Source organism: Schistocerca serialis, chromosome 8 (assembly GCF_023864345.2).
Source record: "Schistocerca serialis cubense isolate TAMUIC-IGC-003099 chromosome 8, iqSchSeri2.2, whole genome shotgun sequence".
Classification (NCBI taxonomy): domain Eukaryota; kingdom Metazoa; phylum Arthropoda; class Insecta; order Orthoptera; family Acrididae; genus Schistocerca; species Schistocerca serialis.
In genome coordinates, this window is record NC_064645.1 from 563116144 (window position 1) to 563260322 (window position 144179).

The window sequence follows — 144179 nt, forward strand, 5'->3', positions numbered from 1 at the left end:
CCAACTAATAAAAAAAGCCATATTCAAGGAAGTAAGTCGAGATTTAATACATCAGTGGTGTGTGACGCTCAAAATATGTATAGAACAGGTCAAGCATGTTTCCAAGAGCAAAGTGAGAGAATTTCAGAAGTAGAAGTGCAAGTGACAAAAACATCATGACACAGATTAAACGCACACATATAATATATATAGAAAACTGAGTCAAACTAGAAAAATACCAGGAATGTGACACCAAGAGCGCCACAAGAGAAAGAGGCCCAATTATGTGCATAAGTTCACAGGAAAGTAATACAGAGCAAGGCGAATATGTTCAGAAAGAAGGACCTTTGCAGAATAGTGCAAACTAGAAAAATACCAGGAATGTGACATCAAGAGCGCCACAAGAGAAAGAGGCCCAATTATGTTCATAAGTTCACAGGAAAGTAATACAGAGCAAGGCGAATATGTTCAGAAAGGACCTTTGCTGAATAGTGCGGTCGTAGTATCGACAGGTGGATTCTGCAAAGAGAATGCCATACAACAAATTTAACCCAGAGCGTCGGTTACATTCAATGATATTCAAATGAAGTTGCAGAGGTATAAAGGGTTTCTGTCTGTCCTTATCGCTAATGCCGAAGCGGAGAGGACGTATACGTTTGTTGATGGAACACGATCGAACAAATGTGAGTGCGAACCGTGTACGACTGAATGCAGCTTGCACATGTGGCTTACGTTACACCAGAGAATTCTCGTTTGATTTTGCACATTCGCTTATATTAGCTTCGTTGTTAATTGAGTTTTATACCTGGCAACATTTCTGGCCTACATGTTACGACCTGTCTGCCAAGGTGTGACGTGCGGAGACAGTCACTGCGTGTGCGGGCCGAAATGTTTATGCAGATGTGATGCGGCCGAAACACCTCCCCACTTTCTACCGATGCGCATACCACGCATCGAATTTTTCATGTTTATATCTGAATATATGTATAGAAATACGGAATGTAGCAGTTGATGTTCATGTAATGTACTTCTTGACGTAATCATTGTGGATAGAATAACACTATAAAACATCTAAGCTTCAACGGGGATTGTCGTTTATTGTTGTTGCTTTAAAACAAAATAATAATGGTATCATGAAATTAATTCGCAGTTTGTTCAAAAACCAAAGCTGTCATTATTCGGGCGTTTCCTTTAGTGCCAATGCCTATACAGATGAACCAGAGGTTTTTCTGAATGTCTTTGGAAGGCAGTACAAATAGTGTTTTGAGTTTGTTGTGGTGTTGTTTGTATTCGAATATTTACATTTTATTTGTCTTTAACGAAGCTCCAGTGTTCCAAGTATGATGAAGTTTGCGTAACATGAATATCGAAGCGGATGTGTTCATGTTTATAGTGATGTGAGATTCAAGAGGACCACTTCTGCAATGGCAAATCACTACGATGTACCAAATTGGTATGTTCGAAATTGCATGCCCTTGTTCAGATTTCTAAATTCTGCTTTGATACGGCAGAATTGTCGATGCGATGCACTTTGATTGTTTCCGCACTATTAGTCTGTTTACTCTGCAGGGCTGGAAAACCGCCTGTCGGACTTCATCTGGATGTTTTAAAAGGAGATAAACTAATCCAGGTAAAATACGAACACTTTGCATTTTAGAATATATTTATTACTTTCTAACGCATTTACAAAAAACACTGATGTTTATTCGTATGTATCATCACTGTAGAAGTGTAGAAAAATGGACGGAAATCGAAAAACCGGGAGGAAGGGAGGTGCTGGCAGAAGTAAAGCTGCGAGGGCGGGTCACGAGTCTTGTCTTGATAGCTCAATCGGTAGAAATATTTGGGTTCGACCCCTGGTCTAGCGCACAGTTCATATCAGCGAGGAAATTTCATTAGGCATGGTAGTTTCAGACCTTATGCACTGCTCTTCGCAGCTATAGTCATTGCGTAGAAGTTTTCTTCCACTTAACCAAATTTTATGCTAACTCCAGCCCTTTCATTAACCCATTTCTTGTCCATTGATGAAAATTTAGGAGCCATTGAGATTGTAGGTAATGGGTAGCTTGTGTTATACCAATAGAAGTGAACTACTAGATGTAACTTTTTGATGTGAACCACTAGATGTAACTGTTTGAAGTGAAGATGCTAGAATATGTGAAGCTCAAGCCAACATTTATCTGCTGACATGTTGACATTTAATTTTGGTTTTGATTTGAGTTAGTTATTCATCCAAGGAACATCTGACAATGATTGCCCATAGAATTCAGTATCATATGAAAATAAATAAGGCATATATAAGTATGTTCATATGAGAATAGTACAGTTGGTCAGCCATGTCGTCACTGAAGGAACCATTCTTAGAGTGATTCAGGAAAATCTAAAACAAGTTGGCTAGACTGAGGAAATGGCTTCATCCCAAATATGAGGTCAGTGTCTTAACAACTGCGCTGCCTCATTTGGATGGTCCCTATTGTACAATGTTTACTTATTTACCACTATTTGTGCCAAATAACATATAATTTAAAACGTTATTTGTTCACTGGATGACATGCGCTCACTAAGTGCATGTGCTGATGTCTTCTGGACCACAAACACACTGCAATGCCTCTTGCACTCCCTCCAGTCTGTTTGGAAAACTGACTTCAGAGCCGTAATCAGCCGACTGTGCCCAACTCATGTCTTCAAGTCCATTCCTTAGTCGTTTGAAAAACTAAGTTGGTGTCCCCCACTGATGAGTGAAATGTTGAGCTCAGGAGAATGTATTCATGCGCTGTAGGTCTTGGCTTATGATTTTTTTGTAACAGCATTAGGCTGCATTATGATCATGTGTTGTAATGGTACAGTGTGTTGTAATTGTTCTCCTTCCTTATTAATCACTACTATTGAATCCTCTAAGTAATCTTCAGTTGTGTGTGTGCATTAATTAGCCTATCAAGAATATTTTAGGGCTCTACCTTTTTAAACAGATATATTTTAGTAATTGTTCGCATCTCATTGGGCAGTTTATTATAGATACAGTTTAATTCTCTGATAGAAATTGCTGTTTTGTGTGTGATTTTCCTTGGTAGGCTAAATCCCAAATCCAAACTGGCTCTTTTTAGGCCTACATAATGAGGCCTAAGCATCTGTAGCTATAGAACTATTTGAGTAATACTTAGTAATATTTTCCCCTGATTTTCACAATAGTTTGGTAGAAGTATTTGCTTGGTGCAAGTTCTGTGTCATTCACCAGCTGCGATTTGACAAATTACATCAAGTTTACAATAAAATGAAATTTAAGCTATGATATTAAAATAGTGATTATATAATGCATTAAAGATAAGAACTAGATTGCAATGTACTTTCATAACACAACTATAAAATCAGTGCTAGAACATGGTGTAGCTGAGTCCCTGCTGTTGTTATGGCACTGAGTTGCAGATCAGGTGGACACTTTTCTGTCATTGGAGAAGTAGTATCTAATACTGTACAAGGTTGCACTTTTTGTTGTTGTTGTTGTGGTCTTCAGTCCGGAGACGGGTTTGATGCAGCTCTCCATGCTACTCTATCCTGTGCAAGCTTCTTCATCTCCCAGTACCTACCGCTACCTACATCCTTCTGTATCTGTTTAGTGTATTCACCTTTTGGTCTACCTCAACGATTTTTACCCTCCATGCTGCCCTCCAATACTAAATTGGTGATCCCTTGCTGCCTCAGAACATGTCCTACCAACCGATCCCTTCTTCTAGTCAAGTTGTGCCACAAACTTCCCTTCTCCACAATCCTATTCAATACCTCCTCATTAGTTATATGATCTACCCATTTAATCTTCAGCATTCTTCCGTAGCACCACATTTCGAAAGCTTCTATTCTCTTCTTGTCCAAACTAGTTATCGTCCGTGTTTCACTTCATACAAATACTTAAATCTATACTCGATGTTAACAAATTTCTCTTTTTCAGAAACGCTCTCCTTGCCATTGCCAGTCTGCATTTTATATCCTCTCTACTTCGACCATCATCAGTTATTTTGCTCCCCTAATGGCAATACCCTTTACTATTTTAAGTGTCTCATTTCCTAATCTTATTCCCTCAGCATCACCCGACTTAATTCGACTTCATTCCATTATTCTTGTTTCGCTTTTGTTGATGGTCATCTTATGTCCTCCTTTCAAGACACTATCCATTCCATTCAACTGCTCTTCCATGTCCTTTGCTGTCTCTATCAGAATTACAATGTCATCTGCGAACCCTAAAGTTTTTATTTCTTCTCCATGGATTTTAATATCTACTCTGAATTTTTCTTTTGTTCCCTTTACTGCTTGCTCAATATACAGATTGAATAACATTGGGGAGAGGCTACAACCCTGCCTCACTCCCTTCCCAACCGCTGCTTCCCTTTCATGCCCCTCGACTCTTATAACTGCCATCTGGTTTCTGTACAAATTGTAAATTGCCTTTCGCTCCCTGTATTTTACCCCTGCCACCTTCAGAATTTGAAAGAGATTATTCCAGTCAACATTGTCAAAAGCTTTCTCTACGTCTACAAATGCTAGAAACGTATGTTTGCCTGTCCTTAATCTAGCTTCTAAGATAAATCGTAGGGTCAGTATTGCCTCACGTGTTCCAATATTTCTACGGAATCCAAACTGATCTTCCCCACGGTCGGCTTCTACCAGTTTTTCCATTCGTCTGTAAAGAATTCGCGTTAGTGTTTTGCATCCGTGACTTATTAAACTGATTGTTCGGTAATTTTCACATTTGTCAGCACCTGCTTTCTTTGGGATTGGAATTATTATATTCTTCTTGAAGTCTGAGAGTATTTCACCTGTCTCATTCATCTTGCTCACCAGATAGTAGATTTTTCTTAGGCCTGGCTCTCCCAAGGCTGTCAGTAGTTCTAATGGAATGTTGTCTACTCCTGGGGCCTTGTTTCGACTCAGGTCTTTCAGTGCTCTATCAAACCCTTCACACAGTATTGTATCTCCCATTTCCTATTCATCTACATCCTCTTCCAGTTCCATAATATTGTCCTCAAGTATATATACTCCTTCCACCTTTCTGCTTTCCCTTCTTTGCTTAGAATTGGGTTTCCATCAGAGCTCTTGATATTCATACAAATGGTTCTCTTTTCTCCAAAGGTCTCTTTAATTTTCCTGTAGGCAGTATCTATCTTACCCCTAGTGAGATAAGCCTCTACATCCTTACATTTGTCCTCTAGCCATCCCTGCTTAGCCATTTTGCACTTCCTGTCAATCTCATTTTTGAGATGTTTGTATTCCATTTTGCCTGCTTTATTTACTGCATTTTTATATTTTCTCCTTTCATCAGTTAAATTCAATATTTCTTCTATTACCCAAGGATTTCTACTAGCCCTCGTCTTTTTACCTACTTGATCCTCTGCTGCCTTCACTACTTCATCTCTCAGAGCTACTCATTCTTCTTCTACTGTATTTCTTTCCCCCATTCCTGTCAATTGTTCCCTTATGCTCTCCCTGAAACACTGTACAACCTCTGTTTTAGTCAGTTTATCCAGGTCCCATCTCCTTAAATTCCCACGTTTTTGCACTTTTTATATACACAAAAGTTTAGTTCTAAATTGCTCTCTTTGGTTATGATTGAATAGCGCTAGGTAGTGTAGGTTGCGCATTAAATAATTTTAGAACTTCAATTTGCAGGCTGTTCTCTATCTTAATTTAAATTTTGGCCTGTCTTTACTGTCGTTAGGCCCAATTGTGAGTGCTATGTTGATGAGCTCAATTTCTTTTTCCATAGGTGCCTCGAGTTGTTTTAGTGTGAATGAAGCAGTTGAAAATATGATGGATGAAAAAAATCAGCACTCCTAATGTGGAAAAAAATTGGTTTACAACTGTCAGTTTTTTGTGTGCATTAATGATCCTCACTGCTGTCTTTTCCAATAAAAGCACATTATTGCACCTACAGAATGTCCCAATTGTAACAGCCCACAGCTGATGTGACTGTGGAACATTACATAGTATACTTTTAGTAGCTATTTTCTTGATATTACACTTTCAAATTTCTTCAAGTGGTGTAGGACACATGAAAGTTTTGAACAAATGTGTTTTAGCATGCTATTGTCATTTTAATTTGGTATCAATGAAAACACCCAGAAGCTTAACAGCTGGTGTGTCACCTAGTGATGAAGTATTACTGAGGCTGCATATCATCTTCTATGTTTGATATTCATTAATTTTCGTCCTGTTCTTGATCAACTAGGACATGGCCTCACTGAATAGGGTTTCTTGTTGAACAGCATGAACATTATTCTCCCATTTTGAGAACAAAGTTGTATCATTTACAAACTGCATGGTGTACCCAGTGGAGCCTATGTCATTAACAAAAATTAGAAACAAAAGAGGCCCTATCATGGATATGTTCAGCACATTGTGTTGTAACTTCTTTTCACCTAAGTCTGCTCCTTGCACTGATATGTTCTGTTGTCTATTCCTCAGGTAAGATTTGAGGGTTTGCAGAACAACTCCTCCAGTGCCATATGACATTAGCTTGCTGAGCAGAGCTTTATGTGGGATACAGTCAGATGTGTTACTAAGATCACCAACTAGCAGCATTATAGTCTCGTTGTCTTCAAAACCCTGACTTATATTTGTATTAAGTCAAGTACTACTGTTGTTGATGACCTGCCCTCCCAAAAGTTGTGCTATATGTCATAAAATTGAGATTATTTCCTTCAAAATACCTTAATATTTGCTGATCTTTCATTATGGACTTATCACTTTAAATCATTATAGAGATTGGCCTGTAGCTTGACACTTAATGAGGATGATCTTATTTGTAAACTGTTACTGTGTGTTCTGCTTTCTGGAAGCGTGGAAATTCTCTAGCATGAAAGCATTTATTTCTTACTACTGTCAGTAGTTGAGTTGTTCGACAGGTTAAAGTTTTTAGCATAGTATAGGACAGGCCATAAATTTTGGGTTCCCTGAGTGTTTGAAGTTTTTTAACATTCTTATTACATCTTCTGGATACACACACTTCCACGTTACCATGCTGCATTTCTGTACCAATCATCTGCTTTGTCCCAGGATGTAACTGTGTTGCATTGTGTGACATCATTGTGGCACATTTGAATTGGGTCATGTTTGCAGATGGTGTGTTGGAGGGTGTGGTGTTGGGTGTGTTTGTTTCTAAATTGTTTCTGAGGTATGTTAGTGGTTCGTTGGACTCCTTGAGTGCTGTTTGTGAGAATAATATTAGAAGAGTTTGTAGTGGTTTGTTAGTGAATAATTTTGATGTTGACAATTATGGGCAGTAGATTAGATTTTGGATGTGGAATTGTTAATTTGATGTGTTGCTTGTGGCTTGAGACTTAATTTTTTGTTTGGTAAGTATGATAACTAGGTTCATGAGCAGGTCCCTGCGTATGCCAGTGGGGGCGATATTTTGACCATGACTAAATTTCTGCAATTATGCAGTTTAATTGCTAAGTATGTGAAGTGTTACATTTTTGGAGAAGGAATGAAATTGACCAGAGTTGCTGCATCTCTGACCAGGGACCACTATATGTGATGTAATATTGCTCATCAGTTGAGTGTTGTCCTAATTAGACCAGTTTTAGTGACCAGGCTACATTAGACTGGTTTTCACTTTGTAGGCAGGTCTGTACAGAATTTATTAAGTGTAGGGGAAACTTGAGGGAGGGAGGAGTCGCTATAGTTAAAATTGATCAGTCTGCTTTTGGTAAGAGTACTCATCCTGTGGTAATGTGGATGTGGGGCCCTGTTGTTTGAGGGGCTGGTTTTCTGACATTGTTTTTAGGGTGGTGGGAAGATGGGGACTAAACGGAAATGTGGAATTATTTGAGGAGTATACTGAGGATGGCAGTTCTGTTGTGTTGGATTCATTTTCTTCTTGTAGGGGTGCACAAAAGAGGTATTAATGACATTTATTGAGGAGTATATTGAGGAGAGTACTACTGTCGTGTTGGATTCATTTTGTTTTTATAGGGATTTGGGGAATAAGTGGTACCAGCATTTAGAGGTATTCCTTAGTGAGGATTTTTGTCATTCCCAAAGGCCCCAAATTCCCCTAGTGTCCTGTTAGTTTAATGTTATTTCTGCAATTATATATTTGTCATACTTGTGTCTGTTCACATGTATAATGAGTGAAGCCATGGTCGTCTTATTCTGTAAGCTTGATGTAGGGGTGTCTACAGTCTTTATGTTCAAAGCCAATTGGTGATATGGCGTTCTTCGGCTATCCCCACTCCTTTGGCCAGTATTTTTGTGTGTTCATTTCATGTTAATTGACAGTCAGTATTCATTCCAAACACTTCATTACACAATCTGCAGATTTATCATCTATACTTAATTTGACAGAGTTGTTTTTCCTCTTTGTGCTGAAGTGCATACTGTTTGTTTTATGGTCAGTTTTAGTTTATTGCATAATGCCCAACCATAAACATCCTTGAAGGTTTATTTCTCTAATATGACTTCCGATGTTTTGTCACTGACTATAATATTGCTGTCAACAGCAAAAAGAACATTTTCGCCATTTCTTACACTGTCTGGAAAGTCATCTATATATAGTACAAACAGAATTGGACCCTTTACACTAAATACACTAAAGTGAAGATCTCGTACTGTACATTTATGTGTTTCTTGTCTGACAGTTGTTTTATTAAAAATTTATCATCAACAGACGTGTGAACTCTCTCTACCAGAGTAACCAAGCCACCTGATGCTGGCTGTCAGCTTTGACCCTATCATAGAAAAATAATGAAAATAATTCCAAGAAGAACCTGGAACTAACCAGGCAACTGCGGAAATTATGAGGCTTTTGGAAGAGGACAGATAAAATAAATGACATTCCAAATGTAAAATATGTATGCAAAGAAAACCTTATTCAAAAATTCAGTAATCCAACATTAAATGAAATCACAAATTTGGTGTCGGAAATTTCAGTCGATCTATGTAGCACACCTAGAATAGCTTTCCATCGCCCTCCCAATCTCTGAAATATTCTTGTGAGACTCTATGCCCCTTCTGCATCCATCTCCCTACCCTATGGCTCCTACCCCGCTGCAAGACTTGCCTTGCGCACCATCCTACCAACACCTATAATAGCCCTGTAACTGGCAAAACATATACAGTCAAAGGGAGAGCGACCTGTGAAATGACACGTCATATACCAGCTATTATGTAAACACTGTTCGACCTTCTACATTGGCATGACTACCACCAAATTATCAGTTAGGATGAATGGGCATAGGCAGAGGGTATATACTGGCAACTCGCAATATCCTGTTGCAGAGCATGCTATACAATATGACATTCGTGACCTCGGCAACTGTTTCACCACATACGCCATCTGGATTCTTCCCCCAGACACCAGTTTCTCAGAACTCTGCAGGTGGGAACTGGCACTACATGTCCTTGGTTCTCACTACCCAGCTGGCCTTAATTTATGTTAATTTCTTCTGTCTCAGCATTTCTTCACGCAACTACTCTTTGCTTCACTCTGTTTTAATTTTCTACATCTTTCATTGTCTTTCCCATCTATTTTTCACTGCCCCTGTCCCACCTCTGTTATGTACAATGCACTTAGTTTTTCACTCTTAATGACTCGTGTGCGATGTCTTAGTTGTAATCTCAGTCTCGCATATTACCCTGTGTTCCATCTTCAAGCTCTCAAGTTTCCAAATCTCGTCCGAAGCAATTCCCAACAATCAGTCCATCCTTCTCATCCTATACAGTAAGAGTCCCTTGACCCACAGTTCTGGGTGACTTTCCCGAAATCTACTCCTTTTCCTAGACCTCTCCAGTCCTTTTCCTTCACCTTTCTTCCTTTCCCTTAACCCTTCTGCCTGAAGAAGGAGCCACTGGCTTCGAAAGCTTGCCAATTACAAGTCTTTTATGCGTGTGTTCTACTGCTGCTTGCTGAGTAGATATTTTATCTATCCAGTTAAATAACTTTGATCTGTATAAATTGTATAGGAGCAATCTGAGCAGCCCTCTTAGATTGTTTGCAGGCGATACTGTCATTTACCTTCTTGTAAAGTCATCAGATGATCAAGACCATTTGCAGAATGATTTAGACTAGATATCTGTATGGTGCAAGAAGTGGAAATTTACTCTAAATAATGAAAAATGTGAAGTCATCCATGTGGGCACTAAAATGACATCAGCATTGTAACAGAAAACCTGCCATTCATAGTCACCAACAACATTTTGTCCCAAATCTTTTAGGGTTTACTGTTAACTACATTTTTCCAACCTAAGCAAGACAAATTTTATGCAGTTTAGATCAAACAGCAAAAATACTCAATGATACTCAGTGACCGTCAGTTACAGGGAGCGGATAGTACCAAGTTTGTGGACAATCACTTCACTGAAAACTAAACCTGGAATGTCACATTCATGAAACTTTAAAGAGATGGAGTCAGCAGCTTTTGAATTATGACTGCTCTCTAATATTTGAGACCAAACAGTCATAAAGGCAGTTTATTTTGCTCATGCGCATTCTTCCATATCATGTTAAATTACCTTTTAGGGGAACTCTTATCCCAACAAATCTTTATTGCCCAGAAGAGAGTGATGTAGAGTAATTCCAAGAAACTCCTATTGCAAATTATTTATCCACTGCTTCTCGATACATTTTTTCTCTGATGTGCGTTGTGATAAAGAACCCCACTCGTTTTGAAAGCAACTCAGCAGTTCACATGTGTGGCACTAAACATAAGGATGACAAACACTACCAGTGAAAAAAATGTTTTTATGAGGCAGAGAGGTGAAAAAATCTTCATTTTGGGTTAAAACGCTTAGGGAATAGTAAATCCCTTTTCAAAATTAAAGTGTTCCAATTTCTCTTGAAACACTCATTCTACTCTTTTCAGGACTTTGTGAAAGAGAAGATATAGCTAAGCAGTTTCATGATTGTCAAGTGTTTCATGTAGATTATGTTACTTAATTCATTCATTGTGTATTATGGATTTGTAGTTTTATTGTATAAGTTTGTTAGTTTCATGTTCCATGCATCATTTGTTCGTTAAACCATAATGATTTGGTATGAGTCAATTTACATTCACATCGTAAATTAATTTGTAAATATGGCATACAGATGTGAGTTAGTAGTTCCTGTGTGCCACCTTCTACATATTACAATAATAGAAATACTTCTACAGAATAGAAGGAGTTTCCAAGGAGAAACTGTTTCAGTGTATTTTCAAATTTTTCTTTCCTTTCTGTCAGACATTTTATATCACTGGGTAACCTATTAAAATACTAGTTGCAGCACTGTGTACCATTTCTTTTTCTAAAGACAACCTTAACACTTACAGTGCTGGTGTCATAGATAGCTGCCATTATCTATGGACTGAGTATTTGTTTAAAGTTGTAGTACATGTGTGTAAAAACATGTTTTGGTTTATTAGGCTTTCTACTTTAAATACACATGCTTTCATATTTCTGATTTTAAATCTTGAATACGCAGATGAGACTTCAGTTCCCCTCCTCAACCCCCCCCCCCCCTCGCCCCCCTCCCCCCCCCCCCCAAAAAAAAACCCAAGATGAAAGCAAAATTTTGTAGGGGAGTACAGTGTGACGCAAATTGAAACAAAGAGCGATACACAGTCCAATATTACATTTTCCTGATGTGCTTATGCCTGAAGGAGATTCCTTCACAGTTATACTATCTGTGAAAATAATATGATAAATATATATAGCAACTCATCTTCAAAAAAGTATAGAATTATTACAATTTTCAGATGAAATGTAATCTGAATTGTCATCAGATATTTACTTTTCATCATTTGTAGACTTGTCAAGAGCTTTGTAAATCATTTGCTCCAAACATTTCTTCTCTTCACTGCACATTTTGAACACAAAATCAACAGAAAAACACACAGAATCCACGCAACAGAGAGAACTTGAATGCCACCTAATACCTACAAAGCAAGAGACAGTAAAAAAGGTTTCAGAAATGATGAATTATTCAAGTGATGCCACTACTGTAATCTATGAAGCCTGCTGACCTCACAGATGATACTGGGAACTGGAAAAATATGTTCAAAACCATGGAAAATCTGTCACAATGTAACATTATGTCTTCTGCACATTCTCATTTCCAGCAAACGCCGTAATATTACATCAGCTGTATGCTAAATGTTAGCATGGAGTAATGAACATCAGTTTTTCTTTTGCTATTGTAATTATGTACATCATTATTACTTTTGAGTGGATTATTTACAAGAAACTTCATGAAAGAATAAATATGTTGTGAAACAATAGTCAGAATGCACAACTTCTTAAACATATGTAGCCAAGACGATCATGGGTGAGTGCCACACATTATTCTTGCAGCACATTTTTGAGGATGAAACTACGCAAATTATATCAACTTACTGACATGTCTCTCCCCAAGACTTGCAGTGATTCTAAGTGCAAATGTGGCAGAACTACGTTGTTTTAGAAGTTCTAAAGTGTGTTTTTTTTCCACTTAAAATTCTCATTAATAAGGCCACTAAAGAATTTTGAAGCTTTTATGTTGTTTATTGTTTCCTCATCGTGTGTTACATTAATCATAGATGTAGTAGTAACCCTAGATGTGCAGAACTGAATATGTTGGACCTAAGATTGAACCTCGAGGAACCCAGTATGTGATTTCTACATTGGTTGAAATACTAAGTAGAAGTTTCAGCAGTTATGAGAAGGATAGATTGCTACACACCGTAAGGATGACATGTTGAGTTGCAGACAGGCACATTGAAGACACTGAGCTTTCAGCCAAAGCCTTCTTCAGAAAAGAGCACTCTTCTCTCCACCCCACCCATACCTTGTTTCCCTCCCCATTCCCTGCCCATTTGCAGTCTGCCCAGAGTAGTTATAGATAACGATCATGTATGCATGAGGCATGTGTGTGTGTGTGTGTGTGTGTGTGTGTGTGTGTGTGTGTGTGTGTGTGTGTGTGCGCGCGTGCGCGCGCACACACACACACACACACACACACACACACACACACACACACACACGCTTCTCTTCTGGAGACGCCTTTCGTCGAAAGCTTAGTGTGTAACAGTATTTTCGTAGTGCCTGTCTGCACTTCAATGTGTCATCTTAATTGTGAGTAGCAATTCATCCTTCTCATAATTGTTGGTATTCAAACCTGGATTTTCCATTGTTTAAGTACAACTCTGTGCATTCTTTTGGTTACATATGATGTTATCCTGGTTTGCTATACCATCAGTCCCATAAAGCTTCGATTTATCGAGGAGAATACTGTGATTCACACAGTCAAATGCTTAAGTAGGTCACAGAAAATATCTACCACCACTATTTTATTATTTAGTGCTTGTAAAATTTGGTGAGTGGACATATAAATGACATTCTCAGTTGAGCAACTCTTCTGAAATCAAAACTGTGATTTGCTGATGATATTATAGTTGCTTGGATGATGTACTATTCTAGTATTCATCACATTCCCAAAAATTTTGAGAAATGGTGTCATCTGTAAAATGAATCAGTAGTTATTGAAGTCTCTTCTGTTACTTTTCTTAAGGATGGATTTGGCAACGGCATATTTCAGTCTCTCCGGCATTTGTTACTAGGTAAACAATTATTTTCTTGCTTGGAGCTTCACCAAAGAAATCATTTTCAACTAGGATCCTACTGTGTGTTGGTAAGTTAATTACTGAGATTGAATTGTAGGATCCAAATAAGGTTTCCAGATCATTTTCCTTATCAGAATCTTTTAGAAAATCGACCATAGAATATTAACTGCTTGCTGTTGTCAGACAGATCATAGTAAGGAATCCAGGATCCTATAAAGAGTTCACAATTTCAAAGTGGGACTCTATATACAGTTACAATTAAAAGTTAAATACTTTTCAGTGTTAAATCATAAGCTTATCACTACAAAATCGACTGGTCTCGAGGTTTTGGACTTTTTTTCTGTTTTAATATGTGTAACAACTTCTCACTTTCCCAAATTAGTTCTGCACGAGTAAGCTGCTAGGGAGTAATCTTTTATGCACTGGTAAGCCAAAACATTACGACCAGTGCCCATCACAATGTTGGATACCACCTGGTGGCATTGCAAGTGTGTGACACAGTAATGAAAGTATGTAAGCAGAGCATACACAGATGGAGGTAACCCAGCAAAGATGTGGGCTGCAAATGGGAAAATCGATTGAGATAAGCAGCTTTCACAAAGGGTAGGTTATTATTTCACAGAGCCTCTAAATGAATATCTTGAAAACAGCAAAGCTGGTCGAATGTTCACATGCTACTGTTATGAGCATCTATGCAAAGAGGTAGAAGTACAGTAAAACTACATCTAGGCTCTAAATGGTTGGACGTCCATGAACCTTCACAGCCCATAGGGTTCAGAGGCTTGTCTGCTCTGAAAGTAGGTGAGATGGTGATCTGTGGCATCTCCGCCAAATGAGAACAATGCTGGTGCATGCACAAGTGTTTCAGGGCTAGCCATTCATTGTACATTGTTGAACATCGAGCTGTGCAGCAGACCAGTCCTACGTGTTCACATGTTGTCCCAACAAGATTGTCAATTATGATTGCAGTGGTCATGGGACCGTCGGGATTCGACCATCAATCAGTGGAAATGTGTTGGCTCTCCGGGTGAATCACATTTTTGCTACATTAGGTCGCTGGTCGTCTACATAAATTCTGTCATCGAGGTGAACAGTGGCTTGAAACATGCGGTGCATTATGGGCACAGGCTGGTGGGAGCAGTAGTATGCTATGGGAGACATTCTCCTACACTTGTACGATAGTAACTGAAGACATGCTGACAGCTGCGAACCACCTGCATCCCTTCATGCTTGATGTCTTCACCAACAGTGAAATCACCTTTCAGAAGTACAATTGTCCATGTCTCAGAGTCATAACTGTGCTACAGTTGTTTGAGGAGCATTATAGTGAACTGACGTTGATGTGTTAGTGATCAAATTTGCCTGATGTAAATCGTATGGAACTCGTCTGGGTCACTGTCAAGCACTATCACCAAGTATGCAAATCCGCAGCACATTATTGATGTGAATTACATGACTTGTGCATAGACATCTAATGCTACATGCCTTTACAAACTGTCGGATCCCTGATGCGCAGAATCAGTGATGTATTTTGTTTCCAAAGGTGGACAAACAAGCTATTAATCAGGTGATCATAATGTTTTGGGTCATCAGTGTATGTAACTTATTTAACCCTGTGGTTATGTTGTGCCCAGGCAGGCGCATGATGTCTATCTTCTCAGAGCTCTCTAAATTTTTCAAACATACAAGAAGCTCTTTTGCCTTATTATTCAGTCCTCGAATATCTTGATGAAATAAGCTAACTTTATTGATTGGCGACTCCATAGAGTGCTGTGTGCACAACGACCATATATGTGCAATTAGAAGGAAGGTCACCGTTGGCCGTAATTTTGATGGTTTATTGACAGCAAAATCAGTTTTCAATCACATAATGATCATCTTCAGTGCTTTAGTATACAAATTATAACTCATAGGCACTTGTGTCAACTTATTATCAGTAACCATATTTTTGGTTACAGATAATAACTTGACACCAGTGCCTGTGAGTTTTAATTTGTACACTACAGCACTGAAGATGATCATTATATGATTAAAAATTGATTTTGCTGTCAATAAACCATCAAAATTACAGCAAACACTGACCTTCCTTCTAAGCTAACTATACTTTTCTGTGCATTTTTAAGTGTGTTGTGGGGCTCTTCTACTATTTTCATTTCTTACAAAATAGGGTGCCTCGATCCTGATTCTAACCTAAAAACAGTACCTCTCTGATGTCAGTAACCACAGGGGTCTTGCTTTGTATGATGGTGGCAGTCCGTACATTTTCTGCAAGAAGCTCAGTTAGCCTACCTTTCCCTCTCGTATTCAGATGTACGTCGTGTCTAGTATATCTCCATCTCCCAGTTGTAGCAATAGGCACTGCACTCACATGAGATTTCATTCCAGTTAACACCAGCCTGCTCAACTCAGTGTGTATGCTGCTTACAGCAGTGTTAATCCAGTGCTGGTCATGCTGCTGTAGAACCTCTACAAAACTCACATTTGTGTGTTTAGTTGCTATACCTATTTCACCCAGGTCACCCCTAATGCTATAACCACCGTCCAGGCTGTTCCCTGCTTCACCTACTACAGTAACCTAATTCTCTTTGCCTTTTTCTTTCCACAAATATGTATTGCTTAACTGCTTGCCCAGTAGTATGAAAACAGCTAAGCCTGCCAAATTATTCTGAACATATGACTTTTGAAGAGTGAGGGTAATAATTTGTAAAATATTATGTATAAATATTTTATATAGAACTTATTATTTTGATTGAGGGACTGTGTAGTGTTGAGGAATGAAGCCAGTAATCATTCATTGTTTTATTTTTAATACTGTAATACCTATTTAATAGTAATTTGTAATGTAATATGTATGTAAATTTGAGGGTGACACATTCCACATCCTGAAGTCATCAGTGTGTGGGTCCACAGACAACAGAATAATTAAATACACGAATACACTGGTGTGCAAAATTTAAGGACAGATGTAATTTCTGCATGATGGGTCATTGATAAGTAACATAGCTTGATGAATCTTGGACCATACATAGAAAGGACTGCTACAGTATAGTACAGAAGGTAACTGAAAGAAATACAGAATGAGATGAACAGAAATGACTCACTTATTCAAAGACAATAATTACACTGAAGTCACTTTCATTTATGATGATTCCCTAGACGCTACAAAAGGCAGGATATGGTTCTTAATAGGGTTGTGATCACCACGGAGGTAGTGAATGTTTTGGAAACGCATGCCCAGGCTGGCCACAAGGTTAGTAAGGAGTTCTTGTGGTAGGGCATTCCAATCTTCCACCAGTCTGATTGAGAACTGCTGGATGGTTGTTAGTGCATGTGGGCTTTAGTATCTGCCCCTGGCATGACAACTCTGCTACGCTACACTGTCGGTGAGGGTACCTTACAGGCTGATAGTGGCTTGATAAAAACCAGGGAACTGAACCTCATGAGAGAAAACAAAAACTCACCGTATAAGTCAATCTATGGTAGATGTGCATGGGGATAACTCAGCATGCAGCTGGCGTGGGCAGCGGTCGATTGAGCACTGGCAACAGTACTCGGCACGATGCGAATGGCACTGGCAGGTAAACACCTCCGTCGGAAGGTCTTTCCACACTATGAGCCATGTATGCTCTCCATGGCTGGTTTCTGCACTACTCCGTAGCATCACCCAAGCCAGATGATCTGCCTCCACTTTGATATCCCCTGGCAGGCATACTAAATCCCTCCTTCTGAGAAGGCCACATAGATCCAAAAATGGCCAGACTTGGGCTGTGATCTCTGCTGCAGAATCGGAGATGCTGCCAGAGAACCCGGCAGCGGATCGACCGCTGAAGTAGGCAATACTGAAAACGCTTGCACTGCCGAAAAGTTGGAAGGGCCTAGAGGCTGAGGCAACATGCGGGGACAGAATTGCAGTGGGGGAGGGGTCCACTAGCAGCAGCAGAGGTGAGGCCACCTCAGTTGGTGACAGGGGGAGGGGGAGCTGAGCAAGAGCAGGAGGAGGAGGGGGATCAAAATCCATGGGTCTTACATCAGCAGGTGCAGGTGTGAGCCTCATTGGGGTCCAAAGCTAAAGGCGACAGGAGGACAGCAGATGATGCGGCGGGGATGGCAACAGGGAAGCATGCTGCTACAAGTGAGAGCCTGCACCTGGAATGTCGGGACCAGCCCTGTCACCCAGCAGACTATCAAATGACATGGTAATGTCCCATTATGGTATGTGCACAACTGATTTGCATGATGGGTCAGTTGCTGCTCCCTACCCACATCCATGACAAACAACTGTTGACCTTTGTGGTCCACCATTATATCCAACAGACACCCCTGCCACTGGTCAAAGACTGAGACCAAACAGTAGCCCTGGGAGGAAAACTTGGCAGGCCACAGTGGTCTCTGCCATGTGACTCAGGGTGCAACAAATCCAGGAGACCCTGCGGTTTGACTGGCGTCACCTGATATGTAGCCGGAAAACTCAACCCCTCAGTGGCAAAAATAACTGACAGTGCATGGACAGTGTCAGTCAACAATGTGGAGGACAACAATGTGTCGAACACCAACAACCACACCAAGCTGCCCAAAAACAAATCCGCAAAATTGACATGACTGTTACCCAGATATCTTCAAGGTAATTGATGCAACAGGGAATGTCCTGAATCAGCTGCTCCAAGTTCTGTTACCAGTGCAGACGAGATTACGAGACAAGGCAAGTGATTAAACTGGCCCAGATTGGGTTTTGAGGACCAAAAAGGTCTGGGAGACTTCATCCAACACCAACTGCAAGTAGGTATCACACACTCCCATGCTCGAAAGATAATGGCCCCACCGACAACTTTGCCAAAAACTCCATCGGCCACAGAATTGGTTAAGCATCTGCGACATATTGCACATTGAGTGTCTATTTAAAATTACCGCAAAGATGCACTGTGCTGTTGGGCTTTTGAATCACTACCCACTGACTTGATGACGTTGAAGAAATGCTGCCTTGATCCTGTCAGTGCTGCAGCTTGGCCTGTACGTTCTCATTTGTGGTATGGGGGATGGGATGAGGGTGACAAAATTTAGGCACTGGTAAAAGCTTAAGAGAAATGTGCCTTGAAATTTTCAGCCTGGCTGAGAATATTTTCAAACAGCAGGTTGTATGACCACAGTAAGGAGTACAAACTGTTAAAAGTAACAGATGTAGACACTAAATGCTCTTAATCAACAATATGGAAGCTTAAAATAGAAAAGGCGTCTAGCCCAGAAATATTTTCACCAACTGGGAATTGACCATCAACAATGGAAGTTGCCATTCCACATTCTTATAGCACACGGAGATGGAGAATTGCCTATGAAAAGGAATGCACAGTTTGCTGTAAGCCACAACTTGAAGCAGCAGCTGTTGCAACTCCAACCACCCCAAGAGACTGCCTGTTGCTCCCTTGTCAACTTGAAAGTAGACTGGCCACCCCTCCACATACAACGTCATCAAAATATATTGGGGTGACCTGCATGGGACGGCAGTCCTGCAAAAACATAGGGGCATGAGACAATTGACTTGCGGCTCGCCAACTGTCATAAACAGTTGCTAAATGATCTATTCGACGGCATACTCCACACCTTCTTCCACATGTGGGGAATCCCAATGAACATGCAACAACAGACAATTGGGACAGAATCATTGGCTCACCCAATGAGCGGAAGAAGGAAGATGCTGAGGACTCTAACTGAGCCACCTGCCAATTATCAGAAAAGACATACCTCGTCGCCACCATCAGCTTGTGGGAGTCCGCAGTCTGAGCGATGTTGACTAAGGAGGATTGGACAAGGTCAACGCCCTTGGTCGAACCTTGGTATCAGGCACTGACTGGACAATCATGTTCCGTATGAGCAGGTATGCATGAGAGAGGGAGCACATTTTGGACACTTGAAATAGCACTTGCACTTGATTCTCTGCAAATCGATGATTCGTGCCTCATATGACTGCTCAGGGCACTTGTGGTGCTAGTTATACTGCAAGTGTTCCACTTCGACATGGATTTGGTGTCCAAAATACTGTCAGCAACTGACAAAGATTGTCAGATGGGGGGTTCTTGGGCCCAGCGGAGGGCTTCAAATTTTAGACAACTTAAAATAAACTCACACTGCTGTAAAACAATAAGGCAGCTTTACCAACTGGATTGATTATATGCCTTACCTGGCAGTGCAACTAGGAACTGCCTTCCAGTAGATTCATCAAAACTGGCAAACAGTGTTGCCAGTGGATAAGAAAAGTGCACAACGGGCACCTGACCCTTTATCAGAGGGGCAAGGGTGTGAACCGTCTCTGCATTCTGTTTCGTTAGCAGCTGCATGTGATCCAGCTGCTGTTGTTCCTTTTGTAGGCACAACTGTTCCTACCTGCATTGCAGAAATTCTGGGTCCATGATGGCCAAAAATTAACACTAGAAAAAGAAAAACAAAAACATGTGGTGCACACAAAAGAAAGTCCTTTGTCACTACTTTAGTATCTGCACTGGTGTGACAATGTTGCTACACTACACAGTCAGCGTGGTTACTTCAGGGGATAATTAGCAGTCCAAAACCAAATAGAGACATACATGGGAATAACCCACCATGTGGTTGGTGTGGGCAGCTGTTGCCTGAGCACTCAGTAACAATACTTGGCATGATGCATAAAGGGAACTCTGTGGTAGTTGAACTCATCATAAGCTTGGGCCTGCTCGGCCTACTGTTGCTCACAGGTAAACACCTCCATCAGTGGGTCTGACACTACATACCATGTGTACCCTCTGTGGCATATTTCTGCACTATTCTGTACCACTACCCAGGCCAGCGCATTTGCCTCCATTGCAATCTGCACTGGTGACAGTACGAAATGGATGTTCTGCAGCACCTCTCCCCAACACTTTGGACATGTGCTCAGTGAAGTAGTTGGGGGCACAGGCAGGCCAGTCCACTTGTTGAATATCTTCTCGTTCCAATAGCTTGTCCTCCTCCTCCTCCTCCTCCTCCTCCTCCTCCTCCTCCTGCACTGTTTGATGCAGTCGTGCATTGTCAACCGTAAAAATGAAGTCAGGGTCAAAAGCACCCTTGAAAAGACTCACATGGGGAAGGAGCACAGTGAAAGAATACTACTGACCAGTGAATATAGAATGTTCAAAGATTTGGGGGTCAAGATACCCATTCAGTATAGAGCCTCTCCACTTCATAACACCTGGACCACCAAAACTATCATGTTCGATGATGCTCCTGGATGCATTACATGTTCCCACATCTGGCCATATGAGGGTACTTCCAGAATTGCTACTTGACTGAATCTTCTCTCATCGGAGAAGGGCACATGACCCCACACCTCATTTGCCCAGTCCCTGTGTTTTTGCATCAGTACAAATGGAGCTGTGCTACTGTGCTGGTGAGGTTGCTTGTCTTGCAGTCCTGTTAAATGTGATTACAATTGCACCCACTGTTTGAAGTGGGTCCTGCATTACTAGGGCTTAATGCGTGCAGCATTAGCAACCAACATGACATCAGTGCTTCGAAGATGCCTAACATACAACTGACAATTTTCTGAAAGGCAGATGGCCATGCTTCATCCATCCACAGGTTACAGGCCACATGGACATATCCTCTTCTGCAACACACATGATCAGAAATAGGCCCAACTGTATCCTAGTGCTGACTGGTATTTAGGGCTGTGCTCAGGCTAGGCTTGACCAGTTTACTCAGGGTGAGTTTCCAGGGGCAGGTGCCAATTACACAAAGTTTCCATCAATCAGGATTCTCACACAAGAGCTGCCTCCTCGACATCGCTGCATTCACATCTGACTTCGCAATCCTGGGAGCTGCGTGCTGTGGGCTTAGAGTGTTTGTGGCGTCCTTGCCAAAGAAGTCAGGAAATCTGTCATTGTGGCAGATTTGCAGACTTATAAATTTTTTCCTGTTCAACTTTCAAATGGCTACACTTTGAAGTTCGACAGTTTTGCTCCCTGTGTGACTTAAATTTTGTTCATTCAGTTTGTAGTTTAACGGTCAGCATCCAATGGGACTTTGACTTATAAAATGTATTTTTAATGAACTTAGACTCGATGTCAATCTGAAGCCTTCAGCTGCCAGAAATATTACTGTTCTATTTCAAGAAGTGATTTATTTAGTGTTTTGTTTCAGTAAATGTAAGAATAAATGCACTGTTAATCTTTGATAAATAAACTCGCTCAGTCATTGCTACCTGATTAATTTTTGTGCTCCTGTCAGTGGATAGTCAGGTCACTTCTTCACTTTTGCATAATGTAGCAGTGATCTGCTGCTGTAGTTTACCATAGCCGACCACCTTCTCTCCTTCGGGCGGCAGTACGTACACTTCAGAATGCTCCCCATGCTTGTGATACAGTGCTGTGGGGAATACTAAACTCTTGGGCTGTACTCGTCATGCTTCATACTTCTTTCAGTTTCCCAATGATTCTTCTCTTTGTGAAATAATCTGATTGTTGTCCCCAACCATGTTGTAATGAAGAACACCACCACAGTGGACTGTAACTGCTCACTGATTGACACACGGTGTCTTTTCCTCATTTCTTCGGCTGCCTTGTGTTGTGGGGAAAGCCCCATTTGATGCTATAGTCATGCTCACGCTATGTGACGTCCAACTTCCTGTGCACGACTGGGAGATTATTGGAAATATGCTCCACTTTCATTCATTTCCATTGAACTATATGTTACATTTATTTGTATCTCTCTTCCTTAAGTCTCACAGAATGGTGTAATAAGATTACGTGTCTAACATTGTCATCCTTATCAAGAGCTTCAAGTACCACTATTGTGAACCCTGCAACGGCTAATATGATACTTCCTCCACTTTGGAAACCAAGCTGCACTTTGTTAAAAAGGTTGTATTTGTTCATGTAATTCATTAGTCTAACTTTCAAGATTGATTCACTTATTTTTGAGACTATGGACAGTAGTGAATTGATAGGGGCTTTTATGCTTTCTATACTGGAACTAGACTGGAACCTCATTTATGCTTGCTGACTTCTTATTGTTTAATTTCTGTATTGTATTTCTGACTGCAGTCTCTGTTATGTGGAATCATCATCAATGTGCTTGCTGTATAAGTAATTGTGAATGCTACATGTGTTTTAGCAATATTTTGTCAGTGCTTCTCTACAATTCTGAAGAAATAGTCATTTACAAAATTTACCAATTGCAGAGGATGTTTTGTTATTGTACCCTCTCCCCAATATTTGATTTGTATGTTGTTATACTTGTGTCTGCATTTTACAGTTTCATGTTTTATGACTTTCCATACTACTTTGTTTTTATTTTCTGCATTACATATTTTTTGTCACTGAATGAGTTTCGCAGCAGTCAGTATCCTCCTGCATGTCGCTTTGTATCTGCGATAGTAATCTAGGAACAGTGGATTAGTGCAGTGCTTTTGTAAAGAATGGTGAAATTTAAGTATCTGGGTAGATTTTCTGATACCTGCAGTTATCCATCTATTTTCCTTAGCTGCTACTCTTGAAGTGGCTACTTTTAGAAACGTTTCCTCAAAAATGAATGTGAACAATGTGCAGAATTTAGAGAACTTATGATCTACATTTTTTCCATATACACTTCATCCCATATTTGATTTGCTTATAATGCCCTTGAAAAAGTATGTCTCAGGGAGATCCTTTTGAAGTCCGCAGTCTTGTGGGCATTACCAAACATGGCATGAGCTTTCTTGGTCAGAAGGTCCAAGCTCTTTTAAAAATACTTCATAATTTTCTTATCATCATCATCATCATCATCATCATCATCATCTTGGTTTTGGGACTAAAGCTCTTTGAAGGGCTTCAGTTGATTTGTTGAAGAAAGAGTCTATATATAGATAAATGTTGTTGTTGTTGTTGCGGTCTTCAGCCTGAAGACTAATTTGATGTGGCTCTCCACACTAGTTTATCCTCTGCAAGCCTCTTCATCTCTGCATAAGTACTGCAACCTACATCTGTGTGAACCTGCTTACTGTATTCAAGCTCCGGTCTCTTTCTACAATTTTCACTCCACACACTTCCTTCCATTACTAAACAGACAATTCATTGATGCCTCAGGATGTGTCCTGTCACTTGATCCCTTCCTTTATTCAAGTTGTGCCATAAATTTGTTTTCTCCCCTATTTTTTTCAGTATCTCCTCATTTGTTATTCCATCTACACATCTTCAGCATTACTTTTCAAAACATTCTGTTCTCTTCTTGTCTAAATTGCTTATTGTCCACATTTAATTTTCATACAAAGCTACGTTTCAGACAAATACCTTCAGGAGATACTTCCTAACAGTTAAATTTATATTATATGTAGACAAATTCCTCTTTTTCAAAGATACTTTCCTGCCATTGCCTGTCTGCCTTTTATCTCCTTTCTACTTCCGCCATCATAGTTATTTTACTGCCCTAAGAGCAAAACTTGTTTACTACTTTAGGTTTCTCATTTCCTACTCTAATTACCTCAGTATCACCCGATTTAAAACAGTTACACTCCACTACCCTTGTCTTACTTTTGTTGTTATTCATCTTATATTCTCTTTTCAAAACACTATACATTCCTTTCAGTGTTGTTCCTGAACTTTAATTCCCTTTCCAAATTTATCTTTAGTGTACTTTATTTTGTGCTCATTGTGCTGATTGAATAACATTGGGGATGGGCTACAACCCTGTCTCACTCTCTTCTCAGTCACTACTTGCCGTTCATGTTCTTTGACTCGTATAACTGCAGTCTGTTTCCTGTGCAAGTTGTAAATACCCTTTCGCCCCCTACATTTTATTCCCGATACCTTCAGAATTTCAGAGTGTACTCCAACAAACACTGTCAAAAGCTTTCCCTAAGCTGACAATTGCTATGAGCATAGGTTTTTTCAGTTCTTTTGTAAATAATTGGTGTCAGTATTTTCCAGCTATGATTCATTAAGCTGATTCAGCAGTATTCACACCTGTCAGAACCAAGGTTCTTTGAAATTATCTTATCCTTCCTGAAATCTGAAGGTATTTTAGGTGTCTCAAATATCTTGCACACCAAGTGGAATAATTTTTCACCCCAAAGAATCTCAATTATTCTGAGGGAAAGTCATCCATTCCAGGGGCCTTGTTTCCACTTTTATCACTCAGTGCTCTGTCAGATTTTCTGAGTATTATATCTCCCATCTCATCTCACTTGCTTCCTTTCCTGTCTATAATGTTGTCCTCAAGTTCATTTCCAATGTGTAGCCCCTCTGTACATTTGTTCCACCTTTCAGCTTTCCCTTCTTTGCGTACTAATGGCTTGCTGTCCGAGCTGTTGATATTCATACAGTTGCTTCTCTTTTCTCCAAAAGTCTCTCTCATTTTCCAGTATGCACCAGCTATCTTTCCTGTAATTTTGTGTTCTTCTACTGCCTTGCATTTGTCTTCTAGCCACCCTGCTTAGCAATTTTGGACTTTCTGCCAATCACTTTTTTAAATGGCTGTATTCCCTTTTCCTTTCTTCATTTGCTGCATTTTTATACTTTCATCTTTCGTTAATTAAATTCAGTATCTCCTTTGCTATTTTTTGTTCTCCAGTCATGTGCCAGGAGAGACAGATGAGTTTTTGTGCTCTTGTGAAGATAAATCATTTATATTATAATAACAGTTAGTTTGCTACAGGTTACTTACAAGGGAACCTCCCCAACGCACCCCCCTCAGATTTAGTTATAATTTGGCACAGTGGATAGCCCTTGAAAAACTGAACACAGATCAATCGAGAAAACAGGAAGAAGTTGTGTGGAACTATGAAAAAATAAGCAAAATATACAAACTAAGTAGTCCATGGGCATGATAGGCAACATCAAGGCTGCTGTGAGCACAGGAGCGCCGTGGTCCCGTGGTTAGCGTGAGCAGCTGCGGAGCGAGAGGTTCTTGGTTCAAGTCTACCCTCGAGCGAAAAGTTTGCTTACTTTATTTTTGCAAAGTTATGATCTGTCCGTTCGTTCATTGTTGTCTCTGTTCACTGTAATAAGTTTATTGTCTGTGTTTTGCGACCGCACCGCAAAACCGTGCGATTAGTAGACGAAAGGACGTGCCTCTCCAATGGGAACCGAAAACATTTGATCCAGTATAACATGTTTGATATATTCTATACGACACTGGTGACGGCATGTGCGTCACATGACAGGAATATGTTGTTGACCCACCTAACTTGCACACTTGGCGAATGGGTAAAAAGATTCTTCTACCTTGCCCGATTTAGGTTTTCTTGTGGATGTGATAATCACTCCCAAAAAAGTGATGAAAACATAAGAGTGTGTCACATAAACTGCAACAAATGAATGCAACAGTTTCACAGTCACACAGTTTTCTCTGTGCTCTGTCAAAACATATCTTTTTAACATTTTCAAATTTTTCCGAGTGTAGACTGTCAAATCCTGCATATGTCCAAGCAAATCTGAACATGTCCTGGAATTTTGGAGAGCGAAATTGATTGTGTGTGAGTGCCTGAACTCTGATAATTACCTGAAAATAAAAATTTAAACTTTTTGCTGGAGGGAAAACTTGAACCAAGGACCTCTCATTCTGCAACTGCTCACGCTAACCACGGCGCTCCTGTGCCCACATTATCCTTGATGTTGCCTATGTTGCCCATGGACTACTCAGTTCGTATATTTTGCCTATTTTTTCATAGTTCCACACAACTTCTTCCTGTTTTCTCAATTGATCTGTGTTCAGTTTTTCAAGACTTATCCACTGTGCCAAATTATAACTAAATCTGAGGGGGGGACGATGGGGAGGTTCCCTTGTTAGCAAATATATATGTTAGTGTGTTTCTTATACTTACTGTTAAAGTTTTCACTTTTCTTTACGTATTATCCCAGAAAACACTAAAAGATTGTACATTTGGGTGGTTGTTGTATTTTTGCTTACATTTAGTATCGTGAAAATAGAAAATTGTGTTTAATTCTTCTGTTTTTCTTTCCAACAATTTAAATAGATCATATTCCTTCGTTATTTAACATATACACACATCAAAAAAAGTTTTGCATCACCTCAGTTCCAAACGTTCCAGAACCTCTACAGAAAATTGGAATATGAGATCAACATAAACATCACTTCCTCCCTTTTTATTGCTCCTGAAAACCACACATTGCATGTTGTACCATCATGCAGTGAGACCTTCAGAGGTGGTGGTCCAGATTGCTGTACACATCGGTACCTCTAATACCCAGTAGCATGTCCTCTTGCATTGACACATGCCTGTATTCGTCGTGGTGTACTATCCACAAGTTCATCAAGGCACTGTTGGTTCAGATTGTTCCGCTCCTCAACCGTGATTAGGTGTAGATCTCTCAGAGTGATTGGTGGGTCACTTCATTCATAAACAGCCCTGTTCAATTTATCCTGGGCATGTTTGATAGGGTTCACGTCTGGAGAATATGCTAGTATGCTGGCCACTCTAGTCAAGCGATGTTATCCTGAAGGAAGGCATTCACAAGATGTGCACGGTGGGGGCATGAATAGTTGTCCATGAAGACAAATGCCTCGCCAATTTTCTGCCGATATGGTTGCACTATCGGTTGGAGGATGGCATTTATGTATCGCACAGCCATTATGGCGCCTTCCATGACCACCAGCGGTGTATGTCGGCCCCACATAATGCTACCCCAAAACAGCAGGGAACCTCCACCTTGCTGCACTTGGTGGACAGTGTGTCTAAGGCATTCAGCCTGATTGGGTTGCCTCCAAACACGTCTCTGACGATTGGTTGAAGGCAGTGCAACACTCATTGGTTAGTAGAATGTGATGCCAATCCTGAGCGGTCCATTCAGCATATTGTTGGGCCCATCTGTACCGCGCTTCATGGTGTCATGTTTGCAAAGATGGACCTTGCCATGGACATTGGCAGTGAAGTGCAGCCTAATGCCCACAGTTTGAGTTGTAACATGATGTCCTGTGGCTACATGAAAAGCATTATTCAACATGGTGGCGCTGCTGTCAGGGTTCCTCTGAGCCATAATCCGTAGGTAGCGGTCATTCACTGCAGTAGTAGCCCTCGGGCGGCCTGAGCAAGGCAGGTTATCGACAGTTCCTGTCTGTCTGTCTATCTTCTCCATGTCTGAACAACATCACTTTGGTTCACTCTGAGATGCCTGGCCACTTCCCTTGTTGAGAGATGACACATTAAGTTGCAGACAGGCACAACTAAAAGACACTTACGCATTAGCTCTTGGCCACACCCTTCATCAGTAAAATAAACACACACACGTTCATTCATGCAAACAAGCACACTTCATGCCCATGACTACCATCTCCAACACCTCAGACCAGAATTCAGCTGTCATGTCTATAGGAGGTGGGGAAGGGGAAGAGATAGCAGTGTACAGGTGGTGGGAAAGAAGTCCATGCTCTGGCAAAGTGTACAGGGACTAGATAGCCAACAGGCACTGCGTTGGGAGGCTGTGGAGCAGGGAGGTGGGGCGGGTGGGGGAGCAGGAAATGAAAAAGGAGAGGAGCAGGGAAAGATGGCCAGGTGCATTGGCAGAGGTGCCGCACGGTGAGGGAGGGAGATGAGAATAAGGAGGAGTTGATAGGACAGAGGAGATGGAAACTGTCGGGTGGAGGGTTTGGGGACAGTATGTTAATGCAGGTTGAGTTACTGTAGACTAAGGTTGGGATAGTTTCAGGAGTGGAGAGTGTGTGGTAAGGATAGCTTCCATTTGCACATTTCAGAAAAGCTGGTGGTGGAGGGGAGGATCCAGATGGCTTGGGTAGTGAAGCACTCATTGAAATCAAGCATTTTACGTTCATCTGCATGTCAGGCCACAGGGTGGTCTACTTTGCTCTTGGCCATAGTTTGGCACTGGCTGTTCAGACTGTTGTACAGCTGATTGGTAGCCATACCAATATAAAAGGTCATGCAATGATTGCAGCTGAGCTGGTATATGACATGGCTGCTTTCACAGGTGGCTAAGCCTATGCCAGGACTGGAATAGGAAGTGCAGGGTGGGTGAATTGGGCAGGTCTAGCCCTTGGGTCTCTCACAGGGATATGATCCTTGTGGCAAGGGATTGGGATTGAGAGTGACATAAGGATGTTCTATGATGCTTTGCAGTTTTGATAGGCAATGGAACACCACTTCAGGAAAGGTGGAAGGATCTTGGGTAGCATGTCCCTCATTTCACAGCATAATGACAGGTGATCAGAGCCCTGGTGAAGAATGTGGTTCAGTTGTTCCAATCCGGGGTGGTACTGGGTGATGTAGGGGAGACTCCTTTGTGGGTTGTTCTTGGTGATGGTGGGAGGACTAGCTGTATGAGGGGAAATGGCATGGGAGATCTGTCTGCAGACTAGGTGTGGGGTGTAGTGTCTTGTCTGTGAAGGCCTTGGTGAGACCCTCAGCATACTGGGCAAGGGAGTTCTTGTCACTGCAGATATTTCGTACATGGGTGTCCAGGCTATGTGGGAGGGAGTTTTAGGTGTGGAAGGGATGCCAACTGTTGAAATGCAAGTGCTTACCTTCTTACCTGTGAGATCCTCTGCTGCATTCCCTATTTCATCACTCAAAGATCCCTTTTGTGTTCTGTTGTGTGTCTTTTCCCCATTTCACTGACCAAGGTGGCACAGTGGTTAATGTACGGGACACACATTCTGGGGTGTTAAATCCCTGTCCGACCACCTGGATTTGTGTTTTCTGTGATTTCCCTAAAGCACTTGTGGTAAATGCTGTGATGGTTCCTTTGAAAGGCCATCACCATCATTCCCTATTCTATACTTGTGACCCATCCCTAATGACCTCCTTGCTCACAAGATGTTAAAATCTTAACCTACCTACCTTCCTTCCTTCTTTCCTTTCTTTCTTTTGCCTGTTTCAGTCCAACATTGCCTGATGCTACCTTTGAAACTCACAACCACCTCTGGTTCCCTTCAATTTATGCAAGTCCGATCTCCTTAGTTTCCTGCCTTATTGCAATTTCTTCAGTTTCAACTTCCAGTTCATGGCCAATAAATTATGTATGGAGTCCCTGTGCAAAATTCTTCTAGGTGGCTTCCTCTGCCAATCCTTTCCTCCTAGCCCTTGTTCTACTTTTTTCCGGCTCTTGTTTTTCCTACTGCTGGCTCCCCATCAGAATTCATGGGCAGGAGGACTATTCCTTTTTTAGCATAAATCATTACAACATGCTCACCTCATTTAAAAGTATTTTAACTAGTCCAGAGATTTCTTCAAAGGGTATATGAAAGATACAAGGTAACACTGAAATTCGCTTGGAATTATTCCTTTATCAACAAGAGTAGTTATTTGAAATAAACTACACCAGCTTGAAGATAAATTGCAGAGCACTGCTGTAGAGACAGTTAAACACAGCATTTAGTGCTATTTTCATATGAACATGCAAGTTACTGCTGTAGAACTGCATTAAACTGTGAGGGATCAGGTATTTAAATCAGATGTACCACACATTTTACAACTAGAGAAAATCTGATTAAAAGTAGTGTAGATACACATCTTGAATTGACAGTTGGTGAACTAACAAAGCTAGATATCCATAAGAAATTAACTGTTCTGTGTGTTTACCAGCCATCTCCTTCCTTGAGTTCTGGACCTTGCCAACATGGGCGGACACCTGGTATAATATATCTTGATGATGACTTAACCCATTAGCGCCCAGTTTTTTTTTTAGTGGGTATTTTTTTTACAACAATGAGTTAGAGTTACTAAAAATATTGAATTTGATTATTATTGCTCTAAATGCTTGTAAACCAGTATTAATAGAAATTATTAGCTAGTTAGATTAATCAAAGCAATTAGTTGGGTAATGTGGTTGATTATGAAATTTTAGAAAACAAGGAGAATATAAACTGACATCACATTGAGTGCAAACTGTGAGAGGCTTCCCCTAACAGTTTTGGAATTGGTATCTTCTCTTTTACTAATAATGTGGCCGCTCCCATCCAACACTACAGTATCTAGAACTTTCTTCCTGCTGTGGTTCTGGTCTGCTAATGCTTCTTCTTGTATTCTGCCCTATTTTCAGAAATGAGGTGGCACTGTATCTTTGAATATCCTTGATGCTTGTGATTCCTGAGAGTACATATGTGTTTACGCAGCCATGCCAACAATTCTAATGAAAATTGGCCAATACCTTTTTTTCCTGTGAACTGCAGTTATATGTTTCTCTAGTTCCAGTCACAGTGGTCTGTGGCGCCCATATAATTGTTGTACTGACTCTCAACACAGGGCTGTTTGATGAGCTTCTTTTCATTTTGTTCTTTTTTTCATCTAGAAACTGAAACCAGAGGCTCAATTAGATCATTTTTTTTGCCAATGAAACAGGTGTTGTCATTCCTCTGTGCCATGGTGATTTGATGGGTTGTGTCAAAATGGGAATCATAACTTCCTTGATCTTTCTGTGCTAAGGTTTTATCTGCTTTGAAAAGGCAATGAACAGTCTAGTTATGTCTTATTGTACCTGTGGTACGGAACCCAACTGTTTTAATTTTACAAACAGATAATATGAACTAAAAAGGTTATCAAAACATATGATATGGCAGTTCGGGTCAGCAACACACTCTAGCATTTTTTCACAACTCAGTTTCCCAAAGGTTGAGACTCTTCAGAGACTTCCTTCCCTCAGAACAGATCAAAATTATAACAATAGTTATCACTTCCACACAAAGCCTAAAATTTATACTCAAATCTAATGGCTTTCCCTTTTAGAAGTTGCTTCGGCACATCCAAGAGATTTTCATAAAAAAATTCCCCACTTCTGGAAGTTTTTATTCATAGTGATAATCAAATTTCTAACCTTGAATCCTTGATCACTTTTGTTAGTATTTGCTTCATTATTACCTACAAAATGAAGCATTGTTTTTAGTTCAAGGTATTTGTCATGTGGTACGGCACTTTTTACATGGATCACCACCAGGTCATCATCTTCAGACCAATAATCTCTCTTGTTGGGCAATGTGTGATATCCAGATAAAATTAAGACACCAATAAAAACTTTCAGTTCATCTACCTGAGGTAGAATACTGTGGCAAATTTTTCCACTGTTTTACATACTTTTCAGTTTCTTCCATAATGCTGTTTAGCAGTTCAGAAGTAAGCAATTCCTTAAAAATGTCCAGTGGCATATAACTTTGTTAAGTGTGTTCACAATATTTTCTCGGCTAATTTTTGCCAGACTGCCTACATTGCCAAAACTGTCTTAGTCCATATTGCTTTTGGTTCACTCTTTTTCTTTTTAGAAGATTCTGCGGTTGTGACTGAACTTCAGTTTCCTTGGCACTAGTTGAAGATGCTGTAGAATGGCTTGGAACGTTGTTGTCTTCTGGCACATTGTTCTACTGTCACTGGAGTATCCTGCACCATAGGATACCTTGTTTCATAATCATTGAAACTCTCATCTATCAGTTCATCGACATTAAGTGATAATATAGCCATATCTGCCTCTATCTCCACAGGAAACAAGTTTTCTGTCGCCTCCTCAGCTGATTTCAGTGTTTTCCGCTGACACAGATTAGAATTCCTGAAAGAAAAGGAACTCAAGTGTGTATTTTATAATAGCCCAGCACCCTGTTTATAAGACACCATTCTCAACTCAAAATTTTTAGTACGAGATTGTTATTTTCTTCAGGTATTTTATACAACTGGCATAAATAGACTTTTAGCATTCAAATACCAAATAATATAATTTACTTACCCGTCTTGTAAGACTTCTAGCAAACAAAATCATATCATGTGCGCAATAAGAAATTCATTAGTGTTGACATAAAGACGTGTAAACACAGATCAAGAAACTTGGACTCCAAATGGACTGTAGCTGAAAGTGTGGAGGCAACATTGAATGCAGACAGAAATTATGTGGAGTTCACTGTTGCATGGTTCAGCAATGGAAAGGAACTGTCCTATAACTAGGATGCTGGGTGCTAATGGGTTAACAAAGTCCAATTATACCCAACATTGTTTTACTTGATGATGGTTTAAGGCTAAAATCATGAAATTCAAATGGTGGACATATCTTTCAGCTATTTCAATTGCTTATTTTCTGTTCTTAACTGAACTGTTTATCATCCACATTTCAACACTCCAGACAAATATCTTTTGAAAACAATTCCCAACATCTTAATTTATATTTGAAGTTGGCAGAGTTCTCTTTTTCAGAAGTCCCTTTACTTGTTATTACCAGTCCACATTCAGTATCTTCCCTACAATAGCCATTTTCACTTATAATGCTACCCAAATAACGTAACTGATTTACTTCTTGTAGTGTCCTCTTTCTTTATGTAATTCTCTCAGCATAGTTTTATTTAATTTGAGTATGTTCTATTGCCCTTGTTAACTTCTCGCTACCTGTATTTTATCCCTGTTACCTTCATAACATGAAAGAATAGTTTCCAATCTCGAAACCTATAAATAGTACAAATGTTGGTTTGTATGTCTTCATTGTATCTTTTAAGATAAGTCATAGGATCAGTATTCCCTTGTGTGTTCCTACATCTCTCTGTGACTCAGACAGATCTTTCCTGCGATTGGCTACTACCAGTTTATGCATTCCTCTATAAGTAATTCGTGTCGATATTCTGCAGCCATGACTTGTTACTCAACTGAGTAATATTCTCATCAGCCAGCGACTGTCTTCTTTGGAATTGGAATTATTACATTCTTCATGAAGTGTGCTGAGCTATTGGTTAAATGAACTTTCATTACCTTGGTGGATGTTGTCTTCATATCTGTCTTTGCCACAATAATGTGTTCGCTGTGCTGTTCGTAGTACTTCAGTCACATTCCTGTTTTTAGTTCAGTATTAGATTTACTTTTACGTAACCCCAAAATGATTTTTTTTTTCTTTTAGTGGCCCTGTACTTGGTTGACCAGAAGTCTTGTTCTTCCTGCCACCTACTTTCACTCATCCCACTATATTAACACATCCATTTCTCTTTATAAATTGTGAACCTATGTACCCAATTATGGCCTCTAACATTTCGCACTCTTATTCATAGTTAGCTAGTTTTGTTTATCGTGGTAACAACATCCTCCTAAGTAGTCTCTGCCTACAGATTTGAATGAGGGACTATTTTACCCAAGAGACTTCCATCATCAGTTAACCATGCAGTAGACCTAGATTTCCTCAGAAAGTGACAGCTGTAATCACCACTTACCTTCAGCCATTTGCTGTACCAGCACAGGAAGGCTATGTTGGCTGATGTTTCAAGGCCAGGTCAATAAATCGTGCAGACTGTTGCCCCTGCAACTACTGAAAAGACTGCTACACCTTTTTGGGAGCTGCATATTAGTCTGGCCTCTCGACAGATAACCTTCCATTGTTGTTGAGGTGCGTACATCGCCCCATCTTAGCTAGGGCCATTGGTGAGTATGACTTAAAGGAGGTCAGTTTGTAGAACTCGGGGACATAGCTAACTGCTTCTGTCACTTTACTTTCAACTCTTTTTCAAGTTTGAAGTCTACTAAGACAAGAGCATCCTCCTATAAAATTACTTTGCCAGATGGCTTGTTTCGCTATTATTAGGCCTTATTTAGATTCATTTCTGACTTTAGTGTGGAATTATACTGTATGAAGAAGTGTGCTGCAGCAGATACGCTTGACAGTATTATTATTACAATATTTTCTTTTATAAAATGTTGACTTCAATGGATTATCTGGTTCATAATGTCTCTTCCACTGTGATCATCTGATGTAATTTTTCTTCATAAATAGACAAATTGTACATCTTCCTACAGCTTCGTTAGTTATATGCATTTAGTGAGATATAATTTTTATTTTATTTCATTTCCAAAGTACTTTTAGGGCAGTTTCCGCAGGTTTCAACAAAAAGTATTGACAGCTATCACAGTTAGATGAGCACTTTGTCAGCAGTGAATTGCAGTATCTTGTTTCTTATACCTGCTAATTTTCCATGGTTTCACATCTACTTTGTTGAACTCAATTTGTATGTGCACATACCTGATCTATAATCTACCTGACATTCATCATCTTGCTGAATTTTCCCATACCTTATTATAGCTATATGCTGATTCTGTAGCCGTCTTCTCATAGTACATGTTGCATATCCCTGTCTTATCCTGATAGTGATGAACAGGGTGAGCAGCAATTACTGCTTGCTGGCGACACTCTGGTGCACCAGCACCAGGAGACCAGCAAGTCACATATTTTGCTTTTGTTTGATTCAGATTTTTAATTCTTAAATTCTTTGCATATTTTTGTGTGCTTGCTTAGTTTAATTCTTAAATTCATTGCATGTTTTGGTATTTGAGAGGTGTAGTATCATGTTTTAGTAATAGTAATGTGACCATTTGCATATTTTGTAGTGCAGTAGTCATCTGTTTGTTTATGTGTTTTGAATGGCCAGTGACCATTGACCACAGCTCAACCAGCTACCAATCTCCAGTGGTGAAGCAGCAGGAGACTAGAAAATCACATGCATAGCTCATTTAAAAAAAAAAGAAAAAAAAGAAGGAAAAAGGAAAAAAAAATTGCTCTTAACGGTAGTGTGCGGACACAGGATGAACTGCTGAAGGTGCTGTCTTCAGGCTACTGCCTCAGGGTGTGGTGGCAGTGGAGAAGATGGTGGGATACACGGGACACCTCAGGTGTCGCTTGCTTCGCTCATGGCCTCTGCTGTCAGGGCACCTTCCATCATACCCAAAGCAGTGTATCCACGCCCAGTGCAGGGTTAGTGGTGGGTTGTTATGTGAACACGTCGCTTGAATTGGAGTGTGAATGTGGATGCTGGTCATCTGACTTTGGCCATTCACTCTATGACCTTCAGCAAGGTCTGAGAGAAGGCACAATGGGGAGGGGTGTTCTAGTTATTGGGGGCACCAGTGTTAGGTGCGTTAAGGAACCTCTTAGGGAACTAGTGTCCAGGGCTGGAAAGAATTCCATTGTACACTCAGTGTGTCTGCCAGGGAGGGGAAGGGATGGGGGCTCATCAGAAATGTATGGAGGAGGCCCTGCTTGCAGCTCTCCAGGGTGAAAAGTGCAGTAGTCTACAGGTTGTTGCTTATGACAGCACCAATGACATTTGTAGCTTGGGTTTGAGGTCATCCTCAGTTCCTACAGGTGGCTGGTGAAAGTTGTGAAGACTACTGGCCATGCTTGTGGGGTGCAAGCAGAGCTCTCACTTTGGTTTGGAGCAGAGTGGAGGGTCTCAACCAGACACTCCATCGATCCTGAGACAGTCACAGATGCAGATGCACCTTCGCAATGGGGTGGAGAGTTGCAGGTCTCAGTTTGATAAGTTAGGGTGCGCTACACAAAGGTCGCAACTACTAGCAGTGTACTTGGGAAGTGCACAGGGTTTTTTTAGGCTAGGTGGTAGTTTGAGGTCCTCTGATGAATGTTGACTGTTTGCTATGAGAGAGAGCAAAATCAGATCGCATGCGAAGTAAACAAATTTCAACAGTCAAAATTTTAACAGTAAATTGTAGAAGTATTCATAACCAAGTTCCTGAACTTACTACCCTCCAGGAAAGTTGTTGCTCTCAGATTATTTTTGGAACCGAGAGCTGGCTCCTGAAGTAGAAAGCTCTGAAATATTTGGTGAGGTATGGAATGTGTATCGGAATGATAGATTAGATGTCGTAGGAGGGGGAGTATTCATTGCTGTCGGCAAAAATTGTGTGTCTATTGAGGTTGAAATTGAGTCTGACTATGAAGTTCTCTGGATTGAGTCGCATGCCTAGGTGAACTCAAGCTAATTATTGGATGCTTTTACTGGTCACCTGATTCTGCTGTACACAGTTCGTGCAGTATTAATGGGAGGCAGCTTTAATCTATGAGTATAGTTTACAGATTCACTGTGGGTGGTATGGAGAGACAATCTTGTGAAATACTTTCAAACAAGTGTTCTGCAAATTGCCTTCAACAGCTACATACACAATGGAAATATTTTAGACCCTTTAGCTACAAATAGGCCTCACCTTATTGACAGTGTCAGTATAGAGACAACAATTAGTGATTGTGAAGTCAACATAGCAAACGCATCAAGAAGTCTAGGAGAGTATTTATGCAAGGAAAAGCGGATAAACAGTTGTGTGCACACCACTTAAACAGTGAAGGGACATCATGTGGTTCCAATATGATGGACACAGAGGAATTATGGGCAAAATTTAAACTGATTGTAAGTTGCACTCTGAACACATTTTTGCCATGTAAGTGCATTAAGGATGAAAAAGACCATCCATGGTTTAATAATCAAATTTGGAAAATGCTGAGGAAACAGAAGTTATTGCACTCTTGCTTGCAATAAAAAATGCAAATGTCGAAAGGCAGAAGTTAGTAGACATTCATGTGTCTGTCAATAGATCAATGTATAGAGTGTACAACTGCTTCCGTCATCACACCTTAGCAAAAGATCATTTCAAGAACCCGAGAAAATTCTGGTCATTCTAAAATCACTCAGTGGGTCGAAGGCTTCTATTTAGTTACTTGTTGACCGCTCTGGGAAAGCCAAAGTTTTAAATTTCACGTTTAAGAAATCATTCATGCAAAGTGATTGTATGAACATACTATTGTTTGACTGTCACCCAGGCTCCCACATGGAGGACATGGAAATAACAAAACAACTAAGTCGCCAGGTGCAGATGGTATCCCAGTGTGATTTTACATAGAATGTTCTGCAGTATTGGCCCCTTACTTAGCTTGCATGTATTGCGAATCTCTCATCCAGTGCAAAGTCGCAAGCAACTGGAAAAAAGTGTGTGTCACTCCGGTTTATAAGTAAGGTAAAAGAATGGACCCACATTATTACAGACCAGTATCCTTAACATTGGTTGCTGCAGATTCCTTGAACACATTGTGAGTTTGAATATAACAAATTTCCTTGAGACGGAGCTTCCGTCCACAAATCAGCATGGATTTAGAAAGCATTTCTCATGCTCTTTTCTCTTGTGATATCATACAAACCATGGATGGAGGCCAGCAGGCAGTTTCCACATTCCTAGATTTCTGGAAATCATTTGACACAGTGCCCCACTGTAGACTTGAGCATAAGGATTAGATTCCCAAATATGTGAGTGGCTCAAAAACATCTTAAGTAATAGAACCCAGTAGGTTCTCCTCGACTGTGTATGTTCATTAGAGACAAGGGTATCATCAGGAGTGCCCCAAGGATGTGTGAAAGGGCTGCTCTTATTCTCTCTATGTATAAATGATCTGACTGACAGGATGAGCAGTACTTTACAGCTGTTTGCTGATGACACTGTGTTGTACAGAATGGTGTACAGAAAGGTCTCATCACTGACTGAAGGAGGATACAAGATGGCGTAGAGAGAATCTGTAGTTGTTGTAGCAAATGACAGCGGTTCTAAATATAGAAAAATGTAAGTGAATGCAGATGAGTAGAAAAACAATCATGTAATGTTTGAATACAGCACTAGTAGTGTGCTGCTTGACAGAATCACATCAATTACGTATCTAGGTGTAACGTTGCAAAATGATGTGGAATGAGGGCATCAGGTTGGTGGTAGAGAAAGCAAGTGCTTGACTTTGTTTTATCAGGAGAATTTTGGGAAAGTGTAGTTCATCTATAAAGGAGATGGCATATATAATAGTATTGCAACTCATTCTTCAGTACTGCTTGAATGTGTGTGATCCCTTCCAGAACAGAGTAAAGTAAGACATTGAAGTTGTTCAGAGCATGCTGCTAGATTTGTTAGCAGTAGGTTGAGTCAGCACACAAGTATTATGGAGATGCTTCGTGAAGTCAAGGGGGAATCCCTGGAGGGAAAGCAAGGCTATTTTCGTGGGCACTATTGTGGAATTTAGAGAACCAGCATTTGAGGCCGACTGCGGATCTATTCTACTGCTGCCAATGTGTGTTTTGCGCAAGGACCACAAAAATAAGATGAGAAAAATGAAGGCTCATACAGAGGCTTATAGACAGTCATTTTTTGCTCTCTCTGCGAGGGGCACAGGAAAGGAAGTGATTAGGAGCAATACTTGCTACCCTCCACCATGCACCAAATAGTGGTTTGCTGAGTATGCGTGTATGTAGAAATTATGTTCTGGTTCTCTTAATATCCTGGTTAACATCAATCTGCTTGGGCAAAGGCTTTTCTAGTATCTTAAAATACATTTTTAGGTATGCTTTACTATACACTTTGTGTTCCAGTTCTATTAGGAATGTAGCTGTGAAAAACAAAAGTCATGAATTATGTTCATAAAATCACTGTGTTTCTTCAGATAGTCCCCCTGAACCAAAACATAGCTGAAATTATTTTGAAACATTCACTGTAGTCCTTTTTTTTTGGAGCTGCAACTAGTACTGCTCTACAATGTTCTTGGATGTCCTTAATTGCATCATAACAGTGTCCTTTCATTGCCGGCTTCAATTTGGGCAACAACCAGAGGTCATCAGGGGTCAAATCAGGTGAATACGTTGGGTGATCCAGTGCTGTGACCCACTTGGTGGCCAAAAACTTATGCATATTCTTCACTTGGTGGGCTTGGTGTAGTCATGGAGGAGCAGCCGGGAACCTGCATTTTAGTTTTCAGGTCGAATTTGACAGATTCTTGTCCACAAGCGCTGGAGGGCTCAAAAAATTTGATGTTGCCTCACTGTGCCATTTTCTGATGAGTGTCAGGCGTGTACTGTTACACTTATGGCCAGAATGCCTGCTGCAGTAATGCTACTACTTTGACTTTCTGCACAGCTGTTTTTGAAACCTCATGGCTCATATGCTACAACCACACTGTGTATTTAATCACATATCTGTGGCCAACAATGCTTCTTGTGTTCTGCTTACTTTCTTGAATCGAACGTTGTCCTAACAAGCATTTTCTCCTTCACCCCCTCAATCCCCTTACAGGTAACTATTATCAAAATTTTGTGGTTGTGACACCAAGTATAATGTGCTATATTACTCATGTTTTTCCACTGATGTCTTCTGTGCTATGGACATGATAAAAAACTTTGAAATCTTGCTTTCTATTATTACTCATACTGCACACTGGTTTGAATAGCAGATATTTCACTTGTCAGACTGTCTTGGTTAACTCTATAGGCACAAAATCAAATAAAAATATATGTCTACATTAGTTTTCAAAGATGGCTACTGCTGTAGCTAAATCTGTCTTGTATAGATATTCTGAACAACTCAGCCTTAATTTTATAATTACCTTGTGACAATTCTTCTGTTTCAGAAATTGATGATAGATGAGAAAAAGTGTTACCTCTTTGGCAGGAATCCTCAGATGAATGACTTTTGCATTGACCACGCATCTTGCTCTCGAGTTCATGCTGCTCTTGTGTATCACAAGCATTTAAACAGAGCCTTTCTGGTGGATTTGGGAAGCAGTAAGTAAATTCCCATAACTATTATCATTATTTTTTCAGTGTCTCATTCAGATCAAGGAATCTTTATGAAGTAGTACATGTTTTTAAGATGAAATGATGCTCACAGTAAGAAATGTCAATGAAAATTTGTTGTTTGTTTACTATTGAATCTGTTTTAATTTAGTAGGGTGCAGAATATATGCTCATTGATTTAAACCAATGCATTTCATTGAGTCTTGCATCCTTATTATACATCATTGTCGAAGAAACAATACCAGTTCATGAAATTGGACATCATTTTACAAGACAATCACGTTACTAAGGAATAAACTGTTGCTTGACTGTAAGTTTTCTGTGAAAGTGAAGTTCCTTCCTGAGAGTGATTATTAACAATAAAAAATATATTATCTATCTCACACTAATAGTGATCTACTAAACCTATGACTTTATTTTAACTGACTGGCTGTTACCTATTGGGATACAAATAAAAAAGCCAAACATCATTCACTCTATGCTTTAGTGATTTCTGCTGAATATTTATAATATCCATTTAAGTTTAGGTTATTGTGTAAATACAGAACAGATAACACACAACAACAGGAGTAAATAGAGGGAAGTTATGTTCATGGAAGAAGAATTAATTTTGTATACAGGGTTTTCAGTTGCACAGGTGATTCTTGTTGTGATTATTATTATTTTTTTTAATTATTATTGGTATCATCATCCAGAAACTTGCTGGCTGTATCAGAGAAGGCCCAAAGTTGCCATTGGAGACCAAAGTAAAGAAGTTGCTTGAGGAACCTAAAGTTAAATTTTTACAAGAAAGTTCAGGTAACTCAGTGGAAGATGATGACACAAGTGTTGAAAATGAAGGCCGGACATTTTATGATGCCTAAAATAATGATGTGAAAAGGCATTGTAAAGTCTACCTCAAAGACTGGAGTCCGCAGCTCTTGGTCTCGCAGCCGCACTCTTGCTTCCCAAGCATGGGGTCCTGGGTTCGACTCCCGGCATTGACAGGGATTTTCACCTACCTCGAAATGACTGGGTGTTTGTGTTGTCCTCATCGTTTCATCATCATTATTCATGAAAGTGGTGAGGTTGGACTGAGTGAAGGTTGGGAATTTGTATGGGTGCTGATAACCGCACAGTTGAGTGCCCCACAATCCGAAATATCATCATCTTCATCATCATCATCATCATCAAAGACTGGAAGAAACATTCAAATAAAATGTTGATGATGTGTGAAGACTCTATACGAAAAGTTGAAACAACAAAATTACTCACAATACTTAAAGATAGCCATGACAATTACACGAGATGTTTACTTTGAGGAAATTACGCCAGATGCATGCTTCGAAGATTGAGAGGAATCAGTTTAAATAAAGTGTAGTGAATTTTCTGCTGATGATTGGCAGGCAGTATTTGGCATATTCTGGAAAGAGAGATTGTGGGAGCAGAGGAAGACCTGTGTAATGAAATTTATGGATGTTATCCTAACCAAACATCCTGGGATATCAGAGGACAATCTGGGAGATAATGCGAGGTGGTTTGTCATTTGAGGATTAAAGTGGGAAAATATAAAATGTGTAAAAATGTTTCTCCGTACTCTTTGTAAAAAGGACTGTCCAATACTGGCCCAGTAATACCAAACTTGGGGTGAACCTTGGTTCTGAAACTTCACATACTTTTTTTGTTGCAGTCATACTCTGTTTTATCGTGATTTATCCTCAGACCCATTTTCTGTGCCTTCTCTATTAGCACCGTAGTTGTTCTTTCAGTTTATATTCCTCCTCTGCTATGGCAGTATCATTGGAAAATGCTAAAATTTCACTTGACCATCTTCATTTACACCTCTTACACTTGATGACACTCTTTTTAAGGCTTTTACCAAGACTGAGATAAATAGGCTGGTTAGATGCAGCCTTCCTATTTGACAACTGTCTCCACAGTGAAACATGCAGACATCCTGCTTTCAACTGTTACATTTAGTTTTATCTACGTGTATTCTGGTCGGCCTGATCAATTTCAAAAGTATTCCTGATTCTTCCATTATCCTCCAGGTGCTTCCTCTTTGTACACTATCATAAGGTTTCTTGAAATCTGTAAAAAAGCAGTATACCTTCTTATCAGAGTGCCAAATATTTTCAGTTAGTTACCTGGGAGTGAATATTTGTTTCATTATTGACATATATTTTCGAAATCTGGACCGGTACTCTTCCTGTACTTGAATGTAACAAATGCAGAAAAATTATGAGAAGACCTTCATGGAGGAATTCCTAGACAGCCGTCCAAAACTAACATCCTTGCATTACTGGTGGACATCCTGCTCCATGCAGTACCTTGTGCTTACTGTAGAATTCCAACTACAACTTTACAGACTCTAGAGGAAAAATACTGTGTGGAAAAGGTTCTGCCTTTAACTTGATTTTTGAATATGACTCAGTACACAGTTCTGTCAAGTGCCAGCTTAAAGAGTGTGAAGTTGCACTTCCTAGTACAAGGGGAGTTTGAAAAGTCCGTGCAAAAATAAAAACTACTTAGGTGTTTGGGGTAAACTTTTTTTATTTTTCGACATAGTCTCCTTTTAGACTTATACACTTCATCCAATGCTGTTCTAAATTGCTGATCCCTTCTGAATAATAGGAATTGTCCCAAGTCTGCAAAATAGCTATTAGTTGCTGCAATCACCTTCTCGTTTGAATAAAATCTTTGTCCCGCCAGACATTTCTTCAAATTGGGGAACATATAGTAGTCCGAGGGAGCCAAGTCTGGAGAACAGGGGGGATGTGAAACGAATTGGAATCCTATTTCCAATAATTTTGCGACCACAGCTGCTGAGGTTTGTGCTGGTGCATTGTTGTGATGGAAAAGGACTTTTTTGCTGTCCAATTGCCGGCTTTTTTCTTGCAGCTCGGTTTTCAAACGGTCCAATAACGATGAATAATATGCATCTGTAATAGTTTTACCCTTTTCCAGAGAGTCGATGAGGATTATTCCTTGTGAATCCCAAAAGACAGTCGCTATAACCTTTCCGGCCGAAGGAATGGTCTTTGCCTTTTTTGGTGCAGATTCTCCCTTGGTAACCCATTGTTTAGATTGTTGTTTGGTCTCAGGAGTATAATGATTTATCCATGTTTCATCCACAGTGACGAAATGATGTTTAAAGTCCTGCGGATTCTTCCTGAACAGCTGCAAACCATCCTTGCAACAATTCACACAATTCCGTTTTTGGTCAAACGTGAGCAATTGCTGAACCCAAGTGTGGACAGCTTTCTTATGTCCAAATGATTATGCAAAAAATTATGTACCCGTTCATTCGAGATGCCCACAGCACTAGCAATCACACGCACCTTAACTCTTCTGTCATCTACCACCATATCATGAAATTTATCAATGATTTCTGGAGTTGTGACCTCCACAGGGTGTTCAGAATGTTCAGCATCACTTGTGCTCATATGGCCACTCCAAAAACTTTGAAACCACTTATAAACTGTTCTAATCAAAAGTACAGAGTCACCATAATGTTTATAAAGCTTCTCTTTAGTCTTCTGAGGCTTTTTGCAATTCATAAAGTAATGTTTAATCACCACAAGAAATTCTTTTTCGTCCATTTTTTGACAATCACTCAACTTCCTTGATTCACACGAATGCCAAACACAAAGAAATAGACGAATATGGCTGAAACTTGGTGTGCTTTCTTCCCAAAGATGCTACTAACTAAACATGACCTCGATATGAGCCAGTGGTGCCATCTTTTGGACTTTGCACGGACTTTTTGAATGCCCCTCGTACATGTGTCTTTATATCTAAAGAGATGAGAAAAAAGCCGCAACCTTACGAAGTCCATTAGCTAGATCACACCCAACTATATGGAGAAAAGTTTGTGGCTCCATGACACAATTAGTCTTGGGAGAAGAATGGACAAAATATCCCATTGTTACTAAATGACATTATTTACTATAAACGCATGTTCAGTTTATAATGGGAAGGATATTGTGAGATGTTGAAGATATGCAAGGAGAATGAAAAAGGACTTCACAACTTTGGAATGATATAGAAATTTATTGAGATAACTTACAGAATCAATAGATTTGTCATTTTTGTAGCAAACGACCTCAAGTTTCATATAAAAGTATCAAGTGTCATTTTATATAAAAACAAAGATGAGGTGACTTACCGAACGAAAGCGCTGGCAGGTCGATAGACACACAAACAAACACAAACATACACACAAAATTCAAGCTTTCGCAACAAACTGTTGCCTCATCAGGAAAGAGGGAAGGAGAGGGGAAGACGAAAGGAAGTGGGTTTTAAGGGAGAGGGTAAGGAGTCATTCCAATCCCGGGAGCGGAAAGACTTGCTTTTGGGGGAAAAAAGGACAGGTATACACTCGCACACACGCACATATCCATCCATACATACAGCCACAAGCAGACATATTTAAATATGTCTGCTTGTGGCTGTATGTGTGGATGGATATGTGCGTGTGTGCGAGTGTATACCTGTAAATATGTCTGCTTGTGGCTGTATGTGTGGATGGATATGTGCGTGTGTGCGAGTGTATACCTGTCCTTTTTTCCCCCAAAGGTAAGTCTTTCCGCTCCCAGGATTGGAATGACTCCTTACCCTCTCCCTTAAAACCCACTTCCTTTCATCTTCCCCTCTCCTTCCCTCTTTCCTGATGAGGCAACAGTTTGTTGCGAAAGCTTGAATTGTGTGTGTATGTTTGTGTTTGTTTGTGTGTCTATCGATCTGCCAGCGCTTTCGTTCGGTAAGTCACCTCATCTTTGTTTTTATATATAATTTTTCCCACGTGGATTGTTTCCTTCTATTATATTGATATCAAGTGTCATTTTAGTTTGATATAACAACCATTTGTGATGCGGCAAATGTTCCTCAGGTAATCAGTTTCTTCCCACATTCATCGCATCAAATCGGGTGTAACGTGTGCAACAGCAGCATAGATTCTGTTTTTCAGGTTGGTTAAATTGTTTGGTAGGGGAGGAACATACACACGGTCTTTAATTAAATTCCAAAGAAAGAAATCCATTGGTGTCAAGTATGGGGAGCAGGGTGCCCATGCAATTGGCACTTTGCAGCCAATGTACCTACCTGGGAAGTGGTTATTGAGGAAATACCAAACTTCCTTGAGGAAATGAGGTGGTGCACCGTCTTGCTGGTAGTAAACCATCCCATCTTGGTCATCTTCATCGATCTGTGGAATTAAAAAATTTTAAAGCACATCCACCATATAGTGGAGATGCTGAGTTGCACATTCCATCCTGGATTTTCCATTGTTTGGTTAAAGCACTTCCAGATACACAATACCACTGACAGTTTTCTCCATGAAAAAGAAAGGGCCTTACACTTTCAGTTTGCTAAGGGCACAGAACACATTAACTTTGGGGCTGTCCCATATTCTGCAGTTGTGGGCATTCACCATGCCACTGGCATGAAATGATGACTCATTGCTGAAGATTATTGTGTTCACGATTGTCTTGTTGTCCTCTATCTTATGCAACATTTCTACACAGAATTACCTACTAACAGTCTTATCTGCATCACTAATGTGCTGTGCCAGTGTGTATCTGTGTTGTTTCAAGTGTAAATATCTACACAGTCCTTGCCAAATAGTCTTTTGTGGAATACCAGTCTCATGAGACACACATCGCTTTGATTTTTGTGGACTGTGGGCAGAGCTCTCCCTAACCTGTTCATCATAACAACAACACACAGGTGACCTGATGATTTATCATGTTGCAGTGAACAACTCATCTCAGCAAAGTTCTTGTACCAAGAGTAAATTGTAGGTCTGCTTGGAGATTTTTTAGCATATTTGGTGTAAAATTTACACCAAACACTTGTTGCAGAGTTCATTTCATAAAATCAAAACACAGCGAGCACGCTCTGCACCCATGAAAGTAGTCATCTTAACTGTTCACTACACTGGTGCTCCTGGTGGGTGAATAGTGTACTAATGCACTGTGTGAAGCAAACTTGAGGTCGTTTGGTACAAAATGACACATCTTTGGTTCTGTAAGTTATCTCAATAAATTTCTGTATCATTCCAAAGTTATAAAGTCTTTTTAGACTCGCCCTATATTCTTGCTTCCTGAAGCTATACAAGAATGAAAGTCAAGAAAGACAAATGGGATCATTTACAAAGTAAAGCTGTCCTGGTGATTGTGGCAGCACCCCTTATGAATAAATTTCTTTCTGAAAGCTGCCGACTCAGCAGCGTTAGTGCAATGTTGTCTTTTGTTGATGCTGAAGGAAGTTGCTAGAACTTGTGATCTCAGATTATCATGTTGAGTGAGTGGTAATTAGTGTGGCACTTTATGATAAATGTGTCAATCTAATAACAGAGAGAAGGTATTGGTAGTGTATGAACAAAGAGTGTATTTGAATTGTGTTGTTTCTCTAAAGCTATTCTATAAAACATAATTAATATTTTCAAAATACTCTTATTACTTTCATTTCACCACCAAGAATACTGTAAAAGCAAAAAGTAGTGCAGAACACTTCTACAATTGAATACCACATGAGTAATGTACCCTGCCACAAATGCCAAATGCACTGTGTGAATCAAACTTGAGGTCGTTTTGTACAAAATGACACATCTTTGGTTCTATGTTTAACTTTTGGATATGATCTAAACTTCACTGAAATGACATAACACAAATTTTATGTCTGTGTCAAATGTTTCTTGCATTTTAGATGTTCTTTTGCCTCTCCTTTGTAAAATTTGTGTTTAGCTACTTATGTGGCATTGTTTCTTCAACAGTGATATGCTTCTGATGCTTCTGCTCATTGCATGAGTGGATCATGTAATAACTAGTGTCTGCTTTTTGTATGATTTGTATTGTACCCTTTATTTCTTTCGTTATAGGTAAAATAAACAGGACCAAAGACTAGCACTAGTTATTGGCATTTACCATTTATTTTATCTTTAGCTGAGTGTTCTATCAAACTCCTTCTGTGATTTTAGAATCTTCTGTAATTAGAAAAAGCTGTGTGTTCCAGAGCATGACCTACCACAAATATTATTTTTTCTTCTAATTTGTGCCCATTTTGTTGTGCTGGTTGCTTCATAATTTCTCTTTACCCCTTTGTACTCAACCTCATTTTCCACCTAATCTTCTTTTAAGTTGTTCTGTTACCATTGAAGTGTGTGGTATGTTACTAACTCCATTTTTCAAATAGAAATATATGTGGACTGTAAATATGATTTTTTATAGTAACTGTTAAGTCAATATTATCACAACATAAACTCAATTAAGTCCAAATCTGGAAACAGGTGCATCAATGAAGTGCAACACATTAGCACTTAAAGCACTTTTGTTACTGACACCAACATACGGACAGAAAAGAATTGATTTCATGGACAGAGATGCTGCCATTTGTGCAAACATTGAATATTTCAGACTGCAAATGTTACGAACATAAGAAATTTGAGAACCCTCCATAAACAATAAATAATGAATAACAAATATTTGCTGGGGATGGATTTTGAAATGGTGACCCACAGCATGCCAGCCAGCAATGCTAACTGCCACTCCAAAGGTATGCAGCACAGCTTGCAGCATTGCTTCATCTTTTGGAGAAACAGCAACCTGCTATTCCCAAGGTTCTCATTGGACTTGACTGCAGCACCCTGGATCTAAATCTTGACCAGGGTCCTCTGTGTGGCAGTGCTGGAGGAACCTTGCATTCTGGCCACGTTGTCACATCCTCTTCACTACAGTGAGAGCATTGAAAGAAGCTCTTCCCATTGAAGCTTTGCGATCATTGAATGGGTCTTCAGTTTATTTCAGCGAGAAGCTGCCATCGTTGATCTGATACTACAATTTTCCACACAGACAAAAAAATTGACGCCAAGTCTCCGGAGCTGCATCTTACCAACTGGTGCTTGTCTTTATAGCACCCGGTCCTTTTCCTATGCCTCCAGTGTTGGTATGCGAGCCAGCTGTCTTGCACCTTTGGGTGTGGGGATGGGGTTTCCCAAATAACCATCTGGTGAATTGTCCAGTTGAAACGGGGACAGTTCTCGTTTTTGACCTCACGACCATGGAACAGGAAGACTGGTGTGAAACCTGTTGTGCCTTGCTATGCTGTGTTATATGCTAATATAATGATGGGCAGTTTATCTCAATCTCTTGGTCAACATCAAAATATATGGAGAACATATCTGCCAGCATCCTACTAAACTTACTAAACTGTTCGCTGATGCCATTCTTATTTGGATGGTAGGCAGTTGTCGTCCTATAGGCGATGTCGCAATGTGAAATTATCAATGACAGTAGTTTCGACAACAAAACTTTCCCACAATCAGACATCTTGACATATGTGTTTTATAAGGAACCGTGCAATTTTCAGAGCTTCAGCAGTTGGCACAGCTTTGATGACAGTGTACTGAGTGAGGTACTTAGCGCAGATTATTATCCATCGATTCCCATTAGTTAACTTTGGGAACCTCCCAAGAGGTGAGTTTGAGTCCTGCTGCAGGTGGGATTGGGATCTAATGTCCAGGAGGTATCTGCAGTATATGCTTCCATCACTGGCATTCCTTACAATGGTTCACATAGTGTCTAATGGATCAATACAGACGTCTAATACTGCCTAGAGTCTTCATGAATCCCAGGTGACCAATTGTTGGGACATCGTGGATGTTCTTCAAGATAGCTGGCCATAGAAGAGGTAGAATGTTGAGCAACCATTTCTGCCCCATCATATAATAGTTCCTCTTACAAATGTTCTGTATATTATTTGTAATTCTCCTTTTCTCAGTTTTTCGTTCTTTGAGGCACTGTAGTCTTCAGCAGTGCTGGACCTTCCCTTTGTTCAGCAGCAGTGTCATTTATGGCAGCAGTGACTGAGATTTCATCCACACTGCCTTGTTCCGCTAAAGGATTCTTGAAAGGCAGTCAGCACCGATGTGCTTGCATCCATTTTTGTAGACCGCTGTGATGCATTTCTGAAACCTCAATGTACATCTCACCAGTGGATCCTTCAGGCAAGTTAGCCAGCATGAAGAGTGGTGTTGATCACAACATTGAATGGTTTGGCAATAAAAATGGCCAGAACTTGTTGATGGCCAAAACAATTGCAAAGAATTTTTTCTTGGCTGTAGGGCAGTTCATGTCAGACTAAGAGAGTAATCTGAGAGCATAAGCTACTACCTTTTTCAGCACCTTCCTGAGTTGGTACTAGAGATGTACTCATCCTGTAACTGCCAGCATCAATGTGAAGTTCTGTCTCGGCATTCTCGTCATACAAAGCTAGGACTGGAGATGATGTGAGACATGCAGGAGAAGAGTCATTGAGGTTCTGGAAGGCATCAACAGCAATGTGGAGTCATGCTGTCTCCAGTGACATGGGCAGCTGTGCTAGGTTTCTCTATTGAGGACCCATGGCTTGAATTTCGATTGGGTTTAAATCTATGGAGTTTGATGGCAAGGGGAGCATGATAAAATTATCCTGATGCTCATTGGACTGTGCATGTACACTATAAGCTGTGTGATGTGTTGTATTGTCCTGCTGGTATATACCACTGTGTCAAGGAAAAACGAACTGCATGTAAGGGTGGACGTATCCCAAAGGATAGATGCATAGTTGCGTTGTTCCCTTATGCCTTCCAGAATTACGACATCACCCACGGAATGCCATGAGAACATTCCCCAGACCATAATGCTCCGTTTCCCATCGTGGACTCTTCCTGATTGTTGTAGGGTGCCGGCCATCTGTCCAATGGAGCATCTGTAAAGGGCACTCAGTGGATTTCCAGTTGTGATATTGGTGTGCAGGTTCTATCCTTTGTTTGCCAATGAACAACAGTCAGCATGGGTGCATGAACCATGCACCAGCTGTGGGGGCCCATATGCAGCTACATTTGCTGAACAGTCATTAAGGAGACAATGATAGTAGCCCCTTTGTTCATTTGGGTGGTCAGTTGCTCAGCAGTTGCACATCTATTCGTCTGTACACGTCTCCACAGCTGTTGTTGACCCCCCGTCTCACCCCTGTCATCTGTGCCCCATGATGCACCACAGTTGCCTCAGCACCAATTTTTAATAGTGCCATTTTGCCATGCATGGTATACTGTGACCACAGTGGCACGCGAACAGTTTGCAAACTTAGCTGTTTTGGAAACCAAAAGCCATTGATCATGCCCTTTTGGATGTCAGATAAATCATTCTGTTTCTGCATTATGACAATAAATGCACCGTTTCTGCATCCCCCTGACAACCATTACATACCCTCCATCTGCTGTCCATGAATGGTTGTTGCATGGTGACATGGAACATAGATGGTGGTAACATTAATGTGACTGGACCATGTAAAATGCAACATCAACCAAAAGGAAAGAAAACTGATCAACAAGTTGTGCCTTAAGCAAAATAGGGTCAGAGTTAGTGGAGAACTAATGGAGGGAATAGGAATAGGAAGAGGAAGAGGAAAATGAAAAGGATGAGTACCCAGACAGAGATGCTACCTTTCACCTGTAATGTTTAATATCTACATGGGAGAGATCATAGGAGGATGCACAGATGGAATAAAAGGAGTGTGTGTATAAGGCAAAAGGGTGTAGTGTATAAAGTTTGCTGACAGCATGGTCATGTCAATAGAAACCAAGGAATAAAAGGAGTGTGTGTATAACGCAAAAGAGTGGAGTCAACATGGTCATGTCAATAGAAACCATAAGTTACCTAATGACCCAGTGGAACAACTAAATATCAAATGCCAAGGTTTCAGAATGAAGATGGATATGAAAAATATTGAAATCATGGTACTTGGAGTAAAAGGGGAGATGAACAAATTCATCGTAGTTTGGCAACTAGAGCAGACTGAAAAATTCAAATATTTGGGAAGTGTTACAACAGAGGTAATAAATTCACATGGACATTGAGACTAGTGATAACCTAGGGAGCATTCAACAAAAAGAGGAAGTTGGTATGCAGGCAACTGAATAAAAATCTAGGAAAAGGGTGAGCAAATGTTATGTATCAACCATAGCTTTTTATAGTGGTGTTACCTGAACACTGCAGAATGATGAAGAAAGGGGGCTGTAGGCACTGGAAATGTAATATAGATGAAGCAAGAGGGTGCATATTGGGAAGTAAGGTTGAGGAATGAAGAGATGTTAAATTGACAAGAAAAAAAACCTCTCACGTAGCAAAGGAAAAGAAAGAAAAATTGGCTAGCCTCAACTTGAGAAGATAGTGCTTACTCCAGCAAGGAACTGAATGATGGAGAGTAAAAGAGTTAGAGAGGGGGGAGGGGGGTAGGAAGAAGATGGCGTCAGCTAACCAACAGTATCAGGGAGGAAAGTGGTAAGTACATGGAACTAAGGAAGAAAACGCAGGACTGGAATGGGGTGATGTACCACACCTAATACTCCACTAGGCAGAACTATTGATGGTGGTTGTGATATAGGGAGGCAGCAGTATCCAAGTCTGGAACAAAGACTTGTTATAATGGAGTTCCAATCATGACAGTGATTATACTGTGTTCAGTATGTAGTGTCACCCTTCAGAAATTCAAGCAGGCAGTTATGCAACAATTCGTCATGTCTATAAAGTGTGCTAAGCAAACCTGTATTACATGGCAGCTGTACATAGAGTTAGGTTCAGGTCACTGGCACATGTTCAGTGCTCTCCCAGACTTCATTTCACGGGTTCTCGAGAGGAGAAGCCACCAAAGAGCCTGTAGACTAAGACACTATGTCTGTAACTTATAAATCCAATTGGACCACAATTTTTGTTGCCATGAGAGGAAGGGAGATAATGGAGCAGACTGTTCCTGTGGCCATATCAGTTAGCTACTGTAAACACTGTATATCATGATCCCGACACTCCCAAGGAACAGCTACAAACGAGAGCCCCCCTTCGTCACCCAGCACCACCCTGCATTGGAAGAACTGAACCACATCCTTCACAAGGGCTTTTTATTGTCTATCATCATGCACTGATATGAGGGACATCCTACCCAAGATCCTTCTCACCCTCTCTTAAAGTACTGTTCTGTCGCACATCCAACCTCCACAACATCCTAGTCCATCCTTGTGCAACTCTCCATCCCATCCCCTTGCCACAAGGATCATATCCCTTTGGAAGACCCAGGTGCAAGACCTGCCTAGTCCACCCACCCAACACTTCTTATTCGACTTTTATCAATGGCTTCCCCTTCCCCATCAGAAGCCAGGCCACCAGTGAAAGCAGCAATGTCATGTACCTGCCAGCTGTGCTGCGAACAGTGCTCAGGTTTTTATATTGGTATGACTACAGACCAGCTGTCCAGCAGGATGTATGGCCACCACCAAACTGCGCCCAAGAGCAAAGTAGATCACCCTGTTGCACAGCATGCAGCTGAGCATAACATACTTGATTTCAGTGGCTGCTTCACTACCCAAACCTGCTGGATCCTCCCCTCCATCACCAGCTTTTCTGAACTGCACAGATGGGCGCTGCCTTTCCAACACTGTCTCTGCTCCCAAAATAATCCTGGCCTCAGTCTACAGTAACTTAATGTACCCGTTCCCTCCACAGACAGTTTCCACCTCCTGTGTCCTATTACCTCCCAACTCATGTTCCCTCACCATCGTTGTGCACTGCTCCCTGCAGTGCACCCACTGTCTTTACCACTTCTCTGCTCCTCTCCTTTCTGCTCCCGTCTTTCCCTTCCCTTCCCTTCCCTTCCCTCCCTCCACCACAGCCTCCCAATGCTGCACCAGGTAGCCTTGTCTGCCACCTCTGGTTCCTGCGCGCTCTGCCAGGCAGCATTGTTTTCCCTTCCATCACCTGTACCTAGCTATCCTATCCCTTGCCCTGCACTGCTCCAACAGAGATTGTTGCTCCCATTTGACACATTTCAGTTTCTTTTTGGTCTTAGCAGCCAGAGTTAAGGGTTGTGTGTGTGAGGTGTGCTTATTTGTATTAATGAGTGTGTTTTGCTCTTTTTTGGTGGAGGCTTTGGCCGAAAGCTTAATGTATAAGACTCTTTTTGTTGTGGCTTTCTGAAATAGAAAGGTGTAATGTATTCAACCTAAAAACCTTCAACCACCCACCCAGTGATTTAAAGAATTTCATGGATAATAAAATTAAAATGGTCAAATTAAAAAATCAGTGTGCAATGTGAATGTAAAATGGGCCGTTCCACATCATTACAATTAATCATGGAACATGAAACTAATTAAATAACTACAAACACAAACTGAAATTATGTCTGCCTGCCAACTCTTGCATATCTGGGTGTGTGATATATATATATATATATATAATGGAAGGAAACATTCCACGTGGGAAAAATTATATATAAAAACAAAGATGAGGTGACTTACCGAACAAAAGCGCTGGCAGGTCGATAGACACACAAACAAACACAAACATACACACAAAATTCAAGCTTTCGCAACAAACTGTTGCCTCATCAGGAAAGAGGGAAGGAGAGGGGAAGACGAAAGGAAGTGGGTTTTAAGGGAGAGGGTAAGGAGTCATTCCAATCCCGGGAGCGGAAAGACTTACCTTAGGGGGAAAAAAGGACAGGTATACACTAGCACACACGCACATATCCATCCACACATACAGACACAAGCAGACATATTTCATTGAAATTTTGAATTTTGTGTGTATGTTTGTGTTTGTTTGTGTATCTATCGACCTGCCAGCGCTTTTGTTCGGTAAGTCACCTCATCTTTGTTTTTATATATAATTTTTCCCACGTGGAATGTTTCCCTCCATTATATATATATATATATATACACACACACACATTCCACGCGGGAAAAATATATTTAGAAACAAAGATGATGTGACTTACCATACGAAAGCGCTGGCAGGTCGATAGAAACACATACATACACACAAAATTCTAGCTTTCGCAACCAATGGTTGCTTTGTCAGGAAAGAGGGAAGGAGAGGGAAAGACGAAAGGATGTGGGTTTTAAGGGAAACGGTAAGGAGTCATTCCAATCCTGGGAGCGGAAAGACTTGCCTTAGGGGGGAAAAAAGGTCAGGTATACACTCGCGCGCGCGCGCGCACGCACACACACACACACACACACACACACACACACACACACACACACACACACACACATATATATCCATCCGCACATACACAGACACAAGCAGACATTTGTAAAGGCAAACAGTTTGGGCAGAGATGTCAGTCGAGACAGAAGTACCAAGGCAAAGATGTTGTTGAAAGACAGGTGAGGTATGAGCGGCGGCAACTTGAAATTAGCGGAGGTTGAGGCCTGGCGGATAACGAGAAGAGAGGATATACTGAAGGGCAAGTTCCCATCTCCGGAGTTCTGACAGGTTGGTGTTAGTGGGAAGTATCCAGATAACCCGGACGGTGTAACACTGTGCCAAGATGTGCTGGCCGTGCACCAAAGCATGTTTAGCCACAGGGTGATCCTAATTACCAACAAACACTGTCTGCCTGTGTCCATTCATGCGAATGGACAGTTTGTTGCTGGTCATTCCCACATAGAAAGCTTCATAGTGTAGGCAGGTCAGTTGGTAAATCACGTGGGTGCTTTCACACGTGGCTCTGCCTTTGATCGTGTACGCCTTCCGGGTTACAGGACTGGAGTAGGTGGTGGTTGGAGGGTGCATTGGACAGCTTTTACACCGGGGGCGGTTGCAAGGGTAGGAGCCAGAGGGTAAGGAAGGTGGTTCGGGGATTTCATAGGGATGAACTGAGAGGGTACGAAGGTTAGGTGGACGGCGGAAAGACACTCTTGGTGGAATGGGAAGGATTTCATGAATGATGGATCTCATTTCAGGGCAGGATTTGAGGAAGTCGTATCCCTGCTGGAGAGCCACATTCAGAGTCTGATCCAGTCCCGGAAAGTATCCTGTCACAAGTGGGGCACTTTTGTGGTTCTTCTGTGGGAGGTTCTGGGTTTGAGGGGACGAGGAAGTGGCTCTGGTTATTTGCTTCTGTACCAGGTCGGGAGGGTAGTTGCGGGATGTGAAAGCTGTTTCCAGGTTGTTGGTGTAATGGTTCAGGGATCCTGGACTGGAGGAGATTTGTTTGCCATGAAGACCTAGGCTGTAGGGAAGGGACCGTTTGGTGTGGAATGGGTGGCAGCTGTCATAATGGAGGTACTGTTGCTTGTTGGTGGGTTTGATGTGGACGGACGTGTGAAGCTGGCCATTGGACAGATGGAGGTCAACGTCAAGGAAAGTGGCATGGGATTTGGAGTAGGACCAGGTGAATCTGATGGAACCGAAGGAGTTGAGGTTGGAGAGGAAATTCTGGAATTCTTCTTCACTGTGAGTCCAGATCATGAAGATGTCATCAATAAATCTGTACCAAACTTTGGGTTGGCAGGCATGGGTAACCAGGAAGGCTTCCTCTAAGCGACCCATGAATAGGTTGGCGTACGAGGGGGCCATCCTGGTACCCATGGCTGTTCCCTTTAATTGTTGGTGTGTCTGGCCTTCAAAAGTGAAGAAGTTGTGGGTCAGGATGAAGCTGGCTAATTTAATGGGGAAAGAGGTTTTAGGTAGGGTGGCAGGTGATCGGCATGAAAGGAAATGCTCCATCACTGCGAGGCTCTGGATGTGTGGAATATTTGTGTATAAGGAAGTGGCATCAATGGTTACAAGGATGGTTTCCGGGGGTAATAGATTGGGTAAGGATTCCAGGCATTCGAGAAAGTGGTTGGTGTCTTTGATGAAGGATGGGAGACTGCATGTAATGGGTTGAAGGTGTTGATCTATGTAGGCAGAGATACGTTCTGTGGGGGCTTGGTAACCAGCTACAATGGGGCGCCTGGGATGATTGGGTTTGTGAATTTTAGGAAGAAGGTAGAAGGTAGGGGTGCGGGGTGTCGGTGGGGTCAGGAGGTTGATGGAGTCGGGTGAAAGGTTTTGTAGGGGGCCTAAGGTTCTGAGGATTCCTTGAAGCTCCGCCTGGACATCAGGAATGGGATTACCTTGGCGAACTTTGTATGTGGTGTTGTCTGAAAGCTGACGCAGTCCCTCAGCCACATACTCCTGACGATCAAGTACCACGGTCGTGGAACCCTTGTCCGCCGGAAGAATGATGATGGATCAGTCAGGCTTCAGGTCACGGATAGCTTGAGCTTCCGCAGTGGTGATGTTGGGAGTAGGATTAAGGTTTTTTAAGGAGGATTGAGAAGCAAGGCTGGAAGTGAGAAATTCCTGGAAGGTTTGGAGAGGGTGATTTTGAGAAAGAGGAGGTGGGTCCCGCTGTGACAGAGGACGGAACTGTTCCAGGCAGGGTTCAATTTGGATGGTGTCTTGGGTAGTTGGATCATTAGGAGTAGGATTAGGATGATTTTTCTTCGTGGCAAAGTGATATTTCCAGCAGAGAGTACGAGTGTAGGACAGTAAAATCTTTGACGAGGGCTGTTTGGTTGAATCTGGGAGTGGGGCTGAAGGTGAGGCCTTTGGATAGGACAGAGGTTTCGGATTGGGCGAGAGGTTTGGAAGAAAGGTTAACTACTGAATTGTGGTGTTGTGGTTCCAGATTGCGTTGATTGGAATTCTGAGGTTTTGGAGGGAGTGGAGGTGGAAGTGGGAGATTGAGTAGATGGGAGAGACTGGGTTTGTGTGCAGTGAGAGGATGTTGAGGTTTCTTGGAAAGGTTGTGAAGGGTGAGTGAGTTGCCTTTCCGGAGGTGGGAAACCAGGAGATTGGATAATTTTTTGAGGTGGAGGGTGGCATGCTGTTCTAATTTGTGGTTGGCCTGTAGGAGGATGCTTTGAACAGCCGGTGTGGATGCGGGAGAGGAAAGATTGAGGACTTTTATTAAGGATTGGAGTTGACGGGTGTGTTCATTGGCTGAGTTGATGTGTAGGTGAAGGATTAACTGGGTGAGGGCAATGGATTGTTCAGTTTGGAACTGGTATAGGGACTGACGGAAAGAGGGTTGCAGCCAGAGATGGGAACTTTAAGTGTGAGGCCTTTGGGGGTAATTCCAAATGTCAGACAAGCCTGAGAAAATAAAATATGGGAGCGTAATCTGGCTAGGGCGAAGGCATGTTTGCGGAGGAAATGTAAATAAAACTTAATGGGGTCGTTGTGGGGGTGTTGTGGGGGTGAAATGGTTGGTTCCATCAGATTCACCTGGTCCTACTCCAAATCCCATGCCACTTTCCTTGACGTTGACCTCCATGTGTCCAATGGCCAGCTTCACACGTCTGTCCACATCAAACCCACCAACAAGCAACAGTACCTCCATTGTGACAGCTGCCACCCATTCCACATCAAACGGTCCGTTCCCTACAGCCTAGGTCTTCGTGGCAAACGAATCTGCACCAGTCCGGAATCCCTAAACCATTACACCAACAACCTGAAAACAGCTTTCACATCCCGCAACTACCCTCCCGACCTGGTACAGAAGCAAATAACCCGAACCACATCCTCGTCCCCTCAAACCCAGAACCTCCCACAGAAGAACCACAAAAGTGCCCCACTTGTGACATGATACTTTCCGGGACTGGATCAGACTCTGAATGTGGCTCTCCAGCAGGGATACGACTTCCTCAAATCCTGTCCTGAAATGAGATGCATCGTTCATGAAATCCACCCCACTCCACCAAGAGTGTCTTTCCGCCATCCACCTAACCTTCGTACCCTCTCAGTTCATCCCTATGAAATCCCCGAACCACCTTCCTTACCCTCTGGCTCCTACTCTTGCAACCGCCCCCGGTGTGAAACCTGTCCAATGCACCCTCCAACCACCACCTACTCCAGTCCTGTAACCCGGAAGGTGTACACGATCAAAGGCAGAGCCACGTGTGAAAGCACCCACGTGATTTACCAACTGACCTGCCTACACTGTGAAGCTTTCTATGTGGGAATGACCAGCAACAAACTGTCCATTCGCATGAATGGACACAGGCAGACAGTGTTTGTTGGTAATGAGGATCACCCTGTGGCTAAACATGCCTAGGTGCACGGCCAGCACATCTTGGCACAGTGTTACACCGTCCGGGTTATCTGGATACTTCCCACTAACACCAACCTGTCAGAACTCCGGAGATGGGAACTTGCCCTTCAGTATATCCTCTCTTCTCGTTATCCGCATGGCCTCAACCTCCGCTAATTTCAAGTTGCTGCCGCTCATACCTCACCTGTCGTTCACCATCATCTTTGCCTCTGTACTTCCGCCTCGACTGACATCTCTGCCCAAACTGTTTGCCTTTACAAATGTCTGCTTGTGTCTGTGTATGTGCGGATGGATATGTGTCTGTGTGCGAGTGTATACCTGTCCTTTTTTCCCCCTAAGGTAAGTCTTTCCGCTCCCGAGACTGGAATGACTCCTTACCCTCTTCCTTAAAAACCACATCCTTTCGTCTTTCCCTCTCCTTCCCTCTTTCCTGACGAAGCAACCATTGGTTGCGAAAGCTAGAATTTTGTGTGTATGTATGTGTTTCTATCGACCTGCCAGCGCTTTCGTATGGTAAGTCACATCATCTTTGTTTTTAAATATATTTTTCCCGCGTGGAATATATATAATAGAGGGAAACATTCCACGTGGGATAAATATATGTAAAAACAAAGATGATGTGACTTACCAAATGAGAGCGCTGGCAGGTCGATAGACACACAAACATACACACAAAATTCTAGCTTTCTCAACCAACGGGTGCCTCGTCAGGAAAGAGGGAAGGAGAGGGAAATACGAAAGGATGTGGGTTTTAAGGGAGAGGGTAAGGAGTCATTCCAATCCCGGGAGCGGAAAGACTTACCTTAGGGGGAAAAAAGGACGGGTATACACTCGCGCACACACACACATATCCATCCACACATATACGGACACAAGCAGACATATTCAAAGACAAAGAGTTTAGGCAGAGATGTCAGGTGAGGCGGAAGTGCAGAGGCAAAGATGTTGTTGAACGACAGGTGAGGTATGAGTGGCGGCAACTTGAAATTAGCGGAGATTGAGGCCTGGTGGGTAATGAGAAGAGAGGATATATTGAAGAGCAAGTTCCCATCTCCGGAGTTCGGATAGGTTGGTGTTAGTGGGAAGTATCCAGATAACCCGGACGGTGTAACACTGTGCCAAGATGTGCTGGCCATGCACCAAGGCATGTTTAGCCCCAGGGTGATCCTCATTACCAACAAACACTGTCTGCCTGTGTCCATTCATGCGAATGGACAGTTTGTTGCTGGTCATTCCCACATAGAATGGGTTACAGTGTAGACAGGTCAGTTGGTAAATCACGTGGATGCTTTCACACGTGGCTCTGCCTTTGATTGTGTACACCTTCCCGGTTACAGGACTGGAGTAGGTGGTGGTGGGAGGGTGCATGGGACAGCTTTTACACCGGGGGCGGTTACAAGGGTAGGAGCCAGAGGGTAGGGAAGGTGGTTTGGGGATTTCATAGGGATGAACTAACAGGTTACGAAGGTTAGTTGGACGGCGGAAAGACACTCTTGGTGGAGTGGGGAGGATTTCATGAAATCCTGATCCCAACAAAAAAGTGTCATTCTCAATCACTGCAGGCACTTAGCAGCAATACTAAACATTCTTTGACTGCCTGTGCAGTAGCATTTGTATTTGCATGTGCAGTAAGTAGATGTGACTTAGCAAATACTCCCCACTCCACCAAGAGTGTCTTTCCGCCGTCCACCTAACCTTCGTAACCTGTTAGTTCATCCCTATGAAATCCCCAAACCACCTTCCCTACCCTCTGGCTCCTGCCCTTGTAACCGCCCCTGGTGTAAAACCTGTCCCATGCACCCTCCCACCACCACCTACTCCAGTCCTGTAACCCGGAAGGTGTACACGATCAAAGGCAGAGCCACGTGTGAAAGCACCCACGTGATTTACCAACTGACCTACCTACACTGTGACGCATTCTATCTGGGAATGACCAGCAACAAACTGTCCATTCGCATGAATGGACACAGGCAGACAGTGTTTGTTGGTAATGAGGATCACCCTGTGGCTAAACATGCCTTGGTGCACGGCCAGCACATCTTGGCACAGTGTTACACCGTCCGGGTTATCTGGATACTTCCCACTAACACCAACCTATCCGAACTCCGGAGATGGGAACTTGCTCTTCAATAAATCTTCTCTTCCCGTTACCCACCAGGCCTCAATCTCCACTAATTTCAAGTTGCCGCCACTCATACCTCACCTGTCATTCAACAACATCTTTGCCGCTCCACTTCCACCTCGACTGACATCTCTGCCCAAACTCTTTGTCTTTGAATATGTCTGCTTGTATCCGTATATGTGTGAATGGATATGTGTGTGTGTGTGTGTGTGTGTGTGTGTGTGTGTGTGTGTGTGTGTGTGCGCGAGTGTATACCCATCCTTTTTTCCCCCTAAGGTAAGTCTTTCCACTCCCGGGATTGGAATGACTCCTTACCCTCTCCCTTAAAACCCACATCCCTTCGTCTTTCCCTCTCCTTCCCTCTTTCTTGACGAAGCAACCATTGGTTGCGAAAGCTAGAATTTTGTGTGTATGTATGTGTTTGTTTGTGTTTCTATCGACCTGCCAGCGCTTTCTTATGGTAAGTCACATCATCTTTGTTTTTTAATATATTTTTACCGCGTGGAATGTTTCCCTCTATAAGAGGACTGGAGTAGGTGGGAGGGTGCAAGGGGCAGGTTTTACACTGGGGGCGGTTACAAGGATAGGAGCCAGAGGGTAGGGAAGGTGGTTTGGGGATTTCATAGGGATGAACTAAGAGGTTACGAAGGTTAGGTGGACGGCGGAAAGACACTCTTGGTGGAGTGGGGAGGATTTCATGAACAATGGATCTCATTTCAGGGCAGGATTTGAGGAAGTCGTATCCCTGCTGGAGAGCCACATTCAGAGTCTGGTCCAGTCCCGGAAAGTATCCTGTCACAAGTGGGGCACTTTTGTGGTTCTTCTGTGGGAGGTTCTGGGTTTGAGGGGACGAGGAAGTGGCTCTGGTTATTTGCTTCTGTACCAGGTCGGGAGGGTAGTTGCGGGATGCGAAAGCTGTTGTAAGGTTATTGGTGTAATGGTTCAGGGATTCCAGACTGGAGGAGAATCGTTTGCCACGAAGACCTAGGCTGTAGGGAAGGGACCGTTTGATGTGGAATGGGTGGCAGCTGTCATAATGGAGGTACTGTTACTTGTTGGTGGGTTTGATGTGGACGGACGTGTGAAGCTGGCCATTGGACAGGTGGAGGTCAACGTCAAGGAAAGTGGCATGGGATTTGGAGTAGGACCAGGTGAATCTGATGGAACCAAAGGAGTTGAGGTTGGAGAGGAAATTCTGGAATTCTTCTTCACTGTGAGTCCAGATCATGAAGATGTCATCAATAAATCTGTACCAAACTTTGAGTTGGCAGGCATGGGTAACCAGGAAGGCTTCCTCTAAGCGACCCATGAATAGGTTGGCGTACGAGGGGGCCATCCTGGTACCCATGGCTGTTCCCTTTAATTGTTGGTGTGTCTGGCCTTCAAAAGTGAAGAAGTTGTGGGTCAGGATGAACCTGGCTAAGGTGACGAGGAAAGAGGTTTTAGGTAGGGTGGCAGGTGATCGGCGTGAAAGGAAATGCTCCATCGCAGCGAGGCCCTGGACGTGTGGAATATTTGTGTATAAGGAAGTGGCATCAATGGTTACAAGGATGGTTTCCGGGGGTAACACATTGGGTAAGGATTCCAGGCGTTCGAGAAAGTGGTTGGTGTCTTTGATGAAGGATGGGAGACTGCATGTAATGGGTTGAAGGTGTTGATCTACGTAGGCAGAGATACGTTCTGTGGGGGCTTGGTAACCAGCTACAATGGGGCGGCCGGGATGATTGGGTTTGTGGATTTTAGGAAGAAGGTAGAAGGTGGGTGCGGGGTGTCGGTGGGGTCAGGAGGTTGATGGAGTCAGGTGAAAGGTTTTGCAGGGGGCCTAAGGTTCTGAGGATTCCTTGAAGCTCTGCCTGGACATCGGGAAGGCCTTTACAAATGTCTGCTTGTGTCTGTGTATGTGTGGATGGATATGTGTGTGTGTGCGAGTGTATACCTGTCCTTTTTTCCCCCTAAGGTAAGTCTTTCCGCTCCCGGGATTGGAATGACTCCTTACCCTCTCCCTTAAAACCCATATCCTTTTGTCTTTCCTTCTCCTTCCCTCTTTCCTGACGAGGCAACCATTGGTTGCGAAAGCTAGAATTTTGTGTGTATGTTTGTGTTTGTTTGTGTGTCTATCGACCTGCCAGCGCTTTTGTTTGGTAAGTTTCATCATCTTTCTTTTTAGATATATTTTTCCCATGTTTCCATATATATATATATATATATATATATATATATATATATAGAGAGAGAGAGAGAGAGAGAGAGAGAGAGATAGTACTAATCACTGCATATATGAAAAAAACAATGTTGCCATAGTTTTCACTGATGAAGTGTAACTATAATTGCAAAATGTACTCATTCCAAATCACACTGAGAGGTTACAGTTATGATCCGCAGAACATATGCTATTAACTAACTCCCAGAAAGCAACATATGTGGTGTTTGTGTGTAAGAATATATAGATAATTGTTGGCATGTAATTTTAGTGAGACATGAATAACATTCATGCTCAACAAAGCATTTATAATCTACTTACTGCACAAGCAAATACAAATGCTACTGCACAGGCAGTGGAAGAATGTTTAGTATTGCTACTAAGTGCCTGCAGTGATTGAGAATGACACTTTTTTGTTGGGATCTGGATTTCAACCTGATCAAAAGTAGTCTTGCAATGAGATTTTGAAGACTAGCTTAGTCCTTGAGTATCCCATATTCCACCATGCATATTACAAACACTTAGTATCAGAACAGTGTATTGTGATGTGGGAAAGATGACTGAATGTGTGAAATTCAAAATTGTGGCATCTACAATTGAACAATGGGGGCAGTAGTCAAAGGCACCATGACAGCTGTGGTCTATGTGAACATTGTTGTGAACATCTTACATTCATTCATTTACAGCTACATGAATACTCTGCAATTCACAATTAAGTGCCTGGCTGAGGGTTAAACGAACCACCTTAAAAGCTATTTCTCTACTTTTCCATTCTCGAATGGTGCATGGGGAAAAAAAAGCACTTAAATATTTCTCTTATTTTATCATGATGATCATTTCTCTCTGTGTAGATGTGTGCCAATAGAATATTTTCGCATTCAGAGGAGAAAATTGAGAGTTGAAATTTCTGTTGCTACAAAAAGTGTCATTATTTTAATGATTGCCACCCCAAGTTGCATATCACATCCATGGCACTCGCTCCACTATTTCACAATAATGCAAAATGTGCTGCCCTTCTTTGAATTTTCCCAGTGTCCTCTGTTAATTGTATCTTATGCGGATCCCACACCATGCAGCAGTACTACAGAAAAGGATGGACAAGCCTAGTGTAGGTAGTCTCTGTAGTAGACCTTTTGTATTTCGTAAGTGTTCTGCCTATAAATCACAATCTTTGGTTCATTTTATCCACAACATTATCTATGTGACCATTCCAGTTTAAATTATTGTAATTGGTAAGAATTTAGTTGAATTTACAGTCTCTAAATTTGAGTAATTTATCATGTGACTGAAGTGTAATGGATATCTTTTAATACTCATGTGGAAGATTTCACACTTTTCATTATTTGGAGCCAAATCACACTTTTTGCATCATACACATATCTTGTGTAAATCATTTTTCAATTGGTTTTAAAAATCTGATTACTTTACAAGACAGTAAATTACAGCACCATGGCAAACAATCTAAGAGGGCTGCGCAGGTTATCTCCTATGTTGTTTATGTAAATCAGGAACAGCAAAAGGCCTATAACACTTCGTTGCGGAACATCAGAGGTCATTTCTGGTGTAGTTGATGGCTTCTGATCAATTACTACAAACCATGATCTTTCTGATATGAACTCATGAATCCAGTTGCACAACTGAGGTGATACTCCATAGACACACACTTGGATGAGAAGATGCTTGTGAGGAGCGTTGTTAAAAGCCTTCTGGAAATCTAAAAATATGGAATCGATTTGGTATATCCTGTCAATCGCACTCATTACTCTGTGAGAATAAAGAGCTACTTGTGTTTCACAAGAACTTCATACCTGATGTCTTCACCAATGCAATGGCATTATCCAGCAGAATAGTTGTATGTGTCTCAAGACTAGAATCGTGTTACAGTGGTTTGAAGTGTATGATAGTGAACTCACATTTAAATCTTAGTTGCCAATATTACCTAATCTGAATCCAGTGAAACACATCTGGGATGTTATCAGGTGCCAGCTCCGTACCTACAAATTGCCAACCCATAATTTAGATGAATTGTGTGAGCTGTGCATAGACATCTGGTGCCATGTGCCTCCAGAAACCAAACAATGCCTTGTCAAATCAGTACCACACAGAATCACGGCTGTGTTCCATTCCAAATGTGGAACAACATGCTATTAATCATGTGGTCATAATGTTTTGGCTTATCTGTATAGTTCTATATATCAGTGCGTCAGGGGACCATCAAGAAATGTCTGGATGAATGTGGGCTCTGAATGCAATATCTTTTGTGCAGATTGCTGCCTTTATCATGTAGACATTGATTCTCATTACCCTTTTCGTAAGGCTTGATTACAGTGATAGATACATTAGTGTGTAACGCCTAGATTGGATAGATTAGATTAGATTAGTTTTTGTTCCATAGATCTGTGCTGAGGAGATCCTCGTGGATGTGGAACATGTCAATCTTTTTTTTTTTTTCTTTTAGCTGAAATAACAATACTAATAGTATGAATATATACATCATTTGTTTCTATTTAAAAATTCGTCAGTGGAGTAGGAGTTGGCCACTAGTAAGTCTTTCAGGCTCCTTTTAAACTGATCTTTATTTGTAACTAAATTTTTTATGTTTGCTGGCAAATTATTGAAGATGAGTGTTCCTGAGTAGTGGACCCCTTTTTGAACTAAAGATTGTTTTAACATTCTGCTGCATGTTGTTGGGTGGCATTGAGGTGCTATTGGGATTTTTTATTCATTTTATTTATTTAGTTATTTGTTTATTTTTTTGCAGAAAGTGCTAATTTTTAATGACTTCAGAACATGTTTGATGATTATTCAGAGTTTACAGCAGCTAGCTGGGTTGTCCACAGGAGCAGTCTCCTCCATTTTCTCCTTCCTTTCAAGATGTGCAAAATGGAAATCTGGTAACAAAAACTGTGGTCCAGTTGGATTTATAAGTTACAGATATAGTGTCATAGTCTACAAGCTCTTTGGAGGTTTATCCTCTTGAGAAATTGAGTAATGGAGTCTGGGAGCGCATTGAACATGTGCCAGTGTCCTGAACTGAACTCTGTGCACAGCTGCCAGGGAATACAGATTTTTTTAGAACACTTTATGAACATGAGGAATCGCTGCATAACTGCCTGCTTGAATTTCTGAAGGGTGACACTAATGCTGAACACAGTATAATCACTGCCATGATTAGAACTCCAACAAGTTTTTGTTCCAGATTTGGATACTGCTGCCTCCCTATATCACAACCACCATCAATACTTCTGCCTTGTGCAGGATTAGGTGTGGTACTTCACTCCTGTTCCAGTCCTGTGCTTTCCTCTTTAGTTCCATGTAGTTACCACTTTCCTCCCTGACACTGTTGGTTAGCTGATGTCATCCTCTTCCCATCCTCCTCTTACTGTTTTACTGTCCACTGGAGTAAACACTATCTTCTGTATTGAGCCTAGCCAATGTTTCTTTCTTTTCCTTTGCACCTGAGAGGTTTTTGTTCTTGTCAGTTTAACACCACCTCATTCCTCACCCTGTCTTCTCATTTGTACCCTCTTGCTTTGTCCATACTACATTTCCAGTGCCTCCAGCCTTCTTTCTTCATCTTTTTGCAGAGTCTATGTAACAGACCCATAAAAAGCTATGATTGATGTATGTTGTTTGTTGTTGTTGTCTTCAATCCTGAGACTGGTTTGATGCAGCTCTCCATGCTACTCTATCCTGTGCAAGCTTCTTCATCTCCCAGTACTTACTGCAACCTACATCCTTCTGAATCTGCTTAGTGTATTCATCTCTTGGTCTCCCTCTACGATTTTTACCCTCCACGCTGCCCTCAAATGCTAAATTTGTGATCCCTTGATGCCTCAAAACATGTCCTACCAACCAATCCCTTCTTCTTGTCAAGGTGTGCCACAAACTCCTCTTCTCCCCAATTCTATTCAATACCTCCTCATTAGTTATGTGATCTACCCACCTAATCTTCAGCATTCTTCTGTAGCACCACATTTCGAAAGCTTCTATTCTCTTTTTGTCCAAACTCTGTATCGTCCATGTTTCACTTCCATACATGGCTACACTCCATACAAATACTTTCAGAAACGACTTCCTGACACTTAAATCTATACTCAATGTTAACAAATTTCTCTTCTTCAGAAATGCTTTCCTTGCCATTGCCAGTCTACATTTTATATCCTCTCTACTTCGACCATCATCAGTTGTTTTGCTCCCTAAATAGCAAATCTCCTTTACGACTTTAAGTTTCTCATTTCCTAATACCAAGCGAGGCGGCGCAGTGGTTAGACACTGGACTCGCATTCGGGAGGACGATGGTTCAATCCCGCGTCCGGCCATCCTGATTTAGGTTTTCCGTGATTTCCCTAAATCACTCCAGGCAAATGCCGGGATGGTTGCTCTGAAAGGGCGCGGCCGACTTCCTTCCCCATCCTTCCCTAATCTGATGAGACCGATGACAACGCTGTCTGGTCTCCTTCCCCAAAAACAACCAACAACATTATTTCGTAATCTAATTCCCTCAGCATCACCCGACTTAATTCGACTACATTCCATTATCCTCGTTTTGCTTTTGTTGATGTTCGTCTTATATCCTCCTTTCAAGACACTGTCCATTCCGTTCAACTGCTCTTCCAAGTCCTTTGCTGTCTCTGACAGAATTACAATGTCATCGGCGAACCTCAAAACTTTTATTTCTTCTCCATGGACTTTAATACCTACTCTGAATTTTTCTTTTGTTTCCTTTACTGCTTGCTCAATATACAGATTGAATAACATCGGGGACAAGCTACAACCCTGTCTCACTCCCTTCCCAACCGCTGCTTCCCTTTCATGCCCCTCGACTCTTATAACTGCCATCTGGTTTCTGTACAAATTGTAAATAGCCTTTCGCTCCCTGTATTTTACCCCTGCCACCTTTAGAATTTGAAAGAGAGTTTTCCAGTCAACATTGTCAAAAACTTTCTCTAAGTCTACAAATGGTAGAAACGTATGTTTGCCTTTCCTTAATCTATTTTCTAAGATAAGTCGTAGGGTCAGTGTTGCCTCACGTGTTCCAACATTTCTACGGAATCCAAACTGATCTTCCCCGAGGTCGGCTTCTACCAGTTTTTCCATTCGCCTGTAAAGAATTCGCGTTAGTATTTTGCAGCTGTGACTTATGAAACTGATAGTTCGGTAATTTTCACATCTGTCGACACTTGCTTTCTTTGGGATTGGAATTATTATATTCTTCTTGAAGTCTGAGGGTATTTCACGTGTCTCATACATCTTGCTCACCAGATGGTAGAGTTTTGTCAGGACTGGCTCTCCCAAGGCCGTCATTAGTTCCAATGGAATGTTGTCTACTCCCGGGGCCTTGTTTCGACTCAGGTCTTTCAGTGCTCTGTCAAACTCTTCACGCAATTTCATATCTCCCATTTCATCTTCATCTACATCCTCTTCCAGTTCCATAATATTGTCCTCAAGTACATCGCCCTTGTATAGACCCTCTATATACTCCTTCCACCTTTCTGCTTTCCCTTCTTTGCTTAGAACTGGGTTTCCATCTGAGCTCTTGATATTCATACAAGTGGCTCTTTTTTCTCCAAAGGTCTCTTTAATTTTCCTGTAGGCAGTATCTATCTTACCCCTAGTGAGATAAGCTTCTACATCCTTACATTTGTCCTCTTAGCCATCCCTGCTTAGCCATTTTGCACTTCCTGTCGATCTCATTTTTGAGACGTTTGTATTCCTTTTTGCCTGCTTCATTTACTGCGTTTTTATATTTTCTCCTTTCATCAATTAAATTCAATATTTCTTCTGTTACCCAAGGATTGCTACTAGCCCTCGTCTTTTTACCTACTTGATCCTCTGCTGCCTTCACTACTTCATCCCTCAGAGCTACCCGTTCTTCTTCTACTGTATTTCTTTCGCCCATTCCTGTCAATTGTTCCCTTATGCTCTCCTTGAAACTCTGTACAACCTCTGGTTTAGTCAGTTTATCCAGGTCCCATCTCCATAAATTCCCACCTTTTTGCAGTTTCTTCAGTTTTAATCTACAGTTCATAACCAATGATTGTGGTCATAGTCCACATCTGCCCCTGGAAATGTCTTGATGTATAGCATTTGCTTAATCTTTTCCTAGATATTTGTTTGGTTGCCTACCTATACCAACTTCCCCTTTGTTGAATGCTTCCTTGGTTATCACTAGTCTCAAATTTATGCCTGTGTCAATTTATTATCCCTGTTATAATACTTCCCAAATATTTGACTTTTTCATTCTGCTCTAGTCGCCAAACTATGATGAATTTGTTCATCTCCCCTTTTCCTACAAGTATAAAGATTTTAATCTTTTTTGTATTTATTTTCATTCTGAAATCTTATCATTTGATCTTAAGCTCTTCCACTGTGTCATTAGGTACCTTCTTAGTTTGTACTAACATGACCATGTTGAAAGCAAACTTTATACAATCCACCCTTTTGCCTTCTACACACACTCCTTTCATTCCATCACATCCTTGTATGATCTCTTCCATGTAGATATTAAACATTGTAGGCGAAAGGCAACATCTCTGCCTTCCTACTCTTTCTGTTTGTATTCACTCCTTAGTTCTCCACTAATTCTGGCTTTTGCTCAAGATATAACCCGGTTTCCTTTCTGTCTGGTTGGCACCACAGTTTATTACCGAATCTGGCACTTTTTTGAAATCTTTAAAAACATCTTAAATGTTCCTACTACGACAGTTGTCCAGAAAGTAATGCACTGCATTTTTTCTCAGCCGAAAACAATGCTACAAATGCAAAATCTTACGTATGTATTATTTGAGGTCTTCTGACTGAGTGTACCAAGTTTCCGTCAATTGCAACAGATAGTGTAGCTGCAGGACAGTTTCAAAAAGGTGTCTGTATGTGAGGGACTTTACAAGCAACATGCCGTCTTTGAATTTATCACTGCAGCGAAAGAAACTGTGGGGAATATACAAAAACACTTGTGCAAAGTCTATGGAGTATCTGCTGTCGACAGAAGTACAGTCAGTCACTGGGCACGGAAGGTGAGGTCATCAGAGGGCGGTTCGGTGGAGCTCCACGATTTGCAGCGGTTGGGGAGACCATTCACAGCTGTCACACCTGACATTTGCAGTGAGCTGATGTTGTCATTCGTCATTAATGGATGCCATTCTTGGAAGACATTTGGAGGACGATGAGGGAGTGATTCACACAGTGGCTCTTACACCAGGACTAGGATTGGTACTGACAGGGCATACACGCCATTGTTTCGCGCTAGAGGATGGCCATAGAATGGGATTGAGATTACACGGAAAAATGGTGTTATGTATAGATAAAACACCAGTTTTCATGTGTGTGCTTCCCATTTTGTTCAATAAAAATTGTTGGAGGAAAAAAATAGGTGCATTACTTTCCAGGCAACCCTCGTATTTTCAGTGTATCTCTACACTAGGACTTGTAGTAAGTCAACAGCATTTCTCATGCCTCCCTCTCCCGTGTCTGAACACATACTGCTTTTCTCCCATGTTGCTGTTCAGCTCACTTTACATCTTTGTATTCATCACTCTCAGTGAAATCTTGGCTGTATATGATATCAGAATTGGAAGTCCTATGTTCCTCACATTATCTTGTGTTGTTTTTCTTTTAAAGAAGTGCTAAGATCGATTCCAAGAATTTGTTAATCCACTCTCCCTTTGAGTATATTTTGTCCTATTTTCCCAATAGTTCTACCTTCCCTTCTCCATCTAAGGTTTTTAATATTTCTGTTAGCAGCTCATCAATTCCTGTGAGCTTTCCATTTACTATTAGTGCAAGCTCTTCCTTAAATTCACTCTTTAGAATAGTGTAGCCCTTCTCTGATTTATTCACTGTGTTTTGCTACTTCAACTTCAAATTTGTTCTGTCTGCTGTCTTCTTCCCCTGTTCATATAAAATAATTGTGTTCTTTCCACCTCTCCTTTGCATGGGGTTCATTAACTGTCTTAATGATGACCCTCAGTTTTTATCTCCATGACACTCTTTCATCCCCTCTTCTCTCCTGTCAATCCTATTGTTTCTTTATAGATTAAGTCATTCTCTCTCTCTCTCTCTCTCTCTCTCTCTCTCTCTCTCTCTCTCTCTCTCTCTCTCTCTCTGTGTGTGTGTGTGTGTGTGTGTGTGTGTGTGTGTGTGTGTGTGTGTGTGTGTTTTCCTCCCTCTCCTTGCCCCTCCTTCTCACCCCCCTCCCCAAATCAGTGGATGTTATTACATTTCTTCTCAGACCACTTATGTCTTGCTTGATCCTTCTCTCTAATTTTTACCAGTCTTTTCGTTGTGTCTGTCTGTGACTCAGTGCCTCCTCTGTGTGAGGAGTAGCTATCTATTCTTTTCATAATATTATTTTTATTCCAGCTGGACTTCTATTGTTTCAAGGGTTTATCTTTCTCAAACCCATGCTGTTGACATCATTGTAATTGATGTGCTCTGTATGTGAGATACAGTCACATGTTATGTTCATAAGGAACATCTCGCAGGGGTGATGCTCTCCATATGTGAGATACAATCACATGTTACGTTCACAAGGAACACCTCATAGGGGACTGAGATACTCTAACCCACACCTACACATCATGGGCTAGCTGGTGCCCAATATATTGTGCTGGCACTCTCAGCATGAATGCTACAGTATTTGAACTGTTGCTGCCATTGTGACCAATTTTTAAGATTGCTGCCATTGTGACCAATTTTTAAGATTATTTACTCATCTTTATAAGGTATTCACTTGAATTTTTTTACAGCATTCTTTATTTGTCATTTTGTAGCTCATGGCACATTCATTGGATCACTTCGTTTGGAGCCACATAAGCCTACACAATTACCAATAGACAGTGTATTCCATTTTGGGGCTTCAACACGGAATTACATCATTCGTGAACGACCACAAACAGGTTCAAGACCAATCATTGAGGAACTAGAAAAATCTTCAGAAGAAGCTGAAGGTGGCCTCTTGGGTTTGCCAGAGACGGAAACAGAACTGGATGTAAGTTAAGTGACTGGTGTAGTTTGTTATGGGATAGTAAGGTTGCATCTCAAACTTATGGCTCTGTTAAACATATTGCCTGATTTTCCAGAATCTTACAGAGTTTAATACTGCACACAATCGCCGAATATCTATGCTGGGGATTCCTGATGAAGAAATTCGCCCCACAACGAGGAAAAGAAAGAAGAAATTACTGACTTTTAGTGAAGAAGAGGAAGTAATAAATCCTGAAGATGTTGATCCATCTGTTGGTCGTTTTAGGAATATGATTCACACGACTATAATACCAACAAAGGTATTTAACAGAGTCCTAGACAAGCAGTATGAAAATTTGTGGTTGACTTTAATTCATGCACATTCTAAATGTTTGAGGTATGTGAAGTCTATTTGTATAGACTTCTTTTCCTAATCCTTTTAAGATTTATTTTTGACATTGTGTATCTTTGTCCCAAATTTAATACCTAAAGCAAGGAAATAAATTTATGCTTAACTTTGCCACACAGCTTATTTTGGCTTATTGTATAATAACTGTTTTGAATAATGTCTGTCAATTTTGTGTTTAATAAGAATGTTTCTTTATACAAACTGATCAGGTGGTGTTTTAAGAGTTTCAAACATTGTTTCACATCTTCAGAGTACTACTTATTTATTGCAAATTAATATATTCTATTTCAGCGTCAGAGAATTGATGGTGTTGGACCAACAAGTGGTCTCACAAACAGTTCAGATGATCGCCTGAACCTCATGAAACACTTACATCCTTCTGCAATGATGCCACATCTGTATCACGATTTGCCACCTGAAGGGTCTCACCCGGTTGGTGCTGGAACACCAACATCACCCACAGGTAAACACTTCTTTAAGAATGGTTTCAGTGTTTCCTGTAAGCTCTTAGGCACAATTTCCCCTCATTGGAGGTTATGAATAAATGAATCTGCTTCATTTATAAGGCCTGAAAGTTAACAGAACCCAATTTTAGGAACTGGCTGTAAATGTGACAGCACAATTGAGGAAGATAAGTTGGTTTCAGCAAAATCTTTTGGTGTATTGAAAAATGAGGCTTATCTCATGGTAAACTTGTTTTCCTGGTTGATCGTTTTAGAATTCTTGTGGTTACAACCCCTCAGACAGTTTTAATTTCCTGTTGTTGGACTGAACAATAGAGAAACGTTAACAAAATTAGAACTTTTTTAGTAAAAATAGAACCTGTAGGTGAAGTAATAAAGATGTGACGTCAAATTTAAGTTGTTATTATGAATGTGGATTTTATATACCAATCCAGATGCAGCAGTCATGAGACAAAAGAAATGAAATTACATACGCTGGAGAGAAGAATTTCTTTCTGTATAGAGAATCCTTCATGGAAGCCAAACTGAGGATGTGTTTAAAGGTTATTTTCAGGAAAGTTGTTCATTATTGCTTCAAGGTACCTTCGTTATAATGGAGGAATGAAAGAGATTGGGCTATAATTACAGTTCCTTTACTTATTCAACTTTTATAAATGGGTATTACTGCTTGTGATATTATAGTATAGTTTAGAATAAATAGAGCTCAGGGTGGTGTGTGGCTGCTTGGTTTTATTTGATTTGATTTTTAGTGGTAGCCACATGCAGAGCCCCTAAAATTACTTTCATGAGTTCTCAGGTATTTGGAAAGTGTTTTATATTCAGTAAAGGGCAAGTGACAATTGCATAAACTTCATAGTGACTAATTTTGTTGTGTTTTTTATCTCAAACTAAAATCTTGAGCTGTGCTATTGGAAAACTGTTAACAGAGTTCACAAAAATTGAATGCTTTTGTGCCTCAAAATGTTTAAAAACACCTGTGTAACATTAACCATTTCATGAAATAGTCTGGTTACACTTGCATTCCTCGTTCCCTCGGCAGATGGGGCCCTCTCATCTCAGGGTCTAAGTACCTGCCCTTCCTTTGTTACTTTCCCCATGTATCCCTCTCTCATTGCTGAGGATGGAACTGTTAGTTCTGAAAGCTAGGATAGTATATGTACTACTCATACTTTTATATTTTTATCAAAAGTATTTCCTGTTGTTAAAATATTAAATCTGTCAGTTAGCTTGAATGTGGAAAGTACAAGTCTGGTAAACTCCAAGAAATTATTCAAGTCCAGTAGTGAAATTATGTCACAAGTTCTAAGTTTAGCCTCATTACTCGCTAAGTCTATTTTCCGACTGTAAGTGACGCAACATATTACTAAGTCATGTGAACATAGATCATAAAATACTTCAAAATTGTGAAACTAGCAGTCTGTTGACAAAAATTACAGGTTCCACTTCCGTGGTATGGTTGACCTGCTGACCAGACTGTCCATGATCTCACCTTCACCATGACCGACCACATATGTACTCGGCTACCTCCTCATTCTCCTCACCATTTTCCAATGATTGCTCATCCAAATGTTTAATCATTATTGACATAACTTTAATGATTCTTGCGTCATCGGTTATGTACTTCCAAGCAGGTTATAGGCATCTTATAAGACAGAATTGCAAGGAAAGTCGTATGAACAAATAGAAAATACACGTAAGTATTACTGTTACAGTGCATGTGAGATATCAGACCAGACTTTTTTAATCAGCTTTTAGCTTTTGTGCATAGAATTGTTCTGTGAAAAATATTTCTTCAGGTATTTACTAATTACTTATTGTTAATTACTATTTGGTTGTTTTTGCAAAGTAAACTATGAAATACAATAGCTGGCAGAATGAAATTCCACTCTGCAGTGGAGTGTGCACTGATATGAAACTTGTTGGCAGATTAAAACTGTGTGCCGGACTGAGACTCAAACTCGCTAACTTTGACTTAATTGTGGGCATGTGCTCTACCATCTGAGCTACCGAAGCACAACTCACGACCCGTCCTCATAGCTTTAATTCTGCCAGTACCTCGTCTCCTGCCTTCCAAACTTCACAGGAGCTCTGCTGCAGGCCTTTCAGAACTAGGCTATATCATAGCTATTGAAGCATTAAATTATGTTTACTTATGTTTATTTGTTCTCTCCTGAATTTGCATGTCAATAATATGAAATTGTCACTCATTGGCTTTTCTTGTCCTCCTCCTAATGATACCTCATTGTATTTACAGTCTAATGTTATCTGACTTAAGCCTTAGATATACAGTGTGTCACACATACAGCACATCTTGTGTAATGAGCAAGTCTATATCAAAAGTTACACTAATGGGAAAAGGAAGTGATGTATTTGTCGCAGTAATCAAGAAAATCAAATCCACTGAGATTGAAATTGAAGGAGGGAACTTACTTCGTGTAAAACATTTAAAGCAACAGTGACTACTGCATAGTCATATAAACGGGTGCTGTATGAAATCCGTTTGGCTGTCAAAAGAACAATGTGTGAAGTTTTTAGTCACCACCATAGCAGTCTCTACCAAAAGACTCTTGCAACAAGGAAACAAATTCTGCTCGTTTGTGAAGGCTGTATCAAAGCTAATGACACGGGAACTGAAATTAAGTGTACCAAAGTAAAAGCAGAAATGGTGAACTCTGTTTTAAAATTTTACCTTGCAAAGGAAAATCTTGGAGTACTGCTCTAGTTTAATTCTCACACCACTGTAAAGGTCCCTAAACATAGAAGGATTTTTATGATGATTTTTTTAATAAAAGCGAAAGGTACAGGCAATTTTTGTCCTATTTGGTGGTTCTGTGGCAAAGAATACTTCGTGTACTAGTGTCACTTCACCCCTTTCATGTTCCAGTCATGAATGGTTCAGGGGAAGAAAGAATACTGATAAGCCTCTGCGTGAGTTCGAATCTGTCTAATTTTATCTTCATGATCTTTTCGCAAGATATATGTAGGAGGAAGCTATTGGTTCCCTCTTCTAGGAATGTATGGTCTTGGAACTTTAACAATACACCACATTCTGATGCAGAACACCTCCCTTGCAGTGTCTGTCGCTGGAGTTGGCTGAGCATCTCCAAGACGCTTTTGTGCTTACTAAATGAACCTGTAACGAAATGCGCTGCTGTTCTTTGGATATTCTCTATTTCCTGTATCAGTCCTATCTGGTAAGGATCCCCTTTTGATGAAAAATATTCAAGTATTGGTTGAATATGTTTTGTAAACTACCTCCTTTGTGGGTGGGCTTCGTTTCCCGAGGATTTTCCTCATTGTTACAGTGGTTTATGTTGAGGGCCCATAACCATTCCTTACACCAAGTGTCGATCCTGTGCGGCTCTTCCTTTCTTTAGATACAGACTTACAGTGTTGTGTCTTCTCTGTATGAAGCAGCATCATCTGCGAGAAGCCTCATAGGACTTCTGGAAACCAATCGTGAGAGACATTTTCAATCTCTGTCATTAGTTGTACATATCCTGCTGACTGAAAGCAAGGCTTAATTTGACTGATGTCCAAAAATGGTAATTCTAGCAAATGCTTGCTGTTATTTTTATTGTCCAACAAAGAACTAATATCTCTTACATTGTCATCACTATTCTTCCTTGTCTCATCCCTGTTTATTCCTGATCACTTCCTACATCTCATCTGTTGACCTTATTCTATTACTTTTTGTGCTTCCTCTGAACAGTCAACTTTGTCTTCACATTGATTTCTTCTGTATTCCTGCCACTCACTTCTGTTAGATGTAATTTCTCACATTTGACAACAGAATACTGAGAAAATTGCTTAAGGCAATGTTAATATGACTGATAGTAGCTATTGGGTGGACTGAGTAGCTCAGTAGTTGCTATTGCCAGCACAAAGCCCACTTATAGGTGAAGGGTATAGGAAGTAGCCAGGAAACCTTTGTGGTTTGTGGTTGACAGAAGCAGTTGTAAATTGGACCTTCCACCTTTCAAGGTGGCTGCTGTCAGTTGTCGATTGTAAAAAGATCTTCTGGGAAAAACTCCATTATTCTACCCACTAAGGCCATGCATTAATTTTAATCTGCACACAAGAACGGGATCAAATGTAACCAAATCAGCTACATCATAACACACAGTATTAATTCTGTACTAAAAATAGGAAAAGTCAAGAATATTGTGGATAAATTAAATTAAAAAAAATTGAGAAGAGGATAGGAGTAGGTGACAAGGCCAATGGAAGGGCCATTCGAATCTCAAGAATAAAGAATTTATGGCAGTAAAATTGGGATAAGGTCATGAAACAGTACCCCAATTTGAAATGTGATTCATAGTAAATTTAAAAATAATAGATCCTATAAAAAATTTTAAAGTACCTCCCCAAGAGTTGCAGCTTTAATCTTAAAAACAATAAAAAAAATTGTGTTCTTGTTGTAGTTATCTTCAGTCTGAAGACTGTTGTGATGCAGCTCTCCATACTGTAATCCATTTAAAATTACTTGATAGTTGATGTCTGTCACATGGCGCTACAGTGTTGCCTCATAGGCTATCGTTCAGTTAAAGCCGATATGCAAACATGGCGGGTCACTTCACAAGTGCTGAAATGCTGTTTATGTAATCTGGAGCCATGTTGGAAGTTGCTGCTTTCAGGTATGGTGGGAACACAAAATGCTCTGTCCACAGGTGATTTTAAATGACCAATGACTGAACTGCAGCAGACAATGCATTTTGTAACCTTGAATTTACACTCATGTCTAAACCTAACCACAACCTCTTGATCTGCAATGTATCCAGCTGTCTCTTGGCCGCAGTTTATCTGTGGCCATTCAAGTGGACAGACAGCTTGTTTGTTTCCATGCCCAGGTAGAAAGCAGCAAAGTGGTTGCAGGTTAGTTTGTAGTTCACGTGACTGATTTCACAGGTAGCCCAGCCTTTGATGGAGTAGGTGATGCTTCTGATCATACTGGAGTAGATGGACAACTAAAAGAATTGGTACCAGGTGTCAAAAAGTAAGCTGTAAACCTAGCACCCTTAAACCCCCACATGGAATTCAGACTGTAGTAAAATTCATGAAGAATTGCATGGTTAGAATACAGAACCACAAAACAGAATAAATTGTCGTAGCTGTGTTGGGAAAGCTCCAAACCCTAATAGAAAGCACTGAAGCTCAAATAGTTATAGGTATAGAAAGCTGGCTAAAGCCGGAAATAAGTCCAGCAGAAATTTTTTCAAACTATCTAACAGTGTTCAGAAAGGATAGATTAAATACAATTGGTGGTGGAGTATTTATTGCTGTCAGAAGTAGTTTGCGTTCTAGTGAAATTGAAGTAGAAAGTTCCTGCGAAATAGTGTGGGTAGAAGTTATACTTGACAATTGGACTAAACTATTAAATGGGTTGTTTTACTGACCTCCCGACTCGGAAGATATAGTTGCTGAACAGTTCATAGAAAACTTCGAGTCTCATTTCAAATGGGTACCCCATTCATACAATTATAGTCGGTGCTGACTTTAATCTACCGTGTAAAAATTATATGTTTAAAGCCAGCGGCAGGTATAAAATGTCATCCGAAATTGTACTGAATGCTTTTTCTGAAAATTATTTTGAACAGTTAGTTCATGTGCCCACTCGAAGCGTAAATGGTTGCGAAAGCATACTTCACCTCTTAGCAACACGTAATTGTGGACAAATAGTGAGTATTGTGACGAATACAGGGATTAGCGACCACAAGGCAAGTAGCTGCTAGGCTGAACACTGTAACTCCTACAACCATCAAAAAGAAACACGAAGTATATCTATTTAAAAAAAACTGATAAAAATGCTCTTAACGCCTTTTTAAGAGACAGTCTGCAATCCTTTAGATCTGATCATGTAAGCATAGAAAAGTTGTGGAATGATTTCAAAGAGATAGTATCAACAGCAATTGAGAGATATATACCACATAAATTAATAAGTGATGGTACTGATCCCCCATGGTACACTAAACAGGTCAGATCACTGTTGCAGAAGCAGCGAAAAAATCATGCCAAATTTAAAGTAACGCAAAATCCCCAAGACTGGAAAAATTTTGCAGAAGTTCGAAATATAATGCATACTTCAATGTGAGATGCTTTCAGTAATTTCCACAATGAAACTCTGTCTCGGAATCTGGCAGAAAACCCAAAGAGATTCTGGTCATACATAAAGCACACCAGTGGCAAGACGCAATCAATACTTTCACTGTGCGATAACAACAGTGAAGTCACTGATGACAGTGTGACTAAAACAGAGTTTCCAGAATGAGATTTTCACTCTGCAGCGGAGTGTGCGCTGATATGAAACTTCCTGGCAGATTTAAACTGTGTGCCCGACCGAGACTCGAACTCGGTCCCGAGTTCGAGTCTCGGTCGGGCACACAGTTTTAATCTGCCAGGAAGTTTAAAACAGAGTTATTAAACATGATTTTCCAAAACTCCTTCACCAAAGAAGATGAAGTAAATATTCCTGAATTCCAATCAAAAACAACTGCCAAGATGAGAAACGTAGAAATAGATATCCTCGGTGTCGCAAAGCAGCTTAAATCACTTAATAAAGACAAGGCTTCTGGTCCAGACGGTACCCCAGTCAGGTTCCTTTCAGAGTATGCAGATGCAATAACTCCATATTTAGCAATTATATACAACAGCTCGCTCACAGAAAGTTCCATACCTACAGACTGGAAAATTGATCGTCACATCAATACCCAAAAACAGAAATAGGAGTAATCCGCTGGAATACAGGCCCATATCACATCAATCTGCAGTAGGGATTTGGAACATATACTGTATTCGAACATTGTGAAGTACCTCGAAGAAAACGATTTATTGACTCATAGCACGGATTAAGAAAATATCATTCTTGCGGAACACAATTAGCTCTTTATACTCATGAAGTAATGAGTGCTACTGACAGGGGATGTCAAATTGATTCCATATTTTTAGATTTCCACAAGGCCAGTTGTGCGACTGGATTTGTGGTTTCCTGTCAGAAAGTTCACAGTTCATAGTAATAAACAGAAAGTCATCACGTAAAACAGAAGTAATATCTGGCGTTCCCCAGGGAAGTGTTATAGGCCTTCTATTGTACCTAATCTATATTAACGACATAGGAGACAATCTCAGTAGCTGCCTCAGATTGTTTGCAGATGATGCTGTCATTTACCGTCTTGTAAAGTCGTCAGATGACCAAAACGAATTGCAAAGTGATTTAGGTAAGATATCTGTATGATGCGAAAAGTGGCAATTGACCCTCAATAATAAAGAAAAACGCGAAGTTATTCACGTGAGTACTGAAAGAAATCTGCTAAATTTCGATTACGCTGTAAGTCACATAAATCTGAAGGCTGTAATTTCAACAAAATACTTCAGGATTACAATTACAAATACCATAAATTGGAACGATCACATAGATAATGTTGTGGGTAGAGCCAACCAAAGACTGTGATTCACTGGCAGAACACTTAGGAGGTGCAACCGGTCTACTAAAGAGAGTGCTTACACCACACTTGTCCGCCCTATTCTGGAGTATTGCTCTGCAGTGTGGGATCCACATCAGATGGGACTGACGGATGACATCAGAAAAGTACAAAGAAGGGCAGCTCGTTTTGTATTATTGCATAGTAGGGGAGATAGTGTCACAGACATGATATGTGAATTGGAGTGGCAATCATTAGAACAAAGGCTTTTTCATTGTGATGGGATCTTCTCATGAAATTTGAATCACCAGTTTTCTCCTCTGATTGTGAAAACATTTTGTTGGGGAGAAATGATCATCATCATAAAATAGAGAAATCAGGGCTCACACAGAAAAATTTTAAGTGCTTGTCTTTCGTGAGTGCCGTTTGAGAGTGGAACGGTAGAGAGACCGCTTAAAGGTGGTTCATTGAACGCTCTGTCAGGCACTTTATTGTGAATAGCAGAGTAATCACGTAGATGTAGGTGTAGAAGAAAAAAAATAAAAAATAAAAATCTCTGAAGTTTGCCAGTGACACCATATTTCTGTTAGATGACAAAGAACTTGGAAGAGCAGTTGAATGGAATGAATAGTGTCTTGAAAGGGGGTTATAAGATGGGTATCAACAAAAGTAAAACAAGTGTATTAGAACATAGTTGAATTAAATGAAGAGCTTTTGTGGGAATTAGATGCTTAGACATTAAAAACAATAGGTGAGTTGTGTTATTTCAGCAGCGGAATAATTGATGAAGCCAAAGTAGAGAGGATATATAATGCAAACTGGAAAAAATTGGAAAAGTGAAATTTATTAACATAGAATATACATTTAAATATGGTAGGAAGTTTTTTCAGAAGGTGTCTTGCTTGTAACCTATTACAGAAGTAAAATGTGGGTAAATAAACAGTTCAGATGTGAGGAGAATAAAAACTTTAGAAGTATATTGCTACAGGAGAATGCTGAATATTAGATTGGCAGACCACATAACTAGTGGAGCAGTATTGAATCAAATTGGGGAGACAATAGTTGACTAAAAGAAGGGATAAGTCGATAGAATAATCCGGAGGCATCAAGGAATCATCAGTTCAGTATTGGAGGGAAGCGTGAGGGATAAAACTTGTAGAAGGAAACCAAGGCTTGACTGCTATCAGCAGGTTCAAATGGATGTAGGTCACTGTAGTTAAGCAGAGATTAAGAGGCTTACCCAGGATACACCAGAGTGGAAAGCTGTAACAGACTAATCTTTGGACTCAAACCGTGGCAAGGAACAACAAGAAAAACAATAAGTGTTTTGATACTCCGCAAAATAGTGATATCAGTGTTAGTCAAGTGTGGCATCAAATTTCCACTGATGTTGCACCTGCATTCCACTGAACTGATACTGAGAAATTGAGTGCTTTTTGGACATTTTGTATCTCACATTCCTTTACAGCTCCTTACAGCTTTGCGACTTTGCATAGAATTTAAACTAGCTTGTTTCTTGTTACCTCCAATTTTGTAGTTTATTTCCTTTCTTCTCCCTCTCCCTCTCCCTCTCCCTCTCCATCTCCATCTCCATCTCCATCTCCCTCCCCCTCCCCCTGTGCTTATTTACACCTATGCATGTTTGTGTTGTTGACACAATGTTTTTACACTTTGTTTTGCAGGTACAGGTAACAGTGCAAATACTCCACTGTTGTTTTCGTCGGCACTGGCATCGCGCTTGGGCTTGGCCTTACCGAACCCTGCTCCAGAAGTGGAGATGGCGCCACCCCCGCTTCCACCTGCTGTGCTACCTGGTCAGCCAGCTGTCGGTGCTTCTGTCGACCTTAGCCACGAACCTAAGAAGAAGAAATATGCTAAAGAAGCATGGCCTGGCAAGAAGCCTGTTCCAACACTCCTTGTGTGACACCAGCATCTTTTTGTTCTTGTGTCATATACACTCTGGATTCCAGCCAACTGGAAGGACTCCGTACACTGAATGTATGCAAGAATTACATAATCACTGTGAAATTTTGTTTTGTTAGACGCCACCAGTGTAGCATCAGGAATTCAAATTTGTGTATTGTTCATTAACTTCATTAACAACATAATTTTGTTGTTCATGGATTGTTGTAATGTGTTTTGTATGCAGCTGTAGTATGTTTCATATAGAGCTCGCAATTTCCAATGACTTTGGTTTTTTCCCTGCATGAGCTCATGTACGGTTCTCATTGCTTTTCTGCTTAGTACATTTGGTTTCGGGACTTGTTCATGACTACATGGATTATCTGGACAGTGTGCATGATAGTGTTTGTATACAGTACTGTGCATTGTTCATATTCTGTAAATACAAATACTGACTTTGTGTTGAAGCCTATTATATAGGATACCCTTCGTTATAAGACTTTCTGCCTGCTGAGTTCTGTGAGTGTCAGTATGTTATGAATACTATTAAATACACTGAAAAGAGCAATATTGAATGTACAGTTGGCTGCGAATTGGGTCTGTATAGGAGATGAAAAGAGAACTATATGTGAGAATGCACAAATCCATTTCTGGGTCATCAGAGTTGCCTTAATTCTCGGGTTCATATCTTCAATCATGAGCAGTTTTTTCTTAACACAGTTATTTGTTAAAACAGCTATCAGAATGGGTCTGTTAATTACAAATGAAGATCTGTTTGAGTTTTCATGTATTCTGACATAACTGTCTGTTGTCTTTGAAAGTGATTTTTAAATTTATTTGTGCAGCTTTTGCCTTATTTGTAGTAGAAATGCATTTATAGCTAGAGCAACTATTTTTGTCAGTAAGAACGTTTCTCTACAACTAAGCAATAAAGTACTTGTACAGACTGCACAGTATTTGGATTATGCAAGTTTTAATTTGATTGAATTCAAACATACAAGTTGCTATCTAAAATTTTCGGGACTGGTGCTGCCATCTGTTGAAAACCTTACCTTTGGGCTAATGGTCACCATCACCCTCAAAGTAGGTCCCATCCGCACGTACACACAAGTCCCAGCACTTCTGTCACAGGTCAAACATTTTCTGGAAGTCCTGTTCTTTGAGGGTGTTTGTCACTACCCGCAATGCTTCTTGAATCCTCCCTAGAGTGTCGAACTGACGGCCTTTCAACTTGAGTTTCAGTTTTGGAAATAGCGCAAAGTCGCAAGGTGCCAAATCTGGCGAGTATGGTGGGTGGGGTACACAATCGCCATGTTGTATTTTGCCAAAAAGGTCCTGGTGAGCAAGGACGTGTGACAGGGTGCATTGTCGTGATACAGCAACCAGTTCCCTTGACGCCAAAGTTCGGGCCGTCATCGCCGCATGTTTTCACGGAACCATCGCAAAATGTCTCACTAGTACGCGGAATTAACTGTTTGGTTGGGTGGGACGAATTCTTTGTGCACAATTCCCTTGTTATCAAAGAAAACAGTGATCATGCTCTTCACTTTGCTCTTCATCTGTTGTTCTTTTTTGGGTCTTACAGAGCCCGGACTCTTCCACTGGGACGATTGTTCCTTTGTCTCTGGGTCATAACCATAAATCGAGCTCTTGTCGCCAGTGATAACCCATGACAAGAAGGTTGGATCATCAGATGCAGTCTGACAAAGGTCCGTGCACACTTCAACACGCTGTACCTTCTGATGGACAGTCAAAATCCTTGGCACAAATTTTGCGGCGACACGATGCATGCCCAATTCATCAGTCAACTTTCGTTGACATGTCCCACAACCAATACCCACTTTATCCACAAGGTCTTGAATGGTTCGATGTCGATCCACACAAACCAGTTGTTGAAGTTTGGCTACAATATCTGGCGTTGTATGGCTAACAGGCCTTCCAGTATGAGCATCATCTTCGACATCTGTACGGCCGGCACTGAACCGAGCATGCCACTCAAACACACATGTATGGCTCATGCTCTGTCCTGCAAACACTTGGTGAATAATTGCAAGGGTCTCTGTAGCACTTTTCCCAAGATTTGAACAGAATTTTATTCACACGCGCTGTTCTGTTTGCGGATCCATCGTAAAACCACCACACACCAAACACATAGTATTACGGAAATCACTGTCGGCACGCAACACATCCTCCCAGCTGAATGCCACTCCGCATGCTAACTCATCAGATATGCAGCTCCCTCCACCTAGCGGTGCAAAGATCTACTACTTTCCAGATGGTAGCACCAGTCCTGAAAATTTTGAATTCCATCTCGTACAGTGAACCAAATTTCGATCACTATTTTATGTGCTGATGAGTTTTGTAGGTTCATAGTACAAAGTTCCTGTGTCCTTAATAATGACATCAGGAATTTATATTTTTAGAGTTATGTTACTGATTGTAAATTTTCATTGAAACTAATTTTCTGTTAAAGAAAGAAAAGGGTTAGGTTAATATTTGCAACACTAAAAAGTATAGTTACTTTATTATTTTTTAAGCAGAGGAAAAGTATATTTCAATTTTGATCTCTCTCTCTCTCCTTGTTTATATTTCTACTTAAATGCAAGAACTAATTATTTTAAAAAAATCATTGGTACAGTTGCTAAAATTAAATTTCTGCCTTTACTCCTTCAGTTAGCTTTCAGTCAGCAAGATGATGCCACTAGTGATTGCTAACCTGTATTGAGATATGCTGTTTGTTCTGCTACCTATTGGGTCCTACCATACCTCTAATGATGAAATTACAGATCTGCCTGAGATGGTAGGTGTATGTCAGCTTCAGTGATGCATTGCCATACTGAGAGGGGGAGCTCACATGAAAGAAACTGGAAGTAGCCTGTGGACAGTATGCTGGGTAAATAGTGACCCCTCCAGTGCGTTCAGCCTCTAGCTTTCTGATTACCATCTCTCTACTGTATCAAGTCTTTTTTTGGTATTGACTTATGTACTCTCTTAAGGTAGTGGACATTGCCCTGATGGGATGGCTTTTGTGCCTCAACAGTACGGACAACTGTACCATAGATGCAACCACTTTGAGGGGGAGGAGAGTATCTATGGAGAGGCCAGATTAACATTTGGTTTCTAAAGAGGGATAACAGCCTTTCAAGTAGTCGAAGGAACAGTGGTGTGAATAACTGACTGTGTAGCCCTACAACATTAGCCAGTATGTCCTTGCTGTGTTGGTATGGCAAACAGCTGAAAACAAGGGGGAACTTAGCCATCGTATTTCCGGAGACCGCGTAGTTCCATTGTATGATACATCTGGAGGTAAGACAGTACTCATTTTTTATTGATGATGGGGACTATTCAGGAGTGTCTTATAATCAGGGGAAACGAATCTGGCATTATATGGGCTGTGATGTGGAATGTTAGATGCCTTAATAGGCTAGGTAGGTCAGAGAATTTAAAACGAGAAATCGGTTGGTTGAAGTTAGATGTTGTGAGAATTAGTGAAGTGTGGGGGCAGGAGAACATGATTTCTGGTCAGTTGAGTACAGGGTTATCAAAACAAAGTCTTATAGGATAATGCAGAAGTAGATCTAGTAGTGAATTAGAAAATGGGAATACAGGTGAACTACTATGACCAGCATAAGGAACATGGCGAAGACAGACACAAAGCCAAACTCCACCACAGTAGTACAAGTTAATATGCCTATTAGCTCCATAAATTATGAAGAGATTTGTGATGACATAAAATAAATTACTCGGTTCATTAAAGAAGATGAAAATGTAATTGTGATTAGTCCACATCTACATCTACGTGATTACTCTGTTATTCACAATTAAGTGCCTGGCAGAGGGCTCAATGAAACACCTTCAAGTTGTCTCTCTACCATTCCACTCTCAAACGGCACATGGGAAAAATGAGCAATTAAATTTTTCTGTCGAGCCCTGATTTCTCTTATTTTATTGTGATAATCATTTCTCCCTATGTAGGTGGCTGCCAACAGAATGTTTTCGCAATCGGAGGAGAAAACTGTCGCAATGAAAAATGCCTTTGTTTTAATGACTGCCACTCCAATTCACGTATCATGTCTGTGGTACTATCTCCCCAACTTTGAGATAATACAAAACGAGCTGCCCTTCTTTGTACTTTTCCAATGTCATCCGTCAGCCCTATCTGATGCGGATCCCACACCATACAGCAGTACTCAGAATAGGGCGGACAAGTCTAGTGTAAGCAGTCTCTTTAGTAGACCTGTTGCACCTTTTAAGTGTTCTGCCAATGAATTGCAGTCTTTGGTTAGCTCTACGTACAACATTATCTATGTGATCATTCTAATTTATGGTATTTGTAATTGTAATCCTGAAGTATTTTGTTGTATTTACAGCCTTCAGATTTGTGTGACTTATCGCGTGATCGAAATTTAGCGGATTTCTTTTAGTACTCATGTGAATAACTTCTCACTTTTCTTTATTCAGGGTCAATTGCCACTTTTCACACCATACAGATATCTTACCTTAATCATTTTGCAATTCATTTCGGTCATCTGATGACATTACAAGACGGTAAATGACAACATCATCAGCAAATAATCTGAGACGGCTACTGAGATTGTCTCCTATGTCATTAATATAGATCAGGTACAGTAGGGGCCCTGTAACACTTCCTTGGGGTACGCCGGATATTACTTCTGTTTTATGTGATGACTTTCTGTCTATTAGTATGAACTGTGACCTTTCTGACAGGAAATCACAAATCCAGTCACACAACTGAGGTGAAATTCCATAGGCACACAGTTTGGTTAGAAGATGTTTCTGAGGAACGGTATCGAAAGCCTTGTGGAAATCTAAAAATATGGAATCAATTTGACGTCCCGTCAGTAGCACTCATTACTTCATGAGTATAAAGAGCTAGCTGTGTTCCGCATGAATGATGTTTTCTTAATCTGTGCTGACTGTGTGTCAATAAATCGTTTTCTTCGAGGTACTTCACAATGTTCAAATACAGTATATGTTCCAATCCCTACTGCAGATTGATGTTAGTGATATGGGCCTGTATTTCAGCGGATTACTCCTTTTCCCTTTTTGGGTATTGATGTGATGATCAATTTTCCAGTCTTTAGGTAAGGAACTGTCTGTGAGTGAGGTGTTGTATATAATTGCTAAATATCATCTGCATACTCTGAAAGGAACCTGACTGGTGTACCATCTGGACCAGAAGCCTTGCCTGTATTAAATGATTTAAGCTTCTTTGCTACACTGAGTATATCTACTGCTATGTTTCTCATCTTCACAGCTGTTCTTGATTGGAATTTGGGAATATTTACTTCGTCTTCTTTGGTGAAGGGGTTTTGGAAAATTGTATTTAATAACTCTGCTTTATTTGCACTGTCATCAGTGACTTGACCGTTGTTATCGCACAGTGAAGGTATTGATTGCATCTTGCCACTGGTTAAGTCCCATAGTGCTCAGAGCCATTTTTTTGCCACTGGTGTGCTTTATATATGACCAGAATCTCTCTGGGTTTTCTGCCAGATTCCCTTTCACATTGAAGCAAGCACTATATTTTGAACTTCTGCAAAACTTTGCCACGCTTCAAGATTTTGCGTTTTTTTAAATTTGGCACTTTTTTGTTGCTTCTGCAACAGTGATCTGACCCATTTTGTGTACCATGAGGGATCAATACCATCACTTATTAATTTATGTGGTGTATATCTCTCAGTTGCCATCGATACTGTCTCTTTGAAATCATTTCACATATTTTTTACACTTACTATCTCTTTGAAATCATCTTTTTTGTGGTTGTGGGTGTTATGGTATTCAGTCTAGCAGCTACTGCCTTTTGGTCGCTGATGCCTGTATTAATCATGATACTCCCTATTTGTTCAGGATTATTTGTTGCTAAGGGGTCATGTGTGCTTTCGCAACCATTTACGCTTTGAGTAGAAAGGATTAGTGACTGGAATTCAGTAACAACACAAGGAAGAGAAGAAAAAACAGTAATAGAATGTGGACTGGGGAAAAGGAACAAAAGGGGAAGCTGCCTGGTAGAATTTTACATTGAGAACAGTCACTGCAAACATTTGGTTCAAGAATTATGGAAGAAGGTAGTATGCTAATGATAAAAGAGAAACTTTAAACCAAATTTTTAGCAGCAGACTATGTCGAGGAGCAGAGCAGATTGAAACTGAAGAAGTTGTAGAATGGTTGTAAATTAAGGAGATGGGATCTGGATAAGTTGAAATAAGTAGAAGTTGTTTATAGCATCAAAGGGATCTTTAGTTACACATTGTCTAAAAATGGGAAAGGAATGCAATATAAAATGAATGAGTAGCTTTGAGAAATGAAATAGTAAAGTTAATAAAGGATCAAATAAGCAAAAATACAAGGTCCAATATAAATCATTTGATAACACTCGAGATATTAAATTTACTAGATGAGAGGAGAAAATTTAAAACCACAGTCCTGAATTAAAACAAAAGGAATACTAACAGAAAAAACTGTACTGACAGAAAGTGCAAAATGCCAAAGCATAAACAATTACAGGATAAACACAAAGCTGTAGAGTTATGCATTATTGTGGGAAATATAGATGCTGTATAAAGGAAAAAATGAATCCTTTGGAGAGAAGAGAAGCAGCTGTATGAATATTTAGAACTAAGAGGCCAAGCCATTACGAAACAAGGAGGAGAAGACTGAGCGGCAAGAAGGAATATGTAGAATAGATATACGGAGGACTGAAATCTGAAGCCAATATTATGGAAAGGGAAGCAAAAGTAGATGTAAATGAGAATGAAAGTGTAACAGTGCGAGAAGAATTTGACAGATCACTGAAAGATCTAAACAAGGCACCTGGTGTAGATGGCTTTCCTATAGAATTGTTGAATCCTTATAAGTAGTAGCCACAAATAAAGTAATTCCACTTGATGTGCAAAATACATGAAAAAGTAAAATACTGTTGGATCTCAAGAAGAAATGATAATCCCAATTCCAAAGGCAGCAGGTGTGAATGGTTCAATAGATCATGGTTACAAAGACAGATATGAATTATTGGCAGAAGAATGGAAAAGCTTGTAGAAACTGCGCTTGGGGGAGATTCAGTTTGGGTTCTGTAGAAATGTAGGAACATGCAAGGCAGTACTTGACTGTATGACTTACATTAGAGGACATGTTGAAAGAAGGCAAACCTACAGCATTTGTAGGCTTACAGAAGGCTTTTGACGGTGTTGGCTGGAATACTGTCTCTGAAATTCCAGGGATAAAATACAGGGAGTCTAAGATTTTGTACAACTTGTACAGAAACCAGAGTTGAAGGATTTGAAAATGAGGCAGTAATTGAGAAGAGAGTAAGACAGGATTTGCAGTCTGTCCCTAGTGTATACTCACTATCCTCCCTCCTTCGTGTTCCTCCTGGATTTGTTGGTATTCTTGTGAGGATTTTGTGATGTCTGGTTCCAACAGCTGTACCTTCCACTTCTTCACAGAATACCTTCCATGATGATTGTTTTTGCATAACAGCAAGATTGTATTTAGTGAGGACGTCTTGATATTTTGACCATTTTTCTTTCCTTCTTGCAAAACTAAATGGTCTTCTTACCTGCTTTCTTTCCAATTCCAAATTGTTGTTCCACCAGGGTACATTACTATTTGTGTACTTGTGACTAGGCAGTCTTCAGAACAAAAAGTCATGATGGGAGCCGTAACTTTATCTGCCATTTCCTGTAAGTATACTGGATCTGTTATCGAAGTTTTAACCTCAGAAAGTCACAAGTTTAGGTATTTCTTGTATGGATCTGTTTGTCGTCATAGGGTTCCTGTTTAGTAACCATTTCCACCCTAAACTTAATATATGTGTGGTTCCTTTGACACATGCGACTCTGGGATGTAACTACTCATTAAGATGGTCCCAAGAATTAGGCCAGTTACTTTTTCCATTCTACTATTCTTGAAGGTAGGTTACTTAGCCCTGCCCAAGATCTCTTGGTTACTTTCTAATAGGTATTCAAATAGGTACTCCCCCCTGCTGTTGATGTCACATCTTTCCCATGTCAGGTAGTGCACTGCCATCACAACCAACCAGCAGTTGTTTCAGCTGCAGCCAGCTGTCTACCAGTCTCCTCATTCCCCTGGATGGAGGAATACTATCCTGGTAATGAAGATACCCCGAGGCCAGTACCACTTCCCTCATGCTCCCTTTCTTACCCTCTTTCATGCTTATTGTCTCTATGTTTCAGGAGCAGAAGTTTGCAATTGGCATGAATAAAATTCAATTTTTAACATAAATTCATGTTCTGTGGTCTTTTAGATTCCTCGTGTAAATCAATTTACCTCCAGTTCCTTCGTGGTCTGATATATTCTTTTATACAAGCAGGTCCCCAGAAGATGACTCAAGGTGGTGATTGCCCTCTTACTGTACCACAGGTTTATCTGCAACACTTTGAAATACAGTAGGCTCAGTGGAGATGTCTGTTACTCCACCTAACTGCCATGGTGACTAAACCGTTTGCTGTAATATGAATTGAAAATAATTTTTATTATTGTTGCTATGTGTCAGTGCCAGTGGTTAGTCACTTGAGAGCTGGGGTGCGAAAGAAATTACATTAATTAGGACATTCAGTGGTCTAATAGCCATCTAATGTTTGTCAAGTGTCACGAGCACCATAGACCACGACATTTGTACTCCATGAAGATATATTGCCCTCAGAGATAGTCCTGCTCTCCCACTCTCGATGTACTGACTGTAATCTCTTGTGGGAAGAAACAAATAAATAAAGTAATTTTGAAATGAAAAGATTTGTTGTAAATAAGAAAACAGATCTACCATGATAACTGAAATGTAGTTGAGAGGTGCACTGTCCTCTAAAAAAGCACATGTTACATCTGCAGGTGATAGCTATTACAGTAGTACTTGGCACCTCTTGTTGAATCCGAGAGCAAACAAATGCAGAGTATCAGGCTAACATCTTCCCTTCTGCATCATATGATGATGCATCCACAATTGATGTTCATATTATTTTTCACTGTGATTCAGGCCCTACTACTGACATAAATTTGATACACATTAGCCACTTTCAGACCAATACATCTATTCTGGAAGGACATAGAATTTGAATATCAGTTTCACTCAAAGTTATTGTAAATAGTTAATTTTGCGCTGCCATGTAGGTCTTCTAATAATGAAACTGCATTTGCACTTGCTCATCTACACATTCAAACAAGAAACATTGAATTGGGCTCCAGTTATATGCACTCGACCAGTCGGCCATCTTACATGCTGTACTTTTGAAAATATATTGAAAATTCACACCAGTGCTGAGCCTTGCATGAAATTACTTACCCGTGATGATGAGACAGCATCTTGATTGCAGTATGGGGTTCTATTGTTGTTCTAAAGTTTTTCACAGTCTAATTAAACTTTGTACCACCCAGTCAAAGTCATTTCCTCGTGTACACATTTACGAGTGTGTTTTAGTAGCGGAAAAACGTGACACTACTCAACTGTTGTTCCAGACACTCGTAGCTGTGTCTGGGAAGCTTTTGTATTTTGAAGGTAAATGACCGCAGAAATTGACATTTTAGCAAAGCAGTCAGATATGGGCGTATCCTCAGTGTCAGCCCAAAAGCGTCTCTCAATTTTGAGCACATTGACCCTTCAAGTTGGCGCCCTATCCACCATACCTATACCTCTGCTCCAATGAGTGATCAGGTAGTTGCTCAGTTAAGAAAATAATTGAAAGAATATGAGAAATAAGAGAGGAAATTGTTTTCTCAAGCACAGTCCTCAATTACCTTCTTTAGATAATTATTAAATTATATTTTTCTGAGCCTGAGGTACTAAGAGTAATTGGGACTAACTCACAACTAAGAATAACTGGGACTAACTCACAACTAAGAATAACTGGGACTAACTCACAATATCACACATCAAATTCACTTGAGGGTTCCCCGCAGTAATAGCAATCCCATGCACTTTCTTCTAACAGAAAGGTATTCCAGAACTGGATTTGTTCTGGAAGATTTTTACTTTCCCATGCACTTGGGATTTCCTAATGTCAACCAGTGCGCCTGCTCACTCAATGTGACTCGAGAGCCTTCTACACAGAATGTTCTGATGTACAATTGCCCGGTATCATCAGAGTACTCTTGTTTACATTTGATTGGAAAATAAAGCAAATAAAACAATTCATGTCACCTTATCGGTGGCATAAATTCTTTTTGTTTAATTATGGGTGAAACCCTTATGCTTTTATTATTACATTATTCTTGAAGTTTTGAAATGAAATTGAAAGTAGAAAAATAGAGGGAATACATTTACACAATTGTGACTTCCAACCACAAACTTGCAGCCATTGTCACCTCTGATGTCTTTAGTCGCCCTTATAGTTACCTTGGAGAATCCTAAATAGAGTTTTATGTGGTCTCACACTGTCTTCAGGGATGTGTCCATGATATCCAACACAAGGACTTAACTTCAGTGCTAACCTTATGGTTAATGAGCCTGCAGTCCCCTGTTGAGACTTTTTGGTTCTGAACTTGTAATTTCTGTAACAAAGTCTCTGGAGGAACATCCTTAAGTAATTTTGGTACCATGATTGCTGTTTTAGTGGTCTTGAATTCTTCTGCTGCTGTTTTGACCAGCAGCTTCACTGCATGCCTGAAGATATCTTAGGCACTACTTCCTGCAGCCAGTTCTCTGGCCCCATTTCCTAATAGACATAAATTGGAGCACACTTATTCAGATAGACCCTGTTGAATTTGGGGCCTTGACTTACATCCTCCACAATTCTTTTGAAGAGGGCCATCTGAACTTGCTCCTCATGCTGCAAGGTTGTGTTAACGAGAGGGTAGTCTTGTTGGATAGCTGCCATCCTAAAAACAGGGGTTGATGTGCTATAAGTCTGACTCTGTTTCTTGTCTCTGTTTTTTCTAGATGCACTTCTCATGTGAACTAGGACTAATAGATTCCTTCCTCATTCACTTGCTACCTGTCTTAGAAGTAGAAGTCTGTTTACCTCTTGGACATGGAGTCCGTCTTGTCTTGGTCACCTTAGGTTCAATACCTTTCAGTTCCCTCCATTTATTCCTCGGAAGCCATTCCTTTCCTTCCTTTTGTCTGAGTTCTCTAAGAAGTTTTCTCCTCTGTCCCACAACAAAGCTTTCATCTTGATCCAGTCTAGCTTCTCAGTACCTTTTTCCAGTTCTGCAACTGGTCTCTCCCCTGATCTAATTGCAGAAACAGCTTCCATTGGCTCAGTGTCCGATGTTTAGGTGTGTGAGGTACTTTAAACACCAAGTCCCTCAGTTTTTGTTTTTTCTGTGTAATCTACTTTCGTCCTGCGAGTATAGGGGATATATATTCTTCCACACCAGTGGAGATCCGCACTGGTGTAACGCTTGTTACTTAGGTTGGTTGGCTGGTATCCCGAGGCTCTGTTCGTGACACCACATCCAATTGCCATGCATCCCTCGATACATATTGAATCACACTTTGTACTGCTTAAACACTTTTGTATCATCCCACTTGCTCCATCCAGTACATATATTTCATGTTAATTGGAGGGCTCGAGAGGGAGTTCTGAAACCCCTACTTCTGAAAGGATCTCCTCTTACATGGGCTCAGGTCCCCCAAAAGCACTCATTGGGACAGAGTGGAGGGCTAGCTGGTTCAAGTCTATGTAGGTTGCAGTAGTTATACAGAGATGAAGAGGCTTGCACAGGACAGAATATTGTGGAGAACTTTCCAAGCTAGTCTTAGAGGAAGCAGGTGGCAGACTGTGTTTCATTGATAGAATACTAGTGAAATGCAATTAGCTTACATAGGAGATTGTATGCAAAACACTTATGCAACCTGTCCTAGAATGTTGTCTGAGTGTGTGGGACCTGTTCCAAATTGGACTAACAGAGCATATTGATTGGATACAAAGAATGGCAGCATGAATAGTCACAGGTTTGTTTGACTCGTGGGAGAGTGTCACAAAGGTGGTAAAAGAACTGAATTGTCAGATGCTTGAAGATAAACACAAACTATCCTGTGAAAGTCTACTTAGAAAGTTTCTAGAATGAACTTCAAGTAATGTACCAAGGAATATACAACAACCCGATGTATCATTCCCATAGGGACTGTAAGGACAAGATTAGAATGATTAGTCCACACAGAGGCATTTAAGCAGTCATTATTCCTGTGCTACATATGTAAATGGAGTAGGGAAAAGCCCTAGTAACTGGTACAATATGACATACCCTCTGTTGTGCAGTGCCTGGTGGTTTGCAGAGTGTAGATGTAGATGGTCTGAAGGTAATAACAGCAATAATAATAACAATAACAAAAAAAAACAGGAGCTGTAAAATTGTGTGTGTATTATGTGTGCCAAATGGCACTGAGGCCACACCTCAACAGTGGCCAGTTAATTATTTTCATACGCTTGCTAGGGTCCCATGGATAAGTATTAGGAGTATTTGTAGGCAATGAGAGTATTTACTGTAGTCCCATAAATGGATAGAACAGCAACAGTTTCAACATCAGTAACAATACTGTTACCACAAATGGCATTTGTTGTCTTAAATGAAACATCAAATTGCAACACATGCAGCATCACTGCAACACTTTTCAAGCAATGTCCCTTGTACAGCAGTTGTTAGTTTTCTTTTTTTGTCATTTCCTTTAGGCATACTGTATCTTTTGTGCAAGATAAATACTTTGATTGCACTGAGCCTCTCTCTCTCTCTCTCTCTTTCTATTTAGGTTTGTGCAACACAGTGGTCCCCACTGGTCTGAGAAGTGAGCATGTTGCTAGAAAGTAGGACATCTTCTCAGTGTTTGTCACAGCAGCACTGCACTGCAGTGTGCCTGATGCCTTCTGCAGGCAGCACAATATCTATTAAAATTACCACCACAATTTCGAATGTCATGACAGCCAAAATGAATAAACTGAAGATTAATGTGGAGATTACAATTCCCTTTAAAGTGAACACTGGGGTACTGGATCCTTTAACAAGTTGATCAAAGCTTGTTTTTTTAGGTTCATATGCACATGATGTTACAATATTCAATAAATTCCCATCAATGGACAATTTTCAGTAGAAATCTCTTAATTAGAAAGTTCATTTGTTCTTATCATTCTTAGCCGTCTCGCAAGAGAATGGTACAATCCACCATGTCAAAACCTATGTTGAAATATTGTACAGAGGAAGAATACACCGAAAGAACTGCAATGTCAGGATTTTAGCTGCTAAGTGTTTCAAAAAGTGTTCAAGATACTCATTTTTGCCACTTGAAGAACAGCTTGTGACAGTCATTTGTACAGCCCATCCTACCTAATGCAGAGCTCGCCGAATGAACCAAGCAGCCTTGACCAGAGGGTGTGGCATAGTGCCAAAATCCAGGATTAACGCTTGGGAATTTTAAACACCTAAACTACAAAAAAAAATGTTGTATATAACAATTTTTTGAATAACTTACAGGTCATATCAATAGTTCAACTGTTTCAGTTGTAATGTTTACAAAGGTGACTGGCAGAGGAAAAGAAATCAAGGTTATGTTTGATGTTACATTACAGATAACTTCCATCAACTGAGAGTTTAATTTGTGGAAATGAAATATGTCTTACATATACATCATTTTATAACAATTTCTGTAGCCCAGTTCTTATGATAATTCCCAATAGTTGTCACAAAACTGTGAAGGGTTTATTGAATATTAAAAACAAACAGTTTCCTTACACCAGACTCATCAGATAAAAGAAAAATTAATGCATTCAGACACTTCACAGTAATTACTGGTTGTGTTTAGAAAGAGTGAGGATGGATTCTGTAGTTCTGCAGATTGCACTTTGTACTAGGTGTAGTTGACCAAATTAGTTAAACAGGTCGATGAAAACTGATAATGCACAAATGACTGAAGTTTAAGAAAACTGTTCTGAAGATAAACCTGAAATGACACAGAGCTATCAGATATTACACTTACCAGAAATTTCCTGAAAAATATTTTCCTTTGTGCAATCAACTAGCAGTAGCTTGGGGTTTGAAGATTTATTACCAAAAAAACAATACTTGACTAATGATTCAGATGAGCTATACATTGAAGGAAAGCAAATCAAAAAGATAAACAGTTTCTGTTGTTTTAGAAATTGAGGGAAAATCAGAGTCAGAAATCAATAAAAAATTAGTAGCGAATGGAAGGTCGTTGGGGTGCTTAACTCAGTCTTATGGAGCAGGATTGTAATGAGCAGAACTAAAAAATTAATATACAAATCCATATTAGAGAGTGTGGTTCTGTATGGAATGGAGACCTGGACAATTAACCTGAAGAACATTAAAAAATTACAAGCTCTAGAGATGGACTTCTGGAGAAGATCAGCAAGAATCTCCAGGAAAGAAAAGGTAAGGAACATCGAAATAATAAGGAGAATGGAAATAAAAGAAAGAATATATGATGTAATGGATAGGAAGAAATCACAGTGGCACGGGCATGTACAACAAATGGAGAAAGCCAGAATACCAAAATTGATACTGAAGTGGGAACTGGAGGGTAGAAGAAGAAGACAACCTATGACCACCTGGCTCCAAAATGTACAGCACACAATGAGGAGAATGGGCACAGAGGAAGAGGAGACACAAGATCGAAACACCTGGGGGAATATTTTGAAAATATAGTTTAAGAACATTTATTCTTTGTTTTGTAGTTTCCGAGCAAATTTTTACGTTGGAAATAAGACTCTGTAATGAGGAAAAGCTCAAAATAATAATAAAATTTTCCTTTGCCGAAAAAATTATTTTTTGAGTGGTTCAGTCACATTACTTTTTACCAGTCGTAATCCAAATTGTATCAACAACCTCCCATCATTTTACTCAAATATAGAGGTGTCATGTCCAGGCCAAAAATCCAACAAAAATAATGAATTATTTTTTGCAAATGGTCAGAATATGTTTCAAGTAAGGAGTTTAAAATTATTCTTTCACTTTTTTCCCAATTCTGATATGTCCATTAGAAGATTTTTGTAACTAAACACTCCTTACTTTTTATTTGTGGTCCTAATTTTTCTTATGGTTTCTAATGATAGACATAAAGTTGCGGAAACAGTAATCCACTCATACATATCACTGGCATTATTATAGAAACGTGTATAACATTCATCAGATGCATAACCAGCTCTCTTTTTCCCATCCTGAAATGATTCAGTGTAATTTGTATGCATTTTCTTTCACAAAATTTGACTGATCAGCTTTGTACTTGGCAAATGCGGGAATAACACTGAGCTGCTTCTTCATGTTAGTTACGAATTTCTCTATTTTAACAACTATTAAATTCATCTCCTCTACACATTGACCTGAAGTAAACCTCATAATTTTTCCTATTCTGTATGATTTCTTGAAGCTGCTTAATCAGGTAGAAGAAACTTGTAAACTAAAAATTTTCATCTCACTTGCAATTTGGAAGTCACAGTCTTGTAGATCTTCCTTGGTAATGATGCAGTATCTTTCAGGAGAAATTCTAAATCTTCCCAATAATTTTTATCCTGCATTTTTGTGAGTTTCGTTTTGGTGCATATTTGTTACTTTGTGTCAGCCTTTCTTCTGTTTATACAATTCATGTTCAGATTTTGCAAAACAAACTAGCTTTGCATGCTGCTTAATTGTAGGCATCCTCTCTCTCCTTAGTTTAACCAAAAATTCTTTGCGATTGAAAGCTATTACTGTACATGTTTTCTTTTGCTAAGAAGGTACTATTTTTCTGAATTCTTATTGGAACAACAGAGTTTGTTTGAACCACAATTCACAGAATTTCTTGTAGAGTTTCCACTGTTTCTAATGAAAGGTCAGCATCATTTGAATCAACGACCAAGAAAATAAGTAACAAATAACATATATGTAGGTCATCTGGAGAAATAGGTGATTTCGACCGCGTACCACATTTTTCATATTTCACCTTTACAAGACGCAGAATGTTACTTGGATTTCGCAGTACTGTGAAACTCTGGAACCTGTACAGACATGCTGTTAGCAGGCGTATGTGAAGAAAACACAATGAATATTGATTCAGTATTACCTCCGTTGTTAACACTTAATGAAATTCACATTACAGTTGTGATTGCATGTGTTTTGTTATCTGTTTATTGATGCACCGTCAATCAAGTGTTTGTGCCCACAGTGTGCCACAGCTCTTGTAGGTGTGTACATTTTGTGTCGCCTGGCAGGCTGCAAATTTTTCAGTTTTCAGTATTAATTAAAAAATACTTTCACTGTATCTTAGCAGCTAAAATTTTGACAATATATTATTTAGTTATATTCCGGGCAGGTTTCGGCATGTCGGATTGGACCGTTCCCTTGTCAGGCCCAGTGACTGAAAATAATTTAATCATGGAGACATTTAATCCTGTCATTTTTTCATATTGGAACAAGTCAGCCTGGTTTGAGAAACAGTATCTTTGCATACTTTGGATAATCTGTTTCACAAATTTGCAGAGCTTTCATTGCTCAAATAATATCTTTTAAAGCTTGCATCACACTAGAACCACTGAATTTGGCTCTTCCCTCTGAGTTATCGAGCTCGTTTTCTGTGGCATGTGTGCCACTCCTATTATTGTTAACGAAAACCTAACAGGACCTTGTGACTGTGCAGAGACTTCAAGGCTATAATGCATGGACAATGACCAGCTTTTGTCCTAATTTGACACCTGATAAATTGTTGACTAGTGTAGTCAGAGGTGAATGCTTTTCTAAAATAGGCTGATCAGATGCTTGTCTCCTGTTGCCCATTGACGAGGAACTGAAAAAGTCAAAGCTATGACTGTGCCTTTGTGACTGTGCAGAGACTTCAAGGCTATAATGCATGGACAATGACCAGCTTTTGTCCTAATTTGACACCTGATAAATTGTTGACTAGTGTAGTCAGAGGTGAATGCTTTTCTAAAATAGGCTGATCAGATGCTTGTCTCCTGTTGCCCATTGACGAGGAACTGAAAAAGTCAAAGCTATGACTGTGCCTTTTGACCTATATCGGTATTCGCTTAGCTGTCAGGATGTGGTTAGTGCACCTAGCATTTTTAAACATTTTTCATAAACAACTTGCACAACACAACTCACTTGCATAATGGTACAAGCCCTGACAGGAGCCCAGTGCCAAAGTCGGGGCGCAGGTTGCAGCCAGCTAATGCAGCATTCCGTCATACCGACAGCTTCTAATATAGTGATCCAGAGCTCTGAACAACGCCCAGCCTTCTGGAAGTTTCAGCAGCACTGGTGTGTGCACAGTACTTTTCCTCTGCATTAACAAGCCCCTGGGCGAGAGAGTGGGTCATCAGAGCAGTTGGGCAATGCATCAATGGCTGCTGGTGTTGCTGACACTCTTCTGATGCAGCTGTCAACACAACTGGGCTGTGAACCAATGACTGTTGTGTGACGACCAGTCACCAGGTCGCTGTCACTCTATTGCTGTCTCCATGAGACCGCCAGATGGACATCCTACTGCCACCTGATGGTCTGAGGTACAAACTGAGGTCCTGCCTGCTCTGTGCCACTGGGGTCTGCCCCACAAGATCCAGCACCCCAGCCGCTGGTCCAGGGCTCATCATCTATATGTCACTGCCATCTCCCGCTATGCTGGCCCCAACCCAAATTCGCTCCAGCCACCCGAGCTGGAACACTGTCAAGCCATCCTGACTCAGCAGCCAGCCACTTGGAGCTTGCTGGTAGCCAAGGACACACACTATTGGTCTGCCTCTTCAAGAAGTGGTTAGAGTGGCACGTCCTCACCAAAGTGTCTGGTTGCGGGGTTCAATGCTCGTCACCTGTTGTGTGGTTACTGTAGGCACACTGCACTAAGTCTGTTTATGAGTAACAGTAAAGAACTTTGACATTTGGCTGACTTCATCATCAACACCCACCTCCAGTGGAGAATCACTCATCCTTCCCAATTAACTCGAGTAAATTGTGATAACATTATGGTTATGGGCTTTGGGAGAACACACATGAAATTTTCATGCCTCTTTTTCACAACTGCAACTGGATTGCAACCTGTTGTCTGTTGAAATGTAAACTTTGTTCATACTTCGAAACTTGTGTTCATTTTGAGCTCAGAGGGTGTACATCTCATGCAGCAGCATAGCTGTAATGGATAAGGAAAATGATAATGTACTTTTGAGTTTTTGAAAGAAAAGCTCAGTTCTGTGCTCTGCCTGGCCACCTATATGCTGAGGAAATCTGCCTTTAGGACACTTGCATTTCAACATGATTTCAGAACTCTACACTTGTGTTCTAGAGTCTACATCTCCACTCAGATCAACCACACAGAAATAGAAGAAAGATGTCTGCCTATAATCTGTGTGGTCCTCACATTTTATGTTTATCTCTCTGGCACAAGAAGCCATTGTTCGCCCAATTCAGGTCTGAGCCCACATGTCTGAGGAGTTGATTCAGAGGTTGCAGCTTTAGGCATTGTTTTTAAGCAGATACAATAATGAAATTCATTTTAAACTGACCTTCCAATATACAAATGTAGCTTCTCTTCTTCACCTTCCCATGGGCACTGAGCCTGACTTTTATTCTCAAAATATGGTGTGTCCGCCGGTCAGTCCATGGATTCTGAAGTTGTTCCTGTCATGGTTGTCCACATTTTGCATGTATTAGCCAATGATTCTCTCTGACATAAGATCATGAAACTTGTCACATACTGATCTGGCCCTCACAATTATTTTTCTGTGTAATACAAGCGAGAAATAGTAAACAAGATCCTACTCATGAGAATCAAATGCACAGAACAGGTGGTCATTTTCTACCTCTGCCTGTAAAGGTTTTGGTGCTTGTTCACTGCACCAAGTTGAAAGCTATGGTCAAGCACAATGTTTATTCATTTACTTTCTTCATTTTGGGCATACCGGAAGTACAAAACATTGCAAGTATATACATGATATTTCTCATCATCACTCATCCCAATGAACAAGTACTTGCTTGTACACTACCACTGACTGTTTCTCAACATCATGTGACTTATTACTGGACAGCTTACTGAAGTTTACTCCATCACCTTACGTCTTCCACCACTCCAGTTACAGTCTTAATAGTGACAAAAATCTTTACAACTGAAGGTCTTTCCTGCACGGCTGTGACTGATGATGGGCTGTATTTTGCTTCATGACAGATGGCTAATTTTTTCACTGCTAAGGTACAGACTGTGTATCAATGTTCCCATTTTGTGGTGAAGCTGAGCAGTCTTTTAAAGCATACGTGCCAAAGGCAGAACAAGATTCCATGCTGGAGGCCCCCTTTGCACATTCACACACACACACACACACACACACACACACACACAACAGTGATATTGACAGCAATATCTTGTCAGTCTTGTGGATTCATCATTGATAAACAGTATTTTTACAGGCACATGGCAGTATCTGTTGTTGTTGTTCCTACAAACTAATATCCAGAGTAACAACTGTGCAATGGTAACTGCTTTGTATACCACAGTTGCGGTGTGCTTGGTTAGCTAGCACCACTTTCATTCAACCATAGTACACCATACATACACTCCTGGAAATTGAAATAAGAACACCGTGAATTCATTGTCCCAGGAAGGGGAAACTTTATTGACACATTCCTGTGGTCAGATACATCACATGATCACACTGACAGAACCACAGGCACATAGACACAGGCAACAGAGCATGCACAATGTCGGCACTAGTACAGTGTATATCCACCTTTCGCAACAATGCAGGCTGCTATTCTCCCATGGAGACGATCGTAGAGATGCTGGATGTAGTCCTGTGGAACGGCTTGCCATGCCATTTCCACCTGGCGCCTCAGTTGGACCAGCGTTCGTGCTGGACGTGCAGACCGCGTGAGAAGACGCTTCATCCAGTCCCAAACATGCTCAATGCGGGACAGATCCGGAGATCTTGCTGGCCAGGGTAGTTGACTTACACCTTCTAGAGCACGTTGGGTGGCACGGGATACATGCGGACGTGCATTGTCCTGTTGGAACAGCAAGTTCCCTTGCCGGTCTAGGAATGGTAGAATGATGGGTTCGATGACGGTTTGGATGTACCGTGCACTATTCAGTGTCCCCTCGACGATCACCAGTGGTGTACGGCCAGTGTAGAAGATCGCTCCCCACACCATGATGCCGGGTGTTGGCCCTGTGTGCCTCGGTCGTATGCAGTCCTGATTGTGGCGCTCACCTGCACGGCGCCAAACACGCATACGACCATCATTGGCACCAAGGCAGAAGCGACTCTCATCGCTGAAGACGACACGTCTCCATTCGTCCCTCCATTCACGCCTGTCGCGACACCACTGGAGGCGGGCTGCACGATGTTGGGGCGTGAGCGGAAGACGGCCTAACGGTGTGCGGGACCGTAGCCCAGCTTCATGGAGACGGTTGCGAATGGTACTCGCCGATACCCCAGGTGCAACAGTGTCCCTAATTTGCTGGGATGTGGCGGTGCGGTCCCCTACGGTACTGCGTAGGATCCTACGGTCTTGGCGTGCATCCGTGCGTCGCTGCGGTCCGGTCCCAGGTCGACGGGGACGTGCACCTTCCGCCGACCACTGGCGACAACATCGATGTACTGTGGAGACCTCACGCCCCACGTGTTGAGCAATTCGGCGGTACGTGCACCCGGCCTCCCGCATGCCCACTATACGCCCTCGCTCAAAGTCCGTCAACTGCACATACGGTTCACGTCCACGCTGTCGCGGCATGCTACCAGTGTTAAAGACTGCGATGGAGCTCCGTATGCCACGGCAAACTGGCTGACACTGACGGCGGCGGTGCACAAATGCTGCGCAGCTAGCGCGATTCGACGGCCAACACCGCGGTTCCTGGTGTGTCCGCTGTGCCGTGCGTGTGATCATTGCTTGTACAGCCCTCTCGCAGTGTCCGGAGCAAGTATGGTGGGTCTGACACACCGGTGTCAATGTGTTCTTTTTTCCATTTCCAGGAGTGTACCTCAAACAAAAATCTGTGCATAGTAGTTGAAAGATAGCACAGGTTACACCTCTCTACAAGAACAATAGCAAAATGGATCGAAAATACAACTCTTCAGTATCAAAGAAGTCCAGACAACTTGCACACTACTCATCAGTGCTACATTAACCTCTGTAGTGTAACCAGTAAGAAGTATCCTTTTGTGTTCTGACTTGAGGGAGGGGGAGGGAGACAAGCGGTTCATGAGCTGCACCCCCTCCCTCCCCAAACAACTGTGCACTAAAAGCATTTATTATTATTATTATTGTTATTAGTATTGTTAGGTGTGATTGGACTCTATTGGACCATACAAAACTATTATGTTTAGAATCTGAGAGTTTCCAAGCAGCTCTGACGTTTTCTTCATCAATTCTTCTTCTTTATTCAGTTCACTTTGTACCTGGTCTGGTGGTGATGTGATTCTCTGGCTGTACTTCCCACTTGCCAATTTTTTGTCTGCATAACTTTATGTTGAAAATGTTTGATGGACTTATTGCGGACCTCTTCTAAATCCTTTTTGACCTGCTTAGTTGTTCTATGTATATCACGATTTTGCCTGAGTTTTTTGGCTGGGAGTCTGTGGATATGCCCATAAAATTCCTTTTCCATTGTCTGCTGTGAGATTTGATAATTTCTCAATTGTTTTTTGGGATTTTGGTCTGTATGTGTCTTCTTTTAGGGCTGAGTTCCTCTCTTAGAATTATATGTTCTTGTTCTAGGATATCTTCGATATCATCTTTTCTGTGGAGTGTAAGTATTTTGCTAGTGCACAAAACTAGAGGTTTGATAATTATGTTATAGTTCCTGATTTTCACGTTTAGGGACCTACAAATTTTACTAGATGTTGTAGGTTTTACTGTAAGCTCTCCTTTGTTATGCATCTGGATTCTCTGTGACATTTTCTCTCCCCCTGTAGGTTTAAGGATTTTGTCTAAATACTTGAAGTATGGAACTTTCTCAATTTCTCCATATTTTCTGATCAGTTTTTGAGCAGGATGTTTTGAGCAGATGTACTTGGTTTTTTGGAAGGATATTTGGAGGCCAACTCTTTCAGCAAATTCCTTAATAGAGTCTATCTGTTTAATTGCTGCCTTTTTGTCTGCTAGTATTGCTGGATAACCTGCAAAAGCTAGGCAGGAAATTTGGATGTAATTTTTAGGTCTTCAAACTCGAATGGGTGTACAGTAGTTTTGATTTTTAAGTTCTTTTTGCAAATGTTCCAGCTAACTTTACAACCACTTGCTATCTATACGCAAAGACTGGAGAGTTGCACTGGGCACACCAATACACAAGAAAGGCAATAGGAGTAATCCACTAAATTACAGGCCCCTATCGTTAACATCAATATGCAGTAGGATTTTGGAACACACATTGTGTTTGAACATTATGCTTTATCTTGAAGAGAACAGTCTACTGACACATAGTCAACAAGAATTTAGAAAACATCATTCTTGGGAAACACAACTAGCTCTTTACTCACATGTAATGTTGAGTGCTGTCGCCAAGGGATTTCAAATTGATACCGTGTTTCTAGATATTCAACAGGCTTTTAACACCATACTTCACAAGTGGTTTGTAATCATATTGCATCCTTATACAATATCGTTTCAGTTATGCAACCAGAGAAATGATTTCCTGTCGGAGAGCTCACAGTTGGTAGTAATTGACAGAAAGTCATCGAGTGAAACAGAAGTGACTTCTGGCGTTCCCCAAGGTTGTGTTATGGGCTTTGTGTTCCTTTTCTGGATAAGCGATTTGGGAGACAATCTGAGTAGCCATCTTACGGTTACTTCCATATCGTCAGGTAATGTCATTAGAAGATCCAAACCAATTGCAAAATGGTTTAGATAAGATATCTGTATGGTGCGAAAATTGACAATCACCGTAAATAATGAAAACTGGGAGGCCATCCACATAAGTGGTAAAACGAATCCGTTAAACTTCGGCTACACGATAAAATCAGTCAAATCTAAAGGCCGTAAACTCAAGTAAATACGTAGGAATTACAATTACAAACACCTTAAACTGGAAAGTGGCAGAAGACTTAGAAGATGCAACGAATCTACCAGACTTCCCATACTATGCTTGTGTGCCCAGTTTCGCAGTATTGCTGTGTGGTCTGGGATCACTACCAGACAGGATTATCGGAGTGCATTGAGAAAGTTCAAAGAAGGGCAGTACGTTTTATATTATCGAGAATTGGGGGGGAGGGGGGGGGGGGGGGAGAGTCACGGACACAATACAGGATTTGGGTGGACATCACTTAAACAAAGTTGTTTTTCGTTGTGGTGCGATCTTCTCATGAAATTTCATTCAGAGAAACTTTCTCCTCCATAAGCGAAAGTATTTTGTTGATGCCGACCTACGTAGGGAGAAATGATCATCGTAATACAATAAGGGAAATAGGAGCTCACACGGAAAGATACGGGTGTTTGTTTCTTCCACGCGTTGTTCTAGAGTGGAATAACAGAGAATTGTTGTGAAAGCGGGTCGATGAACCCTCTACCAGGCGCTTAAATGTCATTTGCAGAGTAGCCATGTAGATGCAGATGAATACAGCATCGTGAGAACTAAGAGCTTCTAAAATGCCAAGAGATTCTAAAAACTGCAAACTTCATATAACACAGGACCTTTTTCTTGAGGGTTAGCCCTGGAGGATTGGTTTGTGGCCTGACTGGCTGTATACATTCCAGGCAGGGAAAGGCGCCCATTCACAGGCTGATGGTAGCTGCTGCCAACAACAAAACTGACACGTTTCGCGTGTCCACAGGTGGAACTAGCAAATTACAGCAAGCTGAAGGGAGGGAGGACAGAAGGGGACAGTTGCTACACTAAGAAAAGGTAACAGGATGACTAACTGCTCTAAACACAGATGTAAACAAGAGAAAGAAACAGCATCTCTCTCATCATTTTTTCGCCCACTCAGCCGTAGCCTGCACACTTGTGTTCGTGGTCTTAGAGCCAAGTCAAATACTGATAGTGGTGATTGCACATGTAAGAAGTCAAAGTTGAGATAGCTTGTTGCTATTATACAGTGAAGAGTCAAAGAAACTTGTACGCCTAATATCGTGTAGGGCATCCGCGAGGGTGCAGAAGTGTCACAACACGACATGGCATTGACTCGACTAATGTTTGAAGTAGTGCTGGAGGGAACTGACACCATGAATCCTGCAGGGCTGTCCAGAAATTCCTAAGAATACGAGGGGGCAGAGATCTCTTCTGAACAGCACGTTGCAAGGCATCCCAGATATGCTCAATAATGTTCATGTCTGGGGAGTTCGGTGGCCAGCAGAAGTGTTTAAACCCAGAAGAGTGTTCCTGGATCCAGTCTGTAGCATTTCTGGACGTTTAGGGTTGTGCATTATCCTGCTGGAATTGCTAAAGTACATCTGGATGCACAATGGACATGAATGGATGTAGGTGATCAGACAGGATGCTTACGTACATGTCACTTGTCAGAGGCATATCTAGACGTATCAGGGGTCCCACATCATTGCAACTGCACACGCCCCACACAATTACAGAGCCTCACCAGCTTGAATAGTCCTCAGCTCATATGCAGGGTCCATGGATTTATGAAATTGTCTCCACATCCATCTGCTTGATAGAATTTGAAACGAGACTCGTCCGATCAGGCAACATGCTTCCAGTCACCAACAGTCCAATGTCGGTATTGATGATCCCAGGCGAAGCGTAAAGACTTGAGTTGTGCATTCACCAAGGGTACATGAGTGGAACTTCAGCTCTGAGAGCCCATATCGATGATGTTTGGTTGAATGGTTCGCACGCTGACACTTGTTGATGGCCCAGTGTTGAAATCTGCAGAAATTTGGAAGGTTGCACTTCTGTCACTTTGAACGATTCTCTTCAGTCGTCGTCGGTCCCGTTCTTGCAGGATCTTTTTCCGGCCGCAGCGATGTCGGAGATTTGATGTTTTGCCGGATTCCTGATATTCACGGTACACTCTTGAAATGGTCGTACGGGAAAATCCCAACTTCATCCCTACCTCGGAGATGCTGTGTCCAATCGCTCGTACGCCGACTATAACACCACGTTCAAACTCACTTGAATCATGACAACGTGCCATTGTAAAGCAATAACCGATCTAAAAACTGCGCCAGACACTTGTTGTCTTATATAGGCATTGCCGACTGCAGTGCCGTATTCTGCATGCTTACGTATCTCTGTATTTGAATACGCATGCCTATACCAATTTCTTTGGCGCTTCAGTGTAGTTCTTTAAAACAACAAAGTTGCACTGGAACGGTGTACTAAGCATTCATGTAAACAAAGTAAATTAAATTAAATGTTTTAATACAACAATAATAATATATTGTTATTATTTTTAAAATATTTGCACGCGTGGCTTGTTAAAAGTGAGGTGGATGACACTTTATATTTGTTTTGGGGGAGAGGTAGTAACAAATTTTGATCTCCCTTCCCCAGACCTAAACCCTAGACGTGAGCCCGTCTGATGTCTAGAAGAGGGCAGTGTGAGCTTGCTTTTTTTTAAAATTATTTCTTAATTTTTGCACGCACACACACACACACACACACACACACACACACACACACACACACACACACACACACACACACACGCGCGCGCGCGCGCACACATATACCACACATTATGTTTTTACGCGTTCAGATATTATGTTATGGGGTAGGAGTCTTCAAGCATATATTATTTCAGAACAATCTGTGGTATTAGTTAGCCAACGGCATTTCCATATTGACTCTACAGCTATCTAAAGCAAGTGATTCGTGGCAGATGGTAGTTTTCTGTTCCAGTCGCGACAAGTACCTTAGAAGAACGATTTTTGCTAAACTGCCATGTGAGCTGTAATCTCTTTGATATCATCTTCACCACCTTCTTGTGAGATTTGTGCAGCAGGTAGCAAAATGCTGACAGACTCTTCTAGGAAAGAACACTCTCGGAATTTTAACAGTAAGCCACACTGCGATGTACGGTACCTCCCCTGTAGCATCTGTCACTGGAACTGGATGAGTTTCTCTGTGACGCATTCGTCTTACTAAGTTATACCATGACGAAACGCGCTCTCTTCTTTATGCCTTTTCCATTTCTTCTATTAAATGTTAACTGGCAAAAGTGCCAAACTTGTTAGGAGCACAAGTATTGGACGACTGAGAGTTTTGTAAGCTATCTCCGTCGTGGGTGGACTACACTTTTTGGGGATTCCGCCAACGAATGTTTCTGGCATCTGCCTTTCCTGTGATTAGGTTTATGTTCTCATTTTCCTTTAAAGCACTTTGTATGCATAATACTGCATATGTAATGGATGCGACTATTACCAGTGATTATTCAATATTCGTATAATTATATAACGGGTCCTTCCACCTACTTATGCATGATACTTTTGTTCATGTTGAGGGTCAACTATCAATCTTTGCATCAAGTGTCGATCCTCTGCATATCTTCCTGCATTTCACTGAAATTTTTCTAACATTGTGACTTCTCGATATACAACAGCATCATGGACCTTCCGACATCACCCAGTGGGTCACGGTCTCTCTCTCTCTCTCTCTCACACACACACACACACACACACACACACACACACACACAGTTGTCCAATAACACTCCACTGGGGTACAACCAAAGCACATGATTGTTCTGTTCTTTAACCAAATTTTGTGGGAAAGTGTTAGACGCCTTCCGAAGTCAGGGTACACGACATCACCGTGGGTGTCGATATCTGCTGCCTCCCGGGTTCTGTGTACGAACAGTGTGAGCTCCCACAAGATCTTTATTTACCGATCCCATGTTGATACCTACAGAGAAGATTTTCGAAGTCTATGACGGACACAACATGTGAGCGTAAGGTGTATACAGGTATCCTGCGTAAGATTGACATCAGCTGTATAGCACTATCGATGTTTTCACCTGCTCGACTACTAACAGGAATAACGTGCAAATTTTACTAGTCAGTAGGATCATTTTATTCTTTCATCGATTTGCGGTACACTGCTGCAGAAGAGGACCAAGTTCTTTCTTATACTCGTTGCAGAATGGTATAGATATCCTGACAGGCTCACCACCTTCTTTCAGTTGAGTGTTTGTTGTTGGTTTTCCATTCTGAACACTAGACGGATAAAACGATTTGCACTTGTACAACACGTCGTTAAATATTATACAGGAGGGTGTGGACTATTCTGCAAGTTTAATTTTCAGTTGCCTTTCAACAGAACCGGAAATTTGAGTGCTGTCCCTCACATTTTAAAACTTTGCTGAAAAGCGTCTTTGTGACAGCCACCTTTGGTTTGGTACAGAAGTTCCTCACAGTAGTTTAGAATGCAATATATTGTACGAATCCACGCTTTCGATATAGAATATTAATAAAATATTCTCGAGATTCAAGCCGTGTCAAGTGATTAACTGCCCGGGAGCCGTCGGCAGAGATATCCTCTGCCATTGTCAAGTGATTGAGTGTTATGTGAATGCCGCTGTCCTGCTCATGCCCCGTCAGTGACGTCACTGGTGCTCATTCCAGTACCATGTTTGGTAACATTTTGGTGGCGCCTGCTTCAACTGGCCAATCACAGACCGTACACAGCGGCAGTCCACCGTCTTTACTGAGTTTGTTATCCGATATTTGGATCTCTCTGAAATCGTTGGTCCATTTGAAAGCAGAAGTCTTGACGAATGCAATTCGGTGTCCATTTTACAGTGCTTGTTCTGCTACAGCCGATTTTTCGATACAGAGTAGGCGGGGACACCTTTCATATTCTATGCGGCGCTGCTCAATAGTGCGGACGGTCTGACTGACATAAAACTGCCCACACTCACACGGTATTTTGTATATTCCACAGGCCAGATATTCTGAGGCCTATATCGTATTTCACGGGTTTCATCAGTTGCCGGATCTTCGCTGCACGCCAGCAGACTGTGTCAGTTTTATGTCTCTTTGGTAGCCGGCTAATCTTCCCTGTTATTGAGCTACAAAACGCTAAAAATGCAATCTTCTTCGTGTCTTATTCGGAGGCCTGCTTGCGCGGCTTAGATGAAATAGCTTGCGAAATTTTTCTGTTGTTGTAACCGTTGTCCTTGAAATCTTTATGTAAGTGGCTCAATTCCTTCGGCAGGTTTTCGGCGTCTGAGACGGTTTCAGCTCGATGTACCAAGGTCCTCAGAACAGACTGTTTCTGTGCTGGGTGGTAGTAGCTGGTGGCGTGTAGATACAGATCCGTGTGGTTGGGCTTGCGGTAAACGCTGTGACTGAGACACTCATTGGGTTTACAGCAGACAAGGACGTTCAGGAACGGCAAGGAACCATACTTCTCTACTTCCATCATGAACTTTTATGTTGTCATGGATGTTCTTGTGTTCTAGGAACTCATCCAGCTTTTCATGTCCATGAGGCCATATGAGCAAGATATCGGACACGGCAAAAAAAAAAAAATAAAACCCTAGGCTTTGCAAGAACCAACGCGATGTTCTCGAAATACTCCATAAAGAGGTTGGCTGCAACTGGAGCTAACGGGCTCTCCATGGCAACACCGTCCGTCTGGGTAAAGTATTCTACACCATGTAAAAAATACGTTCAAGTCAGGATATGTTTAAATACATCCGCGGTGGTGTTGTCAAAGAGGAGAGACAGCAAGTCTATAGAGTCTGTGATGGGCACACATGTGAACAGGGAAACCACATAAAAACTAACCATATCTCCTTCACCGAGGTGTTTACGTGTAATTCGATCGATGAAGTCCGCCGTATTCTTTATATGGTGCGCACAGTGTCCAATGTGCGTCGAGAGGAAGCTGGCCAAATGCATTGCAAGTCGATAGGTTGGCGATCCGATGGTGCTCACTGTAGACCTTAAAGGTGTCTCCTTCTTATGTACCTAAGCCAGACTGTAGAATGTGGTTGGTCTCGGTGAATGAGGGAGGAGATTCTTAATAACAATGACCGTTCGACAAGCTGCGATGTCTTCCTCATTATTCTGGATGTTGGGCTCCGAGGCAGGTTTTGGTATGTATTTCCTCCACTATCCGACGAATTTTCGCATCATAGTCGGCTCGTTCCATTAGGACGGCAGCATTGCCCTTGTCAGCTGGGAGGACGACGGTGACAGGATCGTTTTGAAAATGTGTTGTTTATTTTAAATGATATTGTAAATCTTTTTCAGTTTTTGAGTTGCTTTGATATTTCTTTTTTTAGTCATAAAATTTTTATCATCTTTCTATGAAATACTTAGTATCTCGTTCCAGCTACTTTTCAATCAAGTAGATCCTCATGTTGATTGCTGTTTCATTCCTGAAATACTAGAATCTAATCTCGACGATAACAAATCAGTAACGAAGCTTGTTACATTCTCACCTAAAACGGGCCTAAAACCGGTGAAGAAACAGCTTTTACGTTTGCATTTTGATCAGTGGTCGACAAATGCCTGTGGTGTCAAATGTTTCTTATTCCTTTATTAATGACTTGAAGACAATGTATTAATGCTCCTCAATAATATATATTGGTTCGTTAAGAGCCAGCTTTCGGCTTCTTAGGTCATCGTCAGACAACTTAATGCTGAACAGATAGTCCATACAACTTCAGCGAGAATTCATATCTGTACAAAGAATGCTGCAGAAAGATATGTGACATTTTATGATTTCATCGATACAAGGAAACAAAAGAAAAATTTGGAGTAGGTATTAAAATCCACGGAGAAGAAATAAAAACTTTGAGGTTCGCCGATGACATTGTAATTCTGTCAGAGACAGCAAAGGACTTGGAAGAGCAGTTGAACGGAATGGACAGTGTCTTGAAAGGAGGATAAAAGATGAACATCAACAAAAGTAAAACGAGGATAATGGAATGTAGTCGAATTAAGTCGGGTGATGCTGCGGGAATTAGATTAGGAAATGAGACGCTTAAAGTAGTAAAGGAGTTTTGCTATTTGGGGAGCAAAATAACTGATGATGGTCGAAGTAGAGAGGGTATAAAATGTAGACTGGCAATGGCAAGGAAAGCGTTTCTGAAGAAGAGAAATTTGTTAACATCGAGTATAGATTTAAGTGTCAGGAAGTCGTTTCTGAAAGTATTTGTATGGAGTGTAGCCATGTATGGAAGTGAAACATGGACAACAAATAGTTTGGACAAGAAGAGAATAGAAGCTTTCGAAATGTGGTGCTACAGAAGAATGTTGAAGATTAGATGGGTAGATCACGTAACTAATGAGGAGGTGTTGAATAGGATTGGGGAGAAGAGAAGTTTGTGGCACAACTTGACTAGAAGAAGGGATCGGTTGGTAGGACATGTTTTGAGGCATCAAGGGATCACAAATTTAGTATTGGAGGGTAGCGTGGAGGGTAAAAATCGTAGAGGGAGACCAAGAGATGAATACACTAAACAGATTCAGAAGGATGTAGGTTGCAGTAGGTACTGGGAGATGAAGGAGCTTGCATAGTATAGATTAGCATGGAGAGCTGCATCAAACCAGTCTCAGGACTGAAGACCACAACAACAACAACATCGATACAAAACACGAACATGATGTAATACCTAAAGAGGCACTGAACAAATAAATCTTGTATTACAGTATATTCAAATATTAAAACTATGTGAGAGTGTATAACAGAAACTCCCTACAAGTGAGTAATGGCACAGGCTACTATGTCATATGGAAAAACTAGTGAATGTGATAAACAGGAGGGGAAGAAAGACGTCTATGGAATGTGGGTGTGAATCAGTTATGGCAAGCTTATTATCTAACGGTGAGAGGAATTATAATTGGCTGCTGCTTTAATAATGGTGAGTAATGGAACTGTGTTTGGTCATTAAGGAACAGTTCAGGATTCTTTGATTGGTGTTTATTAATGGACAGAATTAAAGGTAACGTTACTTTTCTCGCTTTAGTTCCTTTATGGAGAACATCGCATTTCTCATTACATGAATGACATTACACACCCTTATCAAAGTAGCAGCCGTTGTAATTCCTCTCACCATTGGGTAATAAGCTTGTTGTAACTTTTTCACACCCACATTCCATAGACGTCTTTCTTCTCCTCCCTTTATTCGGTATGTTCGTCATATTTACCAGTTTGTCCATATGACATAGTTGCCTGTGCCCTTAGTTGCTTGTAGAACATTTCTGTTTTACGCACTCACGTAGTTTTAATATTTGAATATACTGTAATATGAGATTTGTTTGTTCAGTGCCTCTTTAGGTATTACACCTTGCTTGTTTTTTGTATCGATATGGTCATAAAATGTTACTTATCTCCGTACAGCATTGTTTGTATAGCTATGAATTCTCGCTGAGGTTGTGTGGACTGTCTATTCAGTTATCTGATAATGGCCTAAGAAGCCGACAGCCGGCTCATAACGAACTAATAAATATTATTGTGGAAAAATAATACATTGTATTCAAGTTATTAATATGTCTATATTCCTCCAAGAACCGACGGAATATTCGATAAATCTTATTCCTTTAATCATCTGTCGGCCAGTAGAGTACCTCAATGTGCACTTTCTTGACGTTATCACTCGTAGTCCAGTTTGAGGGTGTTCCTCGTGCGGGTTATCATTCAGAGGAAATCTGCCCCAGTTGAATTCGTTTGCCGGTCGGAGTGGCCGAGCGGTTCTAGGCGCTACAGTCTGGAACCGCGCGACCGCTACGGTCGCAGGTTCGAATCCTGCCTCGGGCATTGATGTGTGTGATGTCCTTAGGTTAGTTAGGTTTAAGTAGTTCTAAGTTCTAGGAGACTGATGACCTCAGAAGTTAAGTCCCATAGTGCTCAGAGCCATTTGAACCGTTTTTGAATTCGTTTACCATCACGTAACCGTTAAAAACTAAGCAGCAGCCTCAGAGTAAACGCCCATCAGCTTCAGACGAACTTTAATTGTCAGTGTTTTTGCTTGCTTAATTCCGAAGACCGGTTTGAAGCAGTTCTCCACACTACTCTATCTGTTCAAGCCTCTCAATCTCTGTCTAACTACTGCAATAACAATAATAATAATAATAATAATAAGAGAATCGAGATATATTTTACCTGTCACTGCAGCAATTGCCATATATGGGAAAAACAATACGTAAAATATTTTTCTGTCACGCAGTTTTTGTGTTGGCTTTCGTGCGTTTCAGCAAATGCGAGAGGTCTTCTACTGTTATTCGTGAAAATAGCTTGTTGTTTTAACTGTGCAATCGTGGTTTGTGAGTTACAAGTCCAAATATGAACGTACGGTAGATCAGTGAGTTGTAATTTGTACGTTGTAACAAATCTCGACGTGCTGCTGTTATGTCAGTGTGAACAGGGGCACTACTCCCAACCAATAGTATCAGGCACAGCTACTGAAATGACGACAAATTCTTCTTCCAAAACATTCGTCTATTCAATAACAAGAACACACAACTTCAGGAGGTGGTTGGACAATAATGTTTTGTTCAGGGACTAAGTCCAGATCGATGGCCACTGTAGTCTTATTTCTGGCGTAGATCTTGCTCTGTGGCAGTTTTGTGCATTGATGATGATGCGGCTGATCCCATGTCGGACTCGATAGCGAGTGGAATGATGAACTGGAGCTTAGTAACTGGAACTCCGACTGACTCTCTCTGGAACTCTGCCTGTTAGGTTGCAGTACCTGACTAATATCTTGGTGCACAGTGATACTAAGCTCCGAAATATTTATTTCACGTGATGCTTGACGTGAAGCATAGTCACTTCTCTGCTGGCGACCTGTGCAGTGGTCGGCTAGAATTTCTGGTGGACTCACTCTGCCTGGTCTGCAGTCTGTTCGGTTCAACTTCTATGGCTGGTGGGAAGTCTAGCATGCAGGAGTTGCGACTCGATTTAATAACACGACTTACTTTACAGGTATGGGCGGATAAGAGAAGTATTATTCGCACAGCATCCTCAAGTCTTTTACCTGGCGTCAGCAAAAGTTATTATGGGGATTATTCGAAATAAGTATTATACTGCGTCGTAAATAACATTCATCTAGATGTCAAGACCAAAACTGCACTTATAATTTTATACTTTCAAATTAATTAAATAGCACGAGGAACACCACAGGTTTGAGAAACCTATAATAAAAATATAATATTGACGAGCTCGCACAAAATTCCACATTCTAGTCAGATTACATTTACTGTTAACAACCGAATTCGTAAAATCATATTTACATATTTAATCACCGATATTACAATATTTGATTTATGTTAAGGAAACATTAATACCTGTCCTATTTTCAACGGCTATACTGTTTTTCTAAATACCTATCTCTGAAAGTAATATTATTAGAGATCGTTTGGCACTGAACGGTTTCCTAAGACCTCAAACCTTTCTGAACCAAAAGACACTTGAAGTGTGTACTTGCTAGCGGTCAGATGTATGCAAAAATTGCTCTGTAAAATTTACTATTACGCAACACTGGTGGATGTGATTCTATGTATACGCTAGGTAGCTATCAACCTGTCAACTAATAAATATAGATGTCGACGAGGATAAAAGCATTTATTATCTGATTAAGAAACAACAGAGAAAATTAAGCACACAGAAGCTGCGCGAAAAACAGAATCTTGAAGAAAGCAATGCACCAAAGGATATGTACCAAATTTTATTCCCATCTATAGCCATCCAGCAATCTTGCAGAAAAGGATTTCGATGTGCGCAACTCGTGACCGACAGCACGTACAAATTGCAGACAAGAAAGCTGAGTGCAGCTTCTACACTGAATGAGCAGATGAGTCGTAATGCAAGATCACAGTTAGTTCTCTGTGTCTGATAACACCAGTCTGTAACATCAGTCTGTAAAACTGTTCCTTTTTTCATTTGTACTGCTGCTAGCTTTCCCTATCTAAGCGCCTGAGGAGAAGGCGCCGGGGTCACTGTTGCGGACCAGAGAACGAAGAAAGGAACGTACGGAGATTAGAGAGTAACCTTCCGTCAACGACGAGGTCATTAGAGCCGGAGCGCAAACTTTGATGGGGAGGGAAATTAGCCGTATGTTTTTAAAGCAACCACCGTACCCCTTGCCTTTAGTGATTTGGGGAAACCACAGAAAACATAAATGTGGAATTTGAACTGCGAGTCCAGTTGTGAAGCATCGAGTCACGCGTTTTGGAAGACACAAATATTGCAGTGGAAGTTGCCTATCTGCCTTCTTTGGTTCTGAAAACACCGAAGATGGGGTTTCTCTTTTTGCAAGGTTAAAAGTGACCTCTGTCAGTTTAAATCGAGAAACAATATGTATCTTTGATCAGAAGTATAAATAAGGAGATTTGGCTGTGAAAAGCAAGTACATGATATGGCGTATATAGTGTAAACTTCTGGAAAAAGTAGATCTGAGAACAATGCCTGCTCTCGCCTGCTCTGCTATGTGTTCCGTAATTTGAAGTTCTCTGCCATCCACCACGCTGTTCTGAGTTGGGTCTGTCGAACTTTCACTTATCTGTGCCACTGAATGAACACTTCCAACGTCAGAAGTTAGTGACGACAATGAGACGAGTAAGGCGGTGCGAAGTTGGCGAAATGTAAGACAAACTCTCTCTCTCTCTCTCTCTCTCTCTCTCGCTCGCTCTCTCTCCTCCACCTCTCTCTCTCTCTCTTTCTCTCTGTTGATCACATATCAGTCTTTCGGGAGAAGTCGACCAAGTGCGGTGCGGAACAGGAAGAAGACGAAAAATATAACCCAAAGAGATTCTTTAAGTACTCCTGAAATAATAACGGGTGTAAGTAAAATGCAAACCATTTAAATCGTTTCGGGGGCATGCAAACGATGAAAATACACTGATGAGCCAAATAAACTGGTACACTTTCCTAATGTCATGCAGGGCCCCCGCGAGCACGCAGAAGTGCCGCAACATGACGTGGCATGGACTCGACTAAGTCGCAAGTAGTGCTGGAGGGAATTGACATCGTGAATCCTGCAGCGCTGTCCATAAATCCGTAAGAGTACGAGAGGGTGGAGATCTCTTCTGAACAGCACGTTGCAAGGCATCCCAGATATGCTCAATAATGTTCATGTCTGGGGAGTCTGTTGGCCAGCGAAACTGTCTAAACTCAGAAGACTGTTCCTGGAGCCACTCTATAGCAATTCTGGATGTGTGGGGTGTCGCATTGTCCTGCTGGAATTGTCCAAGTCCGTCGGAATGCACAATGGGTGAATGGATGCAGGTGATCAGACCAGATGCTTACGTACGTGTCACCTGTCAGAGTCGTATCTAGACGTGTAAGGGGTCCCATATCACTATACACACCCCACACCATTAAAGACCCTCCACCAGCTTGAACTGTCCCCTGCTGACCTGCAGGGTCCATGGATTTATGAGGTTGTCCTCATACCCGGTACAGTTTGAAACGAGACTCGTCCGACCAGGCAACATGTTTCCAATCATCAACAGTCCAGTGTCGGCGTTGACGGGCCCAGGCGAGGCATAAAGCTTTGTGTCGTGCAGTCGTCAAGGGTACACGAGTGGGCCTTCGGGTGCGAAAGCCCATATCGACGATGTTTCGTTGAATAGTTCGCGCGCAGGTACTTGTTGATGTCTCAGCATTGAAATCTGCAGCAGTTTGCGGAACGGTTGAGTCGTCGTTGGTCCCGTTCTTGCAGGACCTTTTTCCGGCCGCAGCGATGTTAGAGATTTGATGTTTTACCGGGTTCCTGATAGTCACGGTACACTCGTGAAATGGTCGTATGCGAAAATCCCCGGAGATGCTGTGTCCCATCGCTCGTGCGCTATGACACCATATTCAAACTCACTTAAACCTTGACAACCTGCCATTGTGGCAACAGTAACCGATCTAACAACTGCCTCAGACACTTGTCTTATATAGGCGTTGTCGACCGCAGCGCCTTATTCTGCCTGTTTATATATCTCTGTATTTGAATACGCTTGCCTATAACAGTTTCTTTGGCGCTTCAGTGTAGTAAATGCAGAAGTACACACATTTTCTCGGGAAAAAACATAGTATATACGTAATTTAGTACCTTATTTCTAGGATACTACGTTTTATAGTTTTAGATATAATTAAAGCAAAACATTCACTCACTCACACTCACTCCATTCGTTGCTCCGGGACGTGGCGATGCTTCACCAAACTCACTATCAACATCCCGTTCTCCCTGCCTAGTGCTGCGGAATTCCATTCAGTGACACCCATCGGTCTGCTGTCCGAGGTCACTCCATCTTCCCATCTAGTTTACGGTCGTCCAGAGAGTCTTGAGCCCGCCATCGGGTCATATAGCTAACGGACTATTATGTCAGGGTTCATTCGGACAACATGGTCTGTCTTTGGCGATGTTCACTATCGAGGGTTGGTCGGCCGGCTTGGCTAGTCCTTCACTGGTTCTCCAAACCCATCTCTGAGTTGCTTTGTCAAATATTGGCCCACAAATCTCTCAGTTCACTTTGTTTTCGAACCTTGACAGTTGTTGCTCTCCTGTTTTGGTCATGCTCCATATTTCCGCTAAACACAATAGCAGTGGTCTGATGTCTGCCTTATAGAGTTTCAACTTGGTTTTCCTGCTCAGGGATTTGGAGAATAGAAGTGACTGAAGAGAAAAGTAAACTTGGTTCCGTTCCGCAGTCTAATTTGGTATTCCGTTAAAGAGTAAGCACAAAAACAATTGAAAATTGTCATTCAAAAAAACATACACATTTCCTATCGTCACATAAATACAAAATCAAATAGGGGTAATGCAGGAGTAGGTTTAATAATGAATAAAAAAATTGGAGTACGGGTAAGCTACTACAAACAGCATAGTGAACGCATTATTGTGGCCAAGATAGACACGAAACCCACGCCTACTACAGTAGTGCAAGTTTATATGCCAACTAGCTCTGCAGATGACGAAGAAATTGATGAAATGTATGATGAGATAAAAGAAATTCTTCAGGTAGTAAAGGGAGACGAAAATTTAATAGTCATGGGTGACTGGAATTCAAGAATAGGAAATGGGAGAGAAGGAAACATAGTAGGTGAATATGGATTGGGGCTAAGAAATGAAAGAGGAAGCCGCCTGGTAGAATTTTGCGCAGAGCATAACTTAATCATAGCTAAAACTTGGTTTAAGAATCATGAAAGAAGGTTGTTACATGAAAGAACCTGGAGGTACTAAAAGGTATCAGATAGATTGTATAATGGTAAGACAGAGGTTTTGGAACCAGATTTTAAATTGTAAGATATTTCCAGGGGCAGATGTGAACTCTGACCACAATCTACTGGTTATGAACTGTAGATTAAAACTGAAGAAACTGCAAAAAAGGGGGAATTTAAGGAGATGGGACCTGGATAAACTGAAAGAACCAGAGGTTGTACAGAGTTTCAGGGAGAGCATAAAGGAACAATTGACAGGAATTGGGGAAAGAAATACTGTAGAAGAAGAATGGGTAGCTTTGAGAAATGAAACAGTGAAGGCAGCAGAGGATCAAGTAGGTAAAAAGACGAGGGCTAGTAGAAATCCTTGGGTAACAGAAGAGATACTGAATTTAATTGATGAAAGGAGAAAATACAAAAATGCAGTAAGTGAAGCAGGCAAAAAGGAATACAAACGTCTCAAAAATGCGACCGACAGGAAGTGCCAAATGGCTAAGCAGGGATGGCTAGAGGACAAATGTAAGGATGTAAAGGCTTATCTCACGGGGGGTAAGATAGATACTGCCTACAGGAAAATGAAAGAGACCTTTGGAGAAAAGAGAACCGCTTGCACGAATATCAAGAGCTTTTATGGAAACCCAGTTCTAAGCAAAGAAGGGAAAACAGAAAGGTGGAAGGAGTATATAGAAGGTCTATTCAACGGCAATGTACTTGAGGACAATATTATGGAAATGGAAGAGGGTGTAGATGAAGATGAAATGGGAGATATGATACTTCGTGAAGAGTTTGACAGAGCACTGAAAGACCTGACTCGAAACAAGACCCCTTGAGTAGGTCCGGCCGCGGTGGTCTCGCGGTTCTAGGCACGCAGTCCGGAACCGTGTGACTGCTACGGTCGCAGGTTCGAATCCTGCCTCGGGCATGGATGTGTGTGATGTCCTTAGGTTAGTTAGGTTTAAGTAGTTCTAAGTTCTAGGGGACTGATGACCACAGCAGTTGAGTCCCATAGTGCCCAGAGCCATTTGAACCTTGAGTAGACAACATTTCATTAGAACTACTGACAGCCTTGGGAGAGCCAGTCCTGACAAAACTCTACCATCTGGTGAGCAAGATGCATGAAACAGGCGAAATACCCTCAGACTACAAGAAGAATTTAATAATCCCAATCCCAAAGAAAACAGGTGTTGACAGATGTGAAAATTACCGAACTATCAGTTTAATAAGTCACAGCTACAAAATACTAACGCGAATTGTTTACAGACGAATGGAATACTCTCTTTCAAATTCTAAAGGTAGCAGGGGTAAAATACAAGGAGCGAAAGGCTATTTACAATTTGTACAGAAAGCAGATGGCAGTTATAAGAGTCGAGGGACATGAAAGGGAAGCAGTGGTTGGGAAGGGAGTGAGACAGGGTTGTAGCGTCTCCCCGATGTTATTCAATCTGTATATTGAGCAAGCAATAAAGGAAACAAAAGAAAAGTTCGGAGTAGGTATTAAAATCCATGGAGAAGCAATAAAAACTTTAAGGTTCGCCGATGACATTGTAATTCTGTCAGTGACAGCAAAGGACTTGGAAGAGCAGTTGAACGGAGTGGACGGTGTCTTGAAAGGAGGGTTTAAGATGAACATCAACAAAAGCAAAACGAGGATAATGGAATGTAGTCGAATTAAGTCGGGTGATTCTGAGGGAATAAGATTAGAAAATGAGACACTTAAAGTAGTAAGGGAGTTTTGCTATTTGGGGAGCAAAATAACTGATGATGATCGAAGTGGAGAGGATATAAAATGTAGACTGGTAATGGCAAAGGCAAAGAAAGTATTTCTGAAGAAGAGAAATTTACTAACATCGGGTATAGACTTAAATGTCAGGAAGTCGTTTTTGAATGTATTTGTATGGAGTGTAGCCATGTATGGAAGTGAAACGTGGACGATAAATAGCTTAGACAAGAAGAGAATAGAAGCTTTCGAAATGCAAGATGTGTACCTTGACAGATGTACACTACTGGCTATTAAAATTACTACACCAAGAAGAAATGCAGATGATAAACGGGTATTCATTGGACAAATATATTATACTAGAACTGACATGTGATTACATTTTCACGCAATTTGTGTGCATAGATCCTGAGAAATCAGTACCCAGAACAACCACCTCTGGCCGTAATAACGGCCTTGATACGCCTGGGCATTGAGTCAAACAGAGCTTGGATGGCGTGTACAGGTACAGCTGCCCATGCAGCTTCAACACGATACCACAGTTCGTCAAGAGTAGTGACTGGCTGGGCCGGCCGCGGTGGTCTAGCCGTTCAGGCGCTCAGTCCGGAACCGCGCGACTGCTACGGTCGCAGGTTCGAATGCTGCCTCGGGCATGGATGTATGTGATGTCCTTAGGTTGGTTACGTTTAAGTAGTTCTAAGTTCTAGGGGACTGATGACCACAGATGTTAAGCCCCATAGTGCTTAGAGCCATTTGAACCATTTTTGAAGTAGTGACTGGCGTATTCTGCTCGCTCGGCCACCATAGACCAGATGTTTTCAATTGGTGAGGAAAGTGCTGGCCAGGGCAGCAGTCGAACACTTTCTCTATCCAGAAAGGCCCGTACAGGACCTGCAACATGCGGTCGTGCATTACCCTCCTGAAATGTAGGGTTTCGCAGGGATCGAATGAAGGGTAGAGCCACGGGTCTTAACACATCTGAAATGTAACATCCACTGTTCAAAGTGCCGTCAATGCGAACAAGAGGTGACCGAGACGTGTAACCAATGGCACCCCATACCACCACGCCGGGTGATACGCCAGTATGGCGATGGCGAATACACGCTTCCAATGTGCGTCCGCCGTAATGCCGCCAAACACGGATGCGACCATCATGATGCTGTAAAGAGAACCTGGATTCATCCGAAAAAATGACGTTTTGCCATTCTTGCACCCAGGTTCGTGTTGAGTACACCATCGCAGGCGCTCCTGTCTGTGATGCAGCGTCAAGGGTAACCGCACCCATGGTCTCCGAGCTGATAGTCCATACTGCTGCAAACGTCGTCGAACGGTTCGTGCAGATGGTTGTTGTCTTGCAAACGTCCCCATCTGTTGACTCAGGGATCGAGACGTGGCTGCACGATCCGTTACAGCCGTGCGGATAAGATGCCTGTCATCTCGACTGCTAGTGATACTAGGCCGTTGTGATCCGGGACGGCGTTCCGTATTGCCCTCCTAAACCCATCGATTACATATTCTGCTAACAGTCATTGCATCCCGACCAACGCGAGCAGCAATGTCGCGATACGATAAACCGCAATCGCGATAGGCTGCAATCCGACCTTTATCAAAGTCGGAAACGTGATGGTACGCATTTCTCCTCCTTACACGAGGCATCACAACAACGTTTCACCAGGCAACGCCGGTGAACTGCTGTTTGTGTATGAGAAATCGGTTAGAAACTTTCCTCATGTCAGCACGTTGTAGGTGTCGCCACCGGCGCCAACCTTGTGTGAATGCTCTGGAAACCTAATCATTTGCATATCACAGCATCTTCTTCCTGTCGGTTAAATTCCGCGTCTGTAGCACGTCTTCTTCGTGGTTTATCAATTTTAATGGCCAGTAGTGTATGTATATTCATTGAAGAAACTGTGAAATATCATCTGACCATGCACTATTGCTGCCAGTTGCACAAACTTTCGCATCTGCGCGTTAACGAATGTTTAATGCCGTGTATAGCATTGTTTGGAAGCATTTGCAACGCGTTACCAGCCTCACACATACTTAAGGTGTAAGCGCACGATATCTACCGGAGGTTGGGAGTAGTATGGTCCATTCATTGGGCATCTTGGAGCAGACAATGCGATTTTAGTTTCTGAGAATGCGTGCAGCTTTCCAAGGCAGTGTGAGTCGAGTGAGTCAGAGGGCCGTGTCGGGAATGGAGGTAGGCAAAATCTTGAATAGAACAAATTTATGTTGAATATCAATTAAGGTTAGGTACTGATTGAGAGCGATGGAAATGGATTTTTTACATAATTTGCATCCATGGAGTGTAAAGGTTATGCCTCAAAAGGATTTTTTGAACGTGAAAGTATTTTAGAAGCTACAGCGTGTCGAATGGAACGGTGTGTCGACCCAAATATAGGCAGCTGTAGGGACTCGATGAGTTAGTTCGAGGAAATATTCGATCAGTGTACGAATTTATATCCAATTGAGATTTGTTTAAAAGGTGTACCGGTGCTAGTACGCAAAATGTCAACGTGAGCTTCAACGTGCTTATTTGGGAAGTGGTGCCGATATATCATCATTGTGAGGCAAAAACTATTGAAAGAGCAGCATATACAGTGTGTTGCAAAAAGGTACGGCCAAACTTTCAGGAAACATTCCTCACACACAAAGAAAGGAAATATGTTATGTGGACATGTGTCCGGAAACGCTTAATTTCCATGTTAGAGCTCATTTTATTACCTCTCTTCAAACCACATTGATCATGGAATTGAAACACACAGCAACAGAACGTACCAGCGTGACTTCAAACACTTTGTTACAGGAAATGTTCAAAATGTCCTCCGTTAGCGAGGATACATGCATCCACCCTCCGTCGCATGGAATCTCTCATGCGCTGATGCAGCCCTGGAGAATGGCGTATTGTATCAGAGCCGTCCACAATACGAGAACGAAGAGTCTCTACATTTGGTACCGGGGTTGCGTAGACAAGAGCTTTCAAATGCCCCCATAAATGAAAGTCAAGAGGGTTGAGGTCAGGAGAGCGTGGATGCCATGGAATTGGTCCATCTCTACCAATCCATCGGTCACCGAATCTGTTGTTGAGAAGCGTACGAACACTTCGACTGAAATGTGCAAGGAGCTCCATCGTGCATGAACCACATGTTGTGTCGTACTTGTAAAGGCACATGTTCTAGCAGCACAGGTAGAGTATCCCGTATGAAATCATGATAACGTGCTCCATTGAGCGTAGGTGGAAGAACATACTGACGAAACTAAAATGAGCTCTAACATGGAAATTAAGCGTTTCCGGACACATGTCCACTTAACATCTTTTCTTCATTTGTGTGTGAGGAATGTTTCCTGAAAGTTTGGCTGTACCTTTTTGTAACACCCTGTATAGCTGCCGGTATGTTAAGCGAAGGTTAATCGTCTATTCTGAAGACCATGAACTTGTCAGGAATTGTCACAGAGACGGACAACGAGAACTAGGCAGAGTTATCTGACAGGCAACACATGGCCGTGGCAGAACAAAGAATCTCTCAGTTCGTTAAAAGAGACCAGGCTGGAAAAACACCGCACCAAATTCAGAACGACAGCTTTTTTGAAGAATAGGAAGATTGCCTCCATGGTCCTTGGATCGCAGATTAAATAGTTTTGAAACCAAGTTTTTTTATTACTCCAAACTTAAAACGCTTTTTTTTTTATCGAAACAACACTCTGAAGCGGGCGAAGAAATCTAGAGCCTCAACACATTAACCGATTTATTTGATTTTGTTTTTAAATGAAAGATAATTAAATTTAGGCTGCCTTTAGCGAGAGCTTTTTTGTATTGGAATTTTAAATATTTTTTAAATATTTGAACTTACGGAAACTCGCCAAGAAATTGACGTGTTCTCCAAATAGCTGCACTTTTTTTGTTTCGAGGTATTTTTTAGAACCCCATCGTGATGGCTCCCCAAATTCATTCTAATGTAAGAATTTTGTATTTTTATGAGTTTCATAAACAGCTACGAGTCTATAACACTTAGCACCGAGCGAGTGGCGCAGTGGTTCGACACTGGACTCGCATTCGCGAGGACGACGGTTCAATCCTGCGTCCGGCCATCCTGATTTAGGTTTTCTGTGATTTCCCTAAATCGCTCCAGGCAAAAGCCGGGATGGTTCCTTTGAAAGGGCACGGCCGACTTCCTTCCCCATCCTTCCCTAATCCGACGAGACCGATGACCTCGCTGTCTGGTCTCCTTCCCCAAAACAACCCAACCCAACCCTCTATAACACTTCGCCCAAGCCAGGACGCGCAGTTAGGCGCATATTTTGACAAGGGCTGTAGCTATCGTTTTAATTTGTTATGGGATAAAAATATTTTGTTGCACGTGAATGTATCTATAATCAAGCGGCAAAACTCCCATTTTGATAAAAACATTCCTTGCATAAAAAAATTCTAAACTTCACCCATTTTTAGTGCCCCTCGAGCAGAACCTCCCGTTAAGGTTAAAGTGAAATAAATTCCTACCACAAGTAAACAGTGAAAATTGAACGAGAGGAACAATATTAATTAAAGAATTAAGAGGAAAAGAACGCACTAAGAAGTTGTATTCGAGTTTAAAGACGCTCAAGTTTTCAAAGTTAGGTGATAAGAAATAGTAATTGTCCTATACAATGTTTTAGTGATTCTCATGAAGAAATTCCAAGAATGTCAGTAACCAGAGTGAAAAATAGAATGAGGAGCGTGAGTGCGTTCTGAAATATTGTTAGATAGAGACTGTAGAAGAGTCGTTCATCATAATTATTGAATATAAATCATGCACATTCTATTAACTATTAATTTGCATTAATCAAACAGTCAGTAGAAGAATCGGTCATCAGAATTATTGAATACAAAGTATCCAATTCTGTTAACTATTAATTTGCGTTAATTAAAGTATACAAAAATCGAGACAGGAACATAGAGTTGATGCTAGGTGCACGATAGCAAACAACCTTGCCTTCGACACCTGCATGTGAGAGTTCTCCACCCCCCAATTAAATAATTTCTGAGGTGCAACCATTCTGCGGGCCGGTCCTAGGCGCTTCAGGCTGGAACCGCGCGACCGCTACGGTCGCAGGTTCGAATCCTACCTCGGGCATGGATGTGTGTGATGTCCTTAGGTTAGTCAGGTTTAAGTAGTTCTAAGTTCTAGGGGACTGATGACCTCAGATGTTAAGTCCCATAGTGCTCAGAGCCATTTGAACCATTTTTTGCAACCATTCTTGCTTCGTTGAATGGTTTGACAACAGCCGCATTTTTTTGCAACCATTCTTGCTTTGCTGAATGGTTTGACAACAGCCGAAATGAATACGAAAAATATCAAGAACGCCGTCAACTGTAAGTGTATCTCCAATTTATGTTATTGGCTACCGGTTTCGGCGATATAATACGCCATCATCAGGTCCTCTATGCTAGATAGCGACTGAATTTTCCAATGACAAATGAGGCGTTGTCGTGTGCGAATGTCGCGCATGCTTAAGGTGGTGCGAAGACTGGTTATTTTCATATATGAGATACATGCGTTCGTCACTGGAAAATGTAGCCACAGTGTAGTGTAGAGGGCCTGATCATGGCGTGTTATATCACCGAAAATAGATTGGAGATGGATGCACAGTTGACTGTGCTCTTGATAGTTCCACAAATAATTTCTGGTTGCCTTTCATTAAATTTGCAACTGATGTGTTTATCGAAAAACACCGATGAGCCACCCCACTATGGCCGCTGTCCATCGCGAGGTAGTATACTGGCTGGTGGCGATATCGGCACTTGACGCGGGAAGGAAAGTATGTAAATGTAGCAGAAACGAATGGCGAATCATTGAATCGACGGTGCAGGGCGCGAACAGGGAAACAGTCTGGCACTAGCGACTTTGACAAAGGACAGATTGTTGTGGCCTGGCACCTGGGAACCAGCACCTCAGAAACGGCGAAGATAGTTGGCTGTTCGAAAGGTATTGTCGTGCTCATTTACGGAAAGTGGTTGGAAGAATGTGAAACCACGAGAAGGGGGCCAAGATGTTGGAGGTCAACGCTTCATCACAGAACGAGGCAGTGATGTATGAGGAATCTGACGACGGAGTACAATGCCGGGGCATGCACAAGCGCTCAGGAGCGAATTGTTAATATGGGCCTCCTCAGCATACAACCCCTACATGTTCCCATAATGATCCAACGAAACTGTCACTTGCGACTACACTGGGCACAGGATCATCCTGATTGGAGCTTGGGTCAATGGAAACGTGTCGCTTGCTCGAATGAATAACGTTTCGGGTACACTAGGTCGATGATCGTGTCTGGATACGTCGACCATTCAGGCGAACGGCTGCCCGAAACATGCGTGGCGCCGCAGATGTGGTCCTGCGGGGCAGTATTACACTGAGATGACAAAAGTCATGGGATTTCTGCTAATATCGTGTCGGACATTTCTTTTTTTTTTTTTTTTTTTAGTACTAGTTCCATGGATCATGAATACGATATTTCGTAATGATGTGGAACGAGTTAAATTTTCCAATACATGACATAATTAGGTTAATTTAACAACATACTTAAGTTAATATAGCAACTTTATTTTTTGTGTTTTTTTGTTTTTTTTATTTTTATTTTATTTTTTTTAATTTTTTAAATTTTTTTTCTTAATTTGTATCTAAAAATTCCTCTATGGAGTAGAAGGAGTTGTCATTCAGAAATTCTTTTAATTTCTTCTTAAATACTTGTTGGTTATCTGTCAGACTTTTGATACTATTTGGTAAGTGACCAAAGACTTTAGTGCCAGTATAATTCACCCCTTTCTGTGCCAAAGTTAGATTTAATCTTGAATAGTGAAGATCATCCTTTCTCCTAGTATTGTAGTTATGCACACTGCTATTACTTTTGAATTGGGTTTGGTTGTTGCCCGGCGTAGTGCGCAACTCGACGTGGCAAGACTCTACAAGTTGTTGGAAGTCCCCTGCAGAAATACTGGGTCACGCTGCCTCTACAGCCGTCCAGAATTGCGAAATTGTTGACACTGCAAGATTTTGTGCACGAATTGACCTCTCGATTATGTCCCATAAATGTCCGAAGGGATTCATTTCGGGCGATCTGGTGGCCAAATCTTTCGTTCTAACCGTCTGGAACGTTCTTCAAACCAATCGCGACAGCTGTGGCCTGGTGACATGGCGCATCATTGTTTTGGAACATCAAGTCCATGAATGACAGCAGATGGTCACCGAGTAGCCGAACATAACCATTTCCAGTCAGTGATCGGTTCTGTTGGACAAGACGACCGAGTCCATTCCACGTAAACGCTGCCCACTATCATGGAGACACCACTAGCTTGCACAGGGCCTTGTTGACAACTTTCGCCTTTGGCTTCGTTGGATCTGTCACACACTCAGATCCTACAATTAGCTTTTACTAACTGAAATCTGGCCTCATCTGACCGGGCCACGGTTTTCCAGTCGCGTATGTTCCAACCGATATGGTCACGAGGCCACGAGAGGTTCTGCAGGCGATGTCGTGCTGTTAGCAAAGGCACTCGCGTCTGTCGTCTGCTGACATAGCCCATTAACGCGAAATTCTCTTCACTGTCCTGACGGTTACATTCATCGTACGTCCCACATTAATTTATGCGATTATTTCACGCAGTGTTGCTTGTTTGCTAGCATTGGCAAGCCTACGCAAACGCCGTTGTTCTCGGTCGTTCAGTGAAGGCTGTCGGCCACTGCCCGTCCATGGTGAGAGATAACCCCTGAAATTTGGTATTCTCGGCACACTCTTGACACTGTGGATCTCGGAATGTTGAATTCCCCAACGATTTCAGAAAATGAATGTCCCAGGCTTCTAGCTGCAACTACCTTCCCTCGTTCGAAGTCTGTTAACATCTGTCGTGCGGTCATTATAGTAGTGGGGCAACCTACGTGTCAGCCACGACTCGCCCCCAGCGTACCGGCAGTCCAGCGCGAGCGGCCGCCTCACGTGACAGGCGTCGGCAGTGTCTCTGCGCGCTGGCTAGGGGATGGCGAGGATTTGAACTAATTCAGTTGGAGCGCGGACGTCGTGGTGACTGCACTGCGATATCAAAGATATGTGCTGACTGTGTTGGAGAACAAGCGATGACCGTACTGCTCGAAATAAAGTCTCCAGTCCGTTACCCCCTGCAAAATCAAAGGACATGACTTAGGTTACTATAAATGCAGTTTATTATTTGACGCGATTATGATAGGCTACCAGTGAAAAATGATAAGTGACGGAGAAAGTTCGTACGTGTGATCGATTATGGTGTTGGGATTTGAACTTGTGATAGATTTTTGTTATGGATGTAAGGAAAATGGCTTTCTCGCCGAGAAAATCGGACATCTTGAATAAATAACAAATGATAATAATAAATAGAAGTACAGTTTTCGAGACATTATCGTGTTGGAACTTGAATTTGGCGCAATTTTCTAGTGGAGGTAGGCCTATAATACTAAATAATAATAATAATAAATGATAATGAATGATAATGAATGATAATCAATAATAATGAATAATAGTAAAGCAAGTACGGTTTTGCCTGCATTATCCGGTTGGAATATGAATTTGGGGCCTATTTTTTCCGGGGGCTTAGGTTAGTGGACGTAGCCCAATTGGTATATTTAAATAATAATAAATGATAATGAATGTTAATAAATGATAATCAATAATAATGAATAATAATAAAGACAAGTACGGTTTGGCATGCATTATCCTGTTGGAATTCAAACTTCCCGCCATTTTTTCTTCCGGAGGATTAGGTTAGTAGACATAGCACAATTGGTCTATTTTCCCGCCAAAATCCAAAATTCCCGCCATTTTTTCTGGAGGTTAGGTTAGTGGAAATAGCACAATTGGCCTATTTTCCCGCCAAAACCGCCATCTTGGATGACGTCATGTGCTGTTGCCAAGTCTACATGCCGCCATCTTGGATGACGTCATCGCCGCCATCTTGAATAAATTTGGCAACAATGCAGAGTGCGCTGACACATAGGTTGCCCCACTACTCATTATCACATCGGAAACCTTTTCTTATGTCTCACGTCAGTATAAATGAGAGCTCTGACAACACACTGCCCTTTTATACCTTGTGTACACGATACCACCGCCATCCGTATAAGCGCATATTGCTATTCTATGATTACTTCAATATAAATGAGGGACATTCACCAGGATTTCCATGGGACATGTAGTAGTGACCGAAGGCACCGTGACATCTGTGAACTAAATAAACATTATCACAGATAACTTGCATCCCTTCATGCTTGATGCTGTCTTCGACATCAACTCCATCTGACAGTATGAGATCTGTCAATTTCACATGGCCACAACTATGTTACTGTGGTTTGAGGAACATGATAATGGACTTAAGTTGACGTCTTGACTACCGAGTGTGCGTGATCTGAATATAGCACGTCATTGGTCACCACCTCCGCCCCCACAAAACCCACAGCCAGTAATTTTCGAGAGTTGTGTAACCCGTGTATGGACATGGGATGCCACGTATCTGAGGAAAGCATATGAAGGACTTGTCGAATCCATGCCACATCGGGTCGCTGCTGTATTGCGATCCAAAGCTGGACCAACACAGTATGAAGCAGTTGGTCATAATCTGTTTGGTTCATTACAAGTTAAGAGTTTTCGACTTTTTTCCTTAGCTGTATTGTGAAACCACGCTTCTCGCCACATTCTACGGTTCAAGGCCAACGGGAAGCTCTCTATAGGTTTTAACGATGGAGTTGGCGAGTATCGAAACGTGTGATATAAACTGCCGTATCTTTTGGTTGCACTGACTTAGAAGCTTAAAATTTTTACACTGCGAAAGTACCGTATAGCTTAATGCGTGACGTACGTTTGAACTTGATAATTCAGCTGGTTCCTGAGAAACAGTAGGACCGACAGACAGACGGACGGACAACAAAACCATCCTCTAAGGTTTCCGTTTTTACAGGTCGGGGCACGAAACCCTAAAAATTAGGAAAAGCGATATGATTTCATAAATGAAGAAAAACAACTGGATACGAAATTCCTCCCGTTGTTCTAGTTTTAACTAGAATGCTACTTCCATAATAACACTTCATTGCAATATATTCTTCTGTACTTCCAGTTGATATTCTCGCTCTAATGACATTTTTTCTGCTTACAGGTCGCCTACATTCACTTTACTTTTTTACTCACTAATAATTAACTTAATTCTGTTCCTCAAAATTCTGCCTGCATCCACTAGAGTAATTGGGCGATTGACTACTTGGAAAACTCGCATTGTCGGCACGACAATGGCCAACAAATGTCCGTTTCCCAACCCAGTAAATATGGTGGGACTTACAAAATCAAGCGTGACACTTCCTCTCTTCATTATTTTCCATTTTTTCTTTCCATTCTCTGAAAAGTGCTGGAGTAATTTATCAATATAAAGAGAGTCTCTTTGCTACGACCTCTAGATAACAAACGTTGACAACACAAGATTTTGCTTTCCTAAAACCGCTCTGCTCTTCCAGGGTTAGAAATTTAATATGATACACTGCCAGAAAAAAATTAGAACACTCTTTTAGAGATTTCCAATTCACTCAAGATTTCTTTTTGCAACAGTGCATATGGAGTACATGAAATAATTACATTTGCAGATCAATAGCACCAGTGGTTCTCAGATACCAGGTATCAACCCAAGCTGAAACACCCATATAGGTACATACGAGGGGTGTTTGAAAAGTCCGTGCAAAAATAAAATCTTCTTCCGTTTTTGGGGTAAACCTTTATTATTTTTCAACGCAGTCTCCTTTTAGAGTTGTACACTTTGTCCAACGCTGTTATAATTTGTTGATCCCTTCCGAATAAAATCGTCCAAGTCTGCAAAATAGCTATTAGTTGCTGCAATCACTTCCTCGTTTGAATAAAATCTTATTCCCGCCAGCAATTTCTGCAAATTGGGGAACAAGTAGTAGTCCGAGGGAGCCAAGTCTGGAGACTAGGGAGGACGTGAAGCGAGTTGGTATCCTATTTCCATTAATTTTACGACCTCAACTGCTGAAGCGTGTGCTGGTGCATTGTCGTGATGGAAAAGGACCTTTTTACGGTCCAATCGCCGGCCTTTTTCTTGCAGCTCGGTTTCAAACTGTCCAGTAACGATGAATAATATGCACCTGTAATAGTATCACCATTTTCCAGATAGTCGATGAGGATTATCTCTTGCAAATCCCAAAAGACAGTCGCCATAACCTTTCCGGCCGAAGGAATTGTCTTCGCTTTTTTGGTGCAAAAATGGCTCTGAACACTATGGGACTTAACTTCTGAGGTCATCAGTCCCCTAGAACTTAGAACTATTTAAACCTAACTAACCTAAGGACATCACACACACCCATGCCCGAAACAGGATTTGAACCTGTGACCGCAGCGGTCCCGCGGCTCCAGACTGTAGCGCCTAGAACCGCTCGGTCACTTCGGCCGGCTTTTTGGTGCAGATTATTCCATGGTGACCCATTGCATAGGGTGTTGTTTGGTCTCAGGAGTATAGTAATATATCCATGTTTCGTTCACAGTGACGAAACGACACTTAAAGTCCTGCGGATTCCTCCTGAACAGCTGCAAACCATTCTTGCAACACTTCACACAATTCTGATTTTGGTCTAACGCGAGCAATCGCTGAACCCATCTTGCGGATATCTTTCTCATGTCCAAATGTTTATGCAAAATAGTATGTACCCGTTCATTCGAGATACCCACAGCAATAGAAATTTCACGCACCTTAACTCTTCTGTCATCAATCATCATATCACGGATTTTATCAATGATTTCTGGAATCGTAACCTCCACAGGACGTCCAGAACGTTCAGCAACGAATGTGCCCATATGGTCACTCCGAAAATTTTGAAACCTCTTATAAACTGTTGTAATCAAAGGTCCAGAGTCACCGTAATGTTTATCAAGCTTCTATTTAGTCTCCTGAGGCGTGTTGCCTTTCATAAAGTAATGTTTAATCACCACACGAAATTCTTTTTCGTCCATTTTTTGACAATCACTCGACTTCCTTGATTCAGACGAATGCCAAACACAAAGGAATTGACCAATAAGGCTGAAACTTGGTGTGCGTTTTTCCAAAGATGCTACTAACTAAACATGACCTTGATACGCGCCGGTGGTGCCATCTCTCGGACCTTGCTCGGACTTTTCAATCACACCTTGTAGTATGACAGTGCTTAAGCCGTCGGCACACGGGCCGTGCTGTCGAACTTCAACGTTGAGCGTGCTGAGTTCAACGTGCTGCTGAACGCTCAGGAACGATGCGACTTGTGCATACGGTACGTGGGCCCCAACGTGGTATATGCGATCACAACGCACTCCAGCGGCAGTTGCGGGATGTTTCTAGCCCGTAAATCACACTGTTTTCTAAACGGATGCGCGTAAAATTCCCACATTAACTCTATCAAAACGCACATTTCCTCCATTGCCCATCGGCTAGTCACGTTGTTCTATATGTAATATACACAAATAAAAACTTCAATATACATGTACATGTTTTAAGACGAAAAGGAAAGTACCATGCCTAATAAGTAAGGACACAGGCAAATAAAAGTTCTATTAAAAAGAGAGCGATACAAATTTGCAATAGTTCTCCACATAAGATAAGGATTATTTCACTATTCCCACATTTTAGTAAAACCCTAAGGTCATTCTTACTTTATCACTGTTCCTACCCAGCAGCAGAATTTTTGCAACACGTAAATTACGAAACGTAAGAAAAGGAGTAAAATATCGTTATACAAGTAGCGCAAGCTGTCCTGCAGATTAAGCCAATCGAACAAACTCACTCCTCAAAAAAGGGTGAACTTACATCAACATAACATCAAACACTATAGTATATACTTGTATTAAACTAATAATAATAATGCGTCAGAACCTGTCACGCGAATGTCGGGAAAAAAAATTTTAGATGTGACGAGACGCGAACCATCAGTATTTTATGCAGTTTTTTTCAGTATGGTTCGTTGCGTTTGGTCTGTGCGGATGTCACGTGCCGTCCGTTCAAGTTGATCGTTGATTCCTTTACTCAGTTTTTTTTTTATTACAGAGGACAATTGGCCCTCTTGTCGAAAACGCTGAGCTACCGTGCCTGGAATGTAGTTCGATGGAAGTCGGTAATGTTACTCACTACACTAAACTGACAACAAACCTCCCACAGCCAATCCTAATATATTACGACTCGCTAAAAGCTTTAATCGTAGCTATGTTACTAATTGAAATTTAATTGTAACAAATTGTACCAAGAAAAATGCGTTTTTGGTGGACCCACAGTGTGTCGTTGCCTTCAAATGGCATACTCTCATAACACGCAAGTTCCAATAATACTTTTGCCACGAATAAGATGTTTTTTTGCAACGAATCACACAGTTAACAACGGGTTTTCGAGTGAGTCTCTATTTGCTGGTGCTCAGAAACGGCATATATACGTATAGGCTTGAAATGAATGCCAATATGGCGCCTCACAACTCTGTGCTGAAGGAAGATGGCGTGCATGTGACGTTGGTGGCGTTGTGCCATCTCATTGGTCAACGCTCAGACGCACGCTCAGAATGTCTGACCTGCTAGATATTGCCCTGCACGTTCGGGAAGACTACCGAACGTGCTGTTCCACACTATGACGTCAGAAACTCGGCAAGCTCAACGTTCGGATGCACGGTCCGTGTGCCGATGGCTTTACCAGGTCCACGTTGTACGCCCTAACGGCCATCAACTGCATGTGGACTGAATCTGTTTTCATCGCTGAAGCAAGGCCCCCCTTACCAAGTGATCCACTGATGTCACCAGTCGCGTCCTGCACGTCGATGTTGTGGTGTGAGTGGAAGACCGCCTGGAGGGGTGCGTGCCCGTACCCCACTGCCAATAAACTACTCGCAACAAGTCGTGTTGACAAGCCCTCTAATGAGTGCTGTGGTATCTCTACAATCTGCCACTGCTACCCTTACAATATGACGATCCCAGTGGGCGTCTGTGCTGCGTGGAGGTGCAGAACCTCGTCTACGGGTGTGAAAACGTTCACGTGATCACTGACACAGGAATCGTTGCACAATAGATGCAGCCGGTCTAACTTGTGTGGCAATTCTCCGATAGGACCATCCTGCCACTCGGAAGGCGACAGTTTGACCCCTTTCAAACTCGCTCATTTGACTGCAGGAAGCACGAATGCGCCTCTGTCGCATGGTGGTCTGCCTGCTTCACACGTCTGCACCACACTGAGCCTTCTGGCAGTGAGCATTGCGTATCAGAGGGTAGACATAGACGGCGCTCTGGTAGGTACGCCACTACGCTATCTGTTGGTGGACGACGTTGAAACCATTGTCAGTACATTTACTGTCCCGAAGATACCGAAAGGGTACAGTACTGCCCGACATTGAAAATAGGTACAACATACTTCATTGTTTTTGTCAGAACAACACATTTTTTCTAATAATAACTCAATTTCAATTAATACAGCGAAGCCGGATACCAGTGTGGGAAAGAATGACAATTTATTTATTTAATTGGTCACATGTGCACTCCCACAAAATAAATCCCTACATCCAGTTTGGTGAGATCTGTGAAATGAATGAATGTATGGTCGTCTGCTAACCGCAGATAGTGAATGTGAATATATGATCATCTTTGAGACAATCCTTTGGCCACCTTTGGTGGAACCAAAGAGATGAAACTTACCGGAGCTTTGAGCGCCTGAGATGTGGCTGACCAATACGGTAGCATGGTCTTCCCCCACCTCGACAGAGGTGTGAGATGACCTGAAGAACGGCCATGTTTCGGCACTCTGCCGCTGGATCTTGTGCTGCTAAGACCTGTTTTAGTTGTGCTCCGTAATGACAAAAGAGTGGAGACATGGTATGCATGTGGAATATTTAAGAGTAGTTTGAAATAATAATTTCTCTATTTCAGGAACTTTTGTGGGGAGAATTAAATGTCAGGCAGGTAATATTAATGGGATTGTAGTAATCTTCAGAAGTGACCAACGGTCACAATGAAACCACGTGTAGCAATAAGTTGAAATACTTCCGTGTGCTTAAGTTAAGCTGAATTACTAGCGTGTGTACAATAAGTTGAAATATTTAAGAAATAGTGTGTGTACCATAAGTTGAAATATTTAAGAAATGGCGTGTGCAGGACTTGAAATTAGAGCCGAGTACTTCCACGTGGTGAGTACTGTGTGAGTCTCAATCTGTGTATGAGACAAAGGATAAAGAGGAGTACTCGTCCATGGTATCAGTTGAGGACTCGCGTGTGTGATGAATACGTTCTTAATATTACTTTGCGTGATATGATTCCGTGTGACGCTAGATTCAAACTCTGAGAGAGAAGCAAGGTGAGTCGGCCGTCTATCCAGCAACGCCACTTGGCTTGCATTGAACAGGAAGACGTGCATGTATCTCCAGAGTTCATAGTAGGAACGTTGAATTACGCAGTGGGGCAGTGTCGTGTGAAACTGGGATAAATATTAATTGAAGTGGGAAAGCTGAAAGTGATAATGTTGTGACTATTCCCTGTGTAGTATTTCATATTGTAGTGTGGTGTATGTCATGTAATTTGGGTATGTGTGGTTTGCATGGGAGAGTAGCGAGGTAGTTTCAAAAGATTAGTGGGTTATGCGTGTTCCTTTTGTACTGCTCGGTCTGGAGGAAAGTTTCGTGATGATGATTGTGAGAGTCGAAGTGTGAGATATAATAAAAGATTCACCACCCTATCCAGAAAGTGCACTGTAGCGTTAAATAATTACGAGACCATAAGATAGAGATTCACCAATGTAAAGCCATGCCCACTGGGCGGAATTTCTCTCGTGTTATTGTTGTAGGTTATAGAATTTGTGTGTTTAGGTTATAGAATTTATCGGAATAAATAAGATAGTGAAAAGAAAAAGATTGGTGGCCTTTTCCTTCGAGTTGTATGTTGTCATCATATCCAGAATTTATAATGTGTGCGCCACTCATATTCAGTGCGATGGCCACGTGTTGATAAAAGCCGTTAAATAAAAAAAGAAATAAAATGTGGTATTGCCAGTGCGTAGTGAACAGTCAGAGTTCTGTAAATTACTGATAGTCAGACGTGCGTTTCCGTTGCGTATTATTCATATAGGAGGATAATTTGTAACTTAGTTGTGAGTACGAGAGTTCATGTTACTCGATAAATAAGAATGAATCCACTCGCTTGGCAGACCACTCATCTTGCAGGCCTGACTGCTTGATGCCACAGTATGAGCAAGGCATGTGGGTGCCTTTCAATGCCACATGACATCATAGGATCTTTCCAGGTGTACTAAATATTTTCTGCAGTGTACGAGGGTGAATCAAATGAAAACCTTAAATATTTTTAAAAAATATTATTTATTGTGCTGAAGGGGTACAAAGCTGTATCACATTTCAACATACTCTCCCCCACGCTCAACGCAAGTCCTCCAGCTTACAAATTGCATAAATTCCTTTAGCAAAAAATTCTTTCGGTAGTCCGCGCAACCATTCATGCACCGCGTGGGTACCTCTTTATCGGAACGGAACTTCTTTCCTCCCATTGCGTGCTTCAAATGGCTCTGAGCACTATGCGACTTAACTTCTGAGGTCATCAGTCATCTAGAGCTTAGAACTAATTAAACCGAACTAACCTAAGGACATCACACACATCCATGCCCGAGACAGGATTCGAACCTGCGACCGTAGCGGTCGTGCGGTTCCAGACTGTAGCGCCTAGAACCGCACGGCCACTCCGGCGGCCCCATTGTGTCTTTGAGTGGTCCAAACATATGGAAATCACTTGGGGCAAGGTCTGGTGAGTATGGTGGACAAGGAACACACTCAAAATGCAGGTCTGTGATTGTTGCAACTGTTGTACGGGCAGTGTGGGGCCTTGCATTGTCATGTTGCAAAAGGACACCTGCTGACACCAATCCACGTGGCTTGATTGCAGGCCGCAGATGATTTTTTAGGAGATCTGTGTATGATGAACTGGTGACTGTGGTCACTCTAGGCATGTAACGCTCCAAAATAACGCCTTTTTCATCCCAAAAGAGTGTCAGCATAATCTTCCCTGCTGATGGTTCTGTTCGAAACTTCTTTGGTTTTGGTGATGAGGAATTGCGCCATTCCCTGCTCGCTCTGTTCGTTTCCGGTTGGTGGAAGTGAACCCAGGTTTCGTCCCCAGTAACGATTCTTGCAAGGAAGCCATCACTTTATCGTTCAAAGAAGTTCTTCACAACAATCAACACATTGTTCTCTCATTTCAGGAGTCAGCTGCCGTGGCACCCATCTTGCAGACACTTGTGGTGTGCTGATCCATGACTAATCTGTAAACATGCTGCAATGTCGTTCAGTGTCACTCGGCGGTTTTCCTTCACTATGGCTTCAACTGCTGCGATGTTCTGTGGAGTCACAACTCGTTGAGCCTGACCTGGACGAGAAGCATCTTCCACTGAAGTCACACCATTTGCCAATTTCCTATTCCATTCGTAGACTTGCTGCTGTGACAAACATGCATCACCGTACTGAACCTTCATTTGTCAATGAATTTCAATAGGTTTCACACATTCACTACACAAAAAACCTAATAACAGAACGCTGTTCTTCCCTGGTGCAAGTCGCAACTGGGGCGGCCATCTTAATACTGATACTGCGACGGTATGTGTGCATCTGCACTATGGTGCCACGTACAGGTCATTCTGCACGCTGTTTGTAGCACGCTTACCAACTTACAGGATGACGACGCGATATTTCGATTTGTTATTACAAATTTAAGGTTTTCATTTGACTCACCCTCGTATTTTGCATTTGGTCCGTGTATTGGTGTGAAATTTATCAGCCGCGATTAGTCGATTTACTCCCCAATACTCCTCGCACAAAATTCTGCCCCTTCGTAAAGTCCAAGAAAATTCTAGACAAGTATTTAAGAAAAAGTCTTTCCTATAGCGTTTCACTGTGTGAGCCGATTGTAACCGTGTTCTCCCCCACACACTTCTCGTTAACACGTCGCGTAGTCAGCCTGCCTCTCTCTGCTGTCGAGGACGCGGGACGTCGCTTTTCTCGGATCTCCTCCGGACGCCTAAGTTTAGGGGGCTCTCTGCTCCGGCTGCGGCTGGCGTCTTCGACCGCGTAATCGCGGCCCGCCAAGCCGTTTGCGGGTTCCGAAGCCAAATGTCGACCTTCCGTAATTCACCTGTTGAAGCTCTGAATAATGGATGTGCTGCCGATCCGATTTTGGCGAGCTCTGCCGATGGGATGTGGGCTACCTGAATAATTCACCCCTTCCAGGAGGACCAGACCGGCACCGTTGACAAAACGCGCGAGGTCGCAAAGACCAGGCGTCACACACACTGCACAGCCATTTTTGAGCACGGCGAGACACCGTCGCTCGTGATTACTTCGTACGTGTGACTTGAGCGCCTCCAAATGGACGGATGGTCTCTTAGCGGGTGAAGTAATGCTGCATGGGGGCTTAGTTATAAGAATAAGATGCAATAATTTTAGTAGCTGTGTGACCGGTTACGAAGTCTCGTAACCGGTTGGCCCTGACTAGTATTAGCACGCAATCTGACTGCATAAAATAAAAATAAAGAATAACAAGGAATTTCCATTAACACTATTGATTAATTAAGTCCCCTGCAACTATAAAAGCTACGAAACAACAAAGCACAAATGTAACTGTTCTGTGTGTGGTAGTGTGACTCAACGTACATGTATCTGGCTCGGTTCTATCTCAAAACAACAAAATATTTTAAACACCATTTACAATGAACTAATTGAAAAACCAGAAATACTATAATTGCACTTAGAAACCAGAATTACAAGTCTAATACATGCACACGAGCCAGATGCTTTGTTGACTGTACCTGTGACCAAGAGGCAATGTCATTAAAGAAATCTGTAATACCTTTTTACCTCATTATATATTGACGAAAATTTTCCATTACACCAGCATCATACATCAAAACCCATCTCCTTTCTCAAATACACTGTGATAATTGCAACATCTTCCATCTATACATTACACCAACCGAACAGCATCTACTCTCTCGCCCAACAGAACAACAACTGCCCTCGACATCCTCTGAACTACTACTACCCCAGTGGAGGCGGCGGAATAATAATCTTTGGCGCAATCTCTGGCGCTGTGACTCAGTATAGCCACCTTTCAATGCTTCGCTGAAACACCGGATTAGCTTTTGGGATGATTTGGTTATGACTACAGTTTGCCTGTCTCGATTTAGGTTATCAGCGATTTTCCGAAACCTGCCCAGTTGCATGGTTGAGTACAATAATTATTCCAGTAGCGTCATAGACTGCCTCTACTGCTGCTGTCGACAGCCTTATCGAAGGTCGATATGATCAGCTCATTTACGAGGGTTGCGATATTTTTGGAAGTCACAGTTTCGCGCCAACTGTCGGGGAATCCAAATTAGGCTGCACACAGAGACCAAGGACTGAGTCAATCGGTGGTGGTCAAGAGTGATGATCGGGCTGCGGCCCAGAAACGAGGACAAAGGATTAATTTTCAAGAATAAATACACACATCAAAAAAAGTTTTGCATCACTTCGGTTCCGAGAGTTCCGGAACCTGTACAGAAAATTGGAATAGAGATCAACATAATTATCATTGCAATTTTGTCATATGATGACATGGTTGGAGACCGTGGCTGTTATTTGAAGACAAATGTTGATGGTGTTGGGATTATCGTGGTGTCAGAATTATCATTTCCTCCCTTTTTGTTGCTCATGAAAACCACACATTGCATGTTGTACTACCATACAGCGAGACCTTCAGAGGTGGTGGTCCAGATTGCTGTCCACATCGGTACCTCTAATACCCAGTGGCATGTCCTCCTGCATTGATGCATGCTTGTATTCGTCGTGATATACTATCCACAAGTTCATCAAGGCACTTCTGGTACAGATTGTCCCACTCCTCAACGGTGATTCGGCGTGGATCCCTCAGAGTGGTTTGTTCAAATGGTTCAAATGGCTCTAAGCACTATGGGACTTAACTTCTGAGGTCATCAGTCCCCTAGAACTTAGAACTACTTAAACCTAACTAACCTAAGGACATAACACACATCCATGTCCGAGGCAGGATTCGAACCTGCGACCGTAGCGGTCGCGCTGAGAGTGGTTGGTGGACCACGTCGGACGTAAACAGCCCTTTTCAACCTATCCCAGGCATATTCGATGGCGTTCATGACTGGAGAACATGCCGGCTACTCTAGTTGAGCGATGTCGTTATCGTGAAGGAAGTCATTCACAAGATGTGCACGACGGGGACGAGAATTGTCGTCTACGAAGACGTATGCCTCGCCAATATGCTGCTGATGTGGCTGCTTTATCGGTCGGAGGACGGCATTCACGTGTCGCACAGCCATTACGGCATCTTCCATTACCACCAGCGGCGTACGTCAGCCCGACATAATGCCACCCGCTACCTACGGATTATGCCTCCACCTTTCTGCACTCGCTGAGGATTGCCTCCAAACACGTCTCCGACGATTGTCTGGTTGAAGGTATATGCGACACTCATCGGCGAAGAGAACGTGATGCCAATCCTGAGCTGTCCATTCGACATGTTGTTGGGCCCATCTGTACCGCGCTGCATTGGTATCATGGTTGCAAAGATGGACCTCGCCATGGACGTCGGGAAGAAATTGCACATCATGCAGCCTATTGCGCACAGTTTAGACGTAACACGATGTCCTGTGGCTGCACGAAAAGCATTATTCAACATGGTAGCGTTGCTGTCAGGGTTCCTCCGAGCCATAATCCGTAGGTAGCGGTCATCCACTGCAGTAGTTGCCCTAGGGCGGCCTGACAGACATGTAATCGACATTTCCTGTCTCACTGTGTCTTCTCCATGTCCGAACATCACTTTGGTTCACTCCGAGACGCCTGGACATTTCCCTTGTTGAGAGCCCTTCCTGGCACAAAGTAACAATGCGGACGCGATCCGATAGCGGTATTGATCGACTAGGCGTGATTGAAGTACAGACAACAAGAGCTGTGTACCTTCTTCCTGGTGGGATGACTGGAACTGATTGGCTGTCGGACCCCCTCCGTCTAACAGGCGCTGCTCAAGCACGGTTGTTTACATCTTTGGGTGGGTTTAGTGACATCTCTGAACAGTCAAAGGGACTGTGTCTGTGATACAATATCCACACCAACGTCTACCTCCAGGAGTTCTGGGAACCGGGGTGATGAAAAACTTTTTTTGATATATGTATTTTGAAAGTGACGAGAAGAAATATTTGAGTCGTGATGGTAATTGAATATTCATGGGAAGTAATTTTGTGAAGCTAATTCTGAAGAAATGTGTGTTATGAGCAGGTTGAAGATTCAAAAGTGATCGTGTATTGAAGCCATTAGTACAACATGGTAAACTAATGTCTTTATTTGTGACAGTATATAAAAGATGGCTATTGTAAGGAGTCGTAAATGACTTCGGGCGAAGTAACTAAATAACTGAAACATTCCGAACACGAGTTAAATGAAAGAAACAAACTTTCGTGGGTAAGCAGAATCAGTTACGTTGCACTTATTGAGAATGATCAAGGCCCATAGACTTGGTCTCTATGAGAAATAAAACCATGTTTACGTGGAGTGATTTTTACCGTTTCAGAACAATAGTTCCCAATAAGCATACAATGCGGTGTACAGGCACTCGTTTCACTTTTATACTTATCCCCGTATCTGATGTAATGAATCCTTTTCATTCGTCTGAGTGCCGCAAAATCGAGTGAATGTTATTACTATTCGAAAATATGTAGAGTCCTGCCTCGGGCATGGATGTGTGTGATGTCCTTAGGTTAGTTAGGTTTATGTAGTTCTAAGTTCTAGGGGACTGATGACCTCAGATGTTAGGTCCCATAGTGCTCAGAGCCATTTGAACCATTTTTTGAAAATATATAGGGGATTTACAATCTGAATCAGCAGCCAGTTTTCAACAACTCGATTCTAATTCTAATGGTGAACTCACATTCTGGAGGAAGGGAGCTGAAGTCAATTTGAATGTCCTGATTTAGGTGCACAGTTTCCCTAAGCCATTTCATGAAAATGGCGAGATACTCTTGGAGAGGTTAAGCTAAACTAACGTTCTCTGTCTGATGACCATGGCGTCGACCACACAATCTAAACTAATGTACCGTGCTTGATGACCACACGATATCTGACTTACGCTCCTACAAACTACAACGAAAACACGCTCTCATTCTCGTATATACAGTTTCTTCACCCGCGAGGTAGCTAACGCGCGTCTGGCTTGAGGTGGAAGAATTTTTCAGTCATCTTTTTGTCATCAGGGGAAGGAAGTGCGATGCCTTAAATTTCTTGATCTGATGGGGTCTGAGCATGCGACACGATTGGCGGTGACGAGCGTCAGATGGGACTGTTAAGCCCAGCGGCCACCCTGGTGCTATTCGAGAGCAGAAGGCTACGTACCGGCACCGGTTTTCACACTCTGCCCTTTCCCATCATCATCAAGAACAAAAGCTGTGTTCTACACTGTACACACCCCCGTTACAGTCACTTAGAAAAGGTAGTATCACTTAAGGTACAACCCGCACTCTTCGCGAAAATATTGTGCACGAAGGACGGAAAATATTATTATTCTGTGTTTCGGAGCACACTGCTCAGTGCCCAAGATTGAACAGAGACTCCGTAACAGGCAACCCCCACATCGCCCATCCAAAACATTCCAAGACTTATTTCATTCCTGACGTTCAAGCGAAATCAGCGCACTGACTCCAGGAGCAGCTAGAACCAACGACTGTAGACAACAGATGTGCATCCGACCAGTCAGTTGCGTGCAGGAAGTGTTCAGTAGTGGACGTGCGGCCGACTGTGTCAACGTTGTGCCACAAATCGCAACCGAGTAACATCTCTCAATCAAGTGTTCGACAATTTCTCCAGAAGAAGAGATAAGTGGGTGCAAAACTTGCCCCACATACCTTGACTCCCGAACAAAATCAACGATCCATGGACACCTGCCGCGACTTGATTCAAATGCAAATCACGGACAATTCTTTTCTGCGAAAAAAAATTTGGTATCATCGATACGAACCTACCACAAAACGAAAAAGTGCAGAAATTCACACGAAGGGTCAACGCTTTGACGACGTAACTGACAGTCAAGCCAATGTGACGCTCGATATGAACAACATCGCAAAAGATTTTTCTGTAGTTTTGCTTGATTGCATGAAAGTTCTATGCGGTTGTACTCTAGTGAAGAGAGGGAAAGGGGGGGAGACACTGTAGAAACTGTAGGACACCTGAAACATTAAAAATCAGTGTCTTAACTCTCTATTGCATGACTTTTTTCGGAAACCATTTCAGTGAAAAAAAAAAAAATATCTGGGGTAGTGTCTGACACACAAAATACTATGTAATAGGTTAAACATATAAATTTTGATTTATTCAATGTTTTAGATTTATTGCCATACGACAAAAAATCAAAAATATTGATTAATTTTTAACTGTTCAGTTACAGAGACATGGAAACATAATCTGTGCTATAATTTAGCACATTGTACACACCTTATAAGTCTAAAAAGATGTGACCTAAGTGGCAGAAATATTTCACTCTTTCAGCTGTTTTCGCGTGTGCTTACGTACACTCGACCTGCAACAACGACTGTCGATTTTGAACTGTTTATGTCAACATAATAACGCTAAACACAGACTAGCTCGATGCAGCCAGACAGTGTGTGTTGCAACATCAGGCATACGGGAGTGGTTTCCTTAACATTATAGGTAAATTTACGATTTGTTGCCAAACGCCAACACTGCAACAAACGATTAACTTTTCTGCCCACATCTCGTGGTCGTGCGGTAGCGTTCTCGCTTCCCACGCCCGGGTTCCCGGGTTCGATTCCCGGCGGGGTTAGGGATTTTCTCTGCCTCGTGATGGCTGGGTCTTGTGTGCTGTCCTTAGGTTAGTTAGGTTTAAGTAGTTCTAAGTTCTAGGGGACTTATGACCACAGCAGTTGAGTCCCATAGTGCTCAGAGCCATTTGAACCATTTTTGATTAACTTTTCTCTATTTAGTTAATCCTATAATATCCGATAATTGATATCTATTAAATTAATCGAATCTCGATACTTTTAGGACTGATGGTAAAATAATGGCCCTGGTATACAATGAACACCAGGTTTAGTTGAATTAAGAGAACGCAGTTAAGAGTATGCAGTTTTTCATCTTGGCATGAACTCTTAAATATTTACGAACAAAATAAATCGTGCTTGTTTGAACA

General features: G+C 41.4%; 1 protein-coding gene across 1 annotated transcript; it reads left to right on the plus strand.

Annotated features, from left to right (window-relative positions):
* Positions 1-1200: 1200 nt before the first annotated feature.
* LOC126416476 (nuclear inhibitor of protein phosphatase 1) lies at positions 1201-81672 on the plus strand. The gene is made up of 7 exons (XM_050084211.1): positions 1201-1432; positions 1549-1609; positions 39668-39821; positions 70825-71042; positions 71134-71337; positions 71718-71889; positions 80991-81672. Exons 1-7 carry the CDS (start codon positions 1404-1406, stop codon positions 81230-81232), a joined length of 1080 nt encoding a protein of 359 aa, XP_049940168.1. The 5' UTR covers positions 1201-1403; the 3' UTR covers positions 81233-81672.
* The last annotated feature ends 62507 nt before the right edge of the window (positions 81673-144179 follow it).

Coding starts and splice junctions, on each gene's coding strand:
- LOC126416476 (XM_050084211.1), top strand. CDS start 1,404: ATGGCAAATCACTACGATGTACCAAATTG. Junction 1,433..1,548: donor CACTACGATGTACCAAATTG/GTATGTTCGAAA, acceptor TTTACTCTGCAG/GGCTGGAAAACCGCCTGTCG. Junction 1,610..39,667: donor AAGGAGATAAACTAATCCAG/GTAAAATACGAA, acceptor CTTCTGTTTCAG/AAATTGATGATAGATGAGAA.